We start from the raw sequence: 144,179 nt of genomic DNA, 5'->3' as shown, positions 1-144,179 counted from the left end.
AAGTCATGAAAATACAGAAAAATCTTTAAATGAGAATTCGTGCAGTCCACACTCAAGAGTCTATCATGTTTCTCTAATAGGTATTTACCCCTGTGCCGTGGATGTGAAGCATGGTGGGGGAAACTTTATACTTTGGGGGTGCTTTTCTGCAAAGGGGACTTGACGACTGCACCGTACTGAAGGGAAGATAGACGGGGTCATGTATCGTGAGATTTTGGCCAACAACCTCCTTCCCTCAGTAAGAGCATTGAAGATGAGTCGTGGCTGGGTCTTACAGCAAGACAATGACCCAAAACATACAGCCAAGGCAACAAAGGAGTGGCTCAAAAAGAAGCACAGTAAGGTCATGGAGACGCCTAGCCAGTCTCCAGACCTTAATCCCATAGAAAACTTTTGGAGGGAGTTGAAGCTCCTAGTTGCCAAGAGATAGCCTCAAAATCTTAATGATTTAGAAATGAAGTGCAAAGAGGAGTGGACCAAAACTCCTCCTGACATGTGCGCAACTACAAAAAAATGTTTGACTGCTGTGCTTGCCAACAAGGGTTTTGCCACCAAATATTAAGTGTTGTTTGCCAGAGGGATCAAATACTTATTTCTCACTGCAAAATGCAAAAAAATATCTAATTTATACAATGTGATTTTCTTGATTTTTTTTTGGGATATTATATCTCTCAATGTTAAAATTAACCTACCCTTAAAATGATAGACTGTTCATGTGTTTGTCAGTGAGTAAACTTACAAAAACAGCAAGGGATCAAATACTTTTTTCCCCCACTGTATATTGTGAGCAAGGAGTCTGCTATAGACGAGTCTGCAGTGCATTGCCTTAAGTGTATTGCTTAAGTGTGAGAAATATGAATTATACCTGAATTGAACCTGAAGGGAACTGAAGGTAACTGGATACTTGGACACTGTAAACATTGTTTGTGTTTGTTTTCTCTCTCACCTCCTTAATCCTTCACTTTTTACAACCACCTCTAATCCCTACACCTAGTAATGAACTCTTCATCTCTCCCTCCATCCTTCCCATTCATCTCACCTGCTCCTCAGAACTATTCCTCAACATTTAATCCTGTGTCTCTAAGCACAGACAGCCACCACATGGTCTCTTCTGCTCCCACCTACTAACACTTTCTCTGCTCCTCTTCACTGCCAGCAATATCTCTCCTGGCCCTCCTCACCACATCTCCACAGTCACTTCCACCTGCTATCCACGATCTATCACAAACTCTCACAACCCTTCTAACCTCATACACATCCGCCCAGCCCCCGCTTCCCCAGTGCCACTAACAGGAGCTCTATGGAACGCTCACTTCGTCTGCAACAAACTTTCCTACATCCATGATCTTTTCATCACTAACAAACTTTCTTTAATCGGCATCACCGAAACCTGGCTCACCCCCTCTAACACTGCCTCTCCAGCTGCACTTTCATACGGTGGATTCCACCTTTCACACACCACCCGCTCTATTGGCAAGCATGGTGGAGGAGTAGACTTTCTCCTGCCAGATAAGTGCTCCTTCACCCAAATCCTACTGCCCCCTCAGTTACTCTCCTCTCTTTTGAAGTGCACTGTGTACGCATCTACTCCCCCTCCAAGCTTCAACTGGCTATCATTTACCGCCCCCCAGGACCAGCCACCACCTTCCCAGACCATTTCACTGCCTGGATACTTCATTTCCTTTCCGCTGACATCCCCACTATCATCATGGGCAACTTCAACATCCTCATTGACTCTTCTCTCTCAGCTGCCTCTAAGCTTCTATCCCTCACTTCCTCCTTCAGCCTTACTCAATGGTCTTCCGCAGCCACTTACAAAGACGCCCACACACTGGACCTCATCTTCACCCGCCTCTGTTCCCTGTCTAACCTTCTAACTCACCCATCCCTCTTTCTGACCACAACCTACTTACATTCTCTACCCTCTTCTCTCCAGGTCAACAATCCCCACTCCACAAAGTTGCACACCCTCACAGAAATCTTAAACACTTTGACATACACTCACTCTGAATTCCTCCTCCCTCTTACAGACATCAGTTCCTTACATGATGCAGATGTTGCCGCTGTTTTATTTAACACCACAACAGCTCCAGCTCTCAATTCGGTTGCCCCCTCACACATACCAAAGCTTGCACAATCAACAGGCAACCCTGGCACACCAGCCTAACCAAAGAACTGCATCGGGCCTCCAGGGTTGCTGAGCGTAGATGGAAAAGGTCCCACTCCAATGAGCACTTCATCACATTCAAACAGTCCCTCACTACCTTCAAGTCCAAACTCACTGCATCAAAACAAACATACTTCTCATCTCTCACATCCTACCTGTCTCACAACCCTAAACAACTATTCAACACCTTCAATTCTCCCCCCCCGCGCCTCCTCCCTCTCCTCTCATCTCAACCAAAGACTTTGCCTCATTCTTCAAGCAGAAGATTGACACCATCAGACAATGTTTTTGCCTAAAGTCCCACCAGCCCCTCCCCACACCTTCTCAATCCTCCTCCAAAACCAGTTTCTCCACCATTATGGAAGATCAAATTTCCTCTTTACTCTCCAAATCACACCTCACCACCTGTGAACTTGACCCAATCCCGTCCCACCTCATCCCCAACCTTACCACTATCTTCATCCCAACCCTAACCCATCTTTTCAACCTGTCACTAACAACTGGCATCTTCCCCTCATGCTTCAAACATGCCTCGATCACACAAAAAGCCCTCCCTTGACCCATTCTCTCTGACAAGCTACCGCCCCATATCCCTTCTCCCCTATGCCTCAAAACTACTGGAACAACATGTCCACTTTTAACTGTGATCCCACCTCTCCTCCTGCTCTCTCTTTGACGGCCTCCAATCTGGCTTCCGACTGCACCATTCTACTGAAACTGCCCTGACTAAAGTCACCAATGACCTACTAACCGCCAAATCCAAGAGACACTACTCTGTCCTCCTCCTCCTCGACCTGTCATCTGCCTTCGACACAGTGGACCATTCCCTATCACCACAGACTCTCTCATCTCTCAGCATCACAGACTTGGCCCTATCTTGGATCTCTTCGTACATAACAGACAGGACATTCAGCGTCTTCCACTCACACACCACCTCCTCATCTCGCCCCCTATCTGTCGGTGTCCCCCAAGGTTCAGTCCTAGGACCTCTGCTCTTCTCCATCTACACCTTTGGCCTGGGACAGCTCATAGACTCTCACGGCTTTCAGTATCACCTGTAGGCTGATGACACACAGATCTACCTCTCCGGACCTTATATCTCCTTCCTACTAAGCAAAATCCCACAATGTCTGTCCGCTACTTCATCCTTCTCTGTTAGATTTCTAAAACTTAACATGGATAAAACTGAACTCATCATCTTTCCACCATCTCATTCATCCCCCCCACCTGACCTATATATCAACATCAATGGCTGCCCACTCTCCCCAGTCCCTCAGGCTCGCTGCCTTGGGGTAACACTGGACTGTAATCTCTCCTTCAAACCTCATATCCAAGCCCTTTCCACTTCCTACTCCAACTCAAGAATATCTCCCGGATCCGTGCATTCCTCAACCACGAATCTGCAAAAACACTAGTGCACGCCCTCATCATCTCCCGCCTCGACTACTGCAACCTCCTGCTCTGTGGCCTCCCCTCTAACACTCTCGCACCCCTCCAATCTATCCTAAACTCTGCTGCCCTGCTAATCTACCCAGGGGTGGATTCAGTGCCCCGGGCAGTTTAGAAGGTGTGGGCACCCCCACAGGTACCCGATGTATCACGTGGCATGTCACATGATAGGTCATGTGACTAACACACAGATGCTTTGGTCACATCTGTAGACGGAAAATGATGGAAATTTTTTTCCATTATGTACCCAGCCCTATACATAACATAGCGCTACATATAGTAGAGCAGCGGTGGGAGATTAATTTCTTTGAGGGGCCACATGAGAGACCGTGACTGTTGTGGAAGCCGAACCAATAGGCTGAAATTAATTCTGCTCAATATTAATAATATTAACAAAATAATTAAAAAATATATATTCATTGTATGACTTAATATTGAGCAGAATTAAGTATGCTGACATCCCCCTATATACGGTATGAGCCCCCACATAACTCCCTAGATACAGTATGAGCCCCCACATAGCTCCCTAGATACAGTATGAGCCCGCACATAGCTCCCTAGATACAGTATGAGCCCCCACATAGCTCCCTAGAGACAGTATGAGCCCGCACATAGCTCCCTAGATACAGTATGAGCCCCCACATAGCTCCCTAGATACAGTATGAGCCCCCACATAGCTCCCTAGATACAGTATGAGCCCCACACATAGCTCCATAGATACAGTATGAGCCCCCGCATAGCTCCCTAGATATAGTATGAACCCCGCATAGCCCCCTATATACAATATGAGCCTGCACATAGCCCCCTATATATAGTATGAGCCCCCACATAGCTCCCTATATACAGTATGAGCCCGTACATAGCTCCCTATATACAGTATGAGCCCCCTCATAGCCCCCTATTTACAATATGAGCCCACACATAGCCTCCTATATATAGTATGAGCCCCCACATAGCTCCCTATATACAGTATGAGCCCTTACATAGCTCCCTATATGCAGTATGAGCCCCACATAGCTCCCTATATACAGTATGAGCACCCACATAGCTCCCTATATACAATATGAGCCCGTACATAGCTCCCTATATACAGTATGAGCACCCACATAGCTCCCTATATACAGTATGAGCCCCCACATAGCTCCCTACATACAATATGAGCCCGTACATAGCTCCTTATATACAGTATGAGCACCCACATAGCTCCCTATATAAAGTATGAGCCCCCACATAGCTCCCTAGATACAGTATGAGCCCCCACATAGCTCCCTAGATACAGTATGAGCCCCCACATAGCTCCCTAGATACAGTATGAGCCCCACACATAGCTCCATAGATACAGTATGAGCCCCCACATAGCTCCCTAGATATAGTATGAACCCCGCATAGCCCCCTATATACAATATGAGCCTGCACATAGCTCCCTATATATAGTATGAGCCCCCACATAGCTCCCTATATACAGTATGAGCCCCCTCATAGCCCCCTATTTACAATATGAGCCCACACATAGCCTCCTATATATAGTATGAGCCCCCACATAGCTCCCTATATACAGTATGAGCCCTTACATAGCTCCCTATATACAGTATGAGCCCCACATAGCTCCCTATATACAGTATGAGCACCCACATAGCTCCCTATATACAATATGAGCCCGTACATAGCTCCCTTCTCTGATCGACTGTCGGTTCCACAGCCAGCTCAGAGAATGGTGGAATGCAAAGTGCAGCTACCTGGGAGTTACCTCTGACCACCGAATGAGGTGGCCCGAAGGCACCCCCCTGACGGCTGTACCCCGGTCACATGCCCCCCCAGATTCCCCTAGGTATGGCCCTGTACAGTTTATATGACAATACATGACTGGCATCTATAATATAATCAGGGATGTGTCCTTCTGCCAGAAGCCTCTATAGACTGCGCAAGCGCAATACCAACGCAGTCTGGCCACAGACAGAAAGACACATCCATGTCCCAGACAGGGATGAGGAGTGTGGTGCCGGAGATTGAGGTATGCAAAGGTACCATAAACCCATACCTGTTCGGTCCTGTCATCTCTGGAGAGGCAGGGGGAGGAGTGTGCGATTTCCAGGGCTATTTTAGTGAAGACAAATATGAACAGTGTCTTCGACAAAATGGAGAGCGTGGTATGCGCATGCACGTACTTTGGCGCCATTTTGTTGAATACACTCTGCACATTTTTATTCATTCAAATGAAACCGGATATCGCGCTATGCGGACATGGGGTGCATGGACCAGGGTGAAGGGGGAGCATATACCAGGATAAGGGACCAGGATGGGGGGCATATACCAGGATGGGGGGGGAGCATGGACCAGGATGGGAGAGCATATACCAGGATGGGGGAGCATATACCAAGATGGGAGGAAGCATGGACCAGGATGGGGGAACAGGATGGGGAAGCATATACCAGGATGGGGGAGCATATACCAGGATGGGGAAGCATACACCAGGATGGGGGAGCATATACCAGGATGGGGGAGCATATACCAGGACGAGGGGAAGCATGGACCAGGATGGGGGAGCGTATACCAGGATGGGGGAAAGCATGGACCAGGATGGGGGAGCATATACCTGGATGGGGGAGCATATACCAGGATGGGGAAGCATAAACCAGGATGGGGGAGCATATACCAGGATGGGGGAGCATATACCAGGACGAGGGGAAGCATGGACCAGGATCAGGGAGCATATACCAGGATGGGGGAAAGCATGGACCAGGATGGGGGAGCATATACCAGGATGGGGGAGCATATACCAGGATGGGGGAGCATATACCAGGACAAGGGGAAGCATGGACTAGGATGGGGGAGCATATACCAGGATGGGGGGAAGCATGGACCAGGATGGGGAAGCATACACCAGGATGGGGGAGCATATACCAGGACGGGGGCGCATATACCAGGACGGGGGCGCATATACCAGGATGGGGGAGCATATACCAGGACGAGGGCGCATATACCAGGATGGCGGAGCATATACCACTATGGGGGACCAGGATGGGGGAGCATATACCAGGATGGGGAGAAGAATGGATCAGGATGGGGGAGCATATACCAGGATGGGGGACCAGGATGGGGGAGCATATACCAGGATGGAGGACCACATTCCAGGATGGGGTAAAGCATGGACCAGGATGGGGGACCAGGATGGTGGAGCATATACCAGGATGGGGCGAAGCATGGACCAGGATGGGGGAGCATATACCAGGATGGGGGAGAAGCATGGACCAGGATGGGGGAGAAGCATGGACCAGGGTGGGGGACCAGGATGGGGAAGCATACACCAGAATGGGGGACCAGGATGGGGGAGCATATACCAAGATGGGGGAGCAGGATGGGCAAGCATACACCAGGATGGGGGATCAGGACGGGGAAGCATACACCAGGATGGCAGACCAGGATGGGGGAGCATATACCAGGATGGGGGAGCATATACCAGGATGGGGGACCAGGATGGGGAAGCATATACCAGGATGGGGGACCAGGATGGGGGAGCATATACCAGGATGGAGGACCACATTCCAGGATGGGGTAAAGCATGGACCAGGATGGGGGACCAGGATGGTGGAGCATATACCAGGATGGGGCGAAGCATGGACCAGGATGGGGGAGCATATACCAGGATGGGGGAGAAGCATGGACCAGGATGGGGGAGAAGCATGGACCAGGTTGGGGGACCAGGATGGGGAAGCATACACCAGAATGGGGGACCAGGATGGGGGAGCATATACCAAGATGGGGGAGCAGGATGGGCAAGCATACACCAGGATGGGGGATCAGGATGGGGAAGCATACACCAGGATGGCAGACCAGGATGGGGGAGCATATACCAGGATGGGGGAGCATATACCAGGATGGGGGACCAGGATGGGGAAGCATATACCAGGATGGGGGAGCATATACCAAGACGGGGACGCATATACCAGGATAGGGGAGCACATACTAGGATGGGGAAGCATATACCAATATAAAAGCTTGCCACCCGGGCGTAGAACTTGTTCAATAGCTAGTATGATATACTGTGATACAGACATTAGATGTTATATACTATACACATTGTTATTTCCCATCTGATGTCTCTACCATAGTATACCATACAGTAATCTGTATACTTGATGAGATTTTTTGTACATGGAGCAGTATAGTATTGTTAGAACCTTAGGGGCTCAGTGTGATTTATTGCAGGACTCTGAATTTTCCTGCAGATCTGGTGACGCTGGAGCCGATGACCTGGTACTGACAGCGCGACCTGATCTGCAGCAAAGGTCAGACTCCTGCAATAAGTCACTGTGCCCCAGCAGAGCGGCCGCTGACCTGACACTAAGGGATCCGTGTGCACTCATCAGGAGGGGAGCAGCGTCCTGCAGCCCCCTCCTCACTCCAGACATCCTGCCCTGGGCTCGACCTCGCATTTACTATTTACTGCCATCCACTGATGCAGGAGCTCCTCTCTGGCAGGCTGAAGTTAAGCAGCTCCAGGCGCCGCTGTGTGATGTCAGTCCTGGAGACGCAGCACACAGCGTGCAGGGGGCGAGTCTGTCTCCCTGATGCGGCCGGCGTCTAATGGTACAGTGCGGTCCCCCCTGCCCCTGCCTCTGCAGAAAACATTATAATGAGGGCGATCTGGCCATGGGCCCCCCCGGAGCCTCGGGCCCCAGGGAGTAGCCCAGATCGTCCTCATTATAATCCGCCTATGAATCCACCTGTCCCCTCGCTATTTCCCGGCCTCTCCTCTCTGTCAATCCCTTCACTGGCTCCCCATTGCCCAGAGACTCCAGTTCAAAACCCTAACCTGGTATACAAAGCCATCCACAATCTGTCTCCTCCGTATATCTCTGACCTAGTCTCCCGCTACATACCTGCACGAAACCTCCGATCCTCACAAGATCTCCTTCTCTACTCCCCTCTAATCTCCTCCTCCCACAATCGCATACAAGATTTCTCCCGTGCTTCCCCCCTACTCTGGAACTCTCTACCCCAACACATCAGACTCTCGCCTACCATGGAAGCCTTCAAAAGGAGCCTGAAGACCCACCTCTTCCGACAAGCCTACAATCTGCAGTAACCACCGCTCCACGACATTGCTGCACGAACAGCTCTACCCTCACCTACTTTATCCTCATCCATCCCTTGTAGACTGTGAGCCCTCGCGGGCAGGGTCCTCGCTCCACCATACCACTGCACGACCAGCTCTACCCTCACCTACTGTATCCTCACCCATCCCTTGTAGACTGTGAGCTCTTGCGGGCAGGGTCCTCGCTCCACCATACCACTGCACGACCAGCTCTACCCTCACCTACTGTATCCTCACCCATCCCTCGTAGATTGTGAGCCCTCGCGGGCAGGGTCCTCGCTCCACCATACCGCTGCACGACCAGCTCTACCCTCACCTACTGTATCCTCACCCATCCCTTGTAGACTGTGAGCCCTCGAGGGCAGGGTCCTCGCTCCACCATACCGCTGCACGACCAGCTCTACCCTCACCTACTGTATCCTCACCCATCCCTTGTAGACTGTGAGCCCTCGAGGGCAGGGTCCTCGCTCCTCCTGTACCAGTCGCTGTCACATTGTGTTCAAGATTATTTTGTTGTTATTTTGTAATTGTTTTGCTATGTATACCCCTTTTTCACATGTAAAGCGCCATGGAATAAATGGCGCTATAACAATAAATAATAGTAATAATAATAATAATATTGGTCAGCGACCTAGTGTGAATAGGTTTGAACAACACACAACTGGCAGCCTTTAAATAGAGTGTAATATTTGTCACGCTCCAAAAAATGTCACGATTGTTACCGCAGTAATATTGGATCACGTGTGATGACCACGGTTTTAGGCAGTGGCGTAAGAGATGTGGTATTGGTCAGCGACTAAGTGTGAAAAGGTTGAACAACACACAACTGGAGTGTGATATTTGGCACGCTTCCCAAAATGTCAGGATTATTACCGCAGTAATATGGGATCACGTCTGATGATGGAAAAGTTTCTCTGCTTCCACAACACAGCAATGCGAATAAAATATAGCTGTGTATTCTGCTTACAAGCAAATGGAGCAGTAAAATTGTGCACTCTGAATTGCTTTTTAAGCAAATAATCAGGATTAACAGCAAAAAAAAAATCAGCCCTGATATCTAGGGCTATGGATATCTGTAACAGCAGACAGAACGTGCACTGGACCCTATTCTGCTCATACACTCCCCACAAACCCTGCCTGCCTAACTTCTGCTATCACCAGGATTACTAGTACATGCAGCTGGATTAGTCCTCAGAAGGACTGTTAGTTCAGAAGGATATATAGGTATGTTGTGGAATATGTAACACCTCACTAATAAAACACCAATTCTGTCCCTCACTCAGCAGCACCTCTCCCTACTCTGCCTGTTTCCGGGGTAGACTGTGATGAGCATAGGGTCACCGGGTCTTATATAGACCCAATGACGCTACGCGGCCAGCCAATCACTGTAATGCCACAACCAGCATGGCTACGGCATTACAGTGAGTGGCAGGCAATTCCTGCATGTTTATTCGCTGTTAAAACAGCGGCAAACATTCGGGGTGCGGACTCGAGCTCCCGCCCGAGCATCCCGGAAGTACTCGCCGAGCATGTCGAGCAGTGAGCTTCTCGGGCGAGAACAGAGCAGGAGCGAGCACGCTCGCTCATCACTAATAAATATGTCTAGATAATTGTAAAGAATAGGAGAATCAATCTGGCCCATACTAAACTCGTTGCAGACATGATTGGCTCTGTGTGCTTATCTACACGGTGGATGGGTGCAGGAGCTCTACTCCGATCTCATACTCAGACCAGACTAGTGCATGCTGTGATCAGCGTGAAAACTTGTGGTTATTGGATCTGTGTGCTAAGCACACCAACAGCACTCTAACCAAAAATACGTCTGTTTGAATGAGCTCTTTGGCTCAGTGGTCTCTTTTTAGCATATACACTAGGATACATATACAGTATACAGACATACATTAAAGGGTTTTTTCCAGCCTAAAAGTATTGCAGTCACTGCACACTGTGAGGATCCGATGGTGTCCGATGCGTATTGCGTACTTGCAGTCACATGCAGTTCCCAGCACATAGAGTGACTGCAGACTTTTAATTTTAGTCCGGACAACCCCTTTAATCAGATACCTCCTTTGGTTTCCATACAGTGGTTCCGTCACCCATTTTAACAAAAATGTAAATGTTTAATGCACGCGTTTTAGAGTATACCGTTATGTGCAGTAGTGCAGTCTACCTGTCACGGGTTTACCACGACAGAGAGCGGTCAGAAGACCACAGCGTTTGATTTCACATACTCCTGCACTGATTAGAAGCACTTCTCTTTCATATTTAACAGTACAGGTTTCTGTTAGCAGTGCAGGGGTTAAACGTTCAGCTTAGAGTCTCTGAAGCTTTTCTGCTTGGGTGATCTCAGCTGTTCAGTATTGGCCACTCCCCTCTCCTATATATACTGGCCTTTGGCAATCTGGATTACCTTTGCTAGACCATGGCCCCACTATCAGTATTCGGTCAGTATTTTTTCTCAGGAGTGGGAGCCAAAACCAGGAGTGGGTGATTGTTCCTCACATGGTTTTGGCTCCCACTCCTGAGACAAAATACTGACCGAATACTGACCAAATACTGATAATGGGGCCGCGGTCTTAGTATTATACTGCCTGGTGTGGAGTAGAGGAGTCGGTTGTTGGTAGAGGCATTTTGGAGTGTTGATCCGTGACTGTTGCTTGGTGTTTCGGCTGTGTGGAAATCCTCCTTATCTCCTATTTGGTTTTCCTTCCTTTTCTGCTCGTTGTTCCTCTCTGTTGTCTGTGAGTGCATATTTGTATGATTGGTATTTTCATTTATCCCTGTATGTCCTCCCTTGTTAGTCTGTTTCTTCCCCCTTGCCTGGGGGCTGATTCAGGAGTTCAGCATGGTACTTGGCCCTGGTATCTTCACCATCAGAAGTAATCCAGGGAGCAGGGATAGCTAGGGCGCCCCTAGCATTAGGAACAGGGAAGGAGCTCCTGCGCCCGATTAATCCGACAACACAGTTGTGACATTAACACTGGCCCATATTATTTTTTGATCCATCATGGATCCAGTAACTGCTCTAGCTGGGCAACTGCAGCAGCTCAGCCTGGAGGTGGCAGATCTTTGCTATGTTGTTTCACAACACCCAACCATGCCTGGTCTGGGGACTGCTACTCCCAGACAGAGCCAGTTGTAGCCCATGATCGCTTTACCTGACAGGATCTCTGGGGGGTGAGACAAGTATGTTGTGTTCAGGGAGGCCTGTAAACTTTACTTTAGGTTACGTCCTCACTCTTCTGGAACTGAGGAGCAACGGGTGGGGATAATAATTTTTCTCCTTCAGGGTGACCCTCAAGCCTGGGTATTTTCTCTTCCAGCCAACTCTCAATCGCTTTGGATGGTTGAGGATTTTTTTCAGGCACTGGTTCACATATACGATGACCCTGACCGCGTCTCCCTGCCGAGTCTACGTCATGTAAACTTCGGCCAGCCAACGGGCCGGTGGAGGAGTATTGCTCTGAGTTTCGGAGATGATCTACCGATACTAAGATGAATAACCCCGCACTCTGTAGCCAGTTCTATCAAGGGCTATCTGTAAGGGTCTCTCTTGAGGCGACCATTTGTTTGATCATCCGTGTGGATCGCTGTCTTCGTCAGAGACATAAGGAGACACTCCAATTTGTGGGGTCTGAGTTAACCGATGAACCCATGCAATTGGGTTGGGCGGCACAGCCTGTTGGTTAAACGGTAATTCAGTGTAAAGGGGGAGTGTGTTTCTTCTGTGGTGGAAAGGGTCATTTTGTGGGTGCTTGTCCCTCCATAACCAACCGTAAACAGCCACCAGAAAACTAAGGAGCCCGGGTTGCGGGGAGGTTGGCAACCTGGGTGTAGTTATTTACTCCTTTGCTAAACCGAAAGAAATGAACTGAAGTCAAGTTGGTATGCATGCAAAATAGAAGCACGTTCACACTGGCCGGAAAACAGGCAAAAACCCCAAACAGAAACAAAATCAATAAAATAAATACCATTCTGTAAGTAAATGAGTAAAAGCAATAGTGCATATAAATAACATTGGGTACTTAGTAGTGATGAGCGAGCATGCTCGTCACTACTCGTTAATCGCCCGAGCATCACAGTTTTCGGGATGCTCGAGTATTTTTTGAATGTTTGAGCGATGGCTGAAATCCGTGCCCTACATGTTTGGCGTTTTTTAGGCAGCCAATTAACACACAGGGATTACCTGCCAGTCACTGTAATGCCGTAGCCATGTTGTTGTGGCATTACAGTGATAGGCTGGCACCATAGCGTCATCGGGTCTATATAAGGCCCAGGACCTTATGCTCATCACAGTTTACCCCATCAAACAGGCAGAATAGGGCGAGCTGCAGCTGAGCGAGGGAGAGAATTGGCGCTTATTTCAGGCAGGGATTCCAGATCACTATTACTAATTTCATCTACACTAACAGTTCTTGTAAGGGCTCATTCTGATGAATATTAATCCTGCTGACAGCACTAGTTAGGCAGAGTTTGTGGAGACCTAGTATAGTACAGAATAGGTTCCATTGCACATTCTTTCTGCTGCTGGAACTCCTATCAATAGCCCTAGATATCAGGGCTGATCATACTCGTTTTGCTCTTCATACTGATAATTTTGGTGAAAAGCAATATAATACACCATTTATACTGCACAACAGCATATAGCCAGACTTGGTTGATTTGAATAGCATTGCTGTATACAGGGCCGCCATCAGGGCATTACTGCCCTTACTGCTGTATGGGGCCAGGTGAACAGCTGTAAAGAGCTGGGGCCCTTACTGTTGTGCTTCTGCTCACCGGGTCCTGGGGTATTGTGTGCTGTTATGTCGTCGACAGCGGGTGTGCATCTCCTCCGTGCAGAGAGCCTTGGAGCTGCATGGTCGTCAAAGATGATCGGCCATGCAGCTCCAAGGGAGTCCCTCCTCCCCTTCAGTGTTGCGCTGGAGACGGCACGGAAGCGATGATGTCTCTGCGCAAAACTATCAGTGAGACCACCACCAGCATGCTCAGGCAAATGACAGCAAAGCACCTGACTTGTTGGGCCGAAAGCCAGAGTCCAGGAACAGTGTCTGCGGGTGACATCACTGCCTGTTCCACTGTAGTGTGTGCATGCCAATCCCCTGTCCATGACGCAGGCGAAGATGCCTCCCACCCTGCACCTGTCGTTGCACACTTGCAACCACCGTCAGCAACCATGTCCACGTCCTTGTCTCAGCGCAAACGCAAATACACAGCCACGCAAGCGCAAATACACAGCCAGCTCACAGACTGGTGTGCGATGTCACCACGTGTTGGTTGGAACTCAACATTGCATATGTTGGGAAGGGTTTGTGAGCAGCAGAGGGCACTTGTTAAGTAGCAGCTCCAACATATCCGTCGGTATTCTTGATGCGCCCCCTGGGCCTGTGCTGGTGCAGGAGATACCCGGAGCCGGATCGCTGGGGGTTGTAGTCTCAGTGTGGCGGTGACCCGGTCCATGCCCAGGGCGGTCAAACCAGTGGCAGTCTTAGGTAATAACAATGTCCGACTACATCACCCGTGGATTGCGGTCAGTGGGGACCGCCGCTGCGCTGCCGACCGCTGAGGCTGATGTTGTTTGCGCAGCTGAGTATGGGATAACTCCCCACGGGAGAAGTATTGCCTCAGGGCAGCTAGTGTGGATGATGGGAGTGATGGTGTGAGCGTCCCAGTAGTAATGGTGCTGGTGCGGCGATGAAACACAGAGACGTGTGGTGCAGTTCAGGGTCTTTACTGATGGTATAAAGCAGACCCTTCCGGAAGTACTGGTTAGCAGTAGGGGCCTGGTCAGTCTGTGAGCAAGCAGGATCTCCTCTGGCCAGGTGGAGCTGTAGGCCTCCCCGACTATCTGCACTCTTTCCTGGCTACCTTGCTCTATGCGGGTAGAAGTAGCCCACGTCCCTGAGTATACCGTGTGGTGCTCACCCGTATGGCCGGTGACTTGGGGCCTTCCGTTAGCCTCCGCTTCACGATGGCGGTGCTGGTCCCTTGCTTGTGACCGTGCCTTCGGGTTTCTAAGGCCAGAGGACATGGAATCCCCTGCCTGTTGGATTCTGCTGCTGGACCTGGATGTCCCCACAGCCTCGGACTCCGTGTCCGGGTTTAGTGTCTTCAGCCAAGGCGAGCTATCTAGCTTCCAGCCTCTGGCACTCACTCCTGCTCCTACAGAGCTCCTGTTGTAACTCTCCCTTTCCAGGCACTGACTGCTCTGCTTGTTCTGCAGGCTCTGTCTCTGTCTTCACTCACTAATCCCACCCCAGACCCAGTTTATAAGGGCAGATTCCTCCCCTCCCAGGTCTGGGTGGGCCGTGTTGCATGCTTAGGGCTCCTGAATAGAGAAACCTCCCACTTGCTCTCAGACGTAATATTTCTATTACTGTGGTAACCAGACCCCTGGGGTGCCACATTCCCCCCTAGTAAATTTTAGTACTCCGGGACTAAACACATTTTTAAAGAAACATAAATGCAGGGTATAACAATAACACAATAACATATTTACAAGAAGCTTTAGTTCTTTAAAGGTCATGGCGTGTCCGCAACCGGGTGTCCATATAACCCAAGGTGAAGTTTTAAGCGAAGTAGGGGACCTGTCCAAAGCAAACCCCTTGCGTTGGCCCTGGGCGTGGCTGCAAGGCTGAAGCTAACTACTTTGGACCGCAAGTAGGCCACGCCAGACAGGTTTTCTCTTCCGCGGCCGTCTTCTCAAGAGGCACCAAGGTGCAACTATCTACAAAAATTGTTCCGGTTATCCAGTGTCCATAACCTGTTAGTCCAAATAAATCTGCAGGGTAACTGAGAAACATAATTAATAACAGGCAACAAACATAAACCATAAATATTTTCAAGAAACAGGTAAATTTACAGTGCATTATTTTATATTTTCCAGCGAGCGGGCATCTGACCTCTAGTGACTCTAGTGGACCTACGGAGCTCACTAACTGGTCCTGCACTACAGGGTGTAGGAGGTGTTATGGGCAAGCTGGGCAGCTGTCTGCGCACTCTTTGGCTCACTAGGGGCACGGCAGGCTCACTACTAGCAGAGGGTTGATTCTCCTGGGCTGCTGGTGTGGACTCTTCTGCCTCCTGGGCCGGCTGCTCTTCCAGCTCTACCTGGTCTTCTGTAGGCACTTGAGGGGCTGGCTGGAGAAAGGTGAGGACGGGCACCACGATAGCGTTGTTTGCTTGTGTCCAGGACCTGGGAAAGTCTCCGAGTATGGTGGTGATCATTTCCTCCTTTTCCTCTATGGGTTGAGGGTCTTCCTGATCTTCATCCGTGCTTTGCAACTTCTCGGGGCACTTTTTCAGGTGGTCTCTGGAGACAGTGGCTGTGGTCTCTCCTCCATCCTTGCTGATGACGTACACCTTTGGATTATTGTGGCTTGAGGGCAATACGGTGTACGGGTCCTTCTCCCACTGGTCGTCCAACTTATGGAGCCACCTTTTTCTTTTTAAGACCTGCTCTCCAGGTACCAGGGGAACAGCGGGAGCATGTTGGTTATAAGTCCTCTCCTGCCTTTCTCTTGATTGACAGAGACTTCGCTCGACGCTCTCCTGTACTTTCCGGTACTGCTGCTGCCGTTCTGTATCCCAGTCTGCCTCTGGCGAGGTGTCCTCAGGTGTCAGGACTCCCATATCCAGGTCAACAGGCAGCTTACCAGGTCTTGCTCGCATTAGGTAAGCCGGGGTACAGTTGGTGGAACCTACCGGGATGTGGTTATACAGGTCCACCAGATCGGGCAGTTTCTCAGGCCACAGACTGCGTTCTTCCAGGGGCAATATTTTTAGCAGATCTATCACCACCTGGTTCATCTTCTCGCAGAGTCCATTGGTTTGGGGGTGATAGGGCGTTGTTCTTATCTTCTTGCAGCCATACAGGTTGCAGAACTCCTGGAAGACCTCCGCTTCGAAGGCTGGTCCTTGGTCCGTCAGCACTTGGTCCGGGTACCCGTGCGGGCGGCAGAAGTGCAGCTGGAAGGCTCTGGCTGCTGTCTGAGCCGTCAAGTCTTTGACAGGGACCACCACCAGGAACCGGGAGTAGTGATCCACGATGGTTAGGGCGTAGACATACCCGCTTCTGCTTGGAGCCAGTTTAACATGGTCCAGGGCGACCAGTTCCAGCGGCTGCCTGGTGACGATGGGCTGCAGGGGAGTCCTCTGGCTGGCATGGTCCCTTCTTCTTAGATTGCACTGGCCACAGTCTCTACACCACGTCTCAATGGCTCCTCTCATGCCTATCCAGTAGAACCGTTCACGCAGCAGGAACTCTAGCTTCTTCCATCCGAAGTGCCCTGCCCCATTGTGGTAGGCCTCCAGCACCATACCTGCGTCCCGTCTCGGTACCACCACCTGCCAGATCAGTTCATGTGTCCGGGAATTGACCATTCTGCGGCACAACTTCTCCTTGTAGAGAAACAGTCTGCTCTTTTCCGTCCACAGTTGCTTGGTCTCTTCCGGAGCGTCTGGGTCCAGGCGGGCGTCAGCCTGGGTCAGCATCTCCTTCATCAGACGGACTGCGGGGTCACTGTCTTGCGTCTCCGCCCAGTTGTAGTGGGGTAAGGGGTTGAACGTAGCGGATCGCTGGCCCCTCACACGGTGGGAATACTGGGTAATCCCATGACGGTGGAACGCAGGGAGTTCGATCTCTTCCAATTCTTCTGGATCCTCCCCTTTGTCCGGTAGGTTGGGCATCCTGGACAGGGCGTCCGCGTTGGTATTGGAGCGTCCTGCCCGGTATTTGATCGTGAACTCATAATTGGACAGGGGGCCATCCATCTCTGCTCCAGGGTACCCAGTCTTGCAGTGTCCAGGTGTGTCAACGGGTTGTTGTCCGTGTACACGGTGAACCTGGAAGAGGCAAGGTAATGCTTAAAACGTTCGGTTACTGCCCACACCACTGCCAGGAACTCTAGCTTGAACGAGCTGTAATTCTCAGGGTTTCTTTCCGTGGGTCGCAGTTTTCGGCTGGCGTAAGCAATTACCCGTTCTCTCCCTTGCTGGATCTGGGACAGTACGGCTCCTAGCCCGATGTTGCTTGCGTCCGTGTAGAGGATAAAGGGCTGGCTGTAATCAGGGTACGCCAGGATTTCATCCCCCGTGAGGGCCATCTTCAGCTGGCGGAAGGACTCCTCTTCCAGCTTTTCCCATTTGAAGGGTGGCTTCTGGTTTTTGGCCTTCCTGGACTGGCCTATCAGGAGGTCCTGCATAGGAGCTGCCTTCTTGGTAAAACCGGGAATGAATCTTCGGTAGTAGCCTACCAACCCGAGGAACTGCCGCACTTCCTTTATGCTGGATGGTCTTGGCCAGCCCTTAATCACGGTGATCTTGTCAGGGTCGGGGGCTACTCCGTCAGCACTCACCACGTGTCCCAGGTACTGTACCTTTGGCTTCAGTAGATGACACTTCGAGGGTTTTACCTTTAGGCCATAGCTTGCCAGGGCTTCAAACACTTCTGCCAGGTGTTCCAGATGGTCCTCATAGGTCTTGGAATAGACGATGACATCGTCCAGGTATAACAGGACCGTCTCGAAGTTCCGGTGTTCCAGACAGCATTCCATCAACCGTTGGAAGGTTCCTGGTGCGTTGCAGAGCCCGAACGGCATACAGTTAAATTCGCTGAGTCCCATCGGGGTGGTGAATGCGGTCTTCTCCCGGTCCGCCTCTGCTACAGGAACCTGCCAGTACCCGCAAGTGAGATCCAAAGTAGAGAAGAAGTTAGCAGATTTTAATGCAGCTAAGGACTCTTCTATCCTTGGTAATGGGTACGCATCTTTGTGTGTGATATGGTTGACCTTCCTGTAGTCTACACACATTCTCATGGTGTTGTCTTTCTTTTTCACTAAGACTAGTAGAGCTGCCCAGGGGCTACAGCTGTTCCTAATTACCCCAGCCTCCTTCATGTCTTTTAGCATCCCCTTGGCGTGTTGATAGTGTGCAGGGGGTACGGGTCGGTATCTCTCCTTTATGGGAGGATGGTCTCCCGTGGGGATGTGATGTTCTACCCCCTTTACTCCCCCAAAGTCTAGCGGGTGTTTACTAAACACTCTCTCGTACTCTTGAACCACCCGGTAGACTCCCTGTTTTTGGTGTGAGGGAGTGGAGTCAGTACGCAAATGCAGTTGCTGACACCAGTCCTCCATTGGTTTCTTATAGCCGTTACCTTCCTCTGGTTGAGATGGAGGCAAGGGTTCCACGGCCTGTACAGAATTCTGGTTTACGGTGAACAATTTGGCTAGCGTGGCATACCGGGGCAGGTATACTTCTCTCTCCCCGATATTGGTGATGCGGACGGGCACCCTCCCATGGTGTACATCGACCACCCACCGTGCTGTCAAAATGGTGGGCCTACTGTCTGAGTAGACGGGTTCTACCATTGCTTGGTAGTCTCTACCTCTTAGACCAATAGCTGCCCGGCACCAAATCATCATCTCACTTTTTGGGGGCATGGCAATAGGGAACGGGTCACACATTCTCACGCTACCTATCTCACCACCAGATAGTTCCACTTGTTGCCGCTTCATCAGTGCCCGGATCTCTTTTTGGAGCACACGCTGCTGGCTGGAACTGGCGTTCTTGGCAACCTGTTGCAAAATAAGAATCACCTCTGCAAGACAGTTTTCGATTACATTAGTACCTAGGGTTATTTTTGGGTGACTCTCGCGATGGTCAATGTCCACAATGATCAGTCCTTGTGCCGGCAGTTCAACTTTACCAACCTTAATGGTCACCTCCTTAAATCCTATCTGTGGCACGGGCTGACCATTGCTGGCTATAATGCTCAGGTCGTCATCTGGGTGCAGGTCTGTTGCCGGGTTATTGTTGAAAGCCTGCGCATCAGCTCCCACAGGCCCTGCAGACAAGGGCGCCGCGTCTTGGTGATAAGTGATAGCAGGGCGCCTGTGGGTCACAGCGCCACCTGGTGATGGTTCTCGGAGCACCCGGATGGCTCTGTCCTTGAACTGTGCAAAGTCCAGGTCAGGGTCCTGTCAGGCCATTGCCCGCAACTGGGTTCGGTGGGCATTGCACAGTAGACCCTCAATAAATTGTTCGGTCAGCAGCTTGTCTTCATTTCCCACGCTGTCAGGGTCTGCCTGCTTAATGGCTCTCAGGGCCTCTTGTAGGTTTAGGGCATAGTCTCTTATACTTTCATGTGCCCGTTGTTTGCACCCGTAAAATCTTAGTTTTATCTCGGCTGAGGTGCGGGTATCAAATGTGTCTTTCAGCCGGGCTAGTATCTCTCTGACAGTCCTCTTCTTCCCAGGTGACCAGGACTTTACCTCCCTTTGGGCTGCCCCGATTAACTGGGCCACCAGGATGCTCACTTTTTGCTCTTCTGTGAGGGGGTATACCTGGAAGAGGCTATCAAGTCTTTCCCTAAAGTCACTCAGGGTATGTGACTCCCCTGAGTACTGGGGTAGCCAGGTTGTCCCCGGGATATAGGGCATGGTGAATGGCATGACTGCTTCAGTGGTTGCGCTGGCGGTGGCTGTGGCAGTGGAGCTCCCCTCGGTGTCCGACATCCTCCTTCCCCCCTAGTGGACCGTGGCCTACCTTGCGATGCTCTTCTTCCGTAGGCCACGGCTCCGCAGTCGATCGTCGGGGTTGAGGACCTGGCGTCGCGCTCCGATGACGTCAGCGTCGCTCTTCCTCCCTTCCAGGACCTTACGCAGCGTCGGAGCGTGGGGCGGAGCTTCGGATCTCGCGCGCTTTCGGCGTCCACGCCCTTCTTCTTCCCGCGCGGCATCCTGACGATGGCGTCCGATGGCGGGAAGCAGCTGCGGATGGCGGGAAGACGGCAGAAGACGGCGGGAAACGGTCCAAGATGGCGTCCGATGGCGGGAAACGACTCCGGACGGCGGGAAACTTCACCACAGGTAAGTATAAAAGTCTTTTTCAGGCACGCAGTACCCGGTGGTTGCAGGCAGGAAATCCTGCCGACTACGCCAAAGTTGACGCGCCCCCTGGGCCTGTGCTGGTGCAGGGGATACCCGGAGCCGGATCGCTGGGGGTTGTAGTCTCAGTGTGGCGGTGACCCGGTCCGTGCCCAGGGCGGTCAAACCAGTGGCAGTCTTAGGTAATAACAATGTCCGACTACGCCACCCGTGGATTGCGGTCAGTGGGGACCGCCGCTGCGCTGCCGACCGCTGAGGCTGATGTTGTTTGAGCAGCTGAGTATGGGATAACTCCCCACGGGAGAAGTATTGCCTCAGGGCAGCTAGTGTGGATGATGGGAGTGATAGTGTGAGCGTCCCAGTAGTAATGGTGCTGGTGCGGCGATGAAACACAGAGACGTGTGGTGCAGTTCAGGGTCTTTACTGATGGTATAAAGCAGACCCTCCCGGGAGTACTGGTTAGCAGTAGGGGCCTGGTCAGTCTGTGAGCAAGCAGGATCTCCCCTGGCCAGGTGGAGCTGTAGGCCTCCCCGACTATCTGCACTCTTTCCTGGCTACCTTGCTCTATGCGGGTAGAAGTAGCCCACGTCCCTGAGTATACCGTGTGGTGCTCACCCGTATGGCCGGTGACTTGGGGCCTGCAATTATCTGATCACCTCTGCTACAGACAGAGATGATCAGATCGCCTGTGTGTAGCAAAATGCTCATTTTCTATGAGCGCCGACCACTGGGTGGCGCTCATAGCAATCTGGCAATGACAACCACAGGAGTCTCCTGCAAACCCCAGAATGTCATGCCAACCCATCAGTGACCCGCAATCATGTGACACGGGTGCCGTTGGGCGGAGCCAGTGACACGCTTCCTCTAAGCGCGAGTTAAATGCCGCTGTCAGAGTTTGACAGCGGCATTTAACTAGTTAACAGCCATGGGTGGATCGCAAATCCCACCTCGGCTGTTAGGGGCACATGACAGCTGTACAGATCAGCTGTCCTGTGTCTGGAAAGGTGCGGGCTCACTGTTGGAGCCCGTACCAAATTGAGGGACCCGACATGTGTCGTAATAGCATGGCACATGTCAAAAAGGGGTTAATATCAGCTCACAGCTGTTTGCTTAGCCTTTACTGGTTAATATAGAGAAGACCCCCCCCCAAAAAAAAATGATATGGAGTCCTTCCTATATTTACTATCCAGAAAAGGCTAAACAGACAGCTGTGAACTGATATTAATAGCCTAGGACAGGACCATGGATATTGGCCCCCTCCCAGACTAAGAACATCAGTCTTCAGCTGCCCCAGAAATCTGGCACTTAGCTTCTGCTCTTTTCACGTGCCCTGGTGCAGTGGTATGCGGGTTAATAGTTGTGGGGTTGATGTCAGCTGTTTTATGGATGCTGACATCAAGCCCAGGGGTTAGTAATGGAGAGGCGTTTATAAGATGCTCCCATTACTAACCCCATAGTCAAATGTAACAAAGACACAGACAGAGTAAAGTCCTTTAATTGAAGTAAAGACACAGTCTGTTATTTGAAGTAAGACTCCCCACCCTTTTTACCCATTTATTACTGTAAAACGAAAAATAATAAAACACCATATCCCTCACCTGTCCGCCAACAATCCATTTGTCCCATGAAGAAGAGTCCAACTCTGCTTCACCTGGATTGCATGGCTGAGTGGTGGCATGATGTGACCGCTCAGCCATGAATCCAGGAGACACTGAGCTGAGCTTGGGAACAGCTTCAGTGATGAGCAGTAACATCATTGAGGGGTCAGAATTTCTATTGCCCCTTTACAGTTTGACCACTAGTGGCTGCTATTGTTCACTTTATTAATTGTGCTGCAGTTTCACTCCTTACCACTGGAGGCTACTATTGTGTTCTGCAATTGCCCTTTACCAAGATGTTGGATTCTGAATCTATGGAATCCATCTTGTTTCCTGTTTGGGCCTACTAAAAGCCACATGGACCTCTCACTCATTGCTTGAGTATTGTGTCTAGCTGTTAGCCTAGTTCCAGTCTCAGCTCCTAAACATTCTTACCTAGACTGTTCTCATTCATCTATGGATTGTTACCTACAACTCCTTGCTAACTCCAAGAACTTCTCTACCACTTGCAGTTCCTGCTTGTGCTCCATTGGCCGCTGGTTTCCAGCAGTACTGCGCCAGTATCGTAACATGAGGTTACCACAGGTCAAAGCCAGCTGTTCCCACAGTCAGCTCAGTGTGAGCTGGCCGATGAACTGCGATAACCTCAATGACTTTACTGCTCGCAACTAATTTCTCACACCTCTCCATTACTAACCCCTGGGGATTTATGTCAGCGGCCATAAAACAGCTGACATCAACCACACAATTATTACCCCACTTGCCACTGCACCAGGGCAAGTGGGAAGACATGGACCCGTCCTAGATCATTAATATCAGTCAGCTGTGTGTTTAGCCTTTGCTGGTTAGTAAATATAAGGGGATCCCAAGTCATTTTTTTGGGCGCGTCTCCTCTATAATAACCAGTGAAGGCTAAGCATACCACTGTAAGCTGATATTATTAGCCTGGGAACCTTTATGGCTATTGGTCCCTTCCCAAAATATTAACATCAGCCCCCAGCTGTTGGCTTTCCCTCAGCTGGTTATAAAAATTACGGAAGACTGCATGCTGTTTTTTTTTAATGATTTAATAGGTGCTAGACACAGATGGCGGCTGCTGACTATAGCTATCATCAGCGTCGCCTGGTCTTGCTGATGACAGCGAGACCAGCCTACAATGATGACAGTTGTAGTTAGTGCTATACACAGACAGCAGTTGCTGACTACAATTGTCATCAGCGTTACCTGGTCTCGCTGATCGCAGGGAGACCAGCCGACAATGATTACAGTAGTGTTCAGCACCCGGCCCTGGGAACAGTGCTAAATGTACAGATTGTCCCAGGCGCCGGTACATGTCACACTGATTACACACGGATGTCATTCGTGTGTCATCAATGTGTATGTGTGCAGGATATTTTGCATGTTTTGCACATGGACACACAGTCCGTGGTAACACAATGACGTGCGCCAGACCCATTCATTTGAATGGGTCTGCGTGTGTAAGTGTCTCCAGTACGTGTGAAAACTGTCACCACTCGTACTGGAGGCATGGAGTTGTGAAGGAGACCTGATGGAGCATCAGTGCACATGTTCCACCAACGCTCTAATCATTCCTCATTTGGCTGCCGAGTGCTGTGCTTGCCTTTTTATGGCAGATCCATAGAGAATGGAAGGAGCGTTGGTCAAACATCTGAGCCGACAATTCCATTTTAAAATGAATAAAAGTGTCCCATTGGGGATTAAAGCTCCCTCTCCTGCCGATTGATGTGGGTCCTAGAGGACAGATCTCCGCTGATTAATAAGTTTCCCAATATCTTGTTTTCACTGGAGAACTTCTTTAATGCAAACCACTGTAATTGTTAAGTCACAGTTATGGTGTGGGCACAGCGAAGGCGCCATCTGTAGTTTACAGCCAACGCTCCACTCTAACAGGGATAATGCCTGACAATCCTTTGCATATGGCTGTGATGTGAGCTCCTAGAGACAATTATACCTGTGAGCCTTCGGTACACCAGTCCGACATTGATCGGAGCTTGCACCTGTGGCGCCCCTGCGGGTTTAGTTGCCACAGAGGTACTTCATCTCACCCAGAGGTGTGGTACCCCACTCTCAGGTAAGGAGGGAGTGCTGCCTGGACCCTAACACCAGCATCCAACACTACACTGCTCCAGACCAGCAGGAGGGGCAAGATGCACTTGGTCACTGCTGAGCCCTGTCCCTGGCTGGAAGGGGGGGAACCAAGAGAGGGGGAACCATGTAGTAGGTGTGGGTGTAGGAAGAGGTTCAGGGGAGCACTGAGAGAAGCATATAAAAAGAAGAGTGGAAAGATCTAGAGTTCTGAGGGGAGTTCTGCTCAGGAGCAGTTGACCTAACCAAAAAAGAAAACCGAACAAAAGAGATCAAAAATGAAGCAAGGTAAATTAAAAAACCTTTAATGAATCATGGTTAGGCCCAGGGCCGGCTCCAGGTTTTTGTGGGCCCCGGGCGAAAGAGTCTCAGTGTCCCCTTTAGCACATACCACAATTCATGATGCACAGATACCGCTGAAAAATATACATATAGTACAATGCTGAAGATTTCACTTCTTACATGACATGAGTGATATCTATTGTAAATTCCGCAATAGCTCAGAAACCGGCAAATCGCTCCACATAGTATACTGGCCCCCATAAAATGCTCCATACAGGATACTGGCCCCCATATAACACTCCATACAGGATACTGGCCCCCATAAAATGCTCCATGCAGAATACTGGCCCCCATAAAATGCTCCATGAAGAATACTGGCCCCAATAAGATGCTCCATGCAGAATACTGGCCCCTATATAATGCTCCATGCAGAATATTGGCCCCCGTATAACGCTCCATGCAGAATACTGGCTCCCATATAACGCTCCATACAGAATACTGGCCCCCATAAAATGCTCCATGCAGAATACTGGCCCCCATAAAATGCTCCATACAGAATACTGGCCCCCATATAACACTCCATACAGAATACTGGCCCCCATGAAACGCTCCATACAGCATACTGGCCCTCATATAATGCCCCATACAGGATACTAGCCCCCATATAATGCTCCATACAGGATACTGGTCCCCATATAAAGCTCCATACAGAATACTGGCCCTCATAAAATGCTCCATACAGGATACTGGCCCCCATAAAATGCTCCATACAGGATACTGGTCCCCATATAATGCTCCATACAGGATACTAGCCCCCATATAATGCCCCACACAGGATACTGACCCCCATATAACGCTCCATACAGGATACTGGTCCCCATATAAAGCTCCATACAGAATACTGGCCTCCATAAAATGCTCCATACAGGATACTGGTCCCCATATAAAGCTCCATACAGGATACTGGTCCCCATATAACGCTCCATACAGGATACTGGTCCCCATATAACGCTCCATACAGAATACCGGCCACCATAAAATGCTCCATACAGAATACTTGTCCACATATAAAGCTCTATACAGGATACTGGTCTCCATATAACGCTCCATACAGGATACTGGTCCTCATATAAAGCTCCATACAGGATACTGGTCCCCATATAACGCTCCATACAGGATACTGGTCCCCATATAACGCTCCATACAGAATACTGGCCCCCATATAATGCTCCATACAGATTACTGGCCCCCATATAACGCTCCATGCAGACTGTTCCCCCCTTATAATGCCCCATGCCGGATGTCACCCACCTTATAATGCCCCATGCAGGATGTCACCCCCCCTTTTAATGCTCTATGCAGGATGTCACCTCTCCCCCTCCATATAATGCCCCATGCAGGATGTCGCACACCCCCCTCACCTTATAATTAATGCCCCATGCAGGATGTCACACACACACCCTCCCTTATAATGCCCCATGCAGGATGTCACACACACCCCCACCATATAATGCCCCATGCAGGATGTCACACACTCCCCCACCATATAATGCCCCATGCAGGATTTCACCTCTCCCCCCCATATAATGTCCCATGCAGGATGTCACCTCCCCCCATATAATGCCCCATGCATGATGTCACCTCTCCCCCATATAATGCCGCATGCAGGATGTCATCTCTCCCCCCCTTATAATGCCCCATGCAGGATGTCACCTCCCCCCATATAATGCCCCATGCAGGATGTCACACACACCCCCACCATATAATGCCCCATGCAGGATGTCACCTCTCCCCCCCATATAATGCCGCATGCAGTATGTCACCTCCCCCCATATAATGCCCCATGCAGGATGTCACTTCTTCCCCATATAATGCCCCATGCAGGATGTCACTCCCCCCCTTATAATGCCCCATGCAGAATGTCACCTCTCCCCCCATATAATGCCCCAAGCAGGATGTCACTCCCCCCCTTATAATGCCCCATGCAGGATGTCACCCCCCCTCACCTTATAATTAATGCCCCATGCAGAATGTCACCCCCCGTCACCTTATAATTAATGCCCCGTGCAGGATGTCACCTCTACCCCCTTATAATGCCCCAAGCAGGATGTCACCTCTCCCCCATATAATGCCCCATGCAGGATGTCACCCCCCCTCACCTTATAATTAATGCCCCATGCAGGATGTCACACCCCCCTCACCTTATAAATAATGCCCCATGCAGGATGTCATCCCCCCATATAATGCCCCATGCAGGATGTCACACCCCCCTCCCTTATAATGCCCCATGCAGGATGTCACATACACCCCCTCCCTTATAATGCCCCATGCAGGATGTCACACCCTCACTCTCTTATAATGCCCCATGCAGGATGTCACCCCCCCATATAATGCCACATGCAGGATGTCACACCCCCCTCCCTTATAATGCCCCATGCAGGATGTCACATACACCCCCTCCCTTATAATGCCCCATGCAGGATGTCACCTCTCCCCCATATAATGCCACATGCAGGATGTCACCTCTCACCCCATATAATGCCCCATGCAGGATGTCACCTCCCCCCATATAATGCCCCATGCAGGATGTCAACTCCCCCATATAATGCCCCATGCAGGATGTCACCTCTCCCCCATATAATGCCCCATGCAGGATGTCACTCCCCCCCTTATAATGCCCCATGCAGGATGTCACCCCCCTCCCTTATAATGCCCCATGCAGGATGTAACCTCTCCCCCATATAATGCCCCATGCAGGATGTCACCCCCCCTTATAATGCCACATGCGGGATGTCACTACCCCCCCCCTTATAACACTCCATGCAGGATACTGGCCCCCATATAATGCTCCATACAGGATACTGGTCCCCATATAACGCTCCATACAGAATACCGGCCCCCATATAATGCTCCATACAGGATACTGGTCTCCATATAATGCTCCATACAGGATACTGGTCCCCATATAATGCTCCATACAGAATTCTGGCCCCCATATAATGCTCCATACAGAATACTGGCCCCCATATAACACTCCATGCAGACTGTTCCCCCCTTATAATGCCCCATGCAGGATGTCACCCCCCCTTTTATTGCCCTATGCAGGATGTCACCTCTCCCCCCTCCATATAATGTCCCATGCAGGATGTCACCTCTCCCCCCCATATAATGCCCCTTGCAGGATGTCACTTCCCCCCCTTTAATGCCCCATGCAGGATGTCACCCCCCTTATAATGCCCCATGCAGGATGTCACTTCCCCCCTCCCCCTCTTATAATGCCCCATGCAGGATGTCACACACACCCCCCACCATATAATACCCCATGCAGGATGTCGCACCCCCCCTCACCTTATAATTAATGCCCCATGCAGGATGTCACACACACCCCCACTATATAATGCCACATGCAGGATGTCACCTCTCCCCCATATAATGCCCCATGCAGGATGTCACCTCTCCCCCCATATAATGCCCCATGCAGGATGTCACCTCTCCCCCCATATAACGACCCATGCAAGATGTCACCTCTCCCCTATATAGTGCCCCATGCAGGATGTCACCTCTCCCCCCATATAAAGACCCATGCAGGATGTCACCTCTCCCCCATATAATGCCCCATGCAGGATGTCACCTCTCCCCCATATAATGCCCCATGCAGGATGTCACCTCTCCCCCATATAATGCCCCATGCAGGATGTCACCTCCGGCCATATAATGCCCCATGCAGGATGTCACCTCTCCCCCATATAATGCCCCATGCAGGATGTCACCTCTCCCCCCATATAATGCCCCATGCAGGATGTCACCTCCCCCCATATAATGCCCCATGCAGGATGTCACACACACCCCCACATATAATTCCCCATGCAGGATGTCACACACACCCCCACCATATAATGCCCCATGCAGGATGTCACCTAACCCCCCCATATAATGCCCCATGCAGGATGTCACCTCCCCTCATATAATGCCCCATGCAGGATGTCACCTCTCAGCTATATAATGCCCCATGCAGGATGTCACTCCCCCCCTTATAATTCCCCATGCAGGATGTCACCTCTCCCCCATATAATGCTCCATGCAGAATGTCACTCCCCCCCTTATAATGCCCCATGCAGGATGTCACCTCTCCCCCCCTTATAATGCCCCATGCAGGATGTCACCTCTCCCCTATATAATGCCCCATGCAGGATGTCACCTCTCCCCCCCATATAATGCCCCATGCAGGATGTCACATCTCCCCCATAAAATGCCCCATGCAGGATGTCACACACCCCTATAGTGCCCCATGCAGGATGTCACCTCTCCCCCCATATAATGCCCCATGCAGGATGTCACAGACACCCCCACCATATAATGCCCCATGCAGGATGTCACCCCCTCATATAATGCCCCATTCAGGATGTCACCTCTCCCCCATATAATGCCCCATGCAGGAGGTCACCTCTCCCCCATATAATGCCCCATGCAGGATGTCACCTGTCCCCCATATAATGCCCCATGCAGGATGTGACTTCTCCCCCATATGATGCTCCATGCAGGATTTCATCTCCCCCATATAATGCCCCATGCAGGATGTCACCTCCCCCCCATGTAATGCCCCATGCAGGATGTCACCCCCCCATATATTGCCCCATGCAGGATGTCACCTCTCCCCCATATAATTAAACCATGGAGGATGTCACTCCCCCCCTTATAATGCCCCATGCAGGATGTCACCCCCCCTTATAATGCCCCATGCAGGATGTCATTCCCCCCCATATAATGCCCCATGCAGGATGGCACCCCCCCATATAATGCCCATGCAGGATGTCACCCCCCCATATAATGCCCCATGCAGGATGTCACCCCCCCTCACCTTATAATTAATGCTCCATGCAGGATGTCACACACACCCCCTCCCTTATAATTAATGCCCCATGCAGGATGTCACCCCCCCATATAATGCCCCATGCAGGATGTCACCTCTCCCCCCAATATAATGTCCCATGCAGGATGTCACCTCTCCCCCCGATATAATGCCCCATGCAGGATGTCACACACACCCCCACCATATAATGCCCCATGCCCCCATACATCAAAAAAATAAAAAATATCCAATACTTACCTCATTTCTCACCTGCTGCCGCTACTCCGGATTCCAGCGTCGCCCGCATCTTCCCTCTCTGCACTGTGACAGGTCAGGAGAGATTGCACGCGGTGAAAAGGCGTCACCGCACCCTCCGACCTGAGACGTCACAGTCAGAGGACGCGGGAGACGCTGCGGAGGCACGGGAAGGGGTAAGTATTGTGCCGGCTGCCGGGGCCCTGAGCAAGCGGGGGTGGGGGGTGGCGGGCGCTGACACCGGTCCCATAGCACGGCGGATGCCCAGTGGCCCCATGCAGGATGTCACCCCCCATATAATGCCCCATGCTGGATGTCACCCCCCATATAATGTCCCATGCAGCATGTCACCCCCCCATATAATGCCCCATTCAGGATGTCACCCCCCATATAATGCCCCATTCAGGATGTCACCCCCCATATAATGCCCCATGCAGGATGTCACCTCTTCCCCCCCATATAATGCCCCATGCAGGATGTCACACACACCCCCACCATATAATGCCCCATGCAGGATGTCACCCCCCCATATAATGCCCCATGCAGGATGTCACCTCTCCCCCATATAATGCCCCATGCAGGATATCACCCCCCCATATAATGCCCCATGCTGGATGTCACCCCCCATATAATGTCCCATGCAGCATGTCATCACCCCCCCATATAATGTCCTATGCAGCATGTCACCCCCCCATATAATGCCCCATGCAGGATGTCACCTCTCCCCCATATAATACCCCATGCAGGATGTCACCTCTCCCCCATATAATGCCCCATGCAGGATGTCACTTCTCCCCCATATGATGCCCCATGCAGCATGTCACCCCCCCATATAATGCCCCATGCAGGATGTCACCTCTCCCCCATATAATACCCCATGCAGGATGTCACCTCTCCTCCATATAATGCCGCATGCAGGATGTCACTTCTCCCCCATATGATGCCCCATGCAGGATTTCATCTCCCCCCATATAATGCCCCATGCAGGATGTCACCTCCCCCCATGTAATGCCCCATGCAGGATGTCACCCCCCCATAGAATCATAGAATCATAGAATCATAGAATGGTAGAGTTGGAAGGGACCTCCTGGGTCATCTGGTCCAACCCCCTGCTCAAAGCAGGATTCACTAGATCATCTCAGACAGATGTCTGTCCAGCCTCTGTTTGAAGACGTCCATTGAAGGGGAACTCACCACCTCTCGTGGCAGCCTGTTCCACTCATTAATCACCCTAACTGTCAAAAAGTTTTTTCTAATATCTAATCTGTGTCTCCTCCCATTTAGTTTCATCCCATTGCTTCTAGTCTTTCCTTGTGCAAATGAGAATAAAGATGATCCTTCTACAATGTGACAGCCCTTGACATATTTGTAGACAGCTATTAAGTCTCCTCTCAGTCTTCTTTTTTGCAAGCTAAACATTCCCAAATCCTGCAACCGTTCCTCATAGGACATGGTTTGCAGACCAGTCACCATTCTGGTCGCTCTTCTCTGAACTTGCTCCAGTTTGTCTATGTCTTTTTTAAAATGTGGTGCCCAAAACTGTACACAGTATTCCAGATGAGGTCTGACCAAAGAGGAGTAAAGACCGATAATGACTTCACGTGATCTAGACTGTATGCTTCTGTTAATACATCCCAGAATTGTATTTGCCTTTTTTGCTGCTGCATCACACTGTTGACTCATGTTCAGTCTATGATCTATTAGTATACCTAAGTCTTTTTCACATGTACTGTTGCTTAGCTCTATTCCTCCCATTCTGTATATGCTTTTTTCATTTTTATTGCCCAGATGTAGTACTTTGCATTTTTCCCTGTTAAAAACCATTCTGTTGGTTGCTGCCCACTGCTCCAGTTTATTTAGGTCTTTTTGAATCCTCTCTCTCTCTTCTCTAGTATTAGCTATCCCTCCTAGCTTTGTGTCATCAGCAAATTTAATCAGTTTACCCTCAATTCCTTCATCTAAATCATTGATAAAGATGTTGAACAATACAGGTCCCAGGACGGAGCCCTGTGGTACCCCACTTGAGACATTCATCCAGCTGGATGTGAAGCCATTTACAACCACCCTTTGAGTCCGATCACTAAGCCAGTTATGAATCCACCTAACAGTTGCCTGGTCCATTGCATACTTGGTCATTTTTTCAATAAGGATGGTGTGAGATACTTTGTCAAATGCTTTGCTGAAGTCAAGATATACTATATCTACAGCATTTCCCTGATCCACCCAGTCAGTGATTCTGTCATAGAAGGAAATTAAGTTAGTCTGACATGACTTGTTAGTTACAAACCCATGCTGACTCTGGTTAATCACTTCATTCTTATCCATATACTTACATACATGTTGTTTAATAATTTGTTCAAAGATCTTTCCTGGTATAGAAGTCAGACTCACCGGCCTATAGTTCCCTGGGTCCACCTTCTTCCCCTTTTTGAAGATAGGAACAACATTTGCTCTTCTCCAGTCTTCTGGGACTTCTCCTGTTCTCCAAGAATTTTCAAAGATTATGGAGAGTGGTTCTAAAATTTCTTCTACGCTCTCCTTCAGTACTCTGGGGTGTAATTCATCTGGACCTGGAGACTTGAACTCATTTATGTTAGCTAAATATTCCCTCACAATCTTTCTGTTTACAGATAACTTGGATTCCTCTATTCCTTTAAAAGGACAGTGAAGATAAGTTGATGTTACATTTTCTTTCTGAGAGAAAACAGATGCAAAATAGGAATTAAAAAGTTCGGCCTTCTCAACATCCTCTCTTACCATTTCTCCATTTTCATCCTGTAAAAATCCTATAGCATCTTTGACTTTTCTTTTACTTTTGACATACCCCCAAAATCCTTTTTTATTGCTTTTGACATCTCTTGCAAGCCTTAATTCATTGTCAGCTTTAGCTAACCTGATACGTGCCCTGCAGGATCTGCAGACTGCATTATAATCTTCTTTAGATATGCCTCCCTCTTTCCATTTAATAAACATTTCTTTCTTTCTTTTTAGCATGTGTTTAAGTTCTGTGTTCATCCATCCTGGTTTCCTTAAATGCTTCCCATTCTTCCTACTTTTCGGGATTGTTAACGATTGTGCTTTGAGAATCTCATTTTTAAAAATTTCCCATCCTTCCTGGACATTTTTGTCCTTAAGGACATCCAGCCATTGGATCCCTCCTATTCTCTTTCTGAGTCTCTTAAAATCTGCCTTTCTAAAATCTAACCTTGAAGTTTGAGTCTTCACATGTCTTCCTCCTCTAGTTATCCAAAATTCTATAATAGCATGATCGCTGCCTCCTAGGGTCCCAGCCACCTTTACCTCCTCAACCATTTCCTCCCTGTTTATAAGGATTAGATCCAAAGTAGCAGATCCCCTTGTTTTCTCCCCTACCTTTTGGAAGATAAAGTTGTCAGCAAGAGACGATAAGAATTTGCTTGACCTGTTAGTTTTACTTGAGAGAGATTCCCAACAAATGTCTGGATAGTTGAAATCTCCCATGACCACTACGTCATATTTTTTGGAGAACTTGGTCATTTGATACATAAAGAGTTCATCCATATCTTCAGCTTGCCAAGGTGGCCTGTAGTAAATGCCTACAATGGTGTCCTTTCCGTTGTTCTCTCCTTGTATTCTTACCCAAACAGTTTCCACCGAACTCCCAGTCTCTGAAGCTTCAATCTCTGTGCAGATATACGCTTTTCTAACATACAATGCGACACCTCCTCCTCGTTTATCAAGTCTGTTTCTTGCAAATAAGTTGTATCCTTTTAGCCTTTTATTCCAATCATGTGTATCGTCCCACCAAGTTTCAGTGATTCCAATGACATCATATTCCTTTTCCTGCATTAGTAGTTCCAATTCTCCTTGTTTGTTGCCCATGCTTTGTGCATTTGTATAAAAACATTTTAGTTTGTGATTGGTTTCTCTTCCTCCCATATTTTTATTATTTAAATTGTTTTGTCTTTGTTCTTCCTTTCCACTTCCAGTAGCAGAGATCTCAATAGTATTTGTCAGCTGTATGGCTTTTTCTGGCCTTTTGCTTCCCTTCCCACATTGTTCTAGTTTAAAGCTCTTCTGATGAGTGTAGCAAGGCGACTTCCAAATACATGTTTTCCAGTCTTCGTAAGGTGCACCCCATCTCTAGCAAGTAGTCCATCGTATAGGTAATTCATTCCGTGATCCAGAAATCCAAATCCTTGTTGACGGCACCATCGACGTAGCCAGTTGTTCACCTGTAGAATCTTATTCCACCTCATTGTTCCATGGCCATCCACTGGGAGGATGGATGAGAAGACCACCTGCGCTCCCAATTCTTTCACTTTCTTGCCTAAGTCTTCAAAGTCACTGCAGATGGTTTCCAGGTCCTTTCTTGCGGTGTCATTTGTCCCCACATGTATTAGCAGGAATGGGTAGTGATCTGTAGGTCTGAAGAGTCTTGATATCCTGTCAGACACATCTTTAATTTTTGCTCCTGGAAGACAGCACATTTCTCTTGAGGTTATGTCTGGTCTGCAGATAGCGGCCTCTGTTCCTCTTAACAGGGAATCCCCCATGACCACCACTCTCCGTTTTTTCTTCACAACATTCTTCTTTCTCCATCCAGGAGGATTCTGAGGGCTTACAAGGTTATTCATTGCTGGCAAAGTCTTATTTTGCTGTATTTCTTCATGGTTCTCCTGCGTGAGAGCCTGGTACTGGTTCCTGAGCAGTATGGGTGCTGACTGCCTCTCGATCCTCCTGCTTCTGTGGGTCACATGCTTCCATTCCTCTGTTTCGTCAGGTGCAGTTCGAATTTCTTCTCTTTCTGAATCATGAAGAGATAATTCTGCTCTGTCTAAGAACTCTTCACCTTCCTTAATGATTTTCAAGGTAGTTAACCTCTCTTCTAGATTTCGCAACTTTTCCTCCAACAGGGACACAAGCTTGCATTTCTGGCATGTGAAGTTTGGCTTTTCCACTGGCAAGTCTGTGAACATGTAGCAGGATATGCAGCTCACCAAATGGCTCCTGGACTCTTCCATGTTCTTATTGTTAATGTTCTGAAAACAGTGAAAAAAGCTTAAAAAAAAGGCTTCAAAATGCAACTTCAACTCCTCCCCTGGTTTACCGATGTCCTCTTTTCAGCTCCAACAGCCAAAATCCAGTGTTCTTTGAGCTCGCGGAGACTCTTCACTTACCCCAAAATGCAGTGGGAATATGCAAATTATCTCCTCAGGACTCCTCCCTTGCCCCATGCAGGATGTCACCTCTCCCCCATATAATGCCCCATGCAGGATGTCACCTCTCCCCCATATAATGCCCCATGCAGGATGTCACCTCTCCCCCCATATAATGCCCCATGCAGGATGTCACTCTTCCCCCTCAGCTTATAATTAATGCCCCATGCAGGATGTCACACACACCCCCTCTCTTATAGTGCCCCATGCAGGATGTCACATACACCCCCACCATATAATGCCCCATGCAGGATGTCACCCCCCCATATAATGCCCCATGCAGGATGTCACCTCTCCCCCATATAATGCCCCATGCAGGATGTCACACACACCCCTCACCTTATAATTAATGCTCCATGCTGGATGTCACACACACCCCCACCATATAATGTCCCATGCAGGATGTCACCCCCCCTCACCTTATAATTAATTCCCCATGCAGGATGTCACCTATCCCCCCATACAATGCCCCATGCAGGATGTCACCTCTCCCCCATATAATGCCCCATGGAGGATGTCACTCCCCCCCATATAATCGCCATGCAGGATGTCACCCCCCCTTATAATGCCACATGTAGGATGTCACTCCCCCCATATAATGCCCCATGCAGGATGTCACCCCCCCATATAATGCCCCATGCAGGATGTCACCCCCCCCATATAATGCCCCATGCAGGATATCACCCCCCCTCCCCTTATAATTAATGCTCCATGCAGGATGTCACACACACCCCCTCCCTTATAATTAATGCCCCATGCAGGATGTCACCCCCCCATATAATGCCCCAAGCAGGATGTCACCTCCCCCCCCATATAATGCCCCATGCAGGATGTCACCTCTCCCCCATATAATGCCCCATGCAGGATGTCACCTCTTCCCCATATAATGCCCCATGCAGGATGTCACTTCTCCCCCATATGATGCCCCATGCAGGATGTCACCTCCCCCCATATAATGCCCCATGCAGTATGCCACCTCCCCCCCATATAATGCCCCATGCAGGATGTTACCTCTCCCCCATATAATGCCCCATGCAGGATGTCACCTCTCCCCCATATAATGCCCCATGCAGGATGTCATCTCTCCCCCATATAATGCCCCATGCAGGATGTCACTTCTCCCCCATATGATGCTCCATGCAGGATTTCATCTCCCCCCATATAATGCCCCATGCAGGATGTCACCTCCCCCTATGTAATGCCCCATGCAGGATGTCACCCCCCCATATATTGCCCCATGCAGTATGTCACCTCTCCCCCATATAATGCCCCATGGAGGATGTCACTCCCCCCTTATAATGCCCAATGCAGGATGTCACCCCCCTTATAATGCCCCATGCAGGATGTCACTTCCCCCCTCCCCCTCTTATAATGCCCCATGCAGGATGTCACACACACCCCCCACCATATAATACCCCATGCAGGATGTCGCACCCCCCCTCACCTTATAATTAATGCCCCATGCAGGATGTCACACACACCCCCACTATATAATGCCACATGCAGGATGTCACCTCTCCCCCATATAATGCCCCATGCAGGATGTCACCTCTCCCCCCATATAATGCCCCATGCAGGATGTCACCTCTCCCCCCATATAACGACCCATGCAAGATGTCACCTCTCCCCTATATAGTGCCCCATGCAGGATGTCACCTCTCCCCCCATATAAAGACCCATGCAGGATGTCACCTCTCCCCCATATAATGCCCCATGCAGGATGTCACCTCTCCCCCATATAATGCCCCATGCAGGATGTCACCTCTCCCCCATATAATGCCCCATGCAGGATGTCACCTCCGGCCATATAATGCCCCATGCAGGATGTCACCTCTCCCCCATATAATGCCCCATGCAGGATGTCACCTCTCCCCCCATATAATGCCCCATGCAGGATGTCACCTCCCCCCATATAATGCCCCATGCAGGATGTCACACACACCCCCACATATAATTCCCCATGCAGGATGTCACACACACCCCCACCATATAATGCCCCATGCAGGATGTCACCTAACCCCCCCATATAATGCCCCATGCAGGATGTCACCTCCCCTCATATAATGCCCCATGCAGGATGTCACCTCTCAGCTATATAATGCCCCATGCAGGATGTCACTCCCCCCCTTATAATTCCCCATGCAGGATGTCACCTCTCCCCCATATAATGCTCCATGCAGAATGTCACTCCCCCCCTTATAATGCCCCATGCAGGATGTCACCTCTCCCCCCCTTATAATGCCCCATGCAGGATGTCACCTCTCCCCTATATAATGCCCCATGCAGGATGTCACCTCTCCCCCCCATATAATGCCCCATGCAGGATGTCACATCTCCCCCATAAAATGCCCCATGCAGGATGTCACACACCCCTATAGTGCCCCATGCAGGATGTCACCTCTCCCCCCATATAATGCCCCATGCAGGATGTCACAGACACCCCCACCATATAATGCCCCATGCAGGATGTCACCCCCTCATATAATGCCCCATTCAGGATGTCACCTCTCCCCCATATAATGCCCCATGCAGGAGGTCACCTCTCCCCCATATAATGCCCCATGCAGGATGTCACCTGTCCCCCATATAATGCCCCATGCAGGATGTGACTTCTCCCCCATATGATGCTCCATGCAGGATTTCATCTCCCCCATATAATGCCCCATGCAGGATGTCACCTCCCCCCCATGTAATGCCCCATGCAGGATGTCACCCCCCCATATATTGCCCCATGCAGGATGTCACCTCTCCCCCATATAATTAAACCATGGAGGATGTCACTCCCCCCCTTATAATGCCCCATGCAGGATGTCACCCCCCCTTATAATGCCCCATGCAGGATGTCATTCCCCCCCATATAATGCCCCATGCAGGATGGCACCCCCCCATATAATGCCCATGCAGGATGTCACCCCCCCATATAATGCCCCATGCAGGATGTCACCCCCCCTCACCTTATAATTAATGCTCCATGCAGGATGTCACACACACCCCCTCCCTTATAATTAATGCCCCATGCAGGATGTCACCCCCCCATATAATGCCCCATGCAGGATGTCACCTCTCCCCCCAATATAATGTCCCATGCAGGATGTCACCTCTCCCCCCGATATAATGCCCCATGCAGGATGTCACACACACCCCCACCATATAATGCCCCATGCCCCCATACATCAAAAAAATAAAAAATATCCAATACTTACCTCATTTCTCACCTGCTGCCGCTACTCCGGACTCCAGCGTCGCCCGCTTCTTCCCTCTCTGCACTGTGACAGGTCAGGAGAGATTGCACGCGGTGAAAAGGCGTCACCGCACCCTCCGACCTGAGACGTCACAGTCAGAGGACGCAGGAGACGCTGCGGAGGCACGGGAAGGGGTAAGTATTGTGCCGGCTGCCGGGGCCCTGAGCAAGCGGGGGTGGGGGGTGGCGGGCGCTGACACCGGTCCCATAGCACGGCGGATGCCCAGTGGCCCCATGCAGGATGTCACCCCCCATATAATGCCCCATGCTGGATGTCACCCCCCATATAATGTCCCATGCAGCATGTCACCCCCCCATATAATGCCCCATTCAGGATGTCACCCCCCATATAATGCCCCATTCAGGATGTCACCCCCCATATAATGCCCCATGCAGGATGTCACCTCTTCCCCCCCATATAATGCCCCATGCAGGATGTCACACACACCCCCACCATATAATGCCCCATGCAGGATGTCACCCCCCCATATAATGCCCCATGCAGGATGTCACCTCTCCCCCATATAATGCCCCATGCAGGATATCACCCCCCCATATAATGCCCCATGCTGGATGTCACCCCCCATATAATGTCCCATGCAGCATGTCATCACCCCCCCATATAATGTCCTATGCAGCATGTCACCCCCCCATATAATGCCCCATGCAGGATGTCACCTCTCCCCCATATAATACCCCATGCAGGATGTCACCTCTCCCCCATATAATGCCCCATGCAGGATGTCACTTCTCCCCCATATGATGCCCCATGCAGCATGTCACCCCCCCATATAATGCCCCATGCAGGATGTCACCTCTCCCCCATATAATACCCCATGCAGGATGTCACCTCTCCTCCATATAATGCCGCATGCAGGATGTCACTTCTCCCCCATATGATGCCCCATGCAGGATTTCATCTCCCCCCATATAATGCCCCATGCAGGATGTCACCTCCCCCCATGTAATGCCCCATGCAGGATGTCACCCCCCCATATATTGCCCCATGCAGGATGTCACCTCTCCCCCATATAATGCCCCATGCAGGATGTCACCTCTCCCCCATATAATGCCCCATGCAGGATGTCACCTCTCCCCCCATATAATGCCCCATGCAGGATGTCACTCTTCCCCCTCAGCTTATAATTAATGCCCCATGCAGGATGTCACACACACCCCCTCTCTTATAGTGCCCCATGCAGGATGTCACATACACCCCCACCATATAATGCCCCATGCAGGATGTCACCCCCCCATATAATGCCCCATGCAGGATGTCACCTCTCCCCCATATAATGCCCCATGCAGGATGTCACACACACCCCTCACCTTATAATTAATGCTCCATGCTGGATGTCACACACACCCCCACCATATAATGTCCCATGCAGGATGTCACCCCCCCTCACCTTATAATTAATTCCCCATGCAGGATGTCACCTATCCCCCCATACAATGCCCCATGCAGGATGTCACCTCTCCCCCATATAATGCCCCATGGAGGATGTCACTCCCCCCCATATAATCGCCATGCAGGATGTCACCCCCCCTTATAATGCCACATGTAGGATGTCACTCCCCCCATATAATGCCCCATGCAGGATGTCACCCCCCCATATAATGCCCCATGCAGGATGTCACCCCCCCCATATAATGCCCCATGCAGGATGTCACCTCTCCCCCATATAATGCCCCATGCAGGATGTCACCTCTTCCCCATATAATGCCCCATGCAGGATGTCACTTCTCCCCCATATGATGCCCCATGCCCCCATACATCAAAAAAATAAAAAATATCCAATACTTACCTCATTTCTCACCTGCTGCCGCTACTCCGGACTCCAGCGTCGCCCGCTTCTTCCCTCTCTGCACTGTGACAGGTCAGGAGAGATTGCACGCGGTGAAAAGGCGTCACCGCACCCTCCGACCTGAGACGTCACAGTCAGAGGACGCAGGAGACGCTGCGGAGGCACGGGAAGGGGTAAGTATTGTGCCGGCTGCCGGGGCCCTGAGCAAGCGGGGGTGGGGGGTGGCGGGCGCTGACACCGGTCCCATAGCACGGCGGATGCCCAGTGGCCCCATGCAGGATGTCACCCCCCATATAATGCCCCATGCTGGATGTCACCCCCCATATAATGTCCCATGCAGCATGTCACCCCCCCATATAATGCCCCATTCAGGATGTCACCCCCCATATAATGCCCCATTCAGGATGTCACCCCCCATATAATGCCCCATGCAGGATGTCACCTCTTCCCCCCCATATAATGCCCCATGCAGGATGTCACACACACCCCCACCATATAATGCCCCATGCAGGATGTCACCCCCCCATATAATGCCCCATGCAGGATGTCACCTCTCCCCCATATAATGCCCCATGCAGGATATCACCCCCCCATATAATGCCCCATGCTGGATGTCACCCCCCATATAATGTCCCATGCAGCATGTCATCACCCCCCCATATAATGTCCTATGCAGCATGTCACCCCCCCATATAATGCCCCATGCAGGATGTCACCTCTCCCCCATATAATACCCCATGCAGGATGTCACCTCTCCCCCATATAATGCCCCATGCAGGATGTCACTTCTCCCCCATATGATGCCCCATGCAGCATGTCACCCCCCCATATAATGCCCCATGCAGGATGTCACCTCTCCCCCATATAATACCCCATGCAGGATGTCACCTCTCCTCCATATAATGCCGCATGCAGGATGTCACTTCTCCCCCATATGATGCCCCATGCAGGATTTCATCTCCCCCCATATAATGCCCCATGCAGGATGTCACCTCCCCCCATGTAATGCCCCATGCAGGATGTCACCCCCCCATATATTGCCCCATGCAGGATGTCACCTCTCCCCCATATAATGCCCCATGCAGGATGTCACCTCTCCCCCATATAATGCCCCATGCAGGATGTCACCTCTCCCCCCATATAATGCCCCATGCAGGATGTCACTCTTCCCCCTCAGCTTATAATTAATGCCCCATGCAGGATGTCACACACACCCCCTCTCTTATAGTGCCCCATGCAGGATGTCACATACACCCCCACCATATAATGCCCCATGCAGGATGTCACCCCCCCATATAATGCCCCATGCAGGATGTCACCTCTCCCCCATATAATGCCCCATGCAGGATGTCACACACACCCCTCACCTTATAATTAATGCTCCATGCTGGATGTCACACACACCCCCACCATATAATGTCCCATGCAGGATGTCACCCCCCCTCACCTTATAATTAATTCCCCATGCAGGATGTCACCTATCCCCCCATACAATGCCCCATGCAGGATGTCACCTCTCCCCCATATAATGCCCCATGGAGGATGTCACTCCCCCCCATATAATCGCCATGCAGGATGTCACCCCCCCTTATAATGCCACATGTAGGATGTCACTCCCCCCATATAATGCCCCATGCAGGATGTCACCCCCCCATATAATGCCCCATGCAGGATGTCACCCCCCCCATATAATGCCCCATACAGGATATCACCCCCCCTCCCCTTATAATTAATGCTCCATGCAGGATGTCACACACACCCCCTCCCTTATAATTAATGCCCCATGCAGGATGTCACCCCCCCATATAATGCCCCAAGCAGGATGTCACCTCCCCCCCCATATAATGCCCCATGCAGGATGTCACCTCTCCCCCATATAATGCCCCATGCAGGATGTCACCTCTTCCCCATATAATGCCCCATGCAGGATGTCACTTCTCCCCCATATGATGCCCCATGCAGGATGTCACCTCCCCCCATATAATGCCCCATGCAGTATGCCACCTCCCCCCCATATAATGCCCCATGCAGGATGTCACCTCTCCCCCATATAATGCCCCATGCAGGATGTCATCTCTCCCCCATATAATGCCCCATGCAGGATGTCACTTCTCCCCCATATGATGCTCCATGCAGGATTTCATCTCCCCCCATATAATGCCCCATGCAGGATGTCACCTCCCCCTATGTAATGCCCCATGCAGGATGTCACCCCCCCATATATTGCCCCATGCAGTATGTCACCTCTCCCCCATATAATGCCCCATGGAGGATGTCACTCCCCCCTTATAATGCCCAATGCAGGATGTCACCCCCCTTATAATGCCCCATGCAGGATGTCACTCCCCCCCCCATATAATGCCCCATGCAGGATGGCACCCCCCCATATAATGCCCCATGCAGGATGTCACCCCCCATATAATGCCCCATGCAGGATGTCACACCCCCCCTCACCTTATAATTAATGCTCCATGCAGGATGTCACACACACCCCCTCCCTTATAATTAATGCCCCATGCAGGATGTCACCCCCCCATATAATTCCCCATGCAGGATGTCACCTCTCCCCCTCTATATAATGCCCAATGCAGGATGTCACCTCTCCCCCCCATATAATGCCCCATGCAGGATATCACACACACCCCCACCATATAATGCCCCATGCCCCCATACATCAAAAAAATAAAAAAATCCAATACTCACCTCACTCCTCACCTGCTGCCGCTGCTCCGGACTCCAGCGTCGCCCGGGTCTTCCCGCTCTGCACTGTGACAGGTCAGGAGAGTTTGCGCGCGGTGTAAAGGCGTCACCGCACCCTCCGACCAGAGACGTCACAGTCAGAGGACGCGGGAGACGCTGCGGAGGCACGGGAAGGGGTAAGTATTGTGCCGGCTGCCGGGGCCCTGAGCAGGCGGGGGGGGGTGGCGGGCGCTGACACCGGTCCCATAGTGCGGCGGATGCCCATTGGCCCCATGCAGGATGTCATCCCCCCATATAATGCCCCATGCTGGATGTCACCCCCCATATAATGTCCCATGCAGCATGTCACCCCCCCATATAATGCCCCATTCAGGATGTCACCCCCCATATAATGCCCCATTCAGGATGTCACCCCCCCATATAATGCCCCATGCAGGATGTCACCTCTCCCCCCCATATAATGCCCCATGCAGGATGTCACACACACCCCCACCATATAATGCCCCATGCAGGATGTCACTCCCCCATATAATGCCCCATGCAGGATGTCACCTCTCCCCCATATAATGCCCCATGCAGGATGTCACCCCCCCATATAATGCCCCATGCTGGATGTCACCCCACATATAATGTCCCATGCAGCATGTCACCCCCCCATATAATGTCCCATGCAGCATGTCACCCCTCATATAATGCCCCATGCAGGATGTCACCTCTCCCCCATATAATACCCCATGCAGGATGTCACCTCTCCCCCATATAATGCCCCATGCAGGATGTCACTTCTCCCCCATATGATGCCCCATGCAGGATTTCATCTCCCCCATATAATGCCCCATGCAGGATGTCACCTCCCCCCATGTAATACCCCATGCAGGATGTCACCCCCTCCATATATTGCCCCATGCAGGATGTCACCTCTCCCCCATATAATGCCCCATGCAGGATGTCACCTCTCCCCCATATAATGCCCCATGCAGGATGTCACCTCTCCCCCCATATAATGCCCCATGCAGGATGTCACCCCCCCCTCACCTTATAATTAATGCCCCATGCAGGATGTCACACACAACCCCTCTCTATTAGTGCCCCATGCAGGATGTCACATACACCCCCACCATATAATGCCCCATGCAGGATGTCACCCCCCCCATATTATTCCCCATGCAGGATGTCACCTCTCCCCCATATAATGCCCCATGCAGGATGTCACACTCACCCATCACCTTGTAATTAATGCTCCATGCAGGATGTTACCCCCACCATATAATGCCCCATGCAGGATGTCACCCCCCCTCACCTTATAATTAATGCCCCATGCAGGATGTCACCTCTCCCCTCATATAATGCCCCATACAGGATGTCACCTCTCCCCCATATAATGCCCCATTGAGGATGTCACTTCCCCCCTTATAATGCCCCATACTGGATGTCACCCCCCCATATAATGCCCCATGCAGGATGTCGCCCCCCCTCCCCTTATAATTAATGCTCCATGCAGGATGTCACACACACCCCCTCCCTTATAATTAATGCCCCATGCAGGATGTCACCCCCCCATATAATTCCCCATGCAGGATGTCACCTCTCCCCCCCATATAATGCCCCATGCAGGATGTCACCTCTCCCCCATATAATGCCCCATGCAGGATGTCACCTCTTCCCCATATAATGCCCCATGCAGGATGTCACTTCTCCCCCATATGATGCCCCATGCAGGATGTCACCTCTCCCCATATAATGCCCCATGCAGTATGTCACCTCCCCCCCATATAGTGCCCCATGCAGGATGTCACCTCTCCCCCATATAATGCCCCATGCAGGATGTCACCTCTCCCCCATATAATGCCCCATGGAGGATGTCACCTCTCCCCTATATAATGCCCCATGCAGAATGTCACACACACCCCCTCCCTTATAATGCCCCATGCAGGATGTCACACACACCCCCACCATATAATGCCCCATGCAGGATGTCACCTCTCCCCCCCATATAATGCCCCATTCAGGATGTCACCTCTGCCCCATATAATGCCCCATGCAGGATGTCACACGTACCCCTCACCTTATAATTAATGCCCCATGCAGGATGTCACACACACCCCCACCATATAATGCCCCATGCAGGATGTCACCCCCTCCCTCACCTTATAATTAATGCCCCATGCAGGATGTCACCTCTTCCCCCATATAATGCCCCATGCAGGATGTCACCTCTCCCCCATATAATGCCCCATGCAGGATGTCACCTCTCCCCCCCATATAATGCCCCATGCAGGATGTCACACACACCCCCACCATATAATGCCCCATGCCCCCATACATCAAAAAAATAAAAAAATCCAATACTCACCTCACTCCTCACCTGCTGCCGCTGCTCCGGACTCCAGCGTCGCCCGCGTCTTCCCGCTCTGCACTGTGACAGGTCAGGAGAGATTGCGCGCGGTGTAAAGGCGTCACCGCACCCTCCGACCTGAGACGTCACAGTCAGAGGACGCGGGAGACGCTGCGGAGGCACGGGAAGGGGTAAGTATTGTGCCGGCTGCCGGGGCGCTGAGCAAGCGGGGGGGGGGGGTGGCGGGCGCTGACACCGATCCCATAGCACGGCGGATGCCCAATGGCAGTGGTCCCTCCGCCTGCTCAGGGCCCCGGCACTTGCCCAGGTGCGCCGGGTGGTGACGCCGGCCCTGGTTAGGCTCATGGGTGGCACTGCAAAGACAAGCACTCACACAAATGATTATATATATAAGTGAAGAGTATAAGTTCTCACTGTACATATTACATGGACATAGAATATATATTAATAAAGAATCAGTATAAATGACATAGTACATGATTCTCAAAAACAATTGACCTTGTATATGATATGGCATATGTAGAGGAATAAACAACTGATAAATGTGAAGTGGCTTCACTAGACTGAGCAAAGCGCCTTAGTGCAATCAATCAATAGTTAACGTGCCGTGCATATTTCTAAACACTAGGCCTGACAGTCCCAGCAAACAAAGCCAAAGATGTATTATTCATATACAATATACAATATACTACCATGTGCTGCATGATCATACCTATATGGTCCAAGAGAATTGTGTGGCGCCTACCCCGACGCTCGTTTCGGTATAAAACCTTCGTCAGAGGGTGGAATTCACGCGCCCGAATTCACGCTAACGCGGAGGGATCAGGCCGCAGTAGGGGACCGGCCCCAGCCTAGTGGAGTACTTCAAGTCTCAGCTAGCAAAGCGGAGGCTGCAGCATTTCAGGTGCTGCAGTCACACTCCAAACCTAATTGCCGAAAAGGTGGCCATAGAGGACCCAGGGGACTCAGAGGACGTCGCCCGACAAGGCCTGCGGCCACTGGCTTGGGACACTGGGTGTGAGGCTTGGGGCAGGAGGGTGAGAGCCAGCGCAGTGAGATTACCTGGAAATGTACATAGAACGGGGTCCTGTCCAAGTGCTCCTGAGATACCTGAGAGTTTGCTGGATCACTACCCCGGAGGACACAGGATGACTTGGGCGGATGCACACCGGTAACTGTAACTTGGAGAACTTAGCAACTGTGAGTAAAACCTGAAGACTGCACCCCACTGTGTCCTCAGCTAATTACTGTGTCACCTGCTCTGCACTACACCGCACCAACAACATCTACCTCCACAATTCTTCATATACTGCCCTGGAGCTAAGCTCTGCTTGTGGAGAGCTGAACCAACTCTGCTGCGTCACCACCAGCTCCAGAGGATCTGCTCCACAGCGGAGGATCCATATAGCCGCTTACCACAAGTGGCGTCACGAACATTATCCCCAAATCTTTATTGCCCCAATTGACTCTTCACTTTATTTTATTGACCGCTCTGGGCCACAGACCGGGTCACTGCCTCTGTGACAACCCCAATAGAAAAGGACCAGCCCGGCTACCGAGTACCCCACGGCCCAGGGGGCGCGTCAACCTCCTCCACAGTAGGGGAGAATCTGCTCAGAACTGAGCTCTGAGGAAGGAAATGTGGGGTCTCGGAGTCCTGGAAGGATGGTGACCAGGAATGGTCTGATAACTCCACAGGAACACGAAAGGGACTTGTCGTTGACTTTATGATAAAATGTGGACAGCAGGTGCTCAGGTCTGTGAAGATGAGTGAACCGCTGACCAGACACATGCCCCTCTAATGAGAAGGCCGAGAGGGGAGTGTCAGCCAGAGATACTGAAATCCAATAGACCACCCAATGGCAGTGATGGAGGATCAGAGGGTCCAGAGCTCTGAGAAATGCAGAAAGGGTGCATATAATAGGATGACTCCAATAATAGCAGGGTCCGGGTCCAAGACCCCTCACCCCAGTCTCTCCTGATACTCACTCATCAATATATTATACTACAGCAAATAAAGCACAGGGCGGTGGCACGTCAATATTGGGTGGAGGCTATAAATGGGTGTGGGGTCCTCCAGCTGTCACACCGGTCCGACAATGATAACGTTTTATGATGACAGTAAACAAGTCCTCACCCTGGAACTGATTATAAAGGAGATCGGCACCCACCTATAACCAACACGCTGCCCGCTCGCCCCGTGAGTCTGGTAAGATGCTGGCACCACTATTACTCTTCATTTTCTGCACATCACTACAGTCTCAATTTACTGACATATTGTCATTTTAACCTACAAATCCACTGCTCACTCTCACATCCTTCCCTTACTGACACTGACTCTCTCGCACCATCATCTCCATTCCCTTACTGACACAGTGAACGTCTCCCTTCATCTACACATCTCTTACTGACACAGGGAACGTCTCCCTCCATCTACACATCTCTTACTGACACAGGGAACGTCTCCCTCCATCTACAAATCTCTTACTGACACAGTGAACGTCTCCCCCCATCTACACATCTCTTACTGACACAGGGAACGTCTCCCTCCATCTACACATCTCTTACTGACACAGTGAACGTCTCCCTTCATCTACACATCTCTTACTGACACAGTGAACGTCTCCCCCCATCTACACATCCCTTACTGACACAGTGAACGTCTCCCCCCATCTACACATCCCTTACTGACACAGTGAACGTCTCCCCCCATCTACACATCTCTTACTGACACAGGGAACGTCTCCCTCCATCTACACATCTCTTACTGACACAGTGAACGTCTCCCTCCATCTACACATCCCTTACTGACACAGTGAACGTCTCCCTTCATCTACACATCTCTTACTGACACAGGGAACGTCTCTCTCCATCTGCACATCTCTTACTGACACAGCGAACGTCTCCCCCCATCTACACATCTCTTACTGACACAGGGAACGTCTCCCTCCATCTACACATCTCTTACTGACACAGGGAACGTCTCCCTCCATCTACACATCTCTTACTGACACAGTGAACGTCTCCCCCCATCTACACATCTCTTACTGACACAGGGAACGCCTCCCCCCATCTACACATCTCTTACTGACACAGGGAACGTCTCCCCCCATCTACACATCTCTTACTGACACAGTGAATGTCTCCCTCCATCTACACATCTCTTACTGACACAGTGAACGTCTCCCCCCATCTACACATCTCTTACTGACACAGGGAACGTCTCCCTCCATCTACACATCTCTTACTGACACAGTGAACGTCTCCCCCCATCTACACATCTCTTACTGACACAGGGAACGTCTCCCTCCATCTACACATCTCTTACTGACACAGTGAACATCTCTCCCATCTACACATCTCTTACTGACACAATGATCGTCTCCCCCCATCTACACATCTCTTACTGACACAGGGAACGTCTCCCTCCATCTACACATCTCTTACTGACACAGTGAACATCTCCCCCCATCTACACATCTCTTACTGACACAGGGAACGTCTCCCTCCATCTACACATCTCTTACTGACACAGTGAACGTCTCCCCCCATCTACACATCTCATACTGACACAGGGAACGCCTCCCCCCATCTACACATCTCTTACTGACACAGTGAATGTCTCCCTACATCTACACATCTCTTACTGACACAGTGAACGTCTCCCCCCATCTACACATATCTTACTGACACAGGGAACGTCTCCCTCCATCTACACATCTCTTACTGACACAGTGAATGTCTCCCCCCATCTACACATCTCTTACTGACACAGTGAACGTCTCCCTCCATCTACACATCTCTTACTGACACAGTGAACGTCTCCCCCCATCTACACATCTCTTACTGACACAGGGAACGTCTCCCTCCATCTACACATCTCTTACTGACACAGTGAACATCTCTCCCATCTACACATCTCTTACTGACACAGGGAACGTCTCCCCCATCTACACATCTCTTACTGACACAGTGAACGTCTCCCTCCATCTACACATCTCTTACTGACACAGTGATCGTCTCCCTCCATCTACACATCTCTTACTGACACAGGGAACGTCTCCCTCCATCTACACATCTCTTACTGACACAGTGAACATCTCTCCCATCTACACATCTCTTACTGACACAGTGATCGTCTCCCTCCATCTACACATCTCTTACTGACACAGTGAACGTCTCCCCCATCTACACATCTCTTACTGACACAGTGAACGTCTCCCTCCATCTACACATCTCTTACTGACACAGTGAACATCTCCCCCATCTACACATCTCTTACTGACACAGTGAACGTCTCCCTCCATCTACACATCTCTTACTGACACAGTGAACATCTCTCCCATCTACACATCTCTTACTGACACAGGGAACGTCTCCCTCCATCTACACATCTCTTACTGACACAGTGAACATCTCCCCCATCTACACATCTCTTACTGACACAGTGAACGTCTCCCTCCATCTACACATCTCTTACTGACACAGGGAACGTCTCCCCCCATCTACACATCTCTTAATGACACAGTGAATGTCTCCCTACATCTACACATCTCTTACTGACACAGGGAACGTCTCCCCCCATCTACACATCTCTTACTGACACAGTGAACGTCTCCCTCCATCTACACATCTCTTACTGACACAGTGAACGTCTCCCTCCATCTACACATCTCTTACTGACACAGTGAACATCTCCCCCCATCTACACATCTCTTACTGACACAGTGAACGTCTCCCTCCATCTACACATCTCTTACTGACACAGGGAACGTCTCCCCCCATCTACACATCTCTTACTGACACAGTGAATGTCTCCCTACATCTACACATCTCTTACTGACAGAGTGAACGTCTCCCCCCATCTACACATCTCTTACTGACACAGGGAACGTCTCCCTCCATCTACACATCTCTTACTGACACAGTGAATGTCTCCCCCCATCTACACATCTCTTACTGACACAGTGAACGTCTCCCTCCATCTACACATCTCTTACTGACACAGTGAACGTCTCCCCCCATCTACACATCTCTTACTGACACAGGGAACGTCTCCCTCCATCTACACATCTCTTACTGACACAGTGAACGTCTCCCTCCATCTACACATCTCTTACTGACACAGTGAACGTCTCCCTCCATCTACACATCTCTTACTGACACAGTGATCGTCTCCCTCCATCTACACATCTCTTACTGACACAGGGAACGTCTCCCTCCATCTACACATCTCTTACTGACACAGTGAACATCTCTCCCATCTACACATCTCTTACTGACACAGTGATCGTCTCCCTCCATCTACACATCTCTTACTGACACAGGGAACGTCTCCCTCCATCTACACATCTCTTACTGACACAGTGAACATCTCTCCCATCTACACATCTCTTACTGACACAGTGATCGTCTCCCTCCATCTACACATCTCTTACTGACACAGTGAACGTCTCCCCCATCTACACATCTCTTACTGACACAGTGAACATCTCTCCCATCTACTCATCTCTTACTGACACAGGGAACGTCTCCCTCCATCTACACATCTCTTACTGACACAGGGAACGTCTCCCTCCATCTACACATCTCTTACTGACACAGTGAACATCTCTCCCATCTACACATCTCTTACTGACACAGTGATCGTCTCCCTCCATCTACACATCTCTTACTGACACAGGGAACGTCTCCCTCCATCTACACATCTCTTACTGACACAGTGAACATCTCTCCCATCTACACATCTCTTACTGACACAGTGATCGTCTCCCTCCATCTACACATCTCTTACTGACACAGTGAACGTCTCCCCATCTACACATCTCTTACTGACACAGTGAACGTCTCCCTCCATCTACACATCTCTTACTGACACAGTGAACGTCTCCCCCCATCTACACATCTCTTACTGACACAGTGAACGTCTCCTTCCATCTACACATCTCTTACTGACACAGGGAACGTCTCCCTCCATCTACACATCTCTTACTGACACAGTGAACGTCTCCCTCCATCTACACATCTCTTACTGACACAGGGAACGTCTCCCTCCATCTACACATCTCTTACTGACACAGTGAACGTCTCCCTCCATCTACACATCTCTTACTGACACAGGGAACGTCTCCCCCATTTACACATCTCTTACTGATACAGTGAACATCTCCCCCCATCTACACATCTCTTACTGACACAGGGAACGTCTCCCTCCATCTACACATCTCTTACTGACACAGTGAACGTCTCCCTCCATCTACACATCTCTTACTGACACAGGGAACGTCTCCCCCCATCTACACATCTCTTACTGATACAGTGAACGTCTCCCCCCATCTACACATCTCTTACTGACACAGTGAACGTCTCCCTCCATCTACACATCTCTTACTGACACAGGGAACGTCTCCCTCCATCTACACATCTCTTACTGACACAGTGAACGTCTCCCTCCATCTACACATCTCTTACTGACACAGTGAACGTCTCCCTCCATCTACACATCTCTTACTGACACAGGGAACGTCTCCTCCATCTACACATCTCTTACTGACACAGGGAACGTCTCCCTCCATCTACACATCTCTTACTGACACAGTGAACGTCTCCCCCATCTACACATCTCTTACTGACACAGTGAACGTCTCCCCCATCTACACATCTCTTACTGACACAGGGAACGTCTCCCTCCATCTACACATCTCTTACTGACACAGGGAACGTCTCCCCCATCTACACATCTCTTACTGACACAGTGAACATCCCCCCCCATCTACACATCTCTTAATAACACAGGGAACGTCTCCCTCCATCTACACATCTCTTACTGACACAGTGAACATCTCCCTCCATCTACACATCTCTTACTGACACAGTGATCGTCTCCGTCCATCTACACATCTCTTACTGACACAGGGAACGTCTCCCCCATCTACACATCTCTTACTGACACAGTGAACATCCCCCCCCATCTACACATCTCTTAATGACACAGGGAACGTCTCCCTCCATCTACACATCTCTTACTGACACAGTGAACGTCTCCCTCCATCTACACATCTCTTACTGACACAGGGAACGTCTCCCCCATCTACACATCTCTTACTGACACAGGGAACGTCTCCCCCATCTACACATCTCTTACTGACACAGTGAACATCCCCCCCCATCTACACATCTCTTAATGACACAGGGAACGTCTCCCCCCATCTACACATCTCTTACTGACACAGTGAACGTCTCCCTCCATCTACACATCTCTTACTGACACAGGGAACATCTCCCTCCATCTACACATCTCTTACTGACACAGTGATCGTCTCCCTCCATCTACACATCTCTTACTGACACAGGGAACGTCTCCCCCATCTACACATCTCTTACTGACACAGTGAACATCCCCCCCCATCTACACATCTCTTAATGACACAGGGAACGTCTCCCCCCATCTACACATCTCTTACTGACACAGTGAACATCTCCCTCCATCTACACATCTCTTACTGACACAGTGATCGTCTCCCTCCATCTACACATCTCTTACTGACACAGGGAACGTCTCCCCCATCTACACATCTCTTACTGACACAGTGAACATCCCCCCCCATCTACACATCTCTTAATGACACAGGGAACGTCTCCCCCCATCTACACATCTCTTACTGACACAGTGAACGTCTCCCTCCATCTACACATCTCTTACTGACACAGGGAACGTCTCCCCCATCTACACATCTCTTACTGACACAGTGAACATCCCCCCCCATCTACACATCTCTTAATGACACAGGGAACGTCTCCCTCCATCTACACATCTCTTACTGACACAGGGAACGTCTCCCCCCATCTACACATCTCTTACTGACACAGTGAACGTCTCCCTCCATCTACACATCTCTTACTGACACAGTGAACGTCTCCCCCATCTACACATCTCTTACTGACACAGTGAACGTCTCCCTCCATCTACACATCTCTTACTGACACAGTGAACGTCTCCCTCCATCTACACATCTCTTACTGACACAGTGAACGTCTCCCTCCATCTACACATCTCTTACTGACACAGGGAACGTCTCCCCCATCTACACATCTCTTACTGACACAGTGAACGTCTCCCTCCATCTACACATCTCTTACTGACACAGTGAACGTCTCCCCCATCTACACATCTCTTACTGACACAGTGAACGTCTCCCTCCATCTACACATCTCTTACTGACACAGTGAACGTCTCCCTCCATCTACACATCTCTTACTGACACAGGGAACGTCTCCCCCCATCAACACATCTCTTACTGACACAGTGAACGTCTCCCTCCATCTACACATCTCTTACTGACACAGTGAACGTTTCCCCCATCTACACATCTCTTACTGACACAGTGAACGTCTCCCTCCATCTACACATCTCTTACTGACACAGTGAAAGTCTCCCTCCATCTACACATCTCTTACTGACACAGTGAAGGTCTTCCTCCATCTACACATCACTTACTGACACAGTGAACGTCTCCCCCCATCTACTCATCTCTTACTGACACAGTGAACGTCTCAACCATCTACACATCTCTTACTGACACAGGGAACGTCTCCCTCCATCTACACATCTTTTACTGACACAGGGAACGTCTCCCTCCATCTACACATCTCTTACTGACACAGTGAACGTCTCCCTCCATCTACACATCTCTTACTGACACAGGGAACGTCTCCCTCCATCTACACATCACTTACTGACTCAGTGAACGTCTCCCCCCATCTACTCATCTCTTGCTGACACAGTGAACATCTCCCCCATCTACACATCTCTTACTGACACAGTGAACGTCTCCCCCATCTACACATCTCTTACTGACACAGGGAACGTCTCCCTCCATCTACACATCTCTTACTGACACAGGGAACGTCTCCCCCATCTACACATCTCTTACTGACACAGTGAACGTCTCCCCCATCTACACATCTTTTACTGACACAGGGAACGTCTCCCTCCATCTACACATCTCTTACTGACACAGTGAACGTCTCCCTCCATCTACACATCTCTTACTGACACAGTGAACGTCTCCCCCATCTACACATCTCTTACTGACACAGTGAACATCTCCCTCCATCTACACATCTCTTACTGACACAGTGAACGTCTCCCCCATCTACACATCTCTTACTGACACAGTGAACGTCTCCCCCCATCTACACATCTCTTACTGACACAGTGAACGTCTCCCCCTATCTACACATCTCTTACTGACACAGTGAACGTCTCCCTCCATCTACACATCTCTTACTGACACAGTGAACGTCTCCCCCATCTACACATCTCTTACTGACACAGTGAACGTCTCCCTCCATCTACACATCTCTTACTGACACAGTGAACGTCTCCCCCATCTACACATCTCTTACTGACACAGTGAACGTCTCCCCCCATCTACACATCTCTTACTGACACAGTGAACGTCTCCCCCTATCTACACATCTCTTACTGACACAGTGAACGTCTCCCTCCATCTACACATCTCTTACTGACACAGTGAACGTCTCCCTCCATCTACACATCTCTTACTGACACAGTGAATGTCTCCCCCCATCTACTCATCTCTTACTGACACAGTGAATGTCTCCCCCATCTACTCATCTCTTACTGACACAGTGAACGTCTCCCCCCATCTACTCATCTCTTACTGACACAGTGAACGTCTCGCCCCATCTACACATCTCTTACTGACACAGTGAACGTCTCCCTCCATCTACTCATCTCTTACTGACACAGGGAACCTCTCCCTCCATCTACACATCTCTTACTGACACAGTGAACGTCTCCCTCCATCTACACATCTCTTACTGACACAGTGATCGTCTCCCTCCATCTACACATCTCGTACTGACACAGTGAACGTCTCCCTCCATCTACACATCTCTTACTGACACAGTGAGCGTCTCTCCCTATCTACACATCTCTTACTGACACAGTGAACGTCTCCCCCCATCTACACATCTCTTACTGACACAGGGAACGTCTCCCTCCATCTACACATCTCTTACTGACACAGTGAACGTCTCCCCCCATCTACACATCTCTTACTGACACAGTGAACGTCTCCCCCCATCTCCACATCTCTTACTGACACAGGGAACGTCTCCCTCCATCTACACATCTCTTACTGACACAGGGAACGTCTCCCTCCATCTACTCATCTCTTACTGACACAGTGAACGTCTCCCTCCATCTACTCATCTCTTACTGACACAGGGAACGTCTCCCTCCATCTACTCATCTCTTACTGACACAGGGAACGTCTCCCCCCATTTACACATCTCTTACTGACACAGTGAACGTCTCCCCCCATCTACACATCTCTTACTGACACAGTGAACGTCTCCCTCCATCTACTCATCTCTTACTGACACAGGGAACGTCTCCCTCCATCTACACACCTCTTACTGACACAGGGAACGTCTCCCCCATCTACTCATCTCTTACTGACACAGGGAACGTCTCCCTCCATCTACTCATCTCTTACTGACACAGGGAACGTCTCCCTCCATCTACACATCTCTTTCTGACACAGTGAACGTCTCCCTCCATCTACACATCTCTTACTGACACATTGATCGTCTCCCTCCATCTACACATCTCTTACTGACACAGTGAACATCTCCCCCCATCTACACATCTCTTACTGACACAGGGAACGTCTCCCCCATCTACACATCTCTTACTGACACAGTGAACGTCTCCCTCCATCTACACATCTCTTACTGACACAGTGAACATCTCCCCCCATCTACACATCTCTTACTGACACAGGGAACGTCTCCCTGCATCTACACATCTCTTACTGACACAGTGAACGTCTCCCTCCATCTACACATCTCTTACTGACACAGTGATCGTCTCCCTCCATCTACACATCTCTTACTGACACAGTGAACATCTCCCCCCATCTACACATCTCTTACTGACACAGGGAACGTCTCCCCCATCTACACATCTCTTACTGACACAGGGAACATCTCCCCCCATCTACACATCTCTTACTGACACAGTGAACGTCTCCCCCCATCTACACATCTCTTACTGACACAGTGAACGTCTCCCTCCATCTACACATCTCTTACTGACACAGTGAACGTCTCCCCCATCTACACATCTCTTACTGACACAGGGAACGTCTCCCCCATCTACACATCTCTTACTGACACAGTGAACGTCTCCCCCCATCTACACATCTCTTACTGACACAGTGAATGTCTCCCTCCATCTACACATCTCTTACTGACACAGTGAACGTCTCCCTCCATCTACACATCTCTTACTGACACAGGGAACGTCTCCCTCCATCTACACATCTCTTACTGACACAGTGAACGTCTCCCCCATCTACACATCTCTTACTGACACAGTGAACGTCTCCCTTCATCTACACATCTCTTACTGACACAGTGAACGTCTCCCTCCATCTACACATCTCTTACTGACACAGGGAACGTCTCCCCCCATCTACACATCTCTTACTGACACAGTGAACGTCTCCCTCCATCTACACATCTCTTACTGACACAGTGAACGTCTCCCTCCATCTACACATCTCTTACTGACACAGTGAACGTCTCCCCCATCTACACATCTCTTACTGACACAGTGAACGTCTCCCCCATGTACACATCTCTTACTGACACAGTGAACGTCTCCCCCATCTACACATCTCTTACTGACACAGTGAACGTCTCCCCCCATCTACACATCTCTTACTGACACAGTGAACGTCTCCCCCATCTACACATCTCTTACTGACACAGTGATCGTCTCCCCCCATCTACACATCTCTTACTGACACAGTGAACGTCTGTGTATTGGTCCCGGTATTCGGCGATGAAGGCTGTAGAAAGTTGAGCATTTCTGAGAGGTCTTTTGGGTGATTTCTGAGGGTCCCTGTCCCACCAGCAGTTTACAGAAGGTGTAGAAGGTTACTGTACATGGGCAGCAAGCGATCATGTAACGCCATGTCTGTGCGGCAGATGTGAAGCCGTACTGGACAACCTAAGCTTAAAGGGTGCAGCATGAGGAAGGGACAGAGACCCTGATTCCAGCCATAGGTCCCTTAGATCACTGGGTGCAGGAGTTGTGGTAGCGTCAGTTTCTCTGCTGCAGATGTGTACATTGTATAGTGATGGCTGCTAATCAGTGCTGTGGGGGGCACGAGGGCAAAACACAGTAAGTGACACATCCCTAGAATCAGGGTCTCTGCCCTTCATCATGCTGCTCTCAGGTTAACACAGTAAGTGATGCATCCCTAGAATCAGGGTCTCTGCCCTTCATCATGCTGCTCTCAGGTTACATTTTGATGTTTTTTTATGGTTACACCGTTACCTATTGGATTTTGATAGATCTGACTTTTATGGATGCAGCAATAAAAAATATGTTTAGTTTTTACAATTTTTGTTCATTTTAACCCCTTTACCCCCGAGGGTGGTCTGCATGTTAATTACCAGGCAATTCTCACAATTCTGACCACTGTCCCTTTATGAGGTAATTACTCTGGAGCTTCACCGGATCCCCCTGATTCTGAGATTGTTTTTTCGTGAAATATTGTACTTCATGATTGTGGTAACATTTCTTCGATATCACTTGCGTTTATTTGTGAAAAAATCAGAAATTTGGTGAAAATTTTGAAAATTTTGCAATTTTCTAGCTTTGAATTTTCATGCCCTTAAATCAGAGCGATCTGTCACACAAAAGAGTTACTAAATAACATTTCCCACATGTCTACTTTACATCAGCACAATTTTGGAACCAACTTTTTTTTTGTTAGGGAGCTATAAGGGTTAAAAGATAATCAGCGATTTCTCAGTTTTCCAACAAAATTTACAAAACCATTTTTTTAGGGACCACATCACATTTGAAGTGATTTTGAGGGGTCTTTATGACAGAAAATACCCAAAAGTGACACCATTCTAAAAACTGCACCCCTCAAGGTGCTCAAAACCACATTCAAGAACTTTATTAACCCTTCAGGTGCTTCACAGGAATTTTTGGAATGTGGAAGAAAAAAATGAACATTTAACTTTTTTCACAAAAATGTTACTTTAGACCCAAAATTTGTTGTGCAATTCCCCGTGAGCAAACAGAAACCCCATATGTGGGGGGAAACCACTGCAGGGCTCGGAAGGGAAGGAGCGCCATTTGACTTTTTGAATGTAAAATTTGCTTGAATAATTAGCGGACGCCATGTTGCATTTGGGGAGCCCCTGATGTGCCTAAACAGTGGAAACCCCCACAAGTGACACCATTTTGGAATCTAGACCCCTCAGGGAACTTATCTAGATGTGTGGTGGCACCTTGAACCCCCAGGTGCTTCACAGAAGTTTATAACATGGAGCTGTGAAAATAAAAAAAAAATCAAACTTTTTCCACAAAAATTATCTTTTAGCCCCAAATTTTTTATTTTCACAAGGGTAAGAGGAGAAAATGAAACCTGTTGTGCAATTTCTCCTGAGTGCACCAATACCCCATATGTGGGGAAAATACAGTGTTTGGGCGCACGGCAGAGTTCAGAAGGGAAGGAGCACTGTGTGACTTTTTGAACTAAAATTGGCTGGAATCAAGAGTGGACGCCATGTTGCGTTTGGAGAGCCCCTGATGTGCCTAAATAGTGGAAACCCCCCACAAGTGCCACCATTTTGGAAACTAGACCCCCCAAGGATTTTATCAAGGGGTATAGTGTACATTTTGAGCCCAGAGGTACGACACAGAATTTGATAACATTAGGTCATCATATTGAATAAGTTGTCATTAGTCTTGAGTGCAAGTGCTCGCTACTTGAGTTTGCATCAGGTACTCAGGTATGCACCATGTATCGTGGGTGCTGGAGTCCCTGCCCCGCATGTTTCACGATTATTAGGCACCCCCCCAAAAAAAACATGAGGGGATCGCTCGTGCATGGCAGGCAATCACCGCAAGTTTTTTTTGGCCGCGAAGCATATGGGGCGGAGACTCGAGCACCCACGATACTCAGTGCATACCCGAGCACCCGATGCAAACTCAAGTAGCGAGCGCTCAACACTAGTCGCCATATCGTCATCGTTTTTTTTTTTCTTAACTTTTGAAAAAATCCCAACCCTAACCCTAACCCTAGCCCTAGCCTAACTCTAACCCCAACTCTAACCCTAACCCTAGCACAACCCTAACCCTAGAGTTTATTTTTTACGCTGTTCCTCGTGCGGTATAAGTGATTAGACGACTTTATTCTTCGGGTCGGTGCAATTACAGAGATACCAGAATCATATCGGGTTTTTATGACTGACAGCTGTCACACACTAAAAGACCCATTTTTTTGTGTGTAGTTTTTGCATCGCCATATTTTGAGAGCTATAATTTTTCCATATTTCGGCCGACAGTCATGTGACGATTTGTTTTTTGCGGGACAAGTTGACGTTTTTATTGGCACCATTTTCGGGCGCGTGACATTTTTTGATCGTTTTCTATTCCGATTCCGATTTTTGGGAGGCAGAATAAACAAAAACCAGCAATTTAGGAATTGTTTTTTGCGGGGTTTTTTTAATGCTGTTCCGCGTGTGGTAAAATTTATAAGATTTATTCTTCGGGTCAGTACGTTTACAGCGGTACCACATTTATATCATTTTTCTATGTTTTGGCGCTTTTACACAATAAAAACTATTTTATAGAAAAAATATTTTTTTTTGCATCGCTTTATTCTGAGAGCTATAACTTTTATTTTTCGGCTGATGGAGCTGCATGGTGGCTTGTTTTTTGCGGGATGAGATGATGTTTTCAGCGGTACCATTTTTATTTATATTTTTCTTTTGTGATCGCGTGTTATTCCATTTTTTGTTTGGTGGTATGGTGATAAAGCATTGTTTTTTGCTTTGTTTTTTATTTTTTTTACCGTGTTCACTAAAGGGGTTAACTAGTGGGATAGTTTTATAGGTCAGGTCATTACGGATGCGGCGATACCAAATATGTGTACTTTTATTGGTTTATTTTTATTTTTTCATAATAAATAAATATTATGGGTTCAATATATTTTTACTTTTTGGGGATTATTTTTTTCACTTTTTTTATATTTTTACAATTTTTTTTTCACTTTCCTACACTTTTTTTTACTGTTACACATTGTCCCACTGTGGGACTTTCACTTTTTGCAGCCTGATCGGCTGTATAGCATAGAGAGTAGCAGCAGCATCCCTGTGCTATACAGCCTGTCAGCGCTGCACACAGGGGAGATGTTACTTTGGTCATGCACTGCGCATAACCAAAGTAACTTCCTGCCTCCTGGTGACCCGGAAGTTGTCATGATGACATCGGGTCGTCAGGACAATATCCGGGAGCCGCAGCAGACATCGCTGGAGGCCGGAGAGGAGGTATCAGCGATTACCTCCCCCCTTGCCCCCGCAATGCTGCAATCTACTTCTATCGCAGCATTGCGGGGGTTAATGTGCTGGGAGTGGTGCGGGACCGCTCCTAGCACCTGTTGTCAGCTGTGACAATCAACTGACACCCGGCGGTGATCGCCCAGCACCGCTTGTGTGCGGGTGCGATCGCATTATGCCCTATTATGTACGTAGCTGGTCCATACGGCCCAGGGCGCAGCTACGTACTATTACTGACTTGGTCGGAAAGGGGTTAGAAGTGGTAAACACAAAAAGCAAAGCCACAATAAGAAGAATTACAATTACCCCAAGATTCAAGGAGAAAACACAGCAAAAAAAAGCAGCAGCATTTACCTGCTCAGTAGTTCAGACGTAATGCACGACCAGGATGCAGCAAACCCATATAACAAAGGTGGCGGCTGTACAGTGTAAATATACTGATGAGACAACCACTTACAGCCGACCAGGTCATGGAGGGGGTGATTGTCAGCATTAGAATTGCACACAAAGAGGCTTGTAAGGGCGCTGTTCACACCTGGGTAGTGCACACTACTGGGTAGTGCACAGTATTCGGCTTACAGCCTATTGGTTACGCCGTATGCCGGTACCCCAAATACTATGCACTACCCAGGTGTGAACAGCGCCCTTACAAGCCTCTTTGTGTGCAAGTGGGAAAATGAAAACGATTTGAGCATTTACTTTTTTAGTTTTTAAAACCTTTGTGTTTCTTGCGATTTGCAATAGAAACTGAATCCGCGATCGTCTGATCATCTGTACTGTAGAACGCGACGCCATGGTATAGCAGTATATAGTACAAGTCACGACAGTGTCTCGCCCAGGGGGATATAGGGGACTCGGTACCCGGGCCTTTTACCTTGTTTAGGATGTCACGGCAGTTGGCTCCCGGGCCCGTACTCTGGAGTCTCTCTTGAAAAAGGGGTTTTTTTTGGTCGGTAACAGTTTTTGTCTCTTGACGCCACCTGTGGTTCCTGGTAACGGGTAGCAGCGCTGCTGCAGACCTCCGGGACAGGTGTTAGGGCAGCTGGGTTGGTGCGGCTCCCCACAGGCAGAGCACAGCCCCAGGGCAGTGTAGGTGCAGATGGTGATGCTGGGCATTGTAGTGCAGAAGAGATGGCGCAGCAGGAGTAACTGACAGAGACAGGAGATTCACTTCAGTACCTTTACTAGTGTGGATAACAGGTAAGGTCCAGGGTACTCGGGAGGAAGGGTGCACTTCTGGACTCTCCCCAATGAGCGGGTAAAAGGCCTCCTGGTCTGTTTCTCCCTCTCTCTAAGCTCCTGGCCAACCTGCAACTGGGCCTAGCTTCTGTGTCGTGCTGTTCCTTCTTCACCTGTCACTTGGTAGTAGGACCTCTCTGTGGCAACCACTATCCATGGATGCTGGGGCCTTCGTGGTTCCTAGTCCTGTAAAGGGTTTAGCTTCAGGTCGACCAGGGATCTGTAATCCTCCTGGTATGCCGGTAATCCCTACTGGGTGTAGAGGACCCTGTAGGTGTGGACTCGGTGTCCGGTTTGTATTCTGGGGTGAGCCTGAAATGCTCCTCTGCCCCCTTAACTCCTCTCTCCTTTCCTCTTTGCCTCCGGCCACACTCGGGGCCCTCAGAACACAGCAGCTCACGTGCTGCTTCTTCACTGGTCTAAGTGCCAGCATGCTCTCCAACTGAACTGAACTGCCTGACTGCACCCTCCATATATATATCCCTAACAGGGCTCCCTCTGGTGGTCTGAGGTGGAAGGGTGGAGGTGTATGTTCGTAGTGAGGGCCCCTTGTGGAGAAGTCCATCCATGCACCCTTTTGGGTCCTGTGGTACCTGTAGTAGCAGGGTGCCACAACAGCACGCTGGGCTTCATAGGAGCGCTGGCATAGTAACAAAGTAACGGAGGTGGAATAAAGACCTCGGTCCATCCAGTTCAACCTTCCTCCCCCAATTGTCCTCCCCCAATTGTCCTCCCTTCACTAACTTACTAACTTACTGGGCCTCGGCCTCACAATGTATTATTACCATTGTTATTATTGCTGCACTATTACAATTACAAATGAACCCGTTTATCATTTTTTAGTTAGTTTTATATTTTGTATTACTTTTGTGATTCTAATAATGGTATTAGTAAAATCCCTCTGCCTAAACCTGTTGATCCAGCTGTCACCCACTGGCGCCCTGTGCTCACGTCACATTTAGATGGCTGTGTGGCACCCCAGGGGTCTGGTTTCCCACAGTAATGTAATGTTATGTCTGAGAGCAGGTGGGAGGTCCTTTGGTCAGGGATCCTGTGCATGCTACACCTCCTGCCCAGTCTTGGGAGGGGAAGACCTTCCCCTATATAAACCCGGGGCTGAAGCAGGGTTAGTCAGTCAAGGAGAGTAGAGACAAGAAACAGTCACAGGAAGAAACAGCAGAAGCTCAGTGGGAGCAATACTACTACAAGTCAGGGGCTGGCAGCTGCAGAGCTCGCCCTGACTGAGAAGCTTTCTTACCGGACCCGGCGTCCGAGGCTGTGGGGACTAACTCTTACCCAGCAGCAGAAGCCGACCGGCAGGGGATTTCAGGTCCTCTGGCCCAGAAACCCGAAGGCACGGTCACACGCGTGGGACCAGCACCGCCATCGTGGAGCGGAAGCCATTAGAAGGCCCCGAGTCACCGGCCATACGGGTGAGCACCACACGGTACACTCAGGGACGTGGGCTACTTATACCCGCTTCTAGCAAGGTAGCCAGAAGAGTACAGCCAGTTTGGGAGGCCTACAACTCCGCCTGGCCAGGGGAGATCCCATCTGCTCAAGGACTGACCAGGCCCCGTTCGCTAGCAAGTACTCCGGGAGGGTCTATCGTTGTTACCAGTAAAGACCCTGAATTACACCGCACCGTCTCTGAGTGGTTCCTGCTACCCTCATTTTCCACGTCGGCTGCCCTGAGGCCATACCCCTCCCGTTGGGGGTTATACTATCACGCTGCACAATTCTACACCGGCCTCAGCGGTCTGCCCTGCAGCGGCAGCTCCATAGCTGCAAATCAACGGGTGGCGTAGTCATCCACCATCTACTGCTAATAGACTGCCACTTAGTCTGACTCCCTGGGCACGGACCGGGTCACCGCCACGAGACTACTACCCCACCTGATCCGGCTCCGGGTAGGCTCCCGCGTGCGCAACGCTGCGCGACTCAGGCCCAGGGGCGCGTCAACTTTGGCGTAGTCGGCAGGATTTCGTGCCCGCAACCACTGGGTACTGCGTGCCTGAAAAAGAGACTTTTAAAACTTACCATCCGTGAAGTTTTCCCGCCATCGGTGAAGATTCCCGCCATCCGGCGCCATTTTCAGCCTTCTTCCCGCCATCTGTGAAGATTCCCGCCATCCGGCGCCATCTTCAGCCTTCTTCCCGCCATCCGTGGAGTTTTCCCGCCGTTGGACGCCATCTTGAGGACGCCGCGCGGGAAGAAGAGGGGCGTGGACTCCGAAAGCGCGCGAGAACTGAAGCCCCGCCTCACGTCCGGACGTTGCGTAAGGTCCTGGAAGGAGCCCAGCAGACGCCGACGTCACCGGAGCGCGACGGAAGGTCCTCAACCCTGACGATCTACTGCGGAGCCGCGGTCTACGGAACAGGATCATCGCAAGGTAGGCCACGGTCCACTAGGGGGGAGGAAGATGTCGGATGCGGAGGAGAGCTTCATTGCCTCAACCCCCGCCAGCGCCACCGCTGCTGCAGTTATGCCCTTCACCATGCCCTATATCCCGGGAGCAGCTTGGCTACCCCAGTACTCAGGGGAGTCACATACCCTGCATGACTTTAGAGAAAAGCTGGATAGCCTCTTCCAGGTGTACCCCCTCACAGAAGAGCAAAAAGTGAGCATCCTGGTGGCCCAACTAACCGGGGCAGCCAAAAGGGAAGTAAAATCCTGGCCACCTGGGAGGAAGACTGTCGCAGGGATACTAACCCGGCTGAAGGATACCTTTGATACTCGCACCTCAGCCGAGATTAAGCTTAGATTCTACGGGTGCAAGCAGCGAGCGCATGAGAGTATAAGGGACTATGCACTAAACCTACAAGAGGCCCTGAGGGCCATTAAGCAGACCGACCCTGATGGAGTGGGAAACGAGGACAGGCCGTTGACCGAACAATTTATAGAGGGACTATATTGTAATGCCCACCGAACCCAGTTGCGGGCGATGGCCTTACAGGATCCCCATCTGGGCTTTGCACAGTTCAAGGACAGAGCCATCCGGGTGCTCCGAGAACCGGCACCGGGTGGCGTTGTGACCCACAGGCGCCCAGCTATCACTTACCACCAGGAGGCGGCGCCCTTGTCGGCAGGGCCTGTGGGAGCTGATGCGCAGGCTTTGGACAATGACCCGGCTCCAGACCTACACCATCAAGTCCAAGAGCTAGCTAAGAGCGTTGCTGCGCTAACCCGAACTGTGCAGTCTTTACAGGTTTCCACCCCAGGGAAGATCCAGCTGGCATCCGGACCAGAGGACATCCCGTGGCGTCGACCAAGGAGGACCCCACCGGCCAGAGGAAGACCCAGTGACCGATACAGCGAAGACGGACGACCCATCTGCCGCCGCTGCAATCAACCCGGACATATGGCAAGGTACTGTTCTTTAAACGGGCACAACCTGGGGTAGAGGGCCAACCCCCAGGAAAAAGATCACCAGGCCCATCGAACTGGCGCGACAGATATGTGGGAGGACGTCCAGTCTTGCCTGTGGTACTGGATGGCATTCCCATGAGTGCCCTACTGGACACCGGGTCACAGGTCACCACCATCCCGTACGTGCTCTTTAAGCAGTACTGGAATGACTCGGATATTACCCGCTACCCTGACGACGACTTGAGTATCATCGCCAGCAATGGCCAGCCCGTGCCACAGATCGGATTTAAAGAGGTGACCATCAAAATCGGTAGAGTCGAACTGGCAGCACAGGGACTGATCATTGTAGATATTGACAAACATGAGAGTCACCCAAAAATAACTCTAGGAACTAATGTAATTGAAAATTGTCTTGCAGAGGTGATTTTCCTTTTACAGCAGGTTGCCAAGAACGCCAGCTCCGGCGAGCAGCGGGTGCTCCAGAAAGAGATCCGGGCACTGATGCGACGGCAACAGGTGGAACTCTCCGGCGGTGAGATTGGTAGCGTAAGAATGTGTGACCCTTTTCCTATTGCCATGCCCCCAAAAAGTGAAATGATGATTTGGTGCCGGGCAGCTATTGGTCTGAGAGGTAGAGATTACCAGGCAATGGTAGAACCAGTTTACTCAGACAGTAGGCCCACCATCTTGACAGCACGGGGGGTGGTTAATGTACGCCATGGGAGGGTGCCCGTTCGCATAATCAATATCGGGAAGAGGGAAGTGTACCTGCCCCGGTATGTCACGCTAGCCAAATTATATACCATTAACCAAAATGCTATACAATCTATGGAACCCTTGCCTCCATCTCACCCGGAGGAAGGTAACGGCTCTAAGAAAACAAAGGAGGACTGGTGTCAGCAACTACATTTGGGTACTGACTCCACTCCCTCACATCAGAAACAGGGAGTCTATCGGGTGGTTCAAGAGTACGAGAGAGTGTTTAGTAAACACCCGTAAGACTTCGGGCGAGTCAAGGGGGTAGAACACCACATCCCCACGGGAGACCATCCTCCCATAAAAGAGAGGTATCGACCCGTACCCCCTGCACACTACCAACACGCCAAGGGGATGCTTAGAGACATGAAGGAGGCTGGGGTGATCAGGGATAGCTGTAGCCCCTGGGCAGCTCCACTAGTCTTAGTCAGAAAAAAAGACAACACCATGAGGATGTGTGTAGATTACCGGAAAATCAACCGTATCACACACAAGGATGCGTACCCCTTACCAAGGATAGAGGAGTCATTGGCTGCTTTAAGATCTGCTAACTTCTTCTCTACCTTGGACCTCACTAGCGGGTACTGGCAGGTTCCTGTAGCAGAGGCAGACCGGGAGAAGACCGCATTCACCACCCCGATGGGACTTAGCGAGTTCACCTGCATGCCGTTCGGACTCTGCAACGCACCAGGAACCTTCCAACGACTAATGGAGTGTTGTCTGGGCCACAGAAACTTCGAGACGGTCCTGTTGTACCTGGACGATGTCATCGTATATTCCAAGACGTATGAGGACCACCTGAAACACCTGGCGGAAGTGTTCGAAGCTCTGGCGAGTTACGGCCTAAAGGTGAAACCCTCCAAGTGTCACCTCCTGAAGCCAAAGGTGCAGTACCTGGGACACGTGGTGAGCGCTGACGGAGTGGCTCCCGACCCTAATAAGATCACCGCAATTAAGGAATGGCCAAGCCCCTCCAGCGTAAAAGAAGTGCGGCAGTTCCTCGAGTTGGTAGGCTACTACCGAAGGTTTATTCCCGGTTTCACCAAAAAGGCAGCACCTATGCAGGACCTCCTGATAGGCCAGTCCCGGAAGGCCAAGAACCAGAAGCCGCCCTTCAAATGGGAGGAGCTGGAAGAAGAGTCCTTCCGCCAGCTGAAGATGGCCCTCACGGGGGACGAAATCCTGGCGTACCCGGATTATAGCCAGCCCTTTATCCTCTACACCGACGCCAGTAACATCGGGCTAGGAGCCGTACTGTCCCAGATCCAGCAGGGGAAGGAACGAGTAATCGCCTACGCCAGCCGAAAGCTGCGACCCACCGAAAGGAATCCCGAGAATTACAGCTCATTTAAGCTAGAGTTCCTGGCCGTAGTATGGGCAGTCACCGAGCGCTTTAAGCATTACCTCGCTTCTTCCCGGTTCACCGTGTACACGGATAACAACCCGTTGACACACCTGGACACGGCAAGACTCGGTGCCCTGGAGCAGAGGTGGATGGCCCGTCTGTCCAACTACGAGTTCACAATCAAATACCGGGCCGAACGCTCCAATACCAACGCGGACGCCCTGTCCAGGATGCCCAACCTGCCGGACGAAGGAGAAGATCCGGAGGGACTGGAAGAAGTTGAACTCCCTGCGTTCCACCGTCATGGGACTATCCAGTACTCCCACCGGGTAAGGAGTAAGCAGGCTGCTACGTTGAACCCCTTACCTCACTACAACTGGGCGGAAACGCAAGACAGCGACCCTGCCGTCCGACTGGTGAAGGAGATGCTGACTCGCCCGGAGGCTTGCCTTGAACCAGACGCTCCGGAGGAAGCCAAACAACTATGGGCAGAGAGGAGTCGACTGTTCCTTTACAAGGGGAAGTTGTGCCGCAGAATGGTTAACTCCCGGACGCATGAACTACTCTGGCAAGTAGTGGTGCCACGAAGAGACGCAGCCATGGTGATGGAGGCATACCACGACGGAGCTGGACACTTCGGGTGGAAGAAGCTGGAGTTCCTGCTGCGCGAGCGATTCCACTGGGTAGGCATGAGGGGAACCATTGAGAAGTGGTGCAGAGACTGTGGCCCGTGCAACCTAAGAAGGAAGGATCGTGCCAGCCAGAAGACTCCCCTGCAGTCCATCGTCACCCGGCAGCCGTTGGAACTGGTAGCCTTGGATCATGTAAAACTGACCCCAAGCAGAAGTGGCTACGTCTACGCACTAACCATTGTGGATCACTACTCCCGGTTCTTGGTTGTCGTCCCCGTCAAGGACTTAACAGCTCGAACAGCAGCGAGAGCCTTCCAGCAGCATTTCTGCCGTCCACACGGGTACCCGGACCAAGTGTTGACAGACCAGGGACCTGCCTTTGAAGCGGAGGTCTTCCAAGAATTCTGCACTCTGTATGGCTGCCGGAAGATAAGGACAACACCCTATCATCCGCAAACTAATGGACTTTGTGAGAAAATGAACCAGGTGGTAATGGATCTTCTGAAAACGTTGCCCCTGGAAGAACGCAGTCTGTGGCCTGAGAAGCTGCCCGATCTGGTGGACCTATACAACCACATCCCGGTAGGTTCCACCAACTGTACCCCGGCTTACCTAATGAGGGCAAGACCTGGTAAGTTACCTGTTGACCTGGAAATGGGAGTCCTGACACCCGAGGACACTTCACCAGAAGCAGACTGGGACACAGAGAGGCAGCAGCAGTACCGGAGAGTACAGGAGAGCGTGGAGCGAAGTCTCTGTCAGGATAGGGAAAGACAAGAGAAAACTTACAACCAGTATGCTCCCGCTGTTCCCCTGGTACCCGGAGAGCAGGTCTTGAAGAGGAAGAGACGGCTCCACAAGTTGGACGACCAGTGGGAGAAGGACCCGTACACCGTACTGCCCTCAAGCCACGAGAACCCGAAGGTTTGTACCATCAGTAAAGACGGATGGGAAACTACAGCCATTGTATCCCGGGACCACCTGAAGAAGTGTCCCGAACAACTGAGGAACCCTGAAGAGGAACAAGAAGATCATCGACCCGTAGAGGAAAGGGAAGATATGGTTAGTACTGTGCTCGGGGACTTCCCTCGGTCTTGGACTCAAGTCAATGGTGCAGTTGTGGTACCCGTACTCACCTTCCTCCAACCAGCATCCCAAGCACCTACGGAGCAACAGGTAGAGCTGGAAGAACAGCCGGTCCAGGAGGCAGAAGACCCCACACCCGCAGACCAGGAGGATCAACCCTCTGCTTGCAGTGAGCCTGCCATATCCCTAGTGAGCCAAAGAGCCGGTAGACAGCTGCCCAGTTTACCCTTGACAGCTCCTACACCCTGTAGTTCAGGGCTAGACAGTCAGCTCCGTAGGTCCACTAAGGCCACTAGAGGCCAGTTACCCGCACGTTGGAGGATTTGAAGTGTATAAATTGTTTTATTTATGTTTACCTGTGTATTGTTGCTTGTGTATAATTTTGTGTTTCTAGTTATTTGTAGGAGTCCTTGGTGGATTTACCGGGAATCCTTTGTACATAGTTGGAGCGTAACCCAGGACGGACTAAAGACTGTTAAGGACTCGGGGCAGGACAAACCCCTACCTGGTTACGTCTCCCTGTTTTGGTGAAATGGACACCTTGCTTTTCTTCAAAGACTACACCCGGTTACGGACATGCCGTGACCACCTTTATGTGTTTCTTCTTATTGTACTATTATTGTTGTTATATCTTGTTATGTTTTTCTAAAATATGTTTAGTCCCGGAGTACTAAATTTCACTAGGGGGGAATGTGGCACCCCAGGGGTCTGGTTTCCCACAGTAATGTAATGTTATGTCTGAGAGCAGGTGGGAGGTCCTTTGGTCAGGGATCCTGTGCATGCTACACCTCCTGCCCAGTCTTGGGAGGGGAAGACCTTCCCCTATATAAACCCGGGGCTGAAGCAGGGTTAGTCAGTCAAGGAGAGTAGAGACAAGAAACAGTCACAGGAAGAAACAGCAGAAGCTCAGTGGGAGCAATACTACTACAAGTCAGGGGCTGGCAGCTGCAGAGCTCGCCCTGACTGAGAAGCTTTCTTACCGGACCCGGCGTCCGAGGCTGTGGGGACTAACTCTTACCCAGCAGCAGAAGCCGACCGGCAGGGGATTTCAGGTCCTCTGGCCCAGAAACCCGAAGGCACGGTCACACGCGTGGGACCAGCACCGCCATCGTGGAGCGGAAGCCATTAGAAGGCCCCGAGTCACCGGCCATACGGGTGAGCACCACACGGTACACTCAGGGACGTGGGCTACTTATACCCGCTTCTAGCAAGGTAGCCAGAAGAGTACAGCCAGTTTGGGAGGCCTACAACTCCGCCTGGCCAGGGGAGATCCCATCTGCTCAAGGACTGACCAGGCCCCGTTCGCTAGCAAGTACTCCGGGAGGGTCTATCGTTGTTACCAGTAAAGACCCTGAATTACACCGCACCGTCTCTGAGTGGTTCCTGCTACCCTCATTTTCCACGTCGGCTGCCCTGAGGCCATACCCCTCCCGTTGGGGGTTATACTATCACGCTGCACAATTCTACACCGGCCTCAGCGGTCTGCCCTGCAGCGGCAGCTCCATAGCTGCAAATCAACGGGTGGCGTAGTCATCCACCATCTACTGCTAATAGACTGCCACTTAGTCTGACTCCCTGGGCACGGACCGGGTCACCGCCACGAGACTACAACCCCCACCTGATCCGGCTCCGGGTAGGCTCCCGCGTGCGCAACGCTGCGCGACTCAGGCCCAGGGGCGCGTCAGCTGCACCCCCAGGCCGCGCAGTGTAAATGTTGCGGTCAGACTGTGGTATTTAACCAGTTCGGGTCTGTGCCCGCGGTCAGTAAAAGCTGCGTGCCATCCGCAGCGGTCAGATGTTACAGCAGTGGATGGATTTATACAAATCCCATGCCCACTATGCGTCTGCGGATCACCCGTGGAAACAGACATGGGGTGCGTCTTTCCAGACCGCAGCATGTTTATTTCCTCCTGCGGGTGCGCATGCGGACTTTCCCCATAGACCTAACCTCTATGATCTATGAGGAAAGCCCGCTTGTGAGAAAAAAAATGGCGTCGCTCATTTGCATAATAAGCGGAAGCCGGAGGCGGCTTCTCCGCAGCCTCCGGGCCGCAACCGGCTCCAGATCGTCTGCACATACCCTTAGCTGCATGTGTAGTTCTGCTCCACTTACAGCTGTTAGAGGCAGATGATGGCTGAATAACACAGCCATCATCTGCCGGGCTCATGAACTGAGCATGCTTCAAAGAGGAGGACCCAACATAGGATGTTAATGTACATCCTACATCGGGAAGGGGTTAAAAATGGACCTCCGATCGGTCTAAATATATACTGCAAGGTTTGAGGGCAGAATGTTGGACCTTGCAAGGACCTGGCCTCAGAGTGTAGAGGCCCACCTTAGGTTTTCATAGAAAGTGCATGCATCACATCCTGAACTGATGTCCATGGCCAGGAAGGTTACCTCCCCTCACCGATGCCACCGGTGGCTGATATTCTACGGGAGTGGTTAGAGGGTTATAAGAATGGAAATGGTGAAGGAAGTGTAAAGCTGGAGGTTGATGACCCCCAATCCAGGCCCATATGACAGTCCGATGTCCGGAGTCTAATGCCGCTCATTACTGTTCTGCAGGTATCATGGCCGTCACCTGGTGCGCCCTCATTCTTCTCCTGGGATCCCTGGCAGTCACACAAGTCGCTGAAGGTACAATATCCGATCTCTCTGAGACACCACGAGACATGAAGGGTGTCAGCATTCAAACAGCCGAGTCTGAAGTAACCCTGTCAAGAAGAATAAACGTGACGCTTCTGTAGAGGCGAATCTTCTGCTTACACTCAGCGCAATCCGTCACCTCCCAGCCCACGTTCTGCTGCTGGGTCCTCCACCCTCGCTTCTTCTCCAGGTCCTGTTGTGTAGATGTCTCCAGAACATGGCGCTGCCCTTCCTTCTCTCATACACAGTAATAAAGATGGAGACAAGGTTACATCCACCTACACAAGGGCTGAGGAAGCGTCCTGCCACATTGTAGTAACCCTTCCAATACGCCCGGTGTATGGGAGGCAGGTATGGTCCATGATGGGCGCTCACTATTTCACAACTTTTTTTATTTCAGGTAGCAAGGCCCGGTCCAGCTGCCCAAATGGCTGGTTCTACTACAAGGCAAACTGCTATGGCTACTTCCGCTATGCATTAATTTGGTCTGAAGCCGAGGTAAGAAGGAGACACAAATCCCATCTGTTGGTAGTTGTGCTCCCGTGCACTAAACGCTGGACATCAAATGTTTGGACTGAAAGGAATAGAATTCTAGGGTCCATTCCGAGATGAGTGGATGGATCTGCGGCCTCCCGCCAATAGATCCACTCATCTCTAGTCCCAGTGGATTGTTAAACTGCATCTGTCACTGGGTTTTACAACATATTGTGCTAGAAGTATAGAAAAAGCCCAGGACCACATGTCAAAAAATCATACGGAGTTCTAATGCCACAAAGCAAAGATAGCAATACGGACCATGAGGGTCTTAGTTTACCATTCTGATCAGATTGTATGAAGCCGCTGCCATGTCACGGCAAACCTCTCAGTGTGTCCCAAACTTTTTAAAACTGTATACATTAAAAATAGGTCTCAGATAGTGATGGGCGAGCAGTAAAATGCTCGGGTGCTCGATGCTCTGGTCGAGCAAATTGGAACACTTGAGTGCTCGGTCCGAGCAACGAGCCCAATGTAAGTCTATGGGAAACTCCAGCATTTTTCCGGCCGCCCCCCACCAGCGGTCTACAGAGGGCCTAAAAATTGCCCAAATCAATGGGAACAGTGCTCAAATGACATGGGAACAGCTTGGGGAAGACCCCTGGAAGCATTTCTGACTCCCAGATCACTGCTGTCAGCAACGTGGTCAGAGTATTACGCTACTTTTACGGACTCACAATAAAACATACAAAAATGAAACCAAAATGGATTTTCCTGAGAAATATGTTAAGGAACTTCCTTTCCAGGGTAATGACTTGTACATAAGGAAAAATAAATAACAAAAAACAAAAATACTCCTCCACACCTTGGGCTATGTTCACACGTAGCGTTTTTGATGCATTTTTGCACTTTTGCATTGCTTTCAACTAAGACAAATGCATTCACTGGGAAATGTCATTTTAACATTTTACAACCTTATCTGGCAATGTGGTGTGTGACACATCATCAGACACATCATGTTTCATTTATGATGGAGGGACTCTGAAAGTCACAAAGCCTATTTTTATAGGCCATCAGGCAGCCCTTACTATTCTTAAAGGGCCAGCCGTTGGCCCTCTCTATTGTTAGAGAGCCATCAACCGGCTATGCTTTGTTGTTCCCATTATTAACGAGTCGGTCTCCTATACTGTTATTGCATATGAAGTGACTGCAAGGGTTGCCAAAAATTTGGAAGCACTCCAATGCCCCTTGCAAGAGACATAGGGTTCAGAGAGCCTCCTAAAAACAATGTTCCCATTATTAGGAAGTGGGTCTCCCATAGTGTTTGCCTATGCAAGGAAGCAACGGCTGCCAAAAATTTGGAGGAACTCCAATGCCCCATGCAAGAGACGTAGATACAGGGGGTACGGAAAGAATTCAGACCCCTTTAAATTTTTCACTCTTTGTTTCATTGCAGCCATTTGGTAAATTCTATAAAGTATATTTTTTCTCATTATAGTACACTCTGCACCCCATCTGGACTAAAAAAAACAGAAATGTAGAAATTTTTGCAAATTTATTAAAAAAGATAAACTGAAATCTCACATGGTCATAAGTATGCTGACCCTTTGCTCAGTATTGAGTAGAAGCCCCCTTTTGAGCTAGTACAGCCATGAGTATTCTGGGGAATGATGCAACAAGTTTTTCACACCTGGATTTGGGGATCCTCCGCCATTCTTCCTTGCAGATCCTCTCCAGTTCCGTCAGGTTGGATGGTGAATGTTGGTGGACAGCCATTTTCAGGTCTCTCCAGAGATGCTCAGTTGGGTTTAGGTCAGGGCTCTGGCTGGGCCAGTCAAGAATGGTCACAGAGTTGTTCTGAAGCCACTCCTTTGTTATTTTAGCTGTGTGCTTAGGGTCATTGTCTTGTTGGAAGGTGAACCTTCGGCAAAGTCTGAAGTCCAGAGCACTCTGGAAGAGGTCTTCAACCAGGATATCTCTGTACTTGGCCGCATTCATGTTTCCTTCAATTGCAACCAGTCGTCCTGTCCCTGCAACTGAAAAACACCCCTATAGCATGATGCTGCCACCACCATGTTTCACTGTTGGTATTGTATTGGGCAGGTGATGAGCAGTGCCTGGTTTTCTCCACACATACCGCTTAGAATTATCACCAAAAAGTTCTATCTTCATCTCATCAGACCAGAGAATCTTATTTCTCATAGTCTGTGAGTCCTTCATGTGTTTTTGAGCAAACTCTATGCGGGCTTTCATATGTCTTGTGACGCGCCCCCTGGGCCGTGGGGAACTCGGTACCAGGCCGGTCATTGCTAGGGGTGATATCACAGTGGCGGTGACCCAGTCCATGACCCAGGGCGGTCAGTAAAAAGGGGATTTTATAGTTTTTATGTACAAAGTTCATGACGCCACCTGTGGTATGCGGCTAAAGGGAGCCGCCGCTGCGGAGCAGGTCCTCTGGAGCTGATGTTAATGCAGCAAAGTTGGTGTGGCTTTCCACAGGTAGAGCTTAGCTCCAGGTGTCACGGGTGTGTCGCCACGAAGATCGTCACGATTACACAGCCTGACTTCTCGCAGCTGACTTTTTGGTGCTTTGTGTTTTTCGGCAGTGAGGGAGTTAATTCTCTCTCTCTGTGCTAGACGAGGTCCAGCCTCGCCCAGCTGCAATCAATGCTGCTGTAGTGAGACTCCTTCAAATGCCTGCTGGTCTGTTAGGGAAGTGTCGGTGAAAGCATTTCATGCAGACTAACAGAGCGGATCGTGGTATTTGGAGTTTCAGAGATAAGTGTATTCGGAGAGTTTTTTCCCTTCCTCGCTTTATCATTTATCTCCTTTCCCGTTGGTGTTCCCTCTGTTGTAGTTGTGTAGTTTTTGTATGCAAGGTGGTTTTGGTTTTTCCCTTGTACTGTCTCATTCGTCTAAGTACTGTGTGTGGGCATATTATTACTTGTCCCCTTTTGTTGTGATCGGGGTCCTTCTCAGGACTAGATTACTTAGGTGCAGGGATCCTCAGGAGGTAGGGGTTACGCTGGCGGCCTGGACCTCTGTACCTTTAACAGTACCTCCAGGTTGAGGGATTAGTCAGGGCCCCAGCTTAGGGTCAGCTTAGGCCCCCTACCTCCAGTATACAGAGACAGCGTGACATTTTCACCGACCACTTAGTTTTTCTCCAGCTACCATGGATCCAGTAGCCGGTCTAGCTCGGCAGTTGCAGAGTTTGTCCATGGAGCTGGCTGACGTTAGGTCCAAGGTTTTGTATCCTCAGGAGCAAGCCGGACCAGAACCTAAAGTAGCTCTCCCTGACAGGTTCACTGGGGGGCGGGACAAGTTTTTTGTTTTCCGGGAGGCATGCAAGTTGTACTTTCGGCTGCGGCCTCGGTCATCGGGGAGTGAAGAACAAAGGGTGGGAATTGTCATCTCGCTCCTACAAGGGGACCCACAATCTTGGGCGTTCTCTCTTCCCCCGGGCTCCCCGGCTCTCCAGTCAGTGGATAGGTTTTTCGCTGCTCTGGGACTCGTATATGATGACCCAGATCGGATCTCCCTTGCTGAGTCTAAGTTACGTAGGATCCAGCAGGGAGATCGTCCGGCGGAGGAATTCTGTTCGGAGTTCCGTAGGTGGGCCACGGACACCCAGTGGAATGACCCGGCTCTTAGGAGCCAGTTTTGTCAAGGTTTATCCGACAAATTACAGGATGTGTTGGCACAGTATGACTCTCCCGCGTCACTGGAAGCCGCTATGGCCCTTGCTATTCGCGTTGACAGACGGCTTCGGGAGAGGTGCGGGATAACTCTACCCCCTGTGATGACTCCACCTCCTACAAGGTCCCCTCATATGGTGGTTCCCCTGGTCAGTCCAGAGGAGCCTATGCAATTAGGAGGGACATCATTTCGGGGGAGGGGACCGGTGGTGCGCCATAAGACAGGAAGGTGTTTCTTCTGCGGGAGAAAGGGACATTTTATTGGGGGGTGTCCATCCCGTCCCTTGCAGAGTGAAGAGTCGTCGGAAAACTGTTGATCCCAGGTTGTGTGGTGGACGGCAATCTGGGAGTAGGTATTTCGTCCCTAGGTTCGTCTCAGTTTCTCGTACCGGCGGAGGTGGTGGTGGGTACGAGAACTGAGAGGATATCTGTTCTTCTGGATAGTGGGGCCGGGGCTAATCTGGTTGATGCTCGGTTTGCCCGGGTTCAAGGTATGCGATTGAGTGAGTTGGCTAAACCCATCCCCATATTCTCGATCGATGCCAGGCCTCTCGGTCAGGGAAGTTTTTTGCAAGCTGTGCATGACGTAAAACTTCAAGTGGGGGCGATACATAAAGAACTGTTGTCTTGCTACGTGTTGGAGGGTCTTCCCACTCCTATAGTGTTGGGCCTTCCTTGGTTAACTAAGCATAACCCGGTTATTAATTGGCAAACCAGAGAGATAAGCCAATGGAGTAAATTCTGTAATAAAAACTGCATGAACACGGTCATCGGTGCGGTTACTCCTTGGGTCTTACCTACATTTCGGGCGGACTTTGAGGATGTATTCTCGGAGAAAGGGTGTCAGGAACTACCTCCTCATCGCGAGTATGACTGTTCTGTAAAACTGCTCCCTGAGGCCAAGTTACCTAAAGCTAGGTTGTATAACCTTTCTGGTCCTGAGAGGCAGGCCATGAAGGATTATATTTCAGAAAGTCTGGCTAAGGGGCATATTAGACCTTCATCTTCACCGGTGGCTGCAGGGTTCTTCTTTGTTAAGAAGAAAGATGGAGGCCTATGCCCTTGCCTGGATTTCCGTGAACTTAATCGGATTACGGTCCGAGATCCGTATCCGCTCCCACTTATTCCCGATCTCTTTAATCAGATCGTGGGCGCCAAATGGTTCTCTAAGTTGGATCTCAGGGGGGCGTACAATCTGATTAGGATGAAGGAGGGGGATGAGTGGAAGACGGCGTTTAACACTCCGGAGGGGCATTATGAGAACCTTGTCATGCCATTCGGTCTGACTAATGCCCCGGCGGTGTTCCAACACTTTGTTAATGACATTTTTCGCCGCCTGGTGGGACAGTTTGTTGTCATATATCTGGATGATATCTTAATTTACTCGCCGGATCTGGTGTCTCATCAGGAGCACGTTAGGCAGGTGTTACAGATCTTGCGGGATAATAAACTGTATGCCAAATGGGAAAAGTGTGTGTTCGCCGTACAGGAACTCCAGTTTTTAGGCTTCCTGGTTTCAGCGTCCGGTTTTCGTATGGACCCTGGGAAAGTGCGGGCAGTTCTTGAGTGGGATCGGCCAGAGAATCTTAAGGCACTACAACGTTTCCTGGGGTTTGCTAATTATTACCGGAAGTTCATTCGTAACTTCTCGTCCATGGTTAAGCCTCTCACAGACATGACTAAAAAGGGGACGGATTTTTCTAGGTGGTCTGACAAGGCTTGTCAAGCATTCTCCTCCTTGAAAAAATGTTTTGCCTCGGCACCCATACTCATTCAACCGGATGCGTCACAGCCATTCATTGTAGAGGTAGACGCTTCCGAGGTAGGGGTGGGAGCAGTATTGTCACAAGGTTCGTCCCCTGGTAAGTGGCATCCGTGCGCCTTTTTCTCTAAAAAATTGTCGTCCGCTGAGAGGAATTACGATGTCGGCAATAGGGAACTCTTGGCCATTAAGTTAGCTTTTGAGGAGTGGCGCCATTTTTTGGAGGGGGCAGTCCATCCGGTCACCGTCATCACCGATCACAAGAACCTGCTATATCTGGAGTCCGCGAAACGTCTGAATCCCAGACAAGCTAGGTGGTCATTGTTTTTTACCAGGTTTAATTTTGTCGTTACATATCGTCCTGGGTCAAAAAATGTAAAGGCGGATGCCTTATCTCGTAGTTTCCCTGGGGCCGGGAATACGGACGACCCGATTCCTATCCTTCAGGAGGGGGTGGTGGTTTCGACAGTATGCTCTGAGCTGGAGGAGGAGGCATTGGAGGCTCAGGGGGACGCCCCTGTTGGACCTCCGGGGAGACTGTTTGTTCCAGATCAGTTGCGACAAAAGGTGATCGAGGCACACCATAACTCAGTTTTTGCAGGACACCCGGGGAGTAGAGCAACTGTGGATCTCCTCTCGCGTCGGTTTTGGTGGCCTAACTTACATAAGGAGGTGGTAACTTTTGTCGCGTCCTGTGGGGTTTGTGCGCGCTCTAAGACCTCACATACCCGTCCATCTGGGGCCCTCTTACCTTTGAAGATCCCGGAGCGTCCTTGGACTCATCTGTCTATGGACTTTATTACGGACCTCCCTCCGTCTTCGGGTAAAATGGTCATACTCGTTGTAGTGGACAGGTTCAGCAAGATGGCACATTTTATCGCTCTTCCGGCTCTCCCTAATGCTAAAACTCTTGCGCAGGTGTTCATTGGGGAGATTGTGAGGCTTCACGGGGTACCCTCCGAGGTGGTGTCTGATCGGGGGTCTCAGTTTGTGTCCAAGTTCTGGAAGGCGTTTTGTGCACGGCGGGGTATGCATTTGTCGTTCTCATCGGCTTTTCATCCTCAGACCAATGGTCAGACGGAACGTATGAACCAGAGCTTGGAGACATATCTCCGGTGTTTTGTGTCAGAGAACCAGGAGGACTGGGCTTCTTTCTTACCTCTGGCAGAGTTTGCTCTTAATAATAGGCGGAGCGAGTCCACTGGTAAGTCCCCGTTTTTTGGGGCATATGGTTTTCACCCCCAGTTTTGTACTTTCAGTAGGGGGGGCTCTTCGGGGGTTCCTGAGGAGGAACGATTTTCCTCATCACTCGCTTCAGTATGGAGAGGGGTGCTGAAGAATCTGAATACTATGGGGAACCGATACAAACGTATGGCTGATAGGAGGAGAGTGTCTGGTCCGGACCTAAGTGTGAACGATCGGGTATGGTTGTCTACCAGGAATATAAAACTTAAGGTTCCCTCCTGGAAACTGGGTCCCAGGTTCATCGGGCCGTACACAATCAGTTCTATTATTAATCCGGTGGCATTCCGTCTTGACCTCCCCCCTACGTTTAAAATTCACAACGTGTTCCACAGATCGTTGCTTAAGAGGTATGTGGCGCCGGTGGTACCGTCACCTTTACCTCCCCCTCCAGTGGTGGTCAAGGGTAACTTGGAGTTCCAGGTATCGAGGGTCATCGATTCACGCTTTAATCGCCGGTCCCTTCAGTACCTGGTTCATTGGAAAGGGTATGGTCCTGAGGAGAGGATGTGGGTTCCTGCGTCGGATATTAACGCAGACCGATTAGTTGGGGCCTTCCACACGACTCACCCGGATAAACCTGGCCCTGAGGGTCCGGAGGCCCCTCGTAGAAGGGGGGGTACTGTCACGGGTGTGTCGCCACGAAGATCGTCACGATTACACAGCCTGACTTCTCGCAGCTGACTTTTTGGTGCTTTGTGTTTTTCGGCAGTGAGGGAGTTAATTCTCTCTCTCTGTGCTAGACGAGGTCCAGCCTCGCCCAGCTGCAATCAAGGCTGCTGTAGTGAGACTCCTTCAAATGCCTGCTGGTCTGTTAGGGAAGTGTCGGTGAAAGCATTTCATGCAGACTAACAGAGCGGATCGTGGTATTTGGAGTTTCAGAGATAAGTGTATTCGGAGAGTTTTTTCCCTTCCTCGCTTTATCATTTATCTCCTTTCCCGTTGGTGTTCCCTCTGTTGTAGTTGTGTAGTTTTTGTATGCAAGGTGGTTTTGGTTTTTCCCTTGTACTTTCTCGTTCGTCTAAGTACTGTGTGTGGGCATATTATTACTTGTCCCCTTTTGTTGTGATCGGGGTCCTTCTCAGGACTAGATTACTTAGGTGCAGGGATCCTCAGGAGGTAGGGGTTACGCTGGCGGCCTGGACCTCTGTACCTTTAACAGTACCTCCAGGTTGAGGGATTAGTCAGGGCCCCAGCTTAGGGTCAGCTTAGGCCCCCTACCTCCAGTATACAGAGACAGCGTGACACCAGGGCAGTGTAGATGTTATAGGTGATGCTGGGTGTTGTAGTGCTGGGGTGATGGCGCAGATAGTAATCACAGAGACAGTGGGGTGCAGTCTTCCGAGTTTACTCACAGTTGTTAAGTTCCTCAGGTTGCACTGTAGAGGTACAACCTCCCACGTCGCGCTGCGTTCACCGGGCCGGGGTTCAGCAATCCCTCGGGTAGTTCAAGTGTGCCTGACAGGACCCCTTTCTATGTGCCTTCCTCAGTCGTCTTCCTGCGCTGGCTCTCGCCCTCCTGCCCTGCGCCTCACAATCAGTGTCCCAATCCAGTAGCTGCGGGTCTTGTCGGGCGACCTGCAGTCCCCTGGACTCTCTGTGGCCACCTTCTTGGCGATGTAATTCTGGTTGTGGCCACTGCACCTTGCAAGTACAGCAGCCTCCGGTTTCTAACTGAGCCTTGTAGTTCTCCACTAGTTTAGGGGCCGGTCCCCTCTGCGGCTTGATCCCTCCACACCAGGTAGATTCGGGCGTATGGGTGGCCTCCAGCACTGCCTGTACCCCTAGGATCCCTTCCTCCTCTTGGAGCCTTCCTTGCTACTCCTCTCCTCTCTTCTCTCCTTCTCCTCCTGGGCCTCTCTGCTAGGCCCACTCTGGAGCAGAGCTCGTGCAGAGCCCCTGCTCCCCTCACGTTCCTCCTCCAACTGAACACACTTCCCAAGATGGTTCCCCTTTTTATACAGCTCCTCTCAAGTGCTCCCCTGATCTACGTCCTCCACCCACACCCACTACATGGTTCCCCCTCACTAGGTTCCTCTCCACTCCAGCCAGGGACCAGGGACTGTGGTCTCCCGTAGGAGCAATCTCGCCCTGCCCTACTGAAGTGGATTTGTTGGATGCAGGTGTTAGGGTCCCGGGCAGCACTCTATCCTTACCTGAGAGTGGGATACCACACCTCTGGGTGAGATGCAGTACCTCTGTGGCGACTGAACCCGCAGGGGCGCCACACTTGCACTGAGGAGAGGCTTCCGTCAAGTCACTAAGTGACAAAAAGAAAGCATTTAGAGAACTAAAGCAAGTAGGTAGTGATGAGGCATTAAATAAATATAGAAAATTACATAAATTCTGTAAAAACCAAATCAAGGCAGCAAAGATTGAGGCAGAGAGAATCATTGCCAGAGAAAGTAAAAATAACCCCAAAATATTATTTAACTACATAAATAGTAAAAAACTAAAAAATCATAGTGTTGGCCCCCTTAAAAATAGTCTGGGTGAAATGGTGGATGAGGAAAAAGCCAATGTGATAAATGAGTTTTTTCATCAGTATTTACACAAGAAAATCACATGACAGAAAACATGATCAGTGATGACAAAAATTCTCCATTAAATGTCACTTGCTTCACCCAGCAGGAAGTGCGGCGGCGTCTAAAAATCGCTAAAGGTGACAAATCCCCGGGCCCGGATGGGATACACCCGCGAGTACTGCAGGAATTAAGTAACGTCATAGATAGACCATTATTTTTAATCTTTAAAGATTCCATAATAACAGGGTCTGTACCACAGGACTGGCGTATAGCAAATGTGGTGCCAATATTCAAAAAGGGGACAAAAACTGAACGTGGAAATTATAGGCCGGTAAGCTTAACCTCTACTGTGGGTAAAATCCTGGAGGGTTTCCTAAGAGATGCTATACTAGAGTATCTGAAGAAGAAGAACCTCATGACCCAATATCAACATGGGTTTACGAGGGACCGTTCCCCCAATATCAACATGGGTTTACGAGGGACGGTTCCTGTCAGACTAATCTGATCAGCTTTTATGAGGAGGCAAGTTCTGGACTGGACCAAGGAAATGCAGTGGATGTTGTGTATATGGACTTTTCAAAAGCTTTTCATCCGGTTCCACACAAAAGGTTGATACATAAAATGAGAACAATGGGGATAGGGGAAAATATATGGATGTGGGTTAAGAATTGGCTCAGTGATAGGAAACAAAGGGGGGTTATTAATGGAAAACACTCAGACTGGGTCTCAGTTAGCAGTGGGGAACCACAGGGGTCAGTATTGGGCCCCCTTCTTTTTAACATATTTATTAATGACCTTGTAGGGGGCATACAGAGTAATATTTCAGTATCTGCAGATGACACTAAACTCTGCAGGGTAATCAATACAGAGGAGGACAATTTTATATTACAGGAGGATCTATGTAAACTACAAGCTTGGGCTGATAAATGGCAAATGAGCTTTAATGGGGATAAATGTAAAGTAATGCACTTGGGCAGAGGAAATAAAATGTATAATTATATGCTTAATTGTAAAACACTGGGCAAAACTGTAACTGAAAAAGACCTGGGTGTATTGGTGGATGACAAGCTCACGTTTAGTGGCCAGTGTCAGGCTGCTGCTGCAAAGGCAAATAAAATAATGGGATGCATTAAAAGAGGCATAGATGCTCATGAGGAGAAGATAATTTTACCTCTATACAAGTCACTAGTGCGACCACACTTAGAATACTGTGCACAGTTCTGGTCTCTGGTGTATAAGAAAGACATAGCTGAACTAGAGCGGGTGCAGAGAAGAGCGACCAAGGTTATTAGAGGACTGGGGGGTCTGCAATACCAAGACAGGTTATTAGAGGACTGGGGGGTCTGCAATACCAAGACAGGTTATTAGAGGACTGGGGGCGGTCTGCAATACCAAGACAGGTTATTAGAGGACTGGGGGGTCTGCAATACCAAGACAGGTTATTAGAGGACTGGGGGTCTGCAATACCAAGACAGGTTATTAGAGGACTGGGGGGTCTGCAATACCAAGACAGGTTATTAGAGGACTGGGGGGTCTGCAATACCAAGACAGGTTATTAGAGGACTGGGGGGTCTGCAATACCAAGACAGGTTATTAGAGGACTGGGGGGTCTGCAATACCAAGACAGGTTATTAGAGGACTGGGGGGTCTGCAATACCATACCAAGACAGATTATTAGAGGACTGGGGGGTCTGCAATACCAAGACAGGTTATTAGAGGACTGGGGGGTCTGCAATACCAAGACAGGTTATTAGAGGACTGGGGGGTCTGCAATACCAAGACAGGTTATTAGAGGACTGGGGGGTCTGCAATACCAAGACAGGTTATTAGAAGACTGGGGGGTCTGCAATACCAAGACAGGTTATTAGAGGACTGGGGGGTCTGCAATACCAAGACAGGTTATTAGAGGACTGGGGGGTCTGCAATACCAAGACAGGTTATTAGAGGACTGGGGGGTCTGCAATACCAAGACAGGTTATTACACTTGGGGTTATTTACTGTGGAAAAACGAAGGCTTAGGGGGGATCTTATTACTATGTACAAGTATATGAGGGGACAGTACAAAGACCCTTCTACTGATCGTTTTACTCTGAGGCCTGAGACGGGGACAAGGGGGCATCTTCTACGTCTGGAGGAAAGAAGGTTTAATCATAATCACAGACGCGGATTCTTTACTGTAAGAGCAGTGAGACTATGGAGCTCTCTGCCGCATGATGTTGTAATGAGGGATTCACTACTAACATTTAAGAAGGGCCTGGACGCCTTTCCTGAAAAGTATAATATTACAGGTTATATATACTAGATTCCTTGATAGGGCGTTGATCCAGGGAACTAGTCTGATTGTCGTATGGAGCCAGGAAGGAATTTTTTTCCCCAATGTGGAGCTTAGTGTTTGCCACATGGTTTTCTTTGCCTTCCTCTGGATCAACATGTTCGGCTATGGGGTGAACTAGATGGACGTAGTCTTCATTCAACCGTAAAAAAACTATGTTACTATGTTACTCTGCCATAAAGGCCCGACTGGTGGAGGGCTGCAGTGATAGTTGACTTTGTGGAACTTTCTCCCATCTCCCTACTGCATCTCTGGAGCTCAGCCACAGTGATCTTGGGGTTCTTCTTTACCTCTCTCATCAAGGCTCACCACGATTGCTCAGTTTGGCTGGACGGCCAGGTGTAGGAAGACTTCTGGTCTAACAGAAAAAACCCTTTTTCATAAAAGATAATCTTTAATAATCACAACATGACACATACAACATGAATAAAGTGCCCATAAAAAAGTGACTTAGTGCAGGTAGTTTTATAGATATTGACCCTATGCGGTCACTACCCCCAAATCCCCACCAGAGGCGATGAAAATAATTTTTTGCCACTGGATATATAATACGTTAGTGTGAGGTTAAACAAAAAAAACTCCTTATATGCAACAAATCACTGGATGTAGCTGGGGCGTACACACTCATATCTGATGTTGGTGTGTCATACTGATCCCATCCCCCAAACTACATTAATGAATAGATGACACTTTGTCTGAGCAAAGGTTCTGAATACATATGACCATGGAATATTTCAGTTTTTCTTTTTAAATAAATTTGCAAAAGTGTCTATGACGCGCCCCTGGGCCTTCTGTGTCGTGCGGCATCGCGCGCACGGGGGCTTACCCGGAGCCGGATCAGATGGGGGTAGTAGTCTCGTGGCGGTGACCCGGTCCGTGCCCAGGGAGTCAAACTAAGTGGCGAGTCTATTAGCAGTAGATGTTGGATGACTACGCCACCCGTTGAATGCAGCTTTGGAGCTGCCGCTGCAGAGCAGACCGCTGAGGCCGGTGGAAGGATGGTGCAGCGGGGATGGTATAACCCCCAACGGGAGGGGTATGGCCTCAGGGCAGCAGGTGTAGATGATGGGGGTTGTGATGGTGCGGTAAGGAGGCACAGAGACGTGGGATGCAGTTTCAGGGTTTTTACTCACTGGTGTTGCTTCAGTCACTTCGGCCGGGAGTGACCACCCGAGCCGTGCTGCGTCCACCAGGTACGGGACTCGGCCAACCCCCAGGCAATTCCGGAACGTGGTCCTGAGCTCCCTTCTCTCTCTCTCTCTCCGGCCATCCCCACCAGGGATCCACCTTTGTCCGGTTCCCTTGGGCCTCTATATGGTAAAACCTTTTAAGGCTTTCCTGACCCTACTCGTGGTGTACCTTCCTGGTGAATGTGGTGAGGGTCGTGGCAAAACTTGACCACGACCTCCGGTTCCTGATTAAGGATGTTTTGCCTCCGTCAGTTTGGGATCCGGTGCCCTCTTCTGCCAACCCTTCACCCTTTTTAGCTCACTCGTGGGATCTCAGGGTTCCCTCTTGGTCTTATGCCTCTGGGCCTTCTTCCTCTTCCTCTCTGCTTCAGGCCTGGCCCTGGAGCTGGGCCCAGCCGGAGCCACAGCTCCCTGTCAGCCCTCCTGGCTGAACTCCTCCTCAGAACTCTCCTGACAGACTGACCCTATCTCTAGATGGTGCCCACCATATATATATTCCCTCTATGTGTGAGCCCAGGTGACTAGCACCCAATGGGCTCCTACCTCTATGCCCAGAGCCCCTCCCCTATCTGCCCCTACACTACTGGGATGTTCCTCCCCCCCTCCCACTCCAGCCAGGGACAGACGCTGTCGTACCTGCACATCTAACTGGTGGGAGTACCGTAGTTCTGTCCCCCGGAAATGGGATGAGTGTAGTGCATGCAGCTATCTGAGCTCAGTCCCACATTCCATCCTTACCCGGGAGTGGAATACCACACTTCTGGTTTGAGGTGCAATACCCCTGTAGCAGCCGAGTCCTCAGGGTGCTACATCTACATTTCTGTTTTTTTTCAGTTCAGATGGGGTGCAGAGTGGACTTTAATGAGAAAAAAAATGAACTTTTTAGAATTTACCAAATGGCTGCAATGAAACAAACAGTGAAAAATGTAAAGGGGTCGGAATACTTTCCGTACTCACTGTATGTTGATATGGTACATATGGTGGTGATGTGGCGGAGGATGAGGATGCGGAGAAGGAGGAGGACAAGAGCAAATAGACAAAATCAGGAAGCATATACCCATGTCTGGGTGTGAAGACAGAGGTGCATGGGAATAGAATTAGACCTCCCCCAAAAAAGACACGGGATTTGAGTTTATGTTACGCTGCTATCATTCGGTGGTGATGAGAAGTTTGGCCCAATCCAGCCCTTGTTCATTTTTATAAGAGTCAGCCTGTCAGTATTTTCAGTTGACAGACGGATGCGCTTATCAGTTATAATTCCACCAGCGGCACTAAAAACCCACTCTGATAAAACGCTGGCGGCAGGGCAGGCCAGGACCTCCAAGGCGTACAGAGGAAGTTCATTCCACGTATCCAGCTTGGATACCCAATAATTATAAGGCACAGAGGAATCACGGAGGACGTTGGTACGGTCGGCAAGGTACTCCATCACCATCTTCCAAAACTTTGTACTCCTTGTGAGAGTACCCCGCGCCTCAGGGCCTGTCCGATGGGAGGGTCTGAGAAAACTGTCCCAGAACTTTGACAGTGTTCCCCTGCCTCTGCTGGATTGCATTTCTCGCCTGTACTCCTTGGTTGTCCAACGAACTGTGACCTCTGCCGCCAGTGTTTTCAGATGGGAATTTTTTCACTAATTCCGCAACAAGGGCCTTCTCGTACTGCTCCATTTTATTAAGCTTGTCCTGCAAAGGAATAAGAGACATAAAGTTCTCCCTGTAGAGTGGGTCTAGAAGTGTCACCAACCAGTAATGACTGTCACCCAAAATTTGGACAACGCGAGGGTCACAGGAAAGGCAGCGTAACATAAACTCAGCCATGCGTGCCAGACTGCTAACAGGCAATACTTTCGTGTCCTCACCAAGAGGATGACTGACCATGCTCTCCTCCTCCCCCCTGTTCTCAGGCTATCCACGCTGAACAGACAGTATGACAGTTGTGCAGGTAGTACCGTCTATAGCGCAGGAAACTAGCTCCTGTTCTTCCTCCTCCTCCTCCTCTTCCTCATTGTCACCCTATCCACGTTGGGATGAGATGAGGCTGTGTGTAATCACCCTGTATGGTTCCTTGCTCCATCTCATTGTGCTCTGCCTGCAATGCATCCTCTTTAATTGAGAACAGAGACCGGTTCAGAAGACAGAGAAGCGGGATGGTGATGCTAATTATGGCATCATCGCCGCTCACCATCTTGGTGGAGTCCTCAAAGTTTTGGAGTATGGTACAGATGTCTGACATCTATGTCCACTCCTGAGGTTTTATGTGTGGAGTCTGACTTGAATACCGACGACCTTGTTGATGCAGGTAGTCAACAACTGCCCACTTCTGCTCAGAAATCCTTCCCAACATCTTCAGTGTAGAGTTCCAATGCATGGGGACATCACACACAAGTCGGTGATCCGGAAGCTGCAAACGCTGGTGAAGCACGGCAAGAGCGGCGGAAGCTGTAGCGGACTTTCTAAAATGTGCACACAGGCGGCGTACTTTGACATGCTGATCCGACAGATCCGGGTAGGTTTTGAGAAACCACTGAACCATGAAGTTAAGCACATGGGCCAGGCATGGTACGTGTGTGAGTTCGACTCGCCTCAGAGCCGCCACCACACTTTGTCACACACGACCATGCCTGGCTGTAGGTTCAGCAGTGTGAGCCACAGATCTGCCTGCTCTTTCAGAGCTGTCCACAACTCTTCAGTGTTGTGTGGTTTGTCACCTAAGCATATTAGCTTCAGCACAGCCTGTTGCCGCTTGGCCGAGGCAGTGCTGCAGTGCTTCCAGCTTGCCACTGATGTGGTCATTTCGGAGATGGATGCTGAAGAGGAGGAGGTGCAGGAGCTGTAGAATGTGGGGGCAACTCTGATTGACCCAGGCCCCGCAATCCTCGGCGTCGGGAGGACATGTTCCGTCCCAAGATCCCACTGGGTCCCAGCTTCCACTATGTTAACCCAGTGTGCCGTCAGCGAGATGTACCATCCCTGCCCACAAGCACTTGTCCACGTGTCCGTGGTTAGGTGAACTTTTCCAGTAACTGCGTTGTTGAGGGCACGGCTAATGTTGTGGAACACGTGCTCGTGTAATACGGGGACGGCACACCTGGAAAAATAGTGGCGGCTGGGGACCGAGTACCGAGGGATGGCCACCGCCATGAGGTTATGGAAAGCTTCCGTCTCCACAAGCCTAAAAGGCAACATTTCGAGCGCAAGCATTCGCAAAATGTGTGAATTTAGTAGTGTGGCCTCTGGGGCGTTAGCTGCGTATTTGCGCTTGTGTTCCAAGGACTGGGGTAGGGATAACTGAATGCTCTACTGGGACAAGGACGTGAACGTGCTTGCTGATGGTGCTAGTTGAGAGTGTTCAATGACAGGTGCAGGGCGGGAGGCATCTTGGCATGCGCCATGGACAGGGGATTGGCGTGCACGCACAACAGTGGAACAAGCAGTGGTGTCACCCGCAGACACTGTTGCTGGACCCTGGGGTTCGGCGCACTTTGTCGGGTGCTTTGCTGCCATGTTCCTGATCATGTTGGTGGTGGTCAGGCTGCTAGTTTTGCTACCCCTGCTGATGCTGGCCTGGCAGGTGGTGCAAATGGCCTTTTTGAGGTTATCGGCAGAGTGTTTAAAAAACAACCAGACTCGGGAAGACCTAACAGTTGTACTGGCAACTTCCGTCGTGTTAATGTTACGGGGAACGGTTTCCTGCCTTCTGTCTGCGGCCACCACACTGCTTCTTCCTGCCTGTTGCAGTGCTACACCTCCCTCCCCCTGTGTGCTGCTGTCCTCGCTTTGCATGTCACCTTGCCAGGTTGGGTCAGTGACTTCATCGTCCACCACCTCATCTTGCACTTCCGCACCCTGGTCCTCCTCCTGACTTTCTGGCAATTGTGTCTCATCATCATCCACCTCTTGTTTCCTACTTTCTACAGAAACTGCACTCATCAAAGTGATCAATGACCTTTTGACAGCAAAACGTAATGGTGACTACTCTCTGCTCATTCTTCTTGACCTCTGCAGCTTTCGACACTTGACCACTGTGAAGACCCGGGGTCTTCCATGGCGTAACACTACTCAGACAATACAGGGTGCGGGTAAAACGGCGTGGCAATACTTTATTGAGCCACAAAGCGGACAATAAACACACAGAACAGTCCCAGCAAATACCCAAGATGGCGCAACATTACACAGTTCCTCCACCTGGGGCCGAAGTCCCCTAAGCTGACATGCTGTAGAATGACTCCGAATAGAGGCAGAGACCTCCTTTTTTATAGATCACAGTAGTCCTTGCAGCCATCATTCACAGGTCAAGGGTCAGAGATCAAAGTAGAAGGAGTCCCCTGACTGATTATTTAAGCATTGTATCAACTTGCATGGTTTGGTATAATACGTAATCAGAATATTATCACAGTATTGCTCCATGTCTCTCTCTTGCAAGATTTGCAGAGAATAGGTTACAGGATATCTCAACTCAAGTGTCAACATTCAGGATTATTCAAACAATAATCTGTGTTATCAACCAAAGTAGAACACCAATGAAAGAGTCAATATGAAGATAAAAGCATACGGCTCCTGGCTTACTGAATTTGCCTGGCATAATTAAGAAGAAAAACTGTGTCATCACAACCACCATCTCCTACTCTCTATGCTCCACTCAATCGGCATAAAGGACCCTGCTCTCTCCTGGTTCTCCTCCTACCTATCTGACCGCTCTTTCAGTGTATCGTTCACTGGCTCCACTTCTTCTCCTCTTCATCTCACTATTGGGTCCCTCAGGGGTCAGTCCTTGGCCCTCTTCTCTTTCTCTCACTATTGGGGTCCCTCAGGGTTCAGTCCTTGGCCCTCTTCTCTTCTCTCTCTACACAGCCCCAATTGGACAGACCATCAGGAAATTTGGTTTTCAGTACCATCTTTATGCTGATGACACACAACTATACACCTCATCCCCTGACCTTACCCCCACTGTACTACAGAACACCAGTGACTGTCTGTCCGCAGTTTCCAACATCATGTCCGCTCTCTATCTGAAACTCAACCTTTCCAAAACTGAACTTCTTCTGACATCTTCCCGCTGTCTACTCACCTCCCTAAATCTGACTTCTCCCTCTCCGTGTGTGGCACCACAATAACGCCGAGCCAGCAGGCGCGTTGTCTGGGCGTTGTGTTTGACACCAATCTTTCCTTCACCTCCTATATACAATCTCTTGCCTGCTCTTGTCACTTGCACCTGCACAACATCTCTAGAATCCACCCCTTACCATGGAAACAGCAAAAACCCTCACTGTCACCCTCATCCACTCCCACCTTGATTACTGTAACTCTCTATTAATTGGCCTCCCCCTCACTCGACTTTCCCCCCTCCAGTCCATCCTTAATGCTGCAGCCAGGGTCATCTATCTGGCTAATCATTACTCTGCTTCCGCTCTGTGCCAGTCATTGCACTGGCTGCCCATACATTATAGGATCCAATTTAAATTGCTTGTTCTCACCCACAAAGCTCTCCAGAGAGCACCCCCCACCCCCTGCATCTCCTCCCTTATTTCTCTTTTACGGCCTACCCATTCTCTACGCTCCGCAAGCGATTTTCAACTAACATCTGCACTAATCCGCACCTCCCACTCCCGGCTCCAAGACTTCTCCCAAGTTGCACCAATTCTCTGGAATGCTCTACCCCAAGAAATTATGACGAACCATAACTTACAATACATCTGTTTAGGGCGGCCTATCATGTTCCCTAATCAAAGTCCTTTTATATATAGCCCATTCACTATTTCTCCAAACATAATTCTCCATCAAACTCCACCTCACCCAAAAGCACTACAGATACTGGCTGGTGATAAGCTCATGCAGCCTTTATCTATCCCCCATTCCCTCAAGATGGCAGACCATCATTGTAAATGAGCCCCTGGACTTTGTGTCACCCCCACCTCATTGTAGATTGTAAGCTCTTACCAGCAGGGTCGTCATTATTTTTGCTTTAATTATTGAATTAACTTTAACTGTTACTTATGACTGTTGCAGATGAACCTCTGAATTGTAAAGCGCTGCGGGATATGTTGGCGCTATATAAATAAAGATTATTATTATTATCTCAGCAAGAAATCTTGTATCCCACATCTGCCCACAGTTTGACTGCCAAGCCTATGGCCACGGGGCTCATCTGGCATCAATCATGGATTCTGCAGAAGCCGATATCATTGCCTCCCACATATCTGCCTATCAGAAGAACCAGCCAGTGTGGATAGGACTTCACGACCCTGAGCAGGTGATAGCACCAGGCACTCCTCACTATGTGGGTGGGGGTCTTCTCTGTAAGAAGTGAGGTCTATCTGTATCAGTTCCCAGTAGACCAGAATACAGGCAGCACAATTTAATGGACAGACTTTGTCACTTTCGTCATTTTCAGAATCGTCGCTGGAAGTGGAATGATGGATCCATGTACAATTTCCGCTCGTGGCAAGTCAATCAACCAGATAACCATAATGGAATAGAGCATTGTGGAGAGCTCTCATGTAAAGACAGTAAGTGACCCCAAAACCTTGTTGATATGCATGCTATATACCATATACTATATACTATATATGATATACCATTCCCATCCCGCTATGTCTTCTACATAAGTTACTCTGGAGAAGATCATTAAAACAAAGCTTAACGAGCAGCGGAAAATGTCCACTGAAACCACAAAACTAACGAGGCCATAAAAGCCATGGATCCATCCAAAGTATTATGCTTAATCAAGGGTGGAAGATTGGGGCACCCTAGAAGTCCATGGCATAGTATGCTCTGTGCATAGGGTGCCGCTATGCCGATTGTGCTTGCCACTTTGCCCAGCAGAATGTAAAGTTTCTCTTCCTCCGTGGAGCAGATCTAGGAGGAGTCTCCTGAGTGTGGCTCACAATTAATCCAGAATCTTCATTTCAGCTTTTGTCGAGCTTATGTTTGGGTCAGAATAGTTTTAGATGAGTTATTCCTGCACCCCCTTCTATAATTATAGGGTCTTGGGCTAGTACTAATGGAGAAAACACTTGCACAATTCCCCATTAAATATTTTTGTCGAACAATAACCTACAAAAATCCCAAAGTGAACACAATACACACAAACACAAAGCAGTACACTACCACATAAGAACAAACAGATGTGGGAGGCTGAGGACAATCTCTACAAGTCCGTTGTGTTGTGCAATATAAACAACTAAGTATGCAAAGATGAACTACATGAGGTGTGAATAACATTACTGCTCAAGAAAATACTAATAAGTGAGAAATCTTAGCCCATAAATTGACTGTGACGGATCAACCACGTACTCCAAGATTTTGCCACATGGGGGTTGTCGTAGCGCCTATGCAGCTAATGGGACATAATGTTATAAAGTGGGGTGAATATTGTGGATCGCATATTGTTGGACATTCTGTGATGTGACCGAAGCACTCCTGGCCCCCACCTTCCTGTGCTCACTTAGCAGTGGCAAACAGACAATGTGCTGATTAATGGGTTGTTGCATAACTGCTGTCTGGAAGCCTACTGTGGGTATTATTTGGTGAGAACAATGGGTGCTAAAAATAGCCTGTGTGATTCTCTATAAAACCTGCTTGTGAGAATAAAAGTTAAGTTCATCTTGGAGACACTGTGCGATAGTCATATTTTATATATCCCAGTGTAAGAGAAGCCTTTCCATGTCAGGGGCCTACAGGAGAAGATTGGACATCTGTGGATGGGGTAACTAGCACCCGTCACATTGACCAATTCATGTATTCCTGTAAGGCTTTTCTCATTACCAGGAACCTACCAAATGTGAATCCTTTCTTAGAGACTAAAGTCAGCATGTGTATGGGAAGGTAAAATACTACTGCAATTAAAACCGCGTGTGGTTTAGGTTCTTACTTGCCCATAGACATGCAGACTTTAGTCTCTAAGAGAGGATTCACATTAGGTAGGTTCCTGGTAACGAGAAACGCCTTACCGTGGCTGCCGGGTACACATGAATTGGCCAATTTATGCACTAAGATTTCTCACTTATTTCTATTTTCTTGAGCAGTATTGCTATTCAGACTTCATGTATTTCATGTTTGCATACTTAGCGTTACAAAGTGCTGCTTTATTTGTTAGTTATACATGGAGGTGGCTACTCTTAGTAAGCACCTGTACACACCAGTTTTCTGTTTTGAAAGTGAAGGTCAGTCTTTCTTGTTTATATGCATAGGCCTTCTGACTGAGCACTCCGCCTCTAAGCCACACACAGTTTTAATTACAGCAGGTTTTTACCTTCCCATACACATGCACACTTTAGTCTCTAAGAGAGGATTCACATTTGGTAGGTTCCTGGCATAATAGGTTTATTTAAGGTACTGCATAAACCAGTGTAGCATTAGCAAAAACAAACATGGCCTAACGGGAAAGCAAAAAAAAAACATGACGTATAACACAGTCTGTGTTTCTGCGGGGATCCATCTGCTCAGGGAGCAAACAGCAAAAGTTCCACTTTCCTTACACTCAAACACAGCTCTGGAGCTCCCAACTCCAGACACACTCACCAACAATGATTCAGAAGGCTGATTATTTACCTTCCAATCCCCACTCACTCTTCAGGTGCTCACAAAGAAAACCCAACCCTTAACATGGCTGATTAACCCCACTCAGCACTTAGTGTGCTGGAGGATTTTACACCCAGCTTCATATCACTGAAGCTATCAACCTCGGCCATTTTAAGGGCTTGGTTTTTGTGAACAACTGAAGATTGGGTGGGAGGCTGTTCACCAGATCTCCACCCCAGGGTGTGGTCCAGAAGCTAAATATGGAGCCTTTGGACTCATTCAGTGTTCGATGTCTCTGGTGATGAGAGCTCCAGAGCTGTGCTCATGTTAAAGAGAGCTGAATCTTGTGTTTTTTTCCCTGAGCGGGCAGATCACTGCCGCCACACAGACTGTACTGTATGCTATTTTGTTTTCATGTTATGCCAGAAGGGTTGTGAATATTTATTTAATTCTGAACTGGTTTATGCAGCATATTTTTTTAATAAACCATTGGAAGAATTAAACTGAAAGCGTTCCTTTGTCTACCTCTGTGAGCTGCCGAGTGAGCCAATCTACCACATCATATATATAATATATACACACACACATAGTGTATATCTGTGTGTATATACCTGTGCAAATATATATGTATATATGTGTGAATATTTGTGTGTGTGTGTGTGTGTATATATATATAAATATATATATATATATATATATATATATATATATACAGTACAGACCAAAAGTTTGGACACACCTTCTCATTTAAAGATTTTTCTGTATTTTCATGACTATGAAAATTGTACATTCACACTGAAGGCATCAAAACTATGAATTAACACATGCCAGAGAATGTCATCAAAGCAAAAGGTGGCTACTGTGAAGAACCTAGAATATAAGACATATTTTCAGTGGTTTCACACTTTTTTGTTAAGTATATAATTCCACATGTGGTAATTCATAGTTTTGATGCCTTCAGTGTGAATGTACAATGTTCATAGTCATGAAAATACAGAAAAATCTTTAAATGAGAAGGTGTGTCCAAACTTTTGGTCTGTACTGTATATATATATATATATATATATATATATATATATATACTCACAGATATACACGTATGTATGTATGCGTGTGTATATATATTGTGAGGCAGTGACCAGGATCGTATACGAGGGACGTTTTATCTCCACCAGAATGTGTACAGAGACCTATTAAATCTATTGGAGTGCATTGTAGTCACAGACACACCTGCGGCTGCAATGCAGGAATGAAGGTGAGCATTGACCTGGTCTGGCTATCTGGCTAAGGCAGATTAGTAAAACCCGGCAGGGCCTTCATTTCTTGGAGGAGGTCACAGGAGGCAGTGGGGCGGCCTCCTCCCTCCAACCCGGGTTTTCCAGTGGCTCTTGCCACAGGTCCTATAAAATCCCTGCACTAAGGATTAGTGTTGTTCAGTGTTGTAACCTGCTAGGAGCACAGCAGGGAAGCTCAGCAGGATGGAGGGTGGCTAAACCACCGCCTGGGAAGCCTCTGCACCTGTCAGGCTCTGAGCGGCCCGGCGCGGCCGTTGCCCACGGCAACCGTCGTTATGGACTGATGTTAACCCGGCTGCGAACCGGAGGACTGTCCTGTTTACCCGTGAGTTGCTGAATAAAAGCTGTTTATGTTGGACTTGCTTGGGTCACTGCCTCAGTTACTGCACGGTGTGAACACTGCCGGCTTACAGCTTGATGGAGAATATGGGCAGTGTGACTGAGGCATGCCCCACCGGCAGCTGCATGACCACAATCCGGCCTGCCATCTTCCAGTTCCACCCCGTGGACAAAATGGACGCACTGTTAAAGCAGCTGGTACTCACTCAGAGGCAACAGCAGGAGCGGGAGCAGCAGCGTGATCAACAGCAACAGTTACTGTACCAGCAGTAATGAACTGTTGCTGCAACAGATTGTTGCCGTGCGTGAGACACCGACGGCTTCAGCCCCGGAACATCGCGAGGCCCGGGACAAGGTTCGCTCAGCTTTGAGGAAAATGGGACTGGGGGACGACGTGGAAGCCTTCCTGACCATTTATGAGCGCACAGCGGAGCGGGAAAACCTACCAGCCGGCCAGTGGGCAGAAGTGGTGGCTCCGTTTCTGGTCGGCGATGCCCAAAAAGCCTACTTCGACCTCAGTCAGAAGGACGCCCAGGACTACCAGAAGCTCAAAGGTGAGATCCTTGCCCGACTGGGGGTCAATACATACGTGAGCGCTCAGCATGTATTTTCATGGGCCTCAATGTATGCCCAGACCGTCTGCACGGCGAGCGCCAACCCCCGGGACAGTGAACTCCAACTATGCCAGGTACTGGTTAATGGGTACCCCTCGGAGGCCCTCCTAGACTCGGGAAGCCTAGTGACTTTGGTACATGGGTCGCTGGTGGCAGGAGACAGCCCCAGTGGACGGACAGTCGGGTTGTGTGTATCCATGGGGACCTCCAAGAGTACCCAACTGCGGAGGTAGTTTTGTCCACACCATGTGGAGATATAAAACATGTGGTGGGGGTGGTAAAAACGCTTCCCCATGGGACTGTGTTGGGAAGAGACTTGCCCCTGTTCTGGACTCTGTGGAAAAACAAAATCCTCTCTCCCCCGGTAAAATGTATTACAGGCCCTGTACCCGACGAACCCGAGTCAGGGGTACCTGCCGTAGGGGTGTCCAACCTAAGGACAGAGTGTGACCCCGATAGGTTTCCCCTAGAGGTGCTGGCATGAGAGGTCGAGGAGACCCCATCGATCCCCGACCTGGAAGTGTCCGGGGACACTTTTGGGACGGCTCAACTACAGGATCCCACCCTGACTCAGGCGCGGGAAAGGGTGGTAGAGGTAAGTGGCGTATCTCAACAGCCCGATGCAGATACTGTATTTCCACGCATGGTAGTCAATAGTGAGTTGCTCTGTAGGGTAGACAAAATCAGGGACGAGGTAGTGGAACAGTTAGTGGTACCTCAGTCGTACCATCGGGCGGTTCTGGAGTTGGCACACACACACCTGCTGGGTGGACACTTAGGGGTTAAAAAGACGCAAGAGCGTATCTTGCAGCGGTTCTTTTGGCCGGAGATTTACGCGGAGGTCCAAAAGTACTGCGAATCCTGTCCCGAATGTCAGTTGACCACACCCACCGCAAGTTTGCGTAGCCAATTGGTACCCCTGCCAGTGATAGATGTACCTTTCGAACGGATTGCAATGGACTTGGTAGGGCCCATTGTAAAATCCGCTCGTGGCCATCAACATATACTGGTGGTCGTTGACTATGCCACCTGGTACCCGGAGGCTATACCGCTACGCCACACCTCGGCAAAACTGATTGCACGGGAGCTGTTTGCCTTGTTCTGTCGCTTTGGACTACCTAAGGAGATCCTGACGGATCAGGGGACCCCCTTTATGTCCAAAGTGACAAGGGAACTGTGCAAACTGCTAAAAATTAAACAATTGCGCACCTCGGTGTACCACCCTCAAACCGACGGGCTAGTAAAATGGTTCAATAAAACCCTCAAGTCCATGTTAAAAAAGGTGGTTTCTAAGGACGGAAGGGATTGGGACATGTTGCTACCCTATTTGATGTTCACTGTCTGTGAGGTACCCCAGGCTTCCACAGGGTCCTCTCCCTTTGAGTTATTGTACGGCAGACACCCTAGGGGTCTGTTGGACGTAGCCAAAGAGACGTGGGAACAAGAGCCAACTCCACATAGGAGTATAATTGAACATGTGGCTAGTATGGAGGACCGGATCACGGTGGTCATGCCCATCGTGAAAGAACATCTGTTAGATGCCCAGGCCGCCCAGAGGCGCACATATAATAAAAGAGCCAGAGTCAGAACTTTTAACAAGGGTGATCGGGTGTTAGTACTGGTACCCACAGCCGAGAGTAAACTCATGGCCAAGTGGCAAGGGCCATATGAGGTTCGAGAAAAGGTGGGGGAGGTAAATTACCGGGTGTATCAGCCCGGAAGTAGGAAACCTGAGCAGCTTTATCATGTACTGTGAACCTGCTAAAACCTTGGAAAGACAGAGAGTGTTTAGTTACAGACGTCACTTTGGGCATATCACCAGAGAGTTCTCTACCATCAGCCAGGGAAGCGTCCGAGGGGGAGGTCAGGATAAGTGATGCCCTCACTAAACTGCAGCAACGGGAGGCTCGCTGGTGCAGCAGAATACCGACGTGTTCTCAGAGCTACCGGGTAGGACTACAGTTCTCCAACATGACATGGTCACCGAACCTGGGGTAAGGGTGTGAATGAGACCGTACCGGGTACCCGAAGCCCGGAGGCAAGCCATCACGGCTGAGGTAGAACAGATGCTCCATTTAGACGTTATCGAGGAATCACGGAGTGAGTGGGCTAGCCCCATCGTACTGATTCCGAAACTAGACGGGTCGTTACGCTTCTGTAACGATTTCCGAAAACTAAATAAAGTGTCAAAGTTTGACCTTTATCCAATGCCCAGGGTGGATGAGCTGATTGAGAGACTGGGGAAGGCCCAGTACTTTACCACGCTTGATCTCACCAAGGGTTACTGGCAGGTACCTCTCACGAAATCGGCGAAGGAAAAGACCGCCTTCATAACTCCGGAGGGTCTATATCACTATGTGGTCTTACCTTTTGCGTTACATGGGGCCCCGGCTACATTCCAGAGGTTGATGGACATAGTGCTCAAGCCTCATCAGGAGTACGCGTCCGCGTATCTAGATGATATTATCATCTTTAGCACCGACTGGTATACGCATCTAGCCCAGGTACAAGCAGTGCTGGATTCTCTCAGAGCCGCGGGATTAATGGCAAACTCCAAAAAATGTGCGATAGGGCTAGAGGAAGCTCGATATTTGAGGTATGTGATTGGCCGAGGAATTATCAAGCCCCAAATCAATAAAGTGGAGGCCATAAAAAATTGTCCTAAACCGTCAAGTACAAAGCAGGTGAGGGCATTCCTTGGCACCCTTGGGTATTACCGCCGGTTTATACCTAATTTTGCAGGGAGAACGGCGGCCCTGACCGATCTCTTGAAAGGAAAAAAAACGGTAACGTTCGGTGGAACCCTCAGGCAGCAGAAGCCTTTCAGTCCATGAAGTTGGCCCTGTGTGGACAGCCGGTCCTCATCAGCCCCAACTTCAAGGAAACCTTCATTGTACAGACAGATGCCTCGGAGGTAGGCCTAGGGGTGGTATTGTCACAAAAAGTGAATGGTGAAGAGTACCCGGTCACCTGCTTGAGTAGAAAGCTTACCCCGGCGGAGAAAAACTATAGCGTGGTAGAGAAGGAGTGTTTGGCTATTAAGTGGGCCTTGGAATCGCTATGTTATTATTTACTTGGGCGTCAGTTCCACTTGGTGATGGACCACTCGCCCTTGGTATGGATGAGGAATGCCAAGGGGAGGAATGCGCGAGTCACTAGGTGGTTCCTGTCACTGCAAAATTTCAGTTTCTCTGTAGAACATCGCCCTGCGCGGATTCCCTGTCCCGGGCACCCTGTATGATGGCAAATGTTCAACCCCACAAGTTTGAACAGAGGGGGGGGATATGTGAGGCAGTGACCGGGATCGTATACGAGGGACGTTTTATCTCCACCAGAATGTGTACAGAGACCTATTAAAACTATTGGAGGGCATTGCAGTCACAGACACACCTGCGGCTGCAATGCAGGAATGAAGGTGAGCATTGACCTAGTCGGGCTATCTGGCTAAGGCAGATTAGTAAAAACCCGGCAGGGCCTTCATTTCTTGGAGGAGGTCACAGGAGGCAGTGGGGCGGCCTCCTCCCTCCAATCTGGGTTTTTCCAGTGGCTCTTACCACAGGTCTTTTAAAATCCCTGCACTAAGGATTAGTGTTGTTCTATGTTGGAACCTGCTAGGAGCACAGCAGGAAAGCTCAGCAGGATGGAGGGTGGCTGAACCCACGCCTGGGAAGGCTCTGCACCTGTCAGGCTCTGAGCGGCCCGGCGCGGCCGTTGCCCACGGCAACCGTTGTTTAAAGACTCGTGTTAACCCGGCTGCGAACTGGAGGACTGTCCTGTTTACCTGTGAGTTGCTGAATAAAGCTGTTTATGTTGGACTTGCTTGGGTCACTGCCTCAGTAACTGCAGGGTGTGAACACTTTATTCTAGGTGATGTTACATTTGCACATAGGACCCCTTGTTCGAAAGGAGCTTCTGAACTCTCTCGTCCATTGAATTTGTCAGGTTTTGGATGGTTTCTGCTTCAATTGTTTTGCATGAGGACAGAATACCCTCCCAGACCTGTTGCTTAGATGTGAACTGCCTCCCGCCATCATAGACACTCCTTTTGATGATGCTCCAGAGGTTCTCAATGGGGTTGAGGTCAGGGGAGCATGGGGGCCACACCATAAGTTTGTCCCCTTTTATGCCCATAGCAGCCAGAGATGCAGATGTGTTATGTGCAGCATGAGACGGGGCATTATCAGGCATGAAAATGATCTTGCTGTGGAATACACGGTTCTTCTTCTTGAACCATGGAAGGAAGTGCTGTTTGAGAAACTCAACATACATTATGGAGTTTATCTTTACCCCTTCATGGATCCTAAAAGGGTCGACAATCTCTCTCCCCATGATTCCAGCCCAAAACATTACTCCACCTCCTCCTTGTTAGCGCCGTAGCCGTGTTTGAATGGGGTGTCCATCAACCAGCCATCCTCCACTCCATCCATCTGGACCATCGAGATCATTTCATGCCTGATAATGCCCCGTCTCATGCTGCACATAACACATCTGCATCTCTAGCTGATATGGGCATAAAAGTGGACAAACTTATGGTGTGACCCCCCCATGCTCCCCTGACCTCAACCCCATTGAGAACCTCTGGAGCATCATCAAAAGGAGTGTCTATGATGGCGGGAGGCAGTTCACATCTAAGCAACAGCTCTGGGAGGGTATTCTGTCCTCATGCAAAACAATTGAAGCAGAAACCATCCAAAACCTGACAAATTCAATGGACGAGAGAGTTCAGAAGCTCCTTTCGAACAAGGGGTCCTATGTGAAAATGTAACATCACCTAGAATAAAGTTTTGAGGTGAAAACTGTTTGATTTCAGTGTGTAATAACCGGCTAATGCTTATAATTTCACAAATGACCATTTTTTTGTTCTTTATTAAAATGAAAAGGTTGAAACCTCTGCTGTGCATAATAATTTGGAACATGCATTTTGAGGGCAGATTGAGTGTTTTATTTTTTATAAATATCCTGTTATCATCAGCAGTTTATACAAAAACCTTTCACTTGTACTCGAATAGTTATTAGACTGGAAAATTACAATAACTGCAATTCATATAGGTAATTTGGGAAAATCTGAGAAAATATTATTTGCATAATAATTTGGAACACAGTGTATATATGTATTGACTAGAAAAATGGAACAGCACCCTATTGACACATAAGTGGAGGGTGCACGGCCTCCTAAGCAGAAATATCCACTTTTTGCAGAATATACAAAAATGAAAAAAGCCGGCAGCACTCCAATATTACCAAAGATAAAGTGGACTTTAATCAGCCCATGTGGCCGGGCGATGTTTCGGCTGAAGTGACATATTAATTGACTCGTGTACTACATACGGTATATGTAGAAATGACTCACTCAAGTGCGTAAACACGATATTAGGGACAATATCCTTGGGGTAGATACGATGTTTGGAATTTTATTGCAATGTAGCGGTGACAAAAAAAACAAAATTCTGGTGTTTTGATTTTTTTTTCCGTTATGCCGTTTATTGATCGATCAGATTAATTCTTTTTTTCTATTGATAGATCGGGCGATTCTGAACGCGGCGATACCAAATAGGTGTATATTTGATTTTTTTATTGTTTTATTTTGAATGGGGGGAAGGGGGGTGATTGAAACTTTTTATATTTCTTTATTTTTTTTAAAACCTTTTTTTTTTTACTTTTTGCATGCTTCAATAGTCTCCATAGGAGACTTGAATCTGCAATTGTCTTATTGCCATGCTAACCCCAGGTCCTGAAAAATGGAGACACTACGGGTCTCGGAAAATGGCGCCATTTTTGTTTTTTTTTAACAAATTTTAGATTTTTTTTTTCAGCATAGAAAAGAACCTACAGGTTTGGTATATACGAACTCGTAATGACCGGGAGAATCATAATGCGGTGTACTTGCAGGACCTTCGGTGACGTCATTTAGTCAGCTGATGGTCACACGACCATCACCTGACCGCTGACGTCAGCTGACTATATGACGTCACCACAGGTCCTGGCAGTACACCGCGAGACGCCGAGGAGAGAGGACGCGGCCGGGAGGAGACCGGAGAGGTGAGTATACAGGTTTTTTTATTTTTAACTTTTTTTAATTTCTTTTTTTCACCGCGTGGTAGCCGGGATGAGAGGAGTTGTAGTCTCCTCTTCATCCCGGGTACCACACGCACCGCGATTATGCTGCAAATTCGCGGCCATTAATAATAAACACTTCGGCCAGCGTAATAGAGATCACGAGTATGGAGTGCGGAAGAGCCGCAACTCACACCCCATAGTCGCAAGAAAAACCTGCCTACTCAAAATGGGTGTAAAAACACAAGAAAAAACTGAGTGTACGGCATGTAAGAAAAACTTTATTAGTAAAAGTATAAATACATAATATTACATGTATAATAAATAGATGCAGATGGGGAGGCGATACGGATACAAAAAAGCACGTAACAAATATCCACAGCTAACAAGTGTAGCAGGATAGTATGAAGAGGGGGAGAAGAAAGAGCGACCCAAGGGTAACATGTGTTAATGGATGACAAAGTAGGAGAGGTATATGTAGAAGGATGTCAATAATTCAAATAATACTGGATAAATATCACATTTTTCCCACAGTGGGGCAAGAGTAGGTATAATCCATAATAGAGGATACACTCACCAGTATAATCGCCAGGGGACGCTCAAAGGGGGGGGCAAGGGGACAAGGCAGGAGCAGACCAGTGTGGGACCTGCAGGCCTCGACGCGCGTTTCGCAGGTTCGCTTTGTCAAGAGGCGTCACAATGAGAGCACCGGCGTCTTTTTAAATATCCCTCCAGAAATTGGTCACATGTGCACACATGTGACCGGAAGGAAATGGCCGCCAACCGGAAGGCGTGAGCGGCGCATGCCATTGAATTTATTTGAAATGCAGCAAATCCACATATACCTGCGGGTTTGCTGTGTTTCAATGTTCCTCAATGGCCGCGAATTTGCAGCATAATTGCGGTAGAAATGGTCATGCTGCGTTTTGCAATGCAATGTGAATTCGGCGCGCTAATTATCGCATCATGTGCACAGCACATCCGAATTCACATTCCTTTGCATGGGAGACGGTTTTACAAGCGTTTTTGCAGAGTTTTCGCGGCCGTAAAAACGCCACAAGAACGCTACGTGGGCACATGGCCTCAATGTGGCCTCCTGATAAACCAATATCTTAAAGGGGAAACGGGTTGAAGCACATCACGTGGACAACCAAGTTAATTTTGCCACATGTTTTGTCAATTTGTTGAAGGAAAAAGGAGTGTTTCTTATACATGTGGACCTGTGTTATCTATAGGATATTTGGCATGTGGCTGATTAGGATTAGAACCTGTGTCGTCACAAAGGCCATGGCCCCACTATCAGTATTAGCCCACGGCCCCACTATCAGTATGTGGTCAGTATTCGGTCAGTATTATTTCTCAGGAGCCAAAACCAGATGAGGAACAATCAGAGAAAAGGTTTAATAGAAACAAGTCACCAATTCTGTATTTATCACCCACTCCTGAGAACAAATACTGACCGAATACTGACCGAATACTGATAGTGTGGCTGTGGCCTTACTCTGATCTACAGACCACAGTCTGGGACTGACCCTGATCTATAAGTGCATGTGCTATTACATGAAGCTCCTATAGCTCTCATGGTGGATGTGGGGTGTGATGTGTAACCTGCTCCCTCTTGTTCGCGGACATTTCACTCTTCCATGTTAGCTGTCTTGTGCTTTAGGTGTAAGCACTTCCTAAGCACTGATGGATCGGCTCTACGTTTATAAGCACCATTGTGTCAGTAGTATCATGCGGGGTCCTCACGTATCCATCACCCTTGTCTTTTTCAGAGTTTCTAATGTGGAATGATGCTAACTGTAACCTGGCTCATCCTTATGTGTGTAAATACAAGCCTTAGATCCTCAACACCCAAGCCTGTAACTGGAAAGGAAGTCTCCAAGAAGCCGGCCAAGATGAGCCTTCTGGGAAGTCTTACTAAGAAATCACACACTTTGAATAAAGAGCCAACCTGGACATGACTGGTGCTCTCCATGTACATTGTGTAATACTGTCATTAAATAATGAGATGTCTATGAGATTTGCTTAGTGATTTTCGTAGCTTCCACAAACTAGAATTGACCGCGCTGTGAAAAAGAGCGACCATAATGCAACACGAGGAAAGGAGTGTATGTGGCTCTCAGGGGTGGAACCGGTGGACACATACAATACATTTATACTGCACCATGTTAGTCAGTAGATAGGAAAATATTAGCGATAGGGAGATAGGGGGTCCTCAGTGGTTGATCCCTTTTAATGGCAAACTAAAAAGATGGATGAAAAGATGGTGACACGAAGCCCCTCCGAAGACTCCTCGGGTTCATCAGATGTAACACACCATCTGAGGAGTCATATAATATCAGGACAGTGTGCAGTGATGAGACGAGCGATGAGAAGCAGAACTATCAATGGGAACAAACAGTTTCTGGCAGTAAATATTAATATTCTTTTATTTCTATAGCGCCAACATATTTCGCAGCACTTTCCATTACAGCGGAGACATGTACAGACAATAAAGACATGACAGAATAACACATGGATCACCAGGAATGAGGGTCTTGCTAGGAAGCTTAAATCTATGAAGAAATAGGGGCGACACAAGAGGTGAATGCTATAAAGTACTTGTATTGTACAGTCCAGCCATCAATGTAATAAGTAGTGATGAACGAGCACTAAAATGCTCGGGTGCTCGATGCTCGGGTCAAGCAAATCGTAATGCTGGGGTGCTCGACCCGAGCAACGAGCCCAATGTAAGTTAATGGGAAACTCAAGCATTTTTCCGGCGGCTTCCCCCGGAGGTCTGTAGGGGGCCTAAAAATTGGCCAAATCGATGGAAACAGTGCTGAAATGACATGGGACATCATATAGACCCAGCTTCTTGTCCCACTTTCTACGGGGCTGCAGAATACCACCCTTGAAGCCAGACCAGTGTGAAAAGGTTGTTGGTTGGATAACAGATAAATGGATAAAGCTTCCAGTCAGTTTGCAACCACCACCACCCTGTCTTCCACACGGTCCAATCTCAGTAGCCGCGAGTCTGGACCACATTATTATTATTTTAGCTCCTTACATGTGAAAAAGGGGTATACATAGCCGTCATAGAAAATATTAAAGAAAATATCTCTTCCCCTCTGAAATCATTGAATTTGTATTTGTCAAAGGCACAAGAGCTTAAGCTTTAGAGAAGTGGCTTCTATGCAAATGTCAGGAGCCACCAAGTGTCCAGGCTAATTAACATATCAAATGGAGAGACCTGTGCTAAATAGACACCTGAGCATATGGGATTGAAAGACAGCTCATTTATGCTTCAAAAGGAATTCTATCACACTCCACAAAATAGCAGGGTCACCCTCATTTGCAAAATCCCTTTGCTCACCAGAAAGCTGCAGCCTTGCAGGTGACTTGCTCCCTGGGCCTGTGTTGTGCTTGCACGTGTATGCGGGGAATACCCGGAGCCGGATCGCTGGGGGTTGTAGTCTCCATGGCGATGACCCGGTCCGTGCCCAGGGTGGTCAAACCAGTGGCAGACTTAGTAGTATTATAATTGTCCGACTACGCCACCCGTGGATTGCGGTCAGTGGAGACCGCCGCTGCGATGCAGACCGCTGAGGCTGATGTTATATGCGCAGCCAAGTATGGGATGACTCCCCACGGGAGAAGTATAGTCTCAGGGCAGTTAGTGCGGATGATGGGAGTGATGGTGCACGAGCGTCCCAGCACTGGTGGTGCTGGTGCGGCGAAGAAGCACAGAGATGTGTGGTTGCAGTTTCCAATGCTTTACTCACAGTTCTTTACTGGTCCTAGTCACCTCGTCACCGGCGGCGACTGCCCAAGCCGTGCTGCGTCCACCAGGCAAGGGGCTCGACCAACTCCCAGGCAATTCCAGAGCGTGGCACAGGGCTCCCTTCTCTTCCCTTCTCTGGCCGTGCCCCACCAGTGACTCTACGTTTGTCCGGCTGCCTCGGGCCTTCTCTTGGTATGCTGATTTCTGTGTCCCTGACCCTATGTGGTGTGCCTTCCTGGTAGGTGTAGTGAGGGGTCGCACCGAGATATAGTCACGACCGCCGGTCTTTGGCTGAGGATTAGTCGCCTCCACCAATTTGGGATCCGGTACCCTGTTCTGCCAACCCGTCACCCGCAATCTCCTGGGCCTTTGGGGTTCCTTCTGCCTTCGTGTCTCTGGGCCTCTCTTAATGTTCTGTTCCTTGTTTCCTTTCTCTTCTGTTCCTGTTCTCTCTGCTGTTTCTGGCCTCCACTCCAGGCCTGTCTCGTGGAGCTGGGCCCAGACTGAGCCACAGCTCCCTGTCAGCCCTCTCTGGCTGAACTCCTTCTCTCACTCCTCTCCTCTGACTGTCCTGTCTTCTTCTACTCTCAGAACTAAGATGGTGCCCACCTTATATACCTCCCTCTCTGTGTGAGCCCAGGTGACTTGCAACCAATGGGCTCCTACCTATGCCCAGAGACCCAACCCCTATCTGCTCCTACACCACTGGGTTTTCCTTCCCCTCTCCACTCCAGCCAGGGACAGATGCTGTCGTGCCTGCACTTCTGTCTAGTGGGAGCACCGTTGAGCTGTCCCTCGGAAAAGGGGTGTGTGTGGTGCATACAGCTTACTGAGTCCTGGTCCACACTCCATCCTTACCCGGGAGTGGAATATCACACCTCTGGTTTGAGGTGCAATACCCCTGTAGCAGCCGAGCCCTCGGGGTGCTACATTCCCCCCTGGTAAATCACAGCACGTCCTCGGGCTGGAAAGAATAAAAACAATTTAAACATACAAAATTTTTAGAATGCATTCGCATATAAGACATTAACTACTTACTCATCCCTTTATGGGAGGTACTGTTCTCTTTTTAACGTTACTGGTATAAAACATTATAAAACATCTAGCTAATGCCACCGGAACTCTTTTATAAAACACTATATAAAACTTTGGCATCACTATTTTAGCAGCATATCAAACTTTTTCAGTAAAAACATTGTCAAGCAAAACATTCTTCCACAAACACATTCTTGAGTTCTGGCCGCTGTGCAACTTGCGACCAGGTGTTCACTCTTCTTTTAAGTGCAAAAACTTCAGCAAACTTTTAAACGTGGGGGACTTTCTGTCCCGAGGTAGACGTTACAGTCTTTTTATAAAACCAGTAGGGGGCGCTTTAGGAAGCGCAACTATTTACAGGGAATTGACCGTTCCCAGTCCTCGGCCGGTTAGAAAGGGGGAGTGGCTGCTCACAGTCCTCAGCCTGGTAGGGGATGTAGGGGAGGTAACGTTCACACAGTCAACAGTTTCACAACAGTTCTTGTACCCTGACGGGTAACTATATATAGTTCATTTTACCGTTTATTCAATAACGGTGTCCTCCTTGCTCTTCTGGGTAGTCTTCAGGTCCGTCCGGACCCTCAGGGTACTCAGTGTCTGGGCGGTACCGCAGTTCCTCCTCGGTTAAGCGGTGGACATGGAGGGCGTACAGTCCTTTAGCGCCCTTGTGCCGGGTGTAGGTGACCACGTCACCAGGGTACAGGTCACGTCCGCGATGTCCCTCTGGCAGGTGGCTCTCAACGTCTCTTCTGGTCACGAAGACGTCGGTTGCGGCCTCCGGGTCTCTAATGAAGCCCCAGCTGTGCTCCAGCTGGAACTTTACTACGGTCCCGGTGGCTGTCGTGCCTGCACTTCTGTCTAGTGGGAGCACCGTTGAGCTGTCCCTCGGAAAAGGGGTGTGTGTGGTGCATGCAGCTTACTGAGTCCTGGTCCACACTCCATCCTTACCCGGGAGTGGAATATCACACCTCTGGTTTGAGGTGCAATACCCCTGCAGCAGCCGAGCCCTCGGGGTGCTACACAGGCGCCGACATAAAATATGGAATATCTGAGTTTCTATAATTCCGATTGTGATGGGGCACATATTTTTAGTGGCGGGGTTAGCTAAGGAACAATATGCATATTTTTCCGTATCTGAAAGCCCCACTGGTGAGCTATAATGCAAAAGTACAAACATAACAGACAGCAGCTATGGTATGCCTAGTCTCTAAAGAAAGGTAAATTCGTAATAAAAAATATGGTATCACTTGCTAACTTCTGCAATCAACCAGCGAGAAGTTATTGCAGAAGTTAGGGATTTTAATAAAAACATGAAGGTTGGAGCTTAGCCTATGTGAGGTAATCACAGGGGAATTTGTGGGCAGTGCCCCGCTTTGGAATAAAAGATCCATCGGTCTGCATTCATGCCGGGAGTAGATATTTTATAAGCAGAGGTCCCATTCGAGCAACAAGAGGCTGCTGAGCAACAGGCCCAAGCTGAGAGAGCTGAGCAAGAGGCCCAAGCCGACCGAGAGGCTGCAGAGCGAAAGCAGCAAGATGAGCAGCTATACCAGCTGGAGTTAGCCCGAATCCAGCTGCAGAGGTCCACCCAATCGAGCAGTGAGTCCGGCAACACCAACAGCTTTAAACCCCGTCCTGAGCATTTCACTGTGATGGAAAAGGATGGGGACTTGAACATATTTCTGCAAGGATTTGAAAAAGCCTGCAGACTGTACCAGATGCCCGAGGACCAGTGGGCCAGGTACTTAACTCCTAGGCTCAGAAGAAAAGCCCTGGAAGTGTTTGCTTCTCTCCCTCAAGACCAAGATGGAGACTATGAGGCCATGAAGCAGGCTCTGATATAAAAAAGTACCAGCTTACTCAAGAGGTTTACTGAAAAAAATTCAGAGACCTCCAGCGTGGACCACATGACAGCTACAGCGATGTGGTGGATGGGCTGAGGATCAACTTTGAGCAGTGGGGCCAAGGACTGTCAGTCACTACTTTTGAGGACCTGAAAGATCTGATGGTAAAGGACCAGTTTCTTCATCTTTGCCCAGTGGAAGTGCAACAGTTTGTGCTGGACCGAGAGCCAAAGGAAGCTGCCAAAGCAGCACAGATCGCAGATGCACATGAGGCCAACCACGCACCAGAGGTGCGGAAATCCACTGTCGCCAGCTGCAGAGAGGGTAAGCCGACAACCACCCCCAGTGCTCCAGCCAGCCGGCCCTCAGGGGGTTCTGCCCCATCTTCCAGCACCCGGCCTGCATTTGACTCCTGAAGGTGTTATACTTGTGACCAAATGGTTCACATCAGCCTTGTCTGTCCAGAGAGGCAGAAGATGAACCCCACATCTGAGGCCCCAGGGCACTCATGCCGGGAGTATATATTTTATAAGCAGGTGTCCAGTTCGATAACGGACAGAATTGGAGTGCCTCCCCTCCAATAGTCTCTGTGATCTGTCTAGTAAGTTCCTCTTTAATCCCATTTTATTTTGTGTAACTGCATATGTATTGCACTGTCCCCTTTGTAAAACCTTTTGTATATTTTTCATAAACGCTGCCTCCCTTTGGATTAAACATAAAATTTAATAGTCTGTTTCTTCAGTCTTATAATCATTCCTCCGCCAAAGCCATAGGCTACCAGAAAGCAGGGGTCCGATCAGGCCTGTATTTCAAATCTGGTCAGTGGTGGCAGCGAATAGTATTAATTGGGTTATCGTGAATCTGGCAGTGATCGTACGGGGCATATGGGCATATACACATATTCCATGCGCTGGAATTCGGAGGAGTGTACGCCATACACTCACTTCTCGCTTGCCGATAATTACGTAGTGAGTAATCGGGATCGTTTCCTTGACAATAGCATAAACAATTACAATAATCTTGAACACAAACGTGACCGCGACTGGTATAGGAGGAGAGAGGACCCTGCCTGTGAGGGCTCACAGTCTACAAGGGATGGGTGAGGATACAGTAGGTGAGGGTGGAGCTGGTCATGCAGCAGTATAGTGGAGCGGTGGTTACTGCAAGTTGTAGACTTATCAGAAGAGGTGGGTCTTCAGGCTCCTTTTGAAGGTTTATACGCTAGACGAGAGCCTGATATGTTGGGGTAGAGAGTTCCAGAGTAGGGGGGATGCACGGGAGAAATCTTGTATGCGATTGTGGGAAGAGGAGATAAGAGGGGAGTGGAGATCTTATGAGGATTGAAGGTTGCGTGCAGGTAAGTATCGGGAGACTAGATCACAGGTATATGGAGGAGACTGGTTGTGGATGGCTTTGCATTCCAAGGTTAGGGTTTTGAATTGGAGTCTCTGGGCAACGGGGAGCCAGTGAAGAGATTGACAGAGATGAGAGACCGGGGAATAGCGGGGGGGGCAAGTGAATTAGTCAGGCAGTAGAGTTTAGGATAGATTGGAGGGGTGTGAGAGTGTTAGAGGGGAGGCAACAAAGCAGGAGATTGCAGAAGTCGAGGCGGGAGTTGGTGAGGGCGTGCACAATTGTTTTTGCAGATTCTTGTTTGAGGAATGTGCGCAGGGCTAACACCAGGAATTTCAGGGCCCCATACTGGCAACATTTTTGAGCCCCCTTGAGACTCCACCTACACCCCAGCTCCGCATCCATTCCTCGAACCTTCCACACTCCCATCGTCCACTCCTGGAAAAACTCCACTTCTGCACCACGTCCTCACCAATCACACATTAACAGTTCCCATCGAACACCATATCTCATACTGTATATGGCCATAAGCTTTTGTTTAGGCCAAAAGATTTTTAAAGCCGCCACCACGACAAGGTAGACTCTTCTGGCCGGGCCATACTCTACTCTAACCTATTAAACATTTCTTAAAATATGTAATACTCTTTTTAGGTATATTTTTAGTTATTTCTCTTTAAGGGAATGTGTCAGATACATTTTTTAAAATGTCCAATAATATCACAAGAGACAAATACCATCAAACCATGACCAAATCACATATTACCACCACATAGTGACCGAATAATGCCACATACATGGAACAAATACCGCCACACCGTGACAAGAATTATTATTATTATTACCACCACATATTACCACCACATAGTGACAGAGTAATACCACATACAAGGAACATTTTCCCCATATGGTCTTCTAAAATTTCGCCCCCATCTCTTCCCAATTATAATAAGTCTTCAGAAGAGCACACAGACATGCACAAAGTCACACACAGACAGGTAGAAGTGCACGAAGCACATGTACACATACGTGTGTGTGCAGATACGCACACATACACAGGCAGTGCAGGCAAACACACTTGCAGACATGCAAACACACACGCTGAAATGCAAATGCAGTCATGCACAGACACACACACACAGACAATTATACCTTTGGTAGACGATTCCTTGGATCCCCAGGGGTCTAAGGTAAACAGTTACTAGATCTTTGATCCCTTCCAGCGAGCAGGCAACATGAATCCAGTCAGAACACTAACTTTTTCTTGCAGCAGTGTCTCTGTGACTCCATGCGGTTGCTGAGCTCCCGGGAATACACTTCACTGCTCATTATATAAAGACCAAGCAGGCTCACAGTTTAGCGCCAACTCTGGAAGTCTTTGTGCTTTTGGGACTGGAGGACCCTGCCTTATGCACTTTGTCCTTGCAGAGAGAGCATGTCTCAGCATCCAGGATTAGCCATGAGCGAACATTTCAATGTTCGGTTCGGAAAAGTTTGCCAGACAAATTGTATTCGCCGAATGTTCGTTGAACATTTCCGAATCCCATTGGAGTCAATGGGGGGATCTAAAAAATGCATAGATAACACCTAGAAATGGGACTAAAAGCTGCCAAAACACATCAACTTAGGTGTAGACACCAGGGAAGTGCCATCAATTGACCCAGAGTACATGTACTATAATTATTATTACTGTGACAGCGACATTTATTCAGTTGCGCTTTACATGTCAAAAGGGGTCACCGACTGGTACAACAGGAGAGAGGACCCTGCCTGCGAGGGCGCACTGTCACGGACGTGGTTTGTGGAACCACTGTGTCACAGACCCCGGAAAGCCTGGAGGGGCATGACTAAACGAGCACCGGACTGTTCACTAGAGCCTCTGATGGTGAGGTTAGACTTGGCTCCCGATGAATGTTTGAGTTTAAATTTGAGTTTATGTTACGCTGCTATCATTTGGTGGTGTTGAGAAGTCTGGCCCAATCCAGCCCTTGTTCATTTTTATAAGAGTCAGCCTGTCAGCATTTTCAGTTGACAGGCGGATGCGCTTATCAGTTATAATTCCACCAGTGGCACTAAAAACCCACTCTGATAAAACGCTGGCGGCAGGGCAGGCCAGGACCTTCAAGGCATAGAGAGCCAGTTCATTCCACGTATCCAGCTTGGATATCCAATAATTATAAGGCACAGAGGAATCACGGAGGACGTTGGTACGGTCGGCAAGGTACTCCCTCAGCATCTTTCCAAACTTTGCACTCCTTGTAAGAGTACCCCGCAGCTCAGGGTCTGTCCGATGGGAGGGTCTGAGAAAACTCTCCCAGAACTTTGACAGTGTTCCCCTGCCTCTGCTGAATTGAAGTTGCATCTCTCTCGCCTGTACTCCTTGGTTGTCCAACAAACTGTGACTTCTGCTATCAGCGTTTTCAGATGGGAATTTTTTTTAATAGTTCCGCAACAAGGGCCTCCTGGTACAGCCCCATTTTTGTAGACCTGTCCACTTCAGGAGTAAGAGATATAAAGTTCTCCTTGTAGCGTAGGTTTAGAAGTGTCAGCAACCAGTAATGACTTAAATTTTGAGAACGCGAGGCAAACAGGCAAGACTTCCGTGTCCTCACCAAGAGGACGACTGAACATGCTCTCCTCCTCCTCCTCCTCCTCCCTGTCCTCAGGCCATCCACATCCATGTGGAACAGGCTGTATGACCGTTGTGCAAGTAGTACCGTCTATAGCGCATGAAACTAGCTCCTGTTCTTCCTCCTCCTCCTCTTTCTCATTATCACCCAATCCACGTTGGGATGAGATGAGGCTGGGCTGTGTGGAATCACCCTGTATGGTTCCTTGCTCCATCTCATCGTGTTCCGCCTGCAATTCATCCTCTTTGATTGTGAGCAGAGAGCGTTTCAGAAGACAGAGAAGCGGGATGGTGATGCTAATTATGGCGTCATCGCCGCTCACCATCTCCTGAGATCTTATATGTGGAGTCTGAACTGAATATCGACGGCCTTGTTGATGCTGGTACTCAACAACTGCCCTCTTCTTCTCACAAATCCTTCCCAACATCTGCAGTGTTCCAACATGTGGGGACATCACACACCTGTCGGTGAGCCGGAAGCTGCAAACGCTGCTGAAGCAGGGCACGTAGGCGGCATACTTTCACAAGCAGATCCGGCAGCTCCGGGTAGGTTTTGAGAAACCGCTGAACCACGAGGTTAAGCACATGGGCCAGGCATGGTACAAGTGTGAGCTCGCCTCACCTCAGAGCTGCCACCAGGTTCAGGCCATTGTCACACACGACCATGCCTGGCTGTAGTTTCAGCAGTGTCAGCCACAGATCTGCCTGCTGTTTCAGAGCTGTCCACAACTCTTCAGCATTGTGCAGTTTGTCACCTAAGCATAAAAGCTTCAGCACAGCCTGTTGCCGCTTTGCTGAGGCAGTGCTGCAGTGCTTCCAGCTTGTGACTGATGTAGTCATTTTGGAGATGGAGGCTGAAAAGGAGGAGGCTGAGGAGGATGAGGTGCAGGAGCTGTAGACTGTGAGGGCAACCCTGATTGACCTAGGGTCCGCAATCCTCGTCGTCGGGAGGATGTGTTCCATCCCAAGCTCTGACTGGGTCCCGGCTTCCACTATGTTAACCCAGTGTGCCGTCAGCGAGATGTACCGTCCCTTCCCACAAGCACTTGTCCACGTGTCCGTGGTTAGGTGGACTTTCCCAGTAACTGCATTGTTGAGGGCACGGCTAATGTTGTGTGACATGTGCTTGTGTAATGCGGGTGTTATGATCTGCAACATAAACTAAGGAAAGAATGGGAAAAGCTGTCCCTACAGTAAGACTAAGCTGAATCCCTACGATGTAGCAGGCAGCCTGTTCCTTGTGAACAGACCCGCCTACGTCCTCGGCTAGTCTGAACGGAGACTAAAGAATAAAGGGAGGGGTCCCTAAAAGAAAGAAGGACTGGGACAAAAATGGGACACCTCCTAACAGAAGTTGTTGCAGAGCAAAAAGACAAACTGACAAAAAGTACTAGAGGTCCCAGAGGACCAAGCAAACTAGACAGAGATAGGCACCGAAGCACCTGACTAGAGAGACAGGCAAAAAACACTGAAGTCCGGCAAAGCCAGAAGGGCTGAGCTGGAATATATAGGCAGATGGTCACGTGACCACAAAACACAAGATAGCAAAAACTAACAGGAGGGTTCTAACAGTACCCCCTCTTCTATGAGGATCCTCCGGATTCTCCAGGCCCAGGCCTATCAGGAAACCTCCTGTGGAAAGCTTTAGCAAGCCTAGGAGCAGAGACATCATCCGTCCTTACCCAGGAGTTGTCTTCAGGACCAAAACACTTCCAGGAGACGAGATACTGTAATCTCCCTCTATGTCATCTTGAATTCAAAATACGAGAAATTTCATATTCGCCGTCTTCCACCACAGGAGGAACTGTGACAGTGGCGTCCCTATTAGAAACGTCAGTCTTTTTCAAAAAGGAAACATGAAACACAGGATTAATCTTCCAGGAAGTAGGGACATCCAACCTAACTGTTATGATCTGCTACAGGCACTAAGGAAAGAAAGTAGATCTGTCCCTACAATAGCACTAAGCTAGTTCCCTACGATGTAACGGGGAACCTGATCCTGTGATCAGACCCGCTAAAGTCCTCAGCTAGTCTGTACGAAGACCTATAGATGTGAGGGAGGGATCCCTACAAGAACTAGGGACTGGGAGTAAGATGGACACCTCCTAGCAGAAATGTAGCAGTAAAAAGACAAACAAACAACAAGGAACAAAGAGGTCAAGAGACCTAGCTAAACTGACGGAGTAAGGTAACAAAGCACCTGGCTAGCTAAAGAGTAGAAATTACAATGAAGTCCAGCAAGGCCAGGAGGGCGGAGCAGGATTAAATAGGCAAAAAGGTCATGTGACCAGCAAAATAGAAAAAAACTAACAGGCGAGTTCTAACAGTACCCCCTCTTCTATGAGGATCCTCCGGATCCCCTAGGCCCAGGCTTATCAGGAAACCTCCTGTGAAATGCTCTGACAAGTCTGGAAGCAGAAACATCATTCGCCCTCACCCATGAGTTATCCTCGGGACCGAAACCCTTCCAAGCGACGAGATACTGCAAACTCCCCCTATACCGTCTAGAATTAAGGATGCGGGAAATTTCATATTCCCCGTCCTCCACCACCGGAGGAACAGTGGCAGAGGCGTCTCTATCTGACACATCAGCTTTTTTCAATAGAGAAACATGAAACACCGGATTAATCTTCCAGGAGGTAGGAACCTCCAACCTAACAGCAGATTGGTTAACTACCTGAAGCACCTTAAAGGGCCCTACAAACTTGGGACCCAATTTTTTAGAAGGAATCCTCAACCGCAGATTCTTAGAGGACAACCAAACCAGGTCACCAACTGTAAACAAAACCTCTTGACGTTTCCTGTCAAAGTACCTCTTAGATTTTTTGTTAGCCTCCTGAAGATTACCACGCACATCCGTCCAAACTCTTTCCAATTCACCGGAAAAACTCTCCTCCTCAGGCACAGCCGAAACCAATTTGGAGAATGACCCAAAAGACGGATGTCTCCCAGAACAGCAAAAAAAAGGCGAACACCCAGCAGAAGAGGATGTATGGTTGTTAAGGGCAAATTCAGCAAGTGGCAGAAACTCAGACCAACCTTCTTGATTGTCTGCCACAAAACAACGCAAGAACTGCTCAACATCCTGGTTCTTCCTTTCTGTCTGGCCATTAGACTCAGGATGATATCCAGATGAAAATGACAAATGAACTCCCAACCTATCAGAAACAATGTCAGTAGGAAGACCATGGAGTCTGACAATCTCCTTGACAAAGGCCTTAGCGAGTGTCTTAGCGCAGGGTAGTTTGACAAACGGAACCAAGTGACACATCTTGCTAAAACGGTCCACGACCACCCAGATAACCGTGAAAGGTCAGTAATAAAGTCCATAGCCAGATGTGTCCAAAAAGCACTAGGAACCTCCAGAGGGCAAAGCAATCCCGCTGCAGGAGTATGTGAAGACTTAGATCTAGCACACACCGTACATTGATGCACCCACTTAATGACTTCCTTCTGCCATCCAGGCCACCAAAAACTGCGACCCGCAAGTCTCTTGGTCTCAGAAATTCCTGGATGACCTGCCAACCGAGACTCATGACACTCAACAAACAAATCTCTCCGAAAGGTCCAAGGCACAAACAACCTCCCATGGGGAGTGTTAGATGGGGCATTCTCCTGTGCTTTAAGAATATCATCTTCCAAAACGGAGTCCAATGCAGCAATCACAACACCTTCTTGTAAAATGCTCCCCTCCTCCTCAGCACCGACCATGGGAGAAAAGCTGCGAGACAACGCATCAGCTTTAACATTCTTGGTACCCCGGATGTAAGTAACAGAAAAATTAAACCGCGAAAAAAAAAGTGCCCACCTAGCCTGACGGGCATTCAAGCGCTTGGCAGCATCAAGATAGATCAGATTTTTATGATCAGTGAAAACCTGAATGGGAAAATCAGCACCTTCCAAGAGATGACGCCAGTGTTCAAATGCAAGTTTAATAGCCAGCAATTCCCGATTACCAATATCGTAATTAAGTTCAGTCTCGGAAATTTTTTTTGAAAAAAAGGCACAGGGATGTACTCCATCCTTGTTTTCTTGAGACAACACCGCACCGACCCCCACAGAAGAAGCATCGACCTCGACCAAAAAAGGCTTGGTCTCATCAGGCTGCATAAGGATAGGGGCAGAACTGAACCTCTCTTTGAGATACTCAAACGCTTCAATGGCCTCAGTAGTCCACTGGGTCGTATTCACACCTTTCCTGGTGAGATCGGTTAGAGGTTTAACAATTACAGAAAAATTCTTAATGAATTTCCTGTAATAATTGGCAAAACCCAAAAATCTCTGTATAGATTTCAAACCAATAGACCTAGGCCATTCGTGCACAGCCTGAACCTTCACCGGGTCTATCTCAAAGCCCTCGCTGGAGACAATGTAGCCCAAAAAACTAATTCTCTGCACAGCGAACTCACATTTCTCCAGCTTAGCAAAGAGTGAATTATCACTCAATAACTGCAAAACTTCACGTACGCTCCGCCAATGAGACTCCAGATCTGGTGAATAAATCAAAATGTCATCAAATACACAACCACATTTTTAACAATCAGAGGTCTCAGGATGTCATTAATATGGTTCTGGAAAAAATGCAGGTACATTGGTAAGACCGAAGGGCATCACCAGATTCTCAAAATGACCTATCGGAGTGTTAAAAGCAGTTTTCCATTCATCACCCTCCTTCACTCGTAACAAATTGTATGCCCCCCGGAGATCAATTTTAGAGAACCACTTGGCCCCCACTAACTGATTAAACAAGTCAGGAATTAACGGCAATGGGTAGGAATTGCATAGGTAATCTTATTAATTTCACGAAAATCCAGACATGGACGCAAACCCCCGTCCTTTTTTTTATCCAACTGCCACCGGCGACTTAGAAGGTCTAATGTGACCAGCAGCCAGGCTAGTCTCTATGTACTCCTCCAAGGCCTTTCTTTCAGGGATAGTAAGATTAAACAAGCGACTTTTGGGAAGAGTAGAACCTGGAACAAACTCAATGGCGCAATCATAATCCCTATGAGGAGGTAAAACTTGCAACTCCTCCTCCGAAAAAACCCTCCAAAACTCTTGAATAGGTACCGTTAATTCCCATTTTTCCACAGCCGCAATGCGACCATTACAACATTTATCAGAGCACTTCGGACTCCAAGACTTAATCACATTAGTAGACCAGTCCAACAAAGGATTGTGCAGTTTTAACCAAGGCAATCCTAGAACAACTGGAGAGGGCAAAATTTACTACAACCAAGTACAAAATTTATTGGTGAACACCATTGATAGTGAGAGGAAATGCAGCAGTTTTGTGAGTAATACATTTCATGGGAGTGTTATTAATTGCAATCACAGAAATAGGTGATGACAAAGGTTTGGATTTCAATTTAAGGTTTTCCAAAAACCCCTTATCAATCACATTAAGTGTTGAACCACAATCCACAAATACCTGAAATTCAATCAAATCTCTCTGTAGAGTAGTACTCCCAGAAAGAAATACTCCTGCAGAGCGTAAACAAGCTATACGGGCGTAACTGACCTTTTTTTTTTCTTTACTTAAACGACGCTCACAATACTTAATCAAATGATCAGCTTTGCCACAATAAAGACACAAACATTCGGCGAATCTCCGATCTCTTTCTTGAGAGCGGAGTGACATCTCCCCAACCTCCATTGATTCTCCACTGTCAGAGCAGATTTTCTGGAAACTAGGACCTGAAGTTACAGGAGTTTTTACATCATTGACCCTGGACCTTATTCTCCTGTCCACACGAACAGCTAACTGCATAGCTTCTTGCAGAGTCTCAGGTGCAGGGAATGCAGTTAGCAAATCCTTAACCCTTTCACTCAGACCAGCAAGAAATAAACTTTTCAGCGCCGAATCATTCCACTTAACTTCTGAAGCCCATCTCCTGAAGTGTGTGCAATAAATTTCAACATCATCTGACCCCTGATTCAAACATCTAAGTTCTGATTCAGCAGATGAGATTCGATCAGGATCGTCATATAATAGCCCCATAGCAGAAAAAAAATCTTCAACAGAACTTAAACACGGATCATTAGGCTGGAGAGAAAAGGCCCACCCCTGTGGTTCTTTGCGCAAAAGTGACATAATGAAACCAATGCGCTGTGATTCATTCCCAGAGGACCGCGGTCTCAAACGAAAATATAACAGACAAGCATTTTTAAAGGAAAAAAAATCTTGCTGTTTACCATAAAAAATATCAGGCAGTCCTACCTTAGGTTCGACAAAATGCATTCCAGGACAGCTACTCACGTGTTGCTGAACCTGGGCCACCTCCAGAGACAATCCCTGCAGGCGTTGAGCCAACTCCTGGATGGAAACTATATTGATCCCCGAATTTCTTTCCTATAGGTTTTTTATTTTGGGCTGGACTTTCCCAGTAACTGCATTGTTGAGGGCACAGCTAATGTTGTGGGACATGCGCTTGTGTAATGCGGGTGTTATGATCTGCAACATAAACTAAGGAAAGATAGGGGAAAGCTATCCCTACAGTAAGACTAAACTGAATCCCTACGATGCAGCGGGCTGCCTGTTCCTTGCGAACAGACCCGTCTTTGTCCTCAGCTAGTCTGAACGGAGACCTATAGAATAAAGGGAGGGGTCCCTAAAAAAACTAAGGACTGGAACAAAAATGGGACACCTCCTAACAGAAGTTGTTGCAGAGCAAAAGACAAACTGACAAAATGTACTAGAGATCCCAGAAGACCAAGCAAACTGACAGAATAGGCACAGAAGCACCTGGCTAGTGTTATGTTCTGCTACCAGAGCTAAGGAAAGAGAGGAGATCTGTCCCTACGATAGAACTCAGCTTAATCCCTACGATGTAACAGGGAACCTGATCCTGCGATCAGACCTGCTAAAGTCCTAAGCTAGTCTGTACGGAGACCTATAGATGTGAGGAAGGAATCCCTACAAGTACTAAGGACTGGGAGGAATATGGGACACCTCCTAACAGAAATAGTAGCAGACAGACGAACAAACAAAATATATAGAACATAGAGGTCAGTAGACCAAGCAAACTAACAGAGCAAGATACAGAGCACAGGCTAGCTAGAAAGTAGATATACAATGAAGTCCAGCAAAGCCAGAAGGGCGGAGCAGGATTAAATATGCCAACAAGGTCATGTGACCAGCAAAGGAAAAAAAACTAAGAGCAAGGTTCTAACAGTACCCCCCCTTCTAAGAGGATCCTCCGGATCCCCTAGGACCAGGCTTATCAGGAAATCTCCTGTGAAACGCTCTGATAAGTCTGGACGCGGAAACATCATCCGACCTCACCCAAGAGTTATCCTCGGGACCGAAACCTTTCCAGGCCACAAGATACTGCAAACTACCTCTATACCATCTAGAGTTAAGGATGCGAGAAATTTCATATTCCCCGTCCTCCACCACTGGAGGAACAGAGGCAGGGGCGTCACAATCCGATACAACAGCTTTTTTCAACAGAGAGACATGAAATACCGGATTAATTCTCCAGGAGGTAGGAACCTCCAACCTAACAGCAGATTGGTTGACAACCTGAAGCACCTTAAAGGGCCCTACAAACTTGGGACCCAATTTCTTTGAAGGAATCCTCAACCGCAGATTCCTAGAGGACAACCAAACCATGTCACCAACAGCGAACAAAACCTCCTGTCGTTTCCTATCAAAGTAGTCTTTAGATTTTCTGTTGGCCTCCTGAAGATTACCACGCACATCCGTCCAAACTCTCTCCAAATCACCGGAAAAATTCTCCTCCTCAGGCACGGCAGATCCCAACTTGGAGAACGACCCAAACGACGGATGTCTCCCAGAACAACAAAAAAAAGGCGAACAACCAGCAGAAGAAGATGTATGATTGTTCAGAGCAAATTCAGCAAGTGGCAGAAACTCAGACCACCCCTCTTGATTGTCTGCCACAAAACAACGCAAGAACTGCTCAACATCCTGGTTTTTCCTTTCTGTCTGGCCATTAGATTCAGGATGATATCCGGACGAGAACGACAAATGAACTCCCAACCTATCACAAAAGGCACGCCAAAAACGAGCCACGAACTGAGGACCCCTATCAGAAACAATGTCAGTAGGAACGCCATGAAGTCTGACAATTTCCTTGACAAAGGCCTTAGCGAGAGTTTTAGCGCAGGGCAGTTTGACGAAAGGAACCAAGTGACACATCTTGCTAAAACGGTCCACGACCACCCAGATGACAGTAAAACCCTCAGAGGGGGGAAGGTCAGTTATAAAGTCCATAGCCAAATGTGTCCAAGGAGCACTGGGAACCTCCAAAGGACAAAGCAACCCCGCAGCAGGAGTATGTGAGGACTTAGATCTAGCACATATAGTACATTGACGCACCCACTTAATGACTTCCTTCTGCCATCCAGGCCACCAAAAACTGCGACCCACCAGTCTCTTGGTCTCAGAGATTCCGGGATGACCTGCCAACCGAGATTCGTGACACTCAAAAAAATCTCTCCTAAAGGTCCCAGGCACAAACAACCTCCCATGAGGAGTGTTAGAAGGGGCATTCTCCTGTGCTTTAAGAATCTCATTTTCCAAAACGGAGTCCAAAGCAGCTATCACAACACCTTCTTGTAAAATGTTCTCCTCTTTCTCAGCACCGACTATGGGAGAAAAACTGCGAGACAAGGCATCCGCCTTAACATTCTTAGTACCAGGGATGTAAGTAACGGAGAAATTAAACCGCGAGAAAAACAGTGCCCACCTAGCCTGACGGGCATTCAGGCGCTTGGCAGCATCAAGATATATCAGATTTTTATGATCCGTAAGAACCTGAACGGGAAATTCCGCACCTTCCAAGAAGTGGCGCCAGTGTTCAAATGCAAGTTTAATAGCCAATAATTCCTGATTACCAATATCGTAATTCAGTTCAGTCTCCGAAAATTTTTTTGAAAAAAAGGCACAGGGATGTAATCCATCCCCGTTATCCTGAGACAATACTGCGCCAACCCCCACAGAGGAAGCATCAACCTCAACCAAAAACGGCCTAGTAACATCAGGCTGCATAAGGATGGGAGCAGAGGTGAACCTCTCCTTGAGATACACAAAAGCTTCAATGGCCTCAGAAGACCACTGAACAGCATCAGCACCTTTCCTGGTGAGATCAGTCAGAGGTTTGACAATACTAGAAAAATTTTTTATGAATTTTCTATAGTAATTGGCGAAACCCAAAAACCTCTGTATCGATTTCAAACCAATAGGCCTAGGCCATTCCTGCACAGCCTGAACCTTAATCGGATCCATCTCAAAACCTTTGCTGGAGATAATGTAGCCCAAAAAACTAATTCTCTGTACAGCGAACTCACATTTCTCCAGCTTAGCAAAAAGCGAATTGTCCATTAATAACTGTAATACCTCACGCACGCTCCGCCAATGAGACTCCAGATCCGGCGAATAAATCAAAATGTCATCCAAATACACAACCACATATTTACCGATCAAAGGTCTAAGGATGTCATTAATCAGATTCTGAAAAAATGCAGGAGCATTAGTAAGACCAAAAGGCATCACCAGATTCTCAAAATGACCCACAGGAGTGTTAAAAGCAGTCTTCCATTCGTCACCCTCCTTCATGCGCAACAGATTGTATGCCCCCTTAAGGTAAATTTTAGAGAACCACTTGGCCCCCATCAACTGGTTAAACAGATCAGGAATCAATGGCAGTGGGTAAGGATTGCGTACAGTAATTTTGTTAATCTCACGAAAATCCAGACAAGGACGTAAACCGCCGTCCTTTTTTTTTACAAAAAAAAATCCAACCGCCACAGGAGACTTAGAAGGTCTAATGTGACCGGCGGCCAAACTTGTCTGTATGTATTCCTCCAAAGCCTTCCTCTCAGGAATAGTAAGGTTAAATAAACGACTTTTAGGAAGAGTCGCTCCAGGGACAAATTCAATAGAACAATCATAGTCTCTATGGGGAGGCAAAACCTGCGATTCCTTCTCAGAAAAAACTCTCCAAAAATCCTGAATAGGAACAGGCAATTCTCCCCTATCCAAAGCTGCAATACGCCCATTACAACACTTGTCATAACATTTATGGCTCCAGGATTTAATTTCACTGGTAGACCAATCCAGTACAGGATTGTGAAATTTTAACCAGGGCAATCCCAATATTACTGGAGAAGGCAAGTTATTCAAAACTACCAAATCCAATTTCTCATGGTGAACACCATTAATAGTGAGAGGAAATTCACAGACCTTGAGAGTAATATTCTTCAAAGGGGAACCATCCACAGAAACCACAGCAATGGGGGATGATAAAGGTTCAGGTTTTAAATTGAGTCTTTCCACGAATCCCCCATCAATAACATTCAGAGTAGACCCACAATCGACAAACACCCGAAATTCCATTAATTTTTCCTGAGCAATCGTGGAAGCAGCTAAAAATACACCCTTGGAATTTAAACAGGCAATACGGGCATGACTGACCATTTTTTTTTCTTTCTTCATACGAAGCTCACAGCCTTTAATCAAATGACCAGATTTTCCGCAATAGAAACACAAGCCTTCAAAAAATCGACGGTCTTTTTCTTGAGAGCGAGGTGCCACCGATCCAATCTCCATCGGTTCACCACTGTTAGTACACACATTCTCATAACCAGAAACTGACATAGCAGAGGATTTGCTCTCATTAACCCTTGCACGCAGTCTTCTATCCACCCGTATAGCTAATTGCATAGCCTGTTGCAAATCTTCAGGTGTAGGATAAGCAATTAGCAGGTCTTTAACCCTTTCACTGAGCCCAGCAAGAAATAGACTTTTCAGAGCAGAATCGTTCCACCCTGTTTGAGTAGACCAACGACGGAAATGAGTACAATATTTTTCCACATTACCTGATCCTTGTTTTAAACGTCTCAACTCAGTCTCAGCTGATGCGACACGGTCAGGATCATCATATAATAGTCCCAAAGCAGAAAAAAAACTATCCACTGATCTGAAGCATGTATCACTAGGTTGCAAAGAAAAGGCCCACTCCTGAGGCTCTTTGCGCAAAAGTGACATTATGAACCCTACGCGCTGGGATTCATCCCCAGAGGACTTAGGTCTCAAACGAAAATACAATAAGCAAGCATTTTTGAATGAAAAAAATTCTCGGTGTTCACCAGAAAATAAATCCGGCAAACATACCTTAGGCTCCAAGAAATGTGCTCCAGGACAGTTACTCACGTGCTGACGGAGCTCGGCCACCTCCAGAGAGAGTCCCTGCAGGCGATGAACCAAATCCTGAACCGACACCATGATGGAACAGAAAAATCTTTCCTTAGAGAATTTGCTGGCTGGACTTACTGTTATGTTCTGCTACCAGAGCTAAGGAAAGAGAGGAGATCTGTCCCTACGATAGAACTCAGCTTAATCCCTACGATGTAACAGGGAACCTGATCCTGCGATCAGACCTGCTAAAGTCCTAAGCTAGTCTGTACGGAGACCTATAGATGTGAGGAAGGAATCCCTACAAGTACTAAGGACTGGGAGGAATATGGGACACCTCCTAACAGAAATAGTAGCAGACAGACGAACAAACAAAATATATAGAACATAGAGGTCAGTAGACCAAGCAAACTAACAGAGCAAGACACAGAGCACAGGCTAGCTAGGAAGTAGATATACAATGAAGTCCAGCAAAGCCAGAAGGGCGGAGCAGGATTAAATAGGCCAACAAGGTCATGTGACCAGCAAAGGAAAAAAAACTAAGAGCAAGGTTCTAACAGCTAGTAAGACAGTCTAGAAAACACTGAAGTCCAGCAAGGCCAGAAGGGCGGAGCTGGAATATATAGGCAGATGGTCACGTGACCGCAAAACACAAGATAGCAAAAACTAACAGGAGGGTTCTAACAGACAAAGCCTTTCAGTCCATGAAGTTGGTCCTTTGTGGACAGCCGGTCCTCATCAGCCCCAGCTTCAAGGAAACCTTCATTGTACAGACAGATGTGTGGCGCCCCTGAGGGATCGACCGCCACAGGGATGCTGCACCTCTTTAATGGGGTGTAGTGTTCCTCCTCTGAGGTAAGAACAGTGCGATGGTCAGACTCAGGACCCCCTACGTTGGGGGTTTGGGACAGGTCCCTCGTGCTTCTGAACTGCCTTTCATTCCTTGCACTTTAACCCGTCTGTCTGTGCATAAATGTCTCTGGATGATAATTCTACTTTTATATTTTTATATCTTTGTACTTTTATACTATATGCCGTTTGTAACGTTAAAGAAGAAGTGCCTCCCATAATGGGAAGATCGTTTAATTGTTGTCAAAATATAAAAAAACTGTACCAGGTATTGCTCTTTTGCAGCCCGCGGATGTGCTGTGTTTCACCAGGGGGGAATGTGGCGCCCCTGAGGGTTCAACCGCCACAAGGATGCTGCACCTCTTTAATGGGGTGTAGTGTTCCTCCTCTGAGGTAAGAACAGTGCGATGGTCAGGACCCTACCTCCACATTCAACACCACACTCCTCCCTCCAGAGGGGGCTATTACGCACTAGGTGCTGCCCCTACTGGGAGTTGGGAGACTGAGGAACCAAAAGTTTAGGGGAACCAATTAGTGGGTGAGGGTGGAGGAATCACATTTTAGTGACACTTAATAATTCATATTTAATACACAGCCATCTTGGCTCTTGGTCGTCTTTTGATTGTGATCTCCCACCCTGAACGTGGATCCTGTGTGGACCTGCAGCGGATGGAGACACGGCCCTCGTTCCCTGGCCTTGGGTCGAGGGGCAGGTTGCAGATAATGTATGTCTCAGCCCGGTCAAGGACCATGACCAAGAAGTCCCGGAGCTTAAGAGTGTAGCTCCACCGCAAAAGATCCCAGGAGGATGCAGACGGAGCGGTATACGCCACCTGTCCTCGCCACTCTGATCTATTCAGAGGGATTCCGGCTGCAAGAGGGGTACCGGCCCCTGACACCTGACTTTGCTACTCCACGTCCTAGTCAGGAAAGCCCGGCAGGCCCTGAGGATCCCACCGGGTAACGGACGGAGCGGAGCTGCCACCCGTACCCTGTTTCTGAGCTTAGTCCAGAGGGAGACCTGGCCTATCTACACACACACAGACAGGAAAGGACCCGATCTGAAGTCTAGGAACACTCTGGTGCGGGGTCCTGATTAAAAACCTGTATTACTTGGAGGATGTCGGATCCTCGTTACTGGTGACCGCAGAACTCCGCGATTTGCAGGGAGAAGCCTTGCAACTGTACTGTTCAACGTGAGTAAAAACCCTGGAAGTTAACCCCTATGGCCTCCGGACTCTTTATTCTGCACTACACCGCACTACGTAGCACTAGACCTCCTATACTACAACCCCCGTCATCATGGTCCCTCTGCCCTGAGGCCCTGCTCCGCCTGTGGGGAGTAGTAACAAAGACGGCTGCCACAACATCCCGCCTCAGAGGACTGCAGCAGCGCTGGTGGCCTTCACCAGGTGCCACAGGTGGCGTAGTCGAGATCAGCCACTCAACCCGGAAGAGCCAGTACCATCTCTTTTTATTGTGACGGCCCTGGGCACGGAGCGGGTCCGGGCCACGGCTGCACCCCATCGACAACTTAGGACCCGGCTCCGAGTACCCCATCTTCCCAGGGTAGGGCTTGCAGCGTGCGTGCTGCATTCGTCACATACTCGGCGTAGTTGGCAGGATCGCGTGCCCGCAGCAAAGGAAGGAATTACCCATTGCTACCGGGTACTGTGTGCCTTACACCTTAGACTGTCGTTTCTACTTAAGATGGCGCCCGCCCAGGAAGAACAGGCGCCATAGCGCATCAGAAAGACGGTCTTCTAACACCTCCTATCGTGGGCCAGGCTCCCATATGGCGCCAAAAGTGTGGACCGCCCCTTCCATCAGAGACTGTCCGCGGGTTAATGCCTGTCAAACTGGATGGGCTGAACGAAGGCGGGCCTGTCAGCATACCGCCCAGGAACCGCCCCGAAAGAGGAGGAAAAAGAAAAACAACAAGGTGCCGCCATAGGAGTTTGGCGACCTTCAGGAGCAGACATGGACGCTGCTGGAGCGCAACAAACGGAACCTTCTGAACCCGGCCCAGGTTCTTCTCCCGGCAGGGAGCGAGGCGGAAAGATCCTCACAGCGGGAGATATTGAATTTTTCCACCGGGAAGCCCCGGGTCTTGCTCGGAGACTGGATGAGGCCCAGAAAGCGGCGTCTGCTGCGTGGCGGGAGGAAATGCTGCTGCGCATCTGGACTCGCCGCCAAGGAACCGAAGCTCAGGGAGAAGCAGTGACAGAGGTCGTGAGCGGCCCAGAGGCGGGTGAGTGTGCTACCCCTGCCCCGGATGCTGAGCCTGACGCGCCCCCTGGGCCAAGGGGTACCCGGAGCCGGGCCTGTATATGGCTGGGAGTTGTAGTCACCGTGGCGGCGACCCGGTCCGTGACCCAGGGCGGTCAAACCAGTGGCAGTCTATGTGTATAGGTTTATATAGTTCGACTACGCCACCTGTGGATTGCGGTTATGCAGAACCGCCGCTGCGGAGCAGTCCACTCAAGCTGGTGATATGCGTAGCAAGTGTAGTATAACTCCCCACAGGAAGAGTGTAGCTTCAGGGCAGCGCAGGTGAATGATGGTGGTGGTTGTGCGTGGGAGCGGTAGTAACGACTCAGAGTCTTGGCAGTGCAGTTCAGGGCCTTTACTGATGGCAATTATTAAGGCCTCGCCGGAGTACTGGCTAGTAGTGGAGGCCTGGCCGGTCTGAGAGCAATCTAAGAGTTCCGCTGACCAAGTGAAGCTGTAGGCCTGCCGTTCTGACTGCACTCTTTCTGGCTACCCTGCAGTAGTCGTGTAGTAGCCCACGTCCCCGAGTGTACCGTGTGGTGCTCACCCGTATGGCTGGCAACTTAGACCCTTGGCACTCCTCGCTCCTCTGTGGCGGTACCGGTCCCCTTCGTGTGGCTGAGCCTCCGGGCTTCCTATGGCCAGAGGACCTGAAATCCCCTGCCGTGTGGTTTCTGCTGCTGGATGTATAATCCCCACAGCCTCGGACTCCGATGTCCGGTTCTTGGTGTCTCCGGCCAGGACGAGCTCTAGTCGCTCCAGTCCCTGGCTCTCTGCTCCTGTCTTGCCTACAGGGCTCCTTGCTTTGCTGCTCTGTCCCTGTCTCTGGAACTACTCCCTAACCCCTCCCCAGATCCAGTTTATAAAGGCCAGGATCCTCCCCTTCCTGGCCTGGGGCAGGAGGTGATGCATGTAAAGCACTCCTGACCAGGAAACTCCTGCCTGCTCTCAGACATGGTATTGCTACCACTGTGGAAACCAGACCCCCTGGGGTGCCACATTCCCCCCTACTAAATTTTAGTACTCCGGGACTAAACACATTCTATAAGAGATACAGGTAATAAGCAATAACATCAACATATTAACATATTTACAAGCAGTTTAGTCCTTAAGGTCACGGTATCATCCGTAACCAGGTGTCCTTTTCACCGAAAATGTAGTTCGAGGGACCCGTCCCAAACCCTCCACGTAGGCCCTGGGGTGGCTACAGGGCATTGATGATCCAGACGTTGGACCATGTCTTCAGCCACCTCCCCGGATTTTTGTTCTGTGGTCTGGCACAAAAGGGGCACTTTACAGGTGCAACTATTTACAAGGTACAGTTCCGGTTATTCATTGTCCATAACCTGTCAGTCCATGAACCCCGTCGGGTAACTAGAATAACACAATTAGTATTCAGGTAACAAACATTGAACATTTCAACAGTGGCAATACACAGGTATATATATCACATTTAAATTCTCCAGCGGGCGGGTATTTGACCCTTGGTGCTCCTGGTGGACCTACACAACACGCTGTCTGTTTGTGTCCTTTCTGGGTCCCCCATTTCTACCCCTTGTGTAGTGGGCTCACTAGTGTCTGCACTACAGGTATTTTGAGGTGTTACTGGTAGGTTGGGCAGCTTCCTACGTGTCCTTTGGCTTACCATGGGCACGGCAGGTTCGCTACTAGCAGATGGTTGATTCTCCTGGTCTGCTGTTGAGGAATCTTCTGCCTCCGGGGCCAATTGCTCTTCCAACTCTACTGAATCCTCTGTAGGCTCTTGAGGGGTTGGCTGGAGAAAGGTAAGGATGGGCACAACAATGGCATTATTGACTTGTGTGCCAGGACCGGGGAAATTCTCTGAGTACTGTACTGACCATCTCTTCCCTTTCCTCTGCGGGTTGAGGGCTATCTTGGTCTTCTTCAGCACTTTGCAGCTGCTCGGGACATTTCTTCAGGTGGTCTCTGGAGACTGTTGCTGTCGTCTCCCCTCCATCATTACTTATATGGTACACCTTAGGGTTTTCGTGACTTGATGGTAGTACGGTGTACGGTTCTTTCTCCCACTGGTCATCCAACTTATGGAGCCGCCTTTTTCTCTTTAGGACTTGCTCTCCAGGTGCCAGGAGAACAGCAGGTGCATGTTGATTGTAGGCCCTCTCTTGCCTTTGTATTGCTTGAGACAGACTCCTCTCAACACTTTCCTGTACTTTGCGGTACTGCTGTTGTCGTTCAGTATCCCAGTCTGCATCTGGTGAGGCGTCATCTGGTGTCAGGACTCCCATATCCAGGTCAATGGGCAGCTTACCAGGCCTTGCTCTCATCAGATAAGCAGGCGTGCAGTTGGTTGAATTCACCGGGATGTGGTTGTACAGGTCCACTAGGTCCGGCAACTTTTCAGGCCACAGACTGCGTTCTTCCAGGGGCAACATTTTCAGAAGGTCTATCACTACCTGGTTCATCTTTTCACACAGCCCGTTGGTTTGGGGGTGATAGGGCGTTGTCCTTATCTTCTTGCAGCCATACAGGTTGAAGAATTCCTGGAAGACCTCCGCCTCGAAGGCTGGACCTTGATCAGTCAGCACACGTTCCAGGTACCCGTGTGGGTGGCAGAAATGCTGCTGGAACGCTTTGGCCGCTGTCTGAGCCATTTAGTCCTTGACCGGCACTACCACCAGGAACCTGGAGTAGTGGTCTACGATGGTGAGGGCGTAGACGTAGCCTGACCTGCTTGGAGATAGCTTCACATGGTCCAGGGCTACCAGTTCAAGTGGCTGCTTGGTGATGATGGGCTGCAGGGGAGCCCTGTGGCTGGCACGGTCTTTTCTCCTCAGGTTGCATGGGCCGCAGTCCCGACACCACCTCTCAATGGCTCCTCTCATGCCAACCCAATAGAACCGTTCACACAGCAGGACCTCCAGCTTTTTCCATCTGAAGTGTCCTGCTCCATCGTGGTACGCTTCCAAGACCATAGCCGCGTCTGTCTTGAGACCACCACCTGCCAGACCAGCTCGTGTGTCCGGGAATTGACATGTCTCCGACACAGCTTCCTTTCATAGATGAGCAGCTTGCTCTTTTCTTTCCACAGCTGTTTGGCTTCCTCCGGAGCATCTGGATCAGGGTGGGCATCAGCCTGTGTCAGTAACTCCTTCACCAGGCGGATGGCCGGGTCACTGTCTTGCGTCTCTGCCCAGCCGTGATGGGACAAGGGATTAAACGTGGCTTCTTTGGTGGCAGAGTGTTTGTCCTTCACGCAGTGGGAGCACTGAGTGATCCCATGGCGGTGGAAGGCGGGGATCTCTATCTCTTCCAGCTCTTCGGGATCCCCCCCCCTGTCCGGCAAGTGGGGAATTCTGGACAGCGCGTCTGCGTTGGCATTCTTGCACCCAGCCCGGTACTTGATGGTGAATTCATAGTTGGATAGGCGGGCCATCCATCTCTGCTCCAGGGCACCAAGTTTTGCAGTGTCCAGGTGTGTCAACGGGTTGTTGTCCGTGTACACGGTGAACTTGGAAGATGCAAGGTAATGTTTAAAGCGTTCTGTAACTGCCCACACCACTGCCAGGAACTCTAGCTTGAAGGAGCTATAATTTTCAGGGTTTCTCTCTGTAGGCCGGAGCTTCCTGCTGGCATAAGCGATTACCCGTTCTCTGCCCTGTTGGATCTGGGATAGCACCGCCCCTAGCCCGATGTTGCTCGTGTCCGTGTGGAGAATAAAAGGCTGGCCGTAATCAGGGTACGCCAGGATTTCATCCCCCTTGAGGGCCATCTTCAGCTGGCGGAAAGACTCATCCTCCAGCTTGTCCCATTTGAAGGGCGGCGGTTTTTGGCCTTCCTGGACTGGCCTATCAGGAGGTCCTGCATAGGAGCTGCCATTTTGGTGAAACCGGGGATGAATCTTCGGTAGTAGCCTACCAACCCGAGGAACTGCCGCACTTCCTTTATGCTGGAGGGTCTTGGCCAGTCCTTAATCACTATAATTTTATCGGGGTCGGGAGCCACTCCGTCAGCACTCACCACGCGTCCCAGGTACTGTACCTTTGGTTTCAGTAGATGGCATTTTGAAGGCTTCACCTTTAGACCAAAGCCTGCAAGGGCGTCAAACACTTCTGCCAGGTGCTTCAGATGATCGTCGTACGTTTTTGAATACACGATGACATCGTCGAGGTATAGCAGATGTCCCAGACAGCACTCCATCAGCCGCTGGAAGGTCCCTGGGGCGTTGCGGAGTCCGAACGGCATACAGTTGAATTCGCTGAGACCCATCGGGGTGGTGAATGCAGTCTTCTCCTTGTCTGCCTCTGCTACAGGAACCTGGCAGTACCCGCTAGTAAGGTCCAAAGTGGAAAAGAAGTTAGCAGTTTTTAATGCAGCTAAGGACTCTTCTATTCTAGGTAACGGGTACGCATCTTTGTGTGTTATGCGGTTGACCTTCCAGTAATCAAGACACACATTCTCATGGTGCCATCTTTCTTCTTTACAAGAACTAGTGGAGCCGCCCAGGGGCTACAGCTGTCCCTGATTACCCCAGCCTCCTTCATTTCTCGCAACATTCCCTTGGCATTTTGGTAGTGTGCAGGGCGAACAGGCCGATACCTTTCCTTGATGGGCAGATGGTCTCCCGTGGGGATATGGTGTTCTACCCCCTTTACTTGCCCAAAGTCAAGCGGGTGTTTACTAAAGACTCTTTCGTACTCCTGAACCACCCGGTAGACTCCCTGTTTTTGGTGTGGGGGAGTGGAGTCAGTACCTACATGCAGCCTCTGACACCAGTCCTCCGTTTGTTTCTTGGAGCCGTTATCCTCCTCTGGTTGAGCTGGAGGCAAGGGTTCCACCACTTTTACAGAGTCTTGGTTGACGGTGAACAGTTTGGCTAGGGTGGCATAGCGGGACAAATGTACCTCTCTTTCCCCAATGTTCAGGATGCGGACGGGTACCCTCCCATGGTGGACATCGACCACCCCACGGGCTGTCAAAATGGTGGGCCTACTGTCTGAGTAGACGGGTTCCACCATGGCTTGGTAATCTCTACCCCTTAGGCCTATAGTTGCCCGGCACAAAATCATCATTTCACTTTTTGGGGGCATGGCGATAGGGAATGGGTCACTCATCCTCACATTACCAATTTCACCACCAGATAGTTCTACCTGTTGCCTTTTCATCAGGGCTCTGATCTCCCTTTGTAGAACCCGTTGCTGGCTGGAACTGGCGGTCTCCGCAACCTGCTGTAATAAGACAATTATTTCTGCAAGACAATTTTCAATGACATTAGTGCCTAAAGTTAACATGGTATGACTTTCACGGCGATCAATGTCAACAATTATCAGTCCTTGTGCTGGCAGCTCGACTTTGCCAACTTTTATGGTCACTTCCTTAAACCCCACCTGAGGCACGGGCTGACCATTGCAGGCATAAATGCTCAAATGTTCATCTGGACGGCGGGTAATATCAGAGTCATTCCAGTACCGCTTAAAAAGAATGTAGGGATGGTGGTCACCTGGGATCCAGTGTCCAGCAACGCGCTCATTGGAAAGCCGTCCAGTACGACAGGTAGGACCGGTCGTCCTCCCACATATTTGTCTCGCCAGCTTGGTGGGCCTGGTGGTCTTATGACTGGGGGTTGGCCCTCTGCCCCAGGTTTTGCCCGTTTAAATGACAGTACCTTGAATAGTGTCCTGGCTGGTTGCAGCGGCGGCAGATGGGTTGTCCGTCCTGGTCGTAGCGGTCGCTGGGCCTCCCTCTCGATGGTGGAATCCTCTTCTGTCGGCGCCACGGGACATCCTCCGGACTGGAAGCCAGCTGGACCCTTCCTTTGGGGGACACCTGCAAGGACTGCACAGTTTTGGTTAGTGCTGCTACACTTTTAGTTAGTTCTTGGACCAGATGGTGTAGGTCTGTAGACGGGGCATTGTCCAGAGCCTGTGCCTCAGCTCCTACAGGCTCTGCAGACGAGGGGGCCACCTCCTGGTGGTAAGTGATAGCTCTGCGCCTGTGAGCTGTGGTGCCACCTGGTGCTGGTTCTCGGAGTACCGGGATGGCTCTGTCCTTAAATTGGATAAAGTCTAAGTCAGGGTTCTGCAGGGCCATTATGCGCAACTGGGTTCGGTGGGCGCTGGACAGTAGACCTTCAATAAACTACTCTGTTAACAGTCTATTCTCATCACGTACACTGTCAGGGTCCACCTGCCTAATGGCTCTCAGCTCCTCCTGTAAGTTCAAAGCATAGTCCCGTATACTGTCCTGTGCCCGTTGTTTGCACCCATAAAATTTCATTTTGATCTCTGCGGTGGTGCGGGTATCGAAAGTGTCCTTTAGACGGGCCAGTATCTTCTTTACAGTCCCCTTCTCTCTGACTGACCAGGATTTCACTTCTCTTTGGGCTGCGCCGATCAACTGGCCTATAAGGATGCTCACTTTCTGCTCCTCGGACAGGGGGTATACTTTGAACAAGCTATTTAGTCTCTCTTTGAAGTCACTCAGGGTGTGCGACTCTCCTGAGTTCTGGGGCAACCACGCTGCCCCCGGTATATAAGGCATTGTGAATGGCATCACTGCGGCAGCGGCCGCGCTGGTGGAGGAAGTTCCCTCCATATCCGGCGTCTTCCTCCCCCCTAGTGAACCGTGGCCTACCTTCCTTCTCCTTTCCTCCGTAGGCCGCAGTTCCGCAGGCGATGGTCTCCTTGTAGGACCTGGCGTCGCAGAGGTCTGACGTCAGCTCGCGCTGTGGCTCCTTCCAGGACCTGGCGCTGCGTCAGTGCGTGGGGCGGGGCTTTGGACTTCGCGCGTTTTCAGCGGTCCCGCCCCTCTTCTTCCCACGCGGCGACCCGAAGATGGCGGACAACGGCGGGAAAACGGCAGCAGATGGCGGGAAATCTTCACCACAGTATGCGACACAGTCTGTCAAGGCGCGCAGTACCCGGTGGTAGTGGGCACGCAATCCTGCTGACTATGCCAAAGTTGACGCGCCCCATGGGTCGTGGGGTACCCGGAGCCGAGCCTGTATATGGCTGGGAGTTGTAGTCACCGTGGCGGCGACCCGGTCCGTGACCCAGGGCGGTCAAACCAGTGGCAGTCTATGTGTATAGGTTTATATAGTCTGACTACGCCACCTGTGGATTGCGGTTATGGAGAACCGCCGCTGTGGAGCAGTCCACTCAAGCTGGAGATATGCGCAGCAAGTGTAGTATAACTCCCCACAGGAAGAGTGTAGCTTCAGGGCAGCGCAGGTGAATGATGGTGGTGGTTGTGTGCGGGAGCGGTAGTAACGACTCAGAGTCTTGGCAGTGCAGTTCAGGGCCTTTACTGATGGCAATTATTAAGGCCTCGCCGGAGTGCTGGCTAGTAGTGGAGGCCTGGCCGGTCTGAGAGCAAACTAAGAGTTCCGCTGACCAAGTGAAGTTGTAGGCCTGCAGTTCTGACTGCACTCTTTCTAGCTAACCTGCTGTAGTCGTGTACTAGCCCACGTCCCCAAGTGTACCGTGTGGTGCTCACCCATATAGCTGGCGACTTGGACCCTTGGTACTCCTCGCTCCTCTGTGGCGGTACCTGTCCCCTTCGTGTGGCTGAGCCTCCGGGCTTCCTATGGCCAGAGGACCTGAAATCCCCTGCCGTGTGGTTTCTGCTGCTGGATGTATAATCCCCACAGCCTCGGACTCCGATGTCCGGTTCTTGGTGTCTCCGGCCAGGACGAGCTCTAGTCGCTCCAGTCCCTGGCTCTCTGCTCCTGTCTTGCCTACAGGGCTCCTTGCTTTGCTGTTCTGTCCCTGTCTCTGGAACTACTCCCTAACCCCTCCCCAGATCCAGTTTATAAAGGGCAGGATCCTCCCCTTCCTGGCCTGGGGCAGGAGGTGATGCATGTAAAGCACTCCTGACCAGGAAACTCCTGCCTGCTCTCAGACATGGTATTGCTACCACTGTGGCAACCAGACCCCCTGGGGTGCCACAAGCCTACCGTGCCCATACTGGACCTCATTGTGGAGTATCTGCTGCCCGGCATGGTAACGTGGGAGCAGCTCTTTGCCCCGGAGCTGTGAGCTTCTGCTATTGGCGGAGACCTGCACTTCCGCCCAACTCCAGACTCGGAAGGACCTGAGCCTGATGGGGTATCCACCGACCCCAACCCGGACTGGTCCGCACTTGCAGAGGACCCGCAGCAGCCCCTTATGACACCGCTACCCGCTCCGAAGGTCACCTGGCCGACGGCTGAGGAGTGGGCCTGGGACAACCAGGGAGGAACCTGATGGGCTTCCCCCGGGAGACCCGGGCTGAAGCGCAAAGGAGGAGCGAGCGGTGCCATGAGCAGATTCTCCAACTCAGCCGGGAGCAACGCCAGAGGGAGGTCCGCTGCGAGCACCTCGAGGTGCACGCCAAGGCTGCAAAGTCCCGGGCCCGCCAGGAGGAGGCAACCCATCCAAGCCCCCGTATGGAAGGGCAAGTCGTCCGCTTCCACCATGAGGTGGGGTGGGGGTTCATAAGGAGTCCCCAGCATAAGGACGACGTCTTCGTCAGCCGGCGGGACGTCGAGCCGCGGCTGAAAAAGGGACACCCTGGCCGGAACCTCTTCCCGGGTGACATGGTCACATACACCCGCCACCATGGGGTGCGGGGATTGTACGTCCTGGATGTTCACAAGGTGTCCAGGAGCGATGACCACTCGCGCTCGGCCGTAGAGGACCGGTCAGCCTCCGTCTGGAGGAATGAGCCTTTTCCCAGGAGGGGACCCGAGAATTAAGCAGCCCGGGCGGCTGTAACTTGTTTAAAGTTATTATGTTTATGTTTATGTTTTAATGTGCTTCCCCGGTTTCTAGAGACATTTGTCCCTGCGGACTTGCAGCAGACAGACTCCTTACTTGTAAATAGTTTGCATCTCTTTAGGTGCTCCTGTGTCACCCCAGGCCTGGATGCCACAAATATTAAAGGCTGTGTCTGAGAGCAGGAGGGAGGTTCCCTGGTCAGGGACAATTAGCATACAGCACCTCCTGTCCCAGGCCAGTAGGGGGAGCTGGCTGCCCCTATAAAAGCTGGAACTGGGGGCAGGGTTAGAGAGAACTAGACGACCTAGCTCAGGACTGAGACTAGTCCCAGAGAAGGAGGGACAGTTCAGCTGTAGCCAAGGAGTCCGTGAGGCAGAGGAGAAGCTGCGAGTCAGGGACAGAGGCAACGAGAGCCGGTCCTGGCTGAGAGATCTACACTACCGGACATTGGGGTCCGAGGCTGTCAGGGTTGCAAGCCCAGCAGCAGAGAACCAACCCGCGAGGGATTTTAGGTCCCTTGGCCTAAGAAGCCTGGAGGCTCCGCCACATAGAGGGGCTGGTACAGCACCGAGAAGCAAAAGGTACCTAAGGCCCGAGTCGCAAGCCATACAGGCGAAGTACACGGCCAGCTCAGGGACGTGGGCTATTACACCACGAAAAGGGGGATAGTCAGCAAGGGCAGAGAGAGAATGGTAGGCCTTCACACTCACCCTGACCAGTGGGGCTCGTCCGAATGCTCTCAGACACCCAGGCCCATTCCTAACCGGTACTCCTGTTGGTGTTATGTTCTGCTACCAAAGCTAAGGAAAGAGAGGAGATCTGTCCCTACTATAAGACTCAGCTGAATCCCTACGATGTAACAGGGAACCTGATCCTGCGATCAGACCTGCTAAAGTCCTAATCTAGTCTGTACGGAGACCTATAGATTTGGGGAGGGAATCCCTACAAGTACTAAGGACTGGGAGGAATATGGGACACCTCCTAACAGAAATAGCAGCAGACAGACGAACAAACAAAATAGATAGAACCTAGAGGTCCGTAGACCAAGCAAACTAACAGAGTTAGATACAGAGCACAGGCTAGCTAGAAAGTAGATATACAATGAAGTCCAGCAAAGCCAGAAGGGCGGAGCAGGATTAAATAGGCCAACAAGGTCATGTGACCAGCAAAGGAAAAAAAAACCTAACAGCAAGGTTCTAACAGTACCCCCCCTTCTAAGAGGATCCTCCGGATCCCCTAGGACCAGGCTTATCAGGAAATCTCCTGTGAAACGCTCTGATAAGTCTGGACGCGGAAACATCATCTGACCTCACCCAAGAGTTATCCTCGGGTCCGAAACCTTTCCAGGCCACAAGATACTGCAAACTACCTCTATACCGTCTAGAGTCAAGGATGCGAGAAATTTCATATTCCCCGTCCTCCACCACCGGAGGAACAGAGGCAGAGGCGTCACCATCCGACACAACAGCTTTTTTTAACAGAGAGACATGAAAGACCGGATTAATTCTCCAGGAGGTAGGAACCTCCAACCTAACAGCAGATTGGTTGACAACCTGAAGCACCTTAAAGGGCCCTACAAACTTGGGACCCAATTTCTTAGAAGGAATCCTCAACCGCAGATTCCTAGAGGACAACCAAACCATGTCACCAACAGCGAACAAAACCTCCTGTCGTTTCCTATCAAAGTAGTCTTTAGATTTTCTGTTGGCCTCCTGAAGATTACCACGCACATCCGTCCAAACTCTTTCCAAATCACCGGAAAAATTCTCCTCCTCAGGCACGGCAGATCCCAACTTGGAGAACGACCCAAACGACGGATGTCTCCCAGAACAACAAAAAAAAGGCGAACAACCAGCAGAAGAAGATGTATGATTGTTCAGAGCAAATTCGGCAAGTGGCAGAAACTCAGACCACCCCTCTTGATTGTCTGCCACAAAACAACGCAAGAACTGCTCAACATCCTGGTTTTTCCTTTCTGTCTGGCCATTAGATTCAGGATGATATCCGGACGAAAACGACAAATGAATTCCCAACCTGTCACAAAAGGCACGCCAAAAACGAGCCACGAACTGAGGACCCCTATCAGAAACAATGTCAGTAGGAACGCCATGAAGTCTGACAATTTCCTTGACAAAGGCCTTAGCGAGAGTTTTAGCGCAGGGCAGTTTGACGAAGGGAACCAAGTGACACATCTTGCTAAAACGGTCCACGACCACCCAGATGACAGTAAAACCCTCAGAGGGGGGAAGGTCAGTTATAAAGTCCATAGCCAAATGTGTCCAAGGAGCACTGGGGACCTCCAAAGGACAAAGCAACCCCGCAGCAGGAGTATGTGAGGACTTAGATCTAGCACATATAGTACATTGGCGCACCCACTTAATGACTTCCTTCTGCCATCCAGGCCACCAAAAACTGCGACCCACCAGTCTCTTGGTCTCAGAGATTCCGGGATGACCTGCCAACCGAGATTCGTGACACTCAACAAACAAATCTCTCCTAAAGGTCCCAGGCACAAACAACCTCCCATGAGGAGTGTTAGATGGGGCATTCTCCTGAGCTTTAAGAATCTCATCTTCCAAAACGGAGTCTAAAGCAGCTATCACAACACCTTCTTGTAAAATGTTTTCCTCTTTCTCAGCACCGACTATGGGAGAAAAACTGCGAGACAAGGCATCCGCCTTAACATTCTTAGTACCAGGGATGTAAGTAACGGAGAAATTAAACCGCGAGAAAAACAGTGCCCACCTAGCCTGACGGGCATTCAGGCGCTTGGCAGCGTCAAGATATATCAGATTTTTATGATCCGTAAGAACCTGAACGGGAAATTCCGCACCTTCCAAGAAGTGGCGCCAGTGTTCAAATGCGAGTTTAATAGCCAATAATTCCCGATTACCAATATCGTAATTCAATTCAGTCTCCGAAAATTTTTTTGAAAAAAATGCACAGGGATGTAATCCATCCCCGTTATCCTGAGACAATACTGCGCCAACCCCCACAGAGGAAGCATCAACCTCAACCAAAAACGGCCTAGTAACATCAGGCTGCATAAGGATGGGAGCAGAGGTGAACCTCTCCTTGAGATACACAAAAGCTTCAATGGCCTCAGAAGACCACTGAACCGCATCAGCACCTTTCCTGGTGAGATCAGTCAGAGGTTTGACAATACTAGAAAAATTTTTTATGAATTTTCTATAGTAATTGGCGAAACCCAAAAACCTCTGTATTGATTTCAAACCAATAGGCCTAGGCCATTCCTGCACAGCCTGAACCTTAACCGGATCCATCTCAAAACCTTTGCTGGAGATAATGTAGCCCAAAAAACTAATTCTCTGTACAGCGAACTCACATTTCTCCAGCTTAGCAAAAAGCGAATTGTCCATTAATAACTGTAATACCTCACGCACGCTCCGCCAATGAGACTCCAGATCTGGCGAATAAATCAAAATGTCATCCAAATACACAACCACATTTTTACCGATCAAAGGTCTAAGGATGTCATTAATCAGATTCTGAAAAAATGCAGGAGCATTAGTAAGACCAAAAGGCATAACCAGATTCTCAAAATGACCCACAGGAGTGTTAAAAGCAGTCTTCCATTCATCACCCTCCTTCATGCGCAACAGATTGTATGCCCCCTTAAGGTCAATTTTAGAGAACCACTTGGCCCCCAATAACTGGTTAAACAGATCAGGAATCAATGGCAGTGGGTAAGGATTGCGTACCGTAATTTTGTTAATCTCACGAAAATCCAGACAAGGACGTAAACCGCCGTCCTTTTTTTTTACAAAAAAAAATCCAACCGCCACAGGAGACTTAGAGGGCCTAATGTGACCGGCGGCCAAACTTGTCTGTATGTATTCCTCCAAAGCCTTCCTCTCAGGAATAGTAAGGTTAAATAAACGACTTTTAGGAAGAGTCGCTCCAGGGACAAATTCAATAGAACAATCATAGTCTCTATGGGGAGGCAAAACCTGCGATTCTTTCTCAGAAAAAACTCTCCAAAAATCCTGAATAGGAACAGGCAATTCTCCCCTATCCAAAGCTGCAATACGCCCGTTACAACACTTGTCATAACATTTATGGCTCCAGGATTTAATTTCACTGGTAGACCAATCCAGTACAGGATTGTGAAATTTTAACCAGGGCAAACCCAATATTACTGGAGAAGGCAAGTTATTCAACACTACCAAATCCAATTTCTCATGGTGAACACCATTAATAGTGAGAGGAAATTCACTGACCTTGAGAGTAATATTCTTCAAAGGGGAGCCATCCACAGAAACCACAGCAATGGGGGATGATAAAGGTTCAGGTTTTAAATTGAGTTTTTCCACGAATCCCCCATCAATAACATTCAGTGTAGACCCGCAATCAACAAACACCCGAAATTCCATTAATTTTTCCTGAGCAATCGTGGAAGCAGCTAAAAATATACCCTTGGAATTTAAACAGGCAATACGGGCGTGACTGACCATTTTTTTTTCTTTCTTCATACGAAGCTCACAGCCTTTAATCAAATGACCAGATTTTCCACAATAGAAACACAAGCCTTCTGAAAAACGACGGTGTTTTTCTTGAGAGCGGGGTGCCACCGATCCAATCTCCATCGGTTCACCACTGTTAGTACACACATTATCATAACCAGAAACTGACATAGCAGAGGATTTGCTCTCATTAACCCTAGCACGCAGTCTTCTGTCCACCCGTATAGCTAATTGCATAGCCTGTTGCAAATCCTCAGGTGTAGGATAAGCAATTAGCAGGTCTTTAACCTTTTCACTGAGCCCAGCAAGAAATAGACTTTTCAGAGCAGAATCGTTCCACCCTGTTTGAGTGGACCAACGACGAAAATGTGTACAATATTTTTCCATATTACCTGATCCTTGTTTTAAACGTCTCAACTCAGTCTCAGCTGATGCCACACGGTCAGGATCATCATATAATAGTCCTAAAGCAGAAAAAAAACTATCCACTGATCTGAAGCATGTATCACTAGGTTGCAAAGAAAAGGCCCACTCCTGAGGCTCTTTGCGCAAAAGTGACATTATGAACCCTACGCGCTGGGATTCATCCCCAGAGGACTTGGGTCTCAAACGAAAATACAATAAGCAAGCATTTTTAAATGAAAAAAATTCTCGATGTTCACCAAAAAATAAATCCGGCAAACATACCTTAGGCTCCAAGAAATATGCTCCAGGACAGTTACTCACGTGCTGACGGAGCTCGGCCACTTCCAGAGAGAGTCCCTGCAGGTGTTTAGCCAAATCCTGAACCGACACCATGATGGAACAAAAAAAAAATCTTTCCTTAGAGAATTTACAGGCTGGACTTACTGTTATGTTCTGCTACCAAAGCTAAGGAAAGAGAGGAGATCTGTCCCTACTATAAGACTCAGCTGAATCCCTACGATGTAACAGGGAACCTGATCCTGCGATCAGACCTGCTAAAGTCCTAATCTAGTCTGTACGGAGACCTATAGATTTGGGGAGGGAATCCCTACAAGTACTAAGGACTGGGAGGAATATGGGACACCTCCTAACAGAAATAGCAGCAGACAGACGAACAAACAAAATAGATAGAACCTAGAGGTCCGTAGACCAAGCAAACTAACAGAGTTAGATACAGAGCACAGGCTAGCTAGAAAGTAGATATACAATGAAGTCCAGCAAAGCCAGAAGGGCGGAGCAGGATTAAATAGGCCAACAAGGTCATGTGACCAGCAAAGGAAAAAAAAACCTAACAGCAAGGTTCTAACAGTTGGGTCATTAGCAATACCTACAATAAAGACCCTGGACTGTTTGAAGTGGACTCTGAACTCTTATTATTGCGGACTGCACTATCACCTCCAGCATTCACATATGCTGCCCTGAGGCTACACTCTTCCCGTGGGGAGTTATCCTATCCCTGTGCTGCACACCAACATCAGCTTCAGTTGTCTGCCTTGCAGCGGCGGTCATCCCTGACCGCAATCCACGGGTGGCGTAGTCGGACATTCATAACTCTTCAAATAGACTGCCACAGCATTTGGTCTGACCACCCTGAGCCACGGGATCGGGTTGCCACTACTACCCCCATCATCGCACTGAAGCCCGGTTCCGGGTGCCCCACGGCCCAGTGGGCGAGTCAGCTTTGGCGTATTCGGCAGGATTGTGACCAACCCGCCACAAACGGGTATTGCGTGCCTGAAAAAGACTTCATACTTACCTGAGTGAAGTTTCCCGCCGTTCTGAGCCGTTTCCCGCCATCTTAAGTCGTTTCCCGCCATCTTCAGCCATTTTCCCGCCATCGGACGCCATCTTCGGGACGCCGCGGGAAGAAGAGGGGCGTGAACGTCAAAAACGCGTGAGACCTGAAGCTCCGCCCTACGCTGAGACGCTGCGCAAGGTCCTGGAAGGAGAGAGAGCGACGCTGACGTCATCACTCCGCGACGCAAGGTCCTCACCCAGAGCATCGCGAGCGGAGCCGCGGCCTACAGAAGAGGATCGTTGGAAGGTAGGCCACGGTTAACTAGGGGGGAGGAAGATGTCGGACGCGGAGGGACCCTTTACCACCAGCGTAGCCGCTGCAGCTGTGATGCCGTTTTCCATGCCCTATATCCCCGGAGTGGCCTGGCTGCCCCAGTATGCTGGCGAGTCACATACCTTGGGCGACTTTAAAGAAAGGCTGTATAGCTTATTCCAAGTTTATCCCCTGACAGAAGAACAGAAAGTAAGCATACTAATAGGGCAGTTAACTGGTGTGGCCCAACGGGAGGTAAAGTCTTGGAAAGCTGAGGAGAAAAGGACTGTAAAGGGGGTTCTGACCTGTCTGCAGGACACCTTTGACACCCGTACCTCAGCAGAAATAAAAATGCGGTTCTATGGCTGTAAGCAGCGAGCCCAAGATAGTATCAGAGACTATGCCTTGAACCTGCAAGAAGCTCTGGGAGCAATCAAGCAAGCTGACTCTGGCAGCGTGCAGGACACCGATAAACTGTTGACTGACCAGTTCATAGAAGGTCTGCTGTCCAGCGCCCACAGAACCCAGCGGCGCCTCATGGCCCTCCAGAACCCTGATTTGACTTTTGCGCAGTTCAAAGATAGGGCCATCCGGGTGCTCCGAGAACCCGCACCAGGTGGTGCTGTAGCTTCCCGGCGCCCTGTCATCACTTACCACCAGGGGGCGGCGCCCTACCCCGCAGACCTTGTGGGGGCTGATGCACAGGCCCTAAATCCATTCCAGCCTGCAAACCTGCACCATCAGGTCCAAGAATTAACAAAGAGTGTGGCTGCATTGACCAGGACCTTACAGTCGTTGCAGATGGAACCGTCAAGACCAATCGAGCTGGCTTCCAGTCCGGAGGATGTCCCGTGGCGTCGACAGAGGAGGATCCCGTTGTTCAGAGGGAGGCCCGCCGACCGTTACACCGAGGATGGACAGCCGATTTGCCGTCGTTGCAGCCAGCCAGGACACATAGCCAGGTACTGTACTTTAAATGGGTCCGACCTGGGGCAGAGGGCCAACCCCCAGGCATAAGGTCATCAGGCCCATCTAATTGGCGCGATAAGTACGTGGGGGGATGCCCGGTCTTACCCGTAGTGCTGGACGGTATCCCCATGAGTGCACTGCTGGACACCGGGTCTCAAGTGACTACCATCCCCTACGTACTTTTCAAGCGGTACTGGAGTGACGCTAACATAACCCGCTATCCAGACGATGACTTAAGCATCATCGCCAGCAATGGCCAACCTGTGCCGCAGGTGGGGTTCAGAGAGATGACCATCAAGATTGGTAAGGTTGAACTGCCGGCACAGGGAGTGATCATTGTGGACATTGACCGTCGTGAAAGTCACCCTAAAATAACCTTGGGTACTAATGTGATTGAAAACTGCCTTTTATAAGTAATTGTGATTTTGCACCAGGTGGCGATGAATGCGAGTTCCAGAAAACAGAGGGTCCTCCAGAAAGAGATAAGAGCCCTGATGAGACGGCAACAGGTAGAACTGTCTGGTGGTGAGATCGGTAGCGTGAGGATGAGCGACCCATTCCCCATTGCCATGCCTCCCAAAAGTGAAATGATGATCTGGTGTCGGACTGCAATCGGGTTAAGAGGGAGAGACTACCAAGCCATGGTAGAACCCGTGTACTCAGACAGCAGGCCCACCATTTTGACAGCCCGGGGGGTGGTTGATGTCCGCCATGGAAGGGTGCCCATCCGGATTTTAAACATCGGGGAAAGGGAAGTACACATGCCCGGTACGCTACATTAGCCAAATTGTTTGCTGTCGAACACAATGCTCTCAGGGTCGTGGAACCCTTGCCTCCATCTCCACCGGTGGAGTATAATGGCTCCCAGAAACACAAGGAGGACTGGTGCCAGAAACTCCATGTGGGTGCTGTCTCCACTCCCTCGCACCAAAAACAAGGAGTCTACCGGGTGGTTCAGGAGTACGAGAGAATCTTTAGTAAGCACCCGCTAGACTTCGGCAGAGTGAAAGGGGTAGAACACCACATCCCCACGGGGAGCCACCCACCAATAAAAGAGAGACACAGACCTGTACCCCCTGCACATTATCAGAACGCAAAGGGCATGCTAAGAGAAATGAAAGAAGCTGGGGTCATTAGAGATAGCTGTAGCCCCTGGGCAGCCCCCTTAGCTTTGGCAAAAAAGAAAGACGGTACCATGAGAATGTGCGTGGACTATAGAAAGGTCAGTCGTATCACCCATAAAGACGCGTACCCGCTACATAGGATAGAGGAGTCTTTAGCCGCACTAAAATCAGCTAATTTGTTCTCTACTTTGGACCTTACTAGCGGGTACTGGCAGGTTCCTGTGGCAGAGGCTGACAAGGAGAAGACCTCCTTCACCACCCCGATGGGATTGAGCGAATTCAACTGTATGCCATTCGGACTCTGAAACGCACCCGGGACCTTTCAGAGGCTGATGGAAGGCTGTCTAGGGCACCAAAACTTCGAGACGGTCCTACTTTACCTGGACGACGTGATCGTCTATTCGAAGACCTACGAGGACCATCTAAAACACCTGGCAGA

The 144,179-nt window shown here is 49.5% G+C and overlaps 1 protein-coding gene across 1 annotated transcript; it reads left to right on the top strand.

Moving 5' to 3' along the window:
• The first annotated feature begins 47,119 nt into the window (after positions 1-47,119).
• REG4 (regenerating family member 4) lies at positions 47,120-103,530 on the top strand. The gene is made up of 6 exons (XM_073666661.1): positions 47,120-47,201; positions 71,385-71,456; positions 71,866-71,963; positions 90,800-90,937; positions 91,079-91,193; positions 103,285-103,530. The coding sequence occupies exons 2-6, from the start codon at positions 71,390-71,392 to the stop codon at positions 103,350-103,352; spliced, it is 486 nt and encodes a 161-aa protein (XP_073522762.1). The 5' UTR covers positions 47,120-47,201; positions 71,385-71,389; the 3' UTR covers positions 103,353-103,530.
• The last annotated feature ends 40,649 nt before the right edge of the window (positions 103,531-144,179 follow it).

The sequence above is a fragment of the Phyllobates terribilis genome, unplaced genomic scaffold, assembly GCF_046119375.1.
Source record: "Phyllobates terribilis strain yellow unplaced genomic scaffold, ASM4611937v1 Scaffold_358__1_contigs__length_1942743, whole genome shotgun sequence".
Taxonomy (NCBI): domain Eukaryota; kingdom Metazoa; phylum Chordata; class Amphibia; order Anura; family Dendrobatidae; genus Phyllobates; species Phyllobates terribilis.
Note: the sequence above shows the minus strand (reverse complement) of the source record. Positions and strands in the feature narration are given on the sequence as shown.

Coding starts and splice junctions, on each gene's coding strand:
- REG4 (XM_073666661.1), top strand. CDS start 71,390: ATGGCCGTCACCTGGTGCGCCCTCATTCTTCTCCTGGGATCCCTGGCA. Junction 71,457..71,865: donor AGTCACACAAGTCGCTGAAG/GTACAATATCCG, acceptor TTTTTATTTCAG/GTAGCAAGGCCCGGTCCAGC. Junction 90,938..91,078: donor GACTTCACGACCCTGAGCAG/GTGATAGCACCA, acceptor CGTCATTTTCAG/AATCGTCGCTGGAAGTGGAA.